The sequence below is a fragment of the Aquarana catesbeiana genome, linkage group LG02 (assembly GCF_042186555.1).
Source record: "Aquarana catesbeiana isolate 2022-GZ linkage group LG02, ASM4218655v1, whole genome shotgun sequence".
Classification (NCBI taxonomy): domain Eukaryota; kingdom Metazoa; phylum Chordata; class Amphibia; order Anura; family Ranidae; genus Aquarana; species Aquarana catesbeiana.
The window spans coordinates 788,553,614-788,697,792 of NC_133325.1; the positions used below are offsets into that span (position 1 = coordinate 788,553,614).

A 144,179-nucleotide genomic window follows, 5' to 3' on the forward strand; every position below is an offset into this window, starting at 1 on the left:
TAGTGACAGTGTCACTCGATCTCTGCTCCCTGTCATCGGAGCAGAGATCAGTGACGTCACACACACAGCCCAACCCCCCTACAGTTAGAAACACCTCCCTAGTACTGATTTAACCCCGCCCCGCCCCCTAGTGGTTAACCCCTTCTCTGCCAGTGTCATTTACACCGGAATCAATGCATTTTTATAGCACTGATTGCTGTATAAATGACAATGGTCCCAAAAATGTGTCAAAAATGTCCGATGTGTCCGCCATAATGTCGCAGTCACAAAAAAAATCGCTGATCACCGCCAAAACTAGTAAAAAAAAAAATTATTAATAAAAATGCCATAAAACTATCCCCTATTTTGTAAACGCTGTAACTTTTGCGCAAACCAATCAATAAACGCTTATTGCGATTTTTTTTAACCAAAAATATGTAGAAGAATACGTATCGGCCATAACTGAGGAAAAAAAATGTTTTTTTATATTTTTTGGGGGATATTTATTAAAGCAAAAAGTAAAAAATAATGCGTTTTTTTCAAAATTGTCGCTCTTATTTTGTTTATAGCGCAAAAAATAAAAATCGCAGAGGTGATCAAATACCACCAAAAGAAAGCTCTATTTGTGGGAAAAAAAGGACGTCAATTTTGTTTGAGAGCCACGTCGCACGACCACGCAATTGTCTGTTAAAGCGACGCAGTGCCGAATTGCAAAAAGTGCTCTGGTCAGGAAGGGGGTAAATTCTTCCGGGGCTGAAGCGGTTAAATAGATTAATCTCTTATCATTAATGAGACATATCAGAATCTGTTCATGGTACATGGTAAAACTAGACAGAGATGCGCTATAAGTGAATAGGTACACGTATTCTGAAGGGAGGTGAGACGAGGTCAGCTCTATATAAATATAGGAAAAATACCTTGTTTTGGCAAATGTGTGTTCATTATCAGATTATTTAGAACAAATTAAAGCGGAATTCCACACAAAAATGGAACTTCCGCTTTTCGGAACCCTCCCCCTCTCCGGTGTCACATTTGGCACCTTTCAGGGGGGAGGGGGGTGCAGATACCTGTCAAAGACAGGTATTTGCACCCACTTCCGGCATAGACTCCCATGGGAGTCTATGCCTCTTCCCGTCCTGACCGCGCTGTCTGCTGGGAACACACAGCTCCCAGCAGAGAGCGGGGACCACTAGGGACGCGCAGCGCGACTCGCGCATGCGCAGTAGGGAACCGGGAAGTGAAGCCACAACGCTTCACTTCCTGACTCCCTCACCTAGGATGGCGGCGGCAGCTGCCGAGAACCGAGCAGGTTCTCGGCGTCCCCTGCCGACATCGCTGGACCCCGGGACAGGTAAGTGGCCATGTATTAAAAGTCAGCAGCTGCAGTATTTGTAGCTGCTGGCTTTTAATATTTTTTTTTTTTGGCGGTGTGGGTGAACCCCCGCTTTAACAAGAGAACCTTAGCCCTGCACTGTATTGCCAAAGCTTTGTGGGCACCTGAACATCACACCAATGATTTTGTTGTACGTCTCATTCCAAAACCATGGACTCTATGGCCGACTTCTAACGAGTCCCCGAGAATCGCATCCTATGAGATATGGTGCGCACAGGATTTGGGTCAGATATGGGCTCTTGCTCGACACCCCATTCGGGTCAGAGAGGAGGAATATCTACTATATATGGGCTCTTGCTCGACACACCAACCAAACTATCCTACATGAAGGAGTGTAATGATCTGAGAAAGAGATGGAGTGCTGGTACAATTGCTAGTGGGTGGTCCTCTTTTAAAGGCATTCTTGATATCTAACTGATTAAAGCCAGCGTGAAGGTTCTAACCAGATGGTATTCTGCACAAACTCGTCACCACTCTGTTTTTGGGGATGTAACCTTCATGGTAATATGTACCATACATACAGTGGGGACGGAAAGTATTCAGACCCCTTTAAATTTTTCACTCTTTGTTATATTGCAGCCATTTGCTAAAATCATTTAAGTTCATTTTTTTCCTCATTAATGTACACACAGCACCCCATATTGACAGAAAAACACAGAATTGTTGACATTTTTGCGGATTTATTAAAAAAGAAAAACTAAAATATCACATGGTCCTAAGTATTCAGACCCTTTGCTGTGACACTCATATATTTAACTCAGGTGCTGTCCATTTCTTCTGATCATCCTTGAGATGGTTCTACACCTTCATTTGAGTCCAGCTGTGTTTGATTATACTGATTGGACTTGATTAGGAAAGCCCCACACCTGTCTATAAAGGACCTTACAGCTCACAGTGCATGTCAGAGCAAATGAGAATCATGAGGTCAAAAGAACTGCCTGAAGAGCTCAGAGAATTGTGGCAAGGCACAGATCTGACCAAGATTACAAAAACATTTCTGCTGCACTTGAGGTTCCTAACAGCACAGTGGCCTCCATAATCCTTAAATGGAAGACGTTTGGGACGACCAGAACCCTTCCTAGAGCTGGCCGTCCGGCCAAACTGAGCTATCTGAGGAGAAGAGCCTTGGTGAGAGAGGTAAAGAAGAACCCAAAGATCACTGTGACTGAGCTCCAGAGATGCAGTCGGGAGATGGGAGAAAGTCAACCATCACTGCAGCCCTCCACCAGTCGGGGCTTTATGGCAGAGTGGCCCAACGGAAGCCTCTCCTCAGTGCAAGACACATGAAAGCCCGCATGGAGTTTTTTTTTTTTTTTTTTTTTTTTTTAAGCAAACACCTGAAGGACTCCAAGATGGTGAGAAATAAGATTCTCTGGTCTGATGAGACCAATATAGAACTTTTTGGCCTCAATTCTAAGCGGTATGTGTGGAGAAAACCAGGCACTGCTCATCACCTGTCCAATACAGTCCCAACAGTGAAGCATGGTGGTGGCAGCATCATGCTGTGGGGGTGTTTTTCAGCTGCAGGGACAGGACGACTGGTTGCAATCAAGGGAAAGATGAATGCAGCCAAGTACAGGGATATCCTGGACAAAAACCTTCTCCAGAGTACTCAGGACCTCAGACTGGGCCGAAGGTTTACCTTCCAACAAGACTATGACCCTAAGCACACAGCTAAAATAATGAAGGAGTGGCTTCACAACAACTCTGTGACTGTTCTTGAATGGCCCAGCCAGAGCCCTGACTTAAACCCAATTGAGCATCTCTGGAGAGACCTAAAAATGGCCGTCCACCAACGTTTACCATCCAACCTGATAGAACTGGAGAGGATCTGCAAGAAGGAATGGCAGAGAATGCCCAAATCCAGGTGTGAAAAACTTGTTGCATCTTTCCCAAAAAGACTCATGACTGTATTAGATCAAAAGGGGCTTCTACTAAATACTGAGCAAAGGGTCTGAATACTTAGGACCATGTGATATTTCAGTTTTTCTTTTTTAATAAATCTGAAAAAATGTCAACAATTCTGTGTTTTTCTGTCAATATGGGGTGCTGTGTGTACATTAATGAGGAAAAAAATGAACTTAAATGATTTTAGCAAATGGCTGCAATATATGAGTGAAAAATGTAAGGGGGTCTGAATACTTTCCGTCCCCACTGTATATGGTGGGAATGCCCTAGAATGTAGGGTATTAAACTCCGTTGCATTGTGGGCTGCTCTATGGTTGTCCTCAAAAGGGCCGGTTGTATCTGTAAGACGTCAAGAGTTGCCCCCCCCCCCCCTCATTACCTTGCCCTGCTGCCTGGAAGAAGCTGGAGGCGGAGCTTGAAAGCGCAGGGTCTGGAGGACGACTGGAGTTAGCTGTCGGAGTCTGCTGAATGCGGAGACCACGTAACGTGGGTGCTGCAGCTCCACCTCTCTGTGGCTGCATTGAGAACTGCAGAATCTTGCGGAGTTCTGTCCTCTCTGTTGCCGACTGCAGCAAAGAGGACGACAGAACGTTTAGCATCTTAGCAGACTATAGCTAGATCATGGAAAAGATCTTCAGTTTCCGTGTCTCAGGCTAAGCAGAAAATTTCCTAGCTCGTGTAAATTTTGCCAGCATTCCGAATGATACTAATAAGATTTGAAAAGGGTTGGAGCCCATAGGCTCAATATATGCATATTGCTATATGATGCTGCTAGACAACACAACTGGATGTTTCTAAAGTCCACTGGGGATCTAATCACTGCTTTCTCTTGTTTCATTTCTTTTATTCGATTTTGCACTGTATAGTGATTGTGACACTGTATTTACCTGCAGAATACTGCATAGGAACCTTATTGCATTCTGTAGACTTGATGCTATGTTTGTATACGGTTTCTACCATGCTGATATCCATGCTCCAGCAGCTGATTCCTGCTTTATCCACATTTGCCTTGACTGTCGAAATTCTTCTATTTTGTATTAATAATAAAAAATATTGAACAAAAAAACAAGGAACTCTAATATGGAGTTGTCCCATTTTGAGGCTATACCAGCCCCCACGCCTCTGGGAAGAATTCCGACAAAATTTTTTAAGAAGTCTGTGGGAATTTGTTCCCAGTGTCAGGTCAGGTATGGCTTTAGGATGAAAAACCTTGGTTTGGTGTTCTAATTCATCCCAAATGTATTCAGTAGGGTTGAGGTCAGGTCTCAGTGCAGGCCAATTGAATTCTCAACTCCAGACTCACCAATGTCTTTATGGAACTGGCTTTGTATTCAGGGCCACAGTCATGCTGGAACAGAAAAGGGTCTTCACCAAACTGTTACCACAAGGTTGGGAGAGCATAATTGCCTAAAATGTCTTTTGTATGCTGTAGCATTAGCAGTTTTCACTGGAAAAACCCAAACTTAGTAATTTGGGGGGAGGGGGCACAGGCTATTTAGGAAGGTGATGGTCAGGAACCCACATACTTTTGGCCATATGGTGTAGGTGTGATGGTCAGATGTCCATCAACTTTTGGCCATAATGTGTGGGTGCGATTGTCAGATGTCCACCAACCTTTAGCCATGTGGTGTAGGTGCGACGGACAGATGTCCACCAACTTTTGTCCATATAGTGTAAATGTGATGATTAAATGTCCATCAACTTTTAGCCATATAGTGTATATGTGATGCTCAGATGTCCATCAACGTTTGGCCATATAGTGTAGATGTAATGATCAGATGTCCAACTTTTGGCCGTATAGTGTAGGTGTGATGGTCAAAATGTTCACCAACCTTTGGCCATAAAGTGTAGGTGCGATAGTCAGATGTCCACCAACTTTTACCCATATAGTGTAGGTGTGATGGTCAAAATGTTCACCGACCTTTGGCCATAAAGTGTAGGTGCGATAGTCAGATGTCCACCAACTTTTGGCCATATAGTGTAGATGTGATGATCAGATGTCCACAAACATTTGGCCATCTAGTGTAGGTGTGATAGTCCAGTGTTTACATACTTTTGGCTATGTAGTCTCATAAAAGTTTGAGAGCAAGACTGAAAACTGGCACACAATACAGTCTTTTAATAATAACCTATAAAGACACCAGGGGACATTAGGAATGACAAATATTACATTTAAATTTATATTTTATTTTCAAGAATTTTAACAACTTTACACAATTTTCAAGTCATAAAATCAGAGTTCTTTTCTTTTTTTTTTTTTAAATTTCTCCTTCCATAACCTTTACAGCTCAAAAGAAAAAAAAATATAAGAATGATACAGTGAAAAAAAGCTCAACACTTACAACAAAAAAACACCAAAACGAAGAGAAATGATCCAGAAGCTGCATCATCCGGCACCCCCCCGTAGGAGGCCCAGCAAACATTACAATAAATACAAGATTTTCTTTACACACCTGCATTGAGGATCAACGAGCCCCCAAGGGGATATATTATCTTTTTTGTTTTTGTTTTAGGGAACATGTCACTTTAGGATTGAGGATTCTACGACACAATAAACAATGACAAATGGATCCACACAGGGAAAATGGGTTTCTACAGTGAATTCGTAAGCATTTACTCAAATACAGTCAAGTAAAGGAGTTTAGATGGGATAGAGATCCTGAACAGAAGCTGGACTCGTTTATAGATATCATCAACCAAACAGAGAGAAGCTTTTGATTATCATGAAGGTAATTCAAAAAAAAATCTGATTGGTTGCTATTGGTTATAGCATATAACTTCCTGATATTATAAAAGTGTAGTATATATTAGTCAAAACAAAAATCCGCAGTAAACATATCGGATTATGTCTACTTGGTTAATTTTATTTTTAGTCACTTGCCTTGATTTTGGTATATGGAAAAATTAGGAGTGTCACACCAAAGGTTTCAGAGTCCAAGAGCATTTCTTTTATTACAGAAGGTTCACGAGGTTCACGAGGTAACAAGCCAATGAGTTTGAGCCTACAAACTCCAATACACTATTCCACACAGCACACGTTCCTGTAAAAGTGGCTGTATAAAAGTGGGTGCTGAAGCAACCAACGGCTGGAACCGTGAACAATCAGAGCAAGAGAGGCCACCAAGCACACCATGGGTCTCCAAAACTGGGTCCAATGCTTTATTCAGCGATCACATTCCTGATGAAGGGGTCCTGTACTTTGCTATAATGATGTGATTGGTGAATAAAGCTTTGCACCCAATTTTGGAGACCCATGGTGTGCTTGGTGACATCTCATGCTCTGAAGCTTCAAACTCACCCTACATCAGGAGTTCAAGTGCCGATATGAAAAAAGTGGTGGACTTGTACGGGTCAATGGAGGGTGAATCTACTTGGGGAACCCAACCAGCTGTTGACGGAGAGGAGACTGGAAAAAAAGAGATGACCCCATTAAACTAGCAATAGATAAATCGGTGGAGTTGGAATCCTCCCTGCTGGGATATTGTATTCTGGCAGTGGGACTCTCCGTTGTTAGAACAAACTGGTAAACAGCCGCAGCTGCTGATCAACAAAAATTTTCCAACATTCACGTTTAACAGAAGCCAATAGTTAATTTGACTTTTGTCAAGTGTTAATGGCCATAGATGGATCCAAAGTTGGCTGGTCCCTCCTGAACTGGCTGAATTTCAATCCATTTACGGACAACTTCACTCCGTCACTTTTTTGCATCAGCACTTGACTCTCTAATTAAAAGGGGGAAATATGAAGCCTCTGAAATGTGTCGGCTTGTTACCTTTGAACTCCTCAAACTTCTATATTGAAATGCTAAGACTCCCAAACCTTTGTTGTGGTACCTATACCATCCTGTATTTACCCAAGATGATTTTTTAGAACTCCTTTATTTCTCAATTGCACACAGAAAAATCAACACCCAAGAAGCACTTGAGGCCCTTTTTGTGTAGAGAGTAGTATGGATCCAGCACCTCCTACCTACACTTTTTGGTTGTCTGCTTTGTCTTGCACTGTCTACAGCAGGGATATGCAATTAGCAGACCAGCAGTTGTTGCAGAACTACAAAGTCCCATGAGGCATAGCAAGACTGACAGCCACAAGCATGACTCCCATAGGCAGAGGCATGATGGGACTTGTAGTTTTGCAACAGCTGGAGGTCCGCCAATTGCATATCCCTGGTCTACAGGATTACTGTGCACGGTGAAGAGCATACTAGGTGTAGACCAGAAGTGTCCCAAACATGCTCAGAAGTCTACATGTGGAAAGCATATACCTAGGCTATAGCAGGCCAAAATCTGCTTTGCTTTTTGATGTTTTCCCGAAAATCACAAAATGCGAACTCAGGTAAGCGACAATTTTTATGGCTTAATACCGGATTTTCTGTTCCACTTCTAGTTCTACGTATTAAAAAAAAAAACTCCTTTGGCCGTAGGAGATGCAACAAAAGACTGTCAGGCAAAGATTTAAAAGTAAAAATGCATCATCTTCCAGCGATTCCTTTTGGTAGATTTGTAGAATTATTATAGCATATGGCTTATGCTACAGGTTAAAATGATAGATTTGCTACTTGTGAAAGACGAAAAAGCATTAAACCTTGTGAAATATGAACTGATAAAAGGGCCAGAAGGTGAAAAATTGAATTTCCAAGGTTATGCTATAGCATCTTTTAGGGCTGGAAAGACCGGAAATGAAAGAGTCCTCCACTCTTATCTAAAACCAGGAGATACAACATAGTGTTAGCGAATACCTTCCTTGTCCAAAAAAAGAAAAAAACAAAAAGCCCCTTGATTGCCCTGTACCAGAACCCTTCCAGTTTGTGATGAAGATTCAATATACTCCAAGCAGGGTCTAAGCCAGAGATCTTCAAACTACGGCCCTCCAGCTGTTTGCGGAACTACATTTCCCATGAGGCTTTGTAAAACTCTGACATTCACAGACATGACTAGGCATTACTGAACAACTGGAGGGCCATAGCTTGGAGACCCCTGGCCTAAGCCGATGAACCCCTCCTTATTCATGATGAGTGCTTTTATTGGCCAGCTGTGCACTGCCATTAGAGAGGTGGGCAGGGCTTAGACTTTAGTTAAAGTGGTTGTAAACCTCAGACATGTAATATGAACAAAGCATATCCCTCTATAGTGTGTACTTGTCTCAATCCAGAGCACTAAGTGCCATTTCTGTCTGCTACTTCCTTCCTCTGCTATCAGCATGAGTCACTTCTGACACAAGAGGTGAAAAAAGGTGACAGAGGAGGGACCTCCAGCACCTGTGATTGACAGACTAAGCTCTGTTCCTGTGTGAAGGGCGTGTGAAGGGCGTGTGTCCCTTCCCTCCAATCAGTTTACAGAGCTCCGCAGAGTGTAATTTCAACTTTTTTCCCCATTGTTTTCTGGCAGCTCAGACAAGCTTTATAAAAATGGTGGATTTTGAACGGATGTAGAGAAAAGAAGACTGCAGATAAACAGGTACAACTTATGTAAGAGGATTTGTTTGATCTTACAACCACTCTGAGTCTCCAAACTAAAAGCAGATTCAAACTGGCACTTAGGAGGCCCTTGGTGGACATAGTGGAAGACACATGCACTTTAAAAAGCGCACTTTTCATTAAAGCCGCTGCCATCTAATGCAACTTCCCAAAGTGCAGCTGTAAAGCTGCATAAAAGATAATCAAAATACAGAAAGTGTATAGGAACCTACTGTAGACTATTTTGATGACAAATTGTCACCCTCAGGTTAGGTTTTCTCTGAGCTGAATGACCTTGGTTTCTCAAAACAAGAGGGCCAGAAGTGTGTGAACCCCCCCCCAACTATGGTAATAAACCATTAAACCATAATTACTATAGCATCAGAAGGGTCTTTCAAATGGGGACGGGGGGAGGGACATCCTCAAGAACAGGCTAAAATGTGCGGCAACTCGATGTCAGCACATAGCTCCGCCAGACACGTTTCGTCAAATATGCCGTCTGAAGCAGATAGTTTATTCATGAGGTTACCTGCACTTTGTCCTATTCTTTTTTTTTTTTCTGGGTTGTAGGCAGCATATACCTCCAAGGCCCACTGTAACCTTAGGGAATCTCTGCAGAAATCACATGGTGCACACATAGTAAAGAGTGGAAATACAATGGCTCAGATTACAGAGACGCACAATGAGGTAGACCAACTCAAACACCCAAGCTGTGGTGGTACTACCAAATCCCAGTATGTCCCGCCAGCCTCTGAGTGCTTGGACAGGTAGTTCTGCCATAGCTGGAAAGCAAAGTGTTGCCTGTACTCGCTGCGAAAAAGGGAAAAATAAAGGTGATAAATGCAAAATTAAACAAAGACGGGAAAAACAAAAGGTTTGGAATGTGAATATAAGGGGATCGCAGATGTAAATGTGTTCGTTACCAACAAAAGCCCTTCAAAATAGGTTAAGAACTGGCCTCTGGTCACCTAAAGGTTAGGAGATGAAAGAAGACCCAGCAAGACTACATTTGGTAAAACAGTTGTGGAAAAAAAATTGCTGATTTGGGGGTTCGGGAAGGACATCAGCACCTCTCTCCCACCTACACTCCATCCGCTATGAAGGTCAGACTTACATACATTCACCACACCGAGCAGATTACAGCTACACACAGGAGCCAAAACACTGGAATGGAAACTATCGTTGTATGAAGACTACACAACGTGGAAGAGATCGATGGAGCTCTGTAGTGCACAGACAAGAGCTCCGGTCTTGATGCGGTACGTGGAGGTCTGAGATGATGGGATGGTGGTCAGAAGTGGTGGCGGAGGTGATGGCTCCTAATCTTCCAGGCTGCGGAAGGCGTTCTGCATGTCTTCCAGTAACTGGGCGTATTCTCCCTTAATCTTGGCTTCTCCTTCTACCATTGGGTCCTGGATAAAAAAGAAAAAAAAAAGGGAAAAAACCTCAGGTAAGAAAGCAGCATCGGTTTAGATGGGCAAGGCAGTTCTGGACCTAAACCGGTTCCCACCCAGGCCATTTCTGTCATTTCTCTCCTACATGTAAAAATCTGTATTTTTTTTTACTAGAAAGTTACTTAGAACACCCAAACATTATATTTTTTTTTAACAGAGACCCTAGAGAATAAAATGGTGGGTGTTGCAATTTTTTTATGTTATACGGCATTTGCGCAGCAGTTTTTCAAACCCAATTTCTTTGGAAAAAATGCACTTTAATGAATTTTAATGCAAAAAAAAAAAAACACAACAATATACAACGGGTAAAAAAGTATTGAACACAGCACCGTTACATTTGTAAAGGTGACATGAAATTTTCACCACATCGGTAACAACCCATGCAATCCATACATACAAAGACACCAAAACAAATACGTTCAGAAATTAAGTGTATTCAAATGGAATGACACAGGGAAACAGTATTGAACACATGAAGAAAGGGAGGTGCAAAAAAGCATGGAAAGCCAAGACACTGGCTGAACGCTATCAGTAATTAGAAAGCAATCCTGCCCCTGGTCAGTGCAAATTAATATCAGCTGGTTCAGTCTCGACTGATGGCCTATACAAAAGTGTCCCATCACCAAAGTTTCACACAAGAAACATCATGATGGGTAAAAGCAAAGAGCTCCATAAAGACCTTCGCAACCTTATTGTTGCAAAGCATACTAATGGCATTGGGTACAGAAGGATTTCTACATTTCTGAATGTTCCAGTGAGAACGAACATAATTTCTACATAAAGCGGCCACGTCCAGATAGGTGGAAAGAATCAGAAGAGTTGTCCAAGAGCCAAGGACCACTTCTGGAGAACTTCAGAAAGACCTGGAATTAGCAGGTACAATTGTTTCAAAGAAAACTATAAGTAATGCCCTCACCCGCCATGGCCTGTATACACGCTCAACATGCAAGGCCCCATTGCTGAAGACAAAGCATGTTGAAGCTCGTTTAAAGCTTGCTTTACAACATTTAGACAAGCCTATGAATTACGGGAAGAATATAGTCTGGTCAGATGAGACCAAAATGGAACTCTTTGGATGCCGTAATACACACATTGTTTGGAGGTCACATGGCACATCACCCCAAAAACACTCCCCATACCAACAATGAGGTTTGGAGGTGGAAACATCATGGTGGGGGCGGGGCTGTTTTTCAGCCTATGGTACTGGAAAACTTCTTATTGAAGGAAGGATGAATGGAAAATTGTACCAAGACATTCTTGATATAAATCTGCCGCCATCTACCAGGATGATGAAGATGAAACGAGGGAGGACATTTCATAGACAATGATCCCAAACACACAAAGCCAAGGAAACTCTCAATTGGTTTCAAAGAAAGAAAATAAAGCTGATAGAATGGCCCAGCCAATAACCTGACTTGAATCCAATAGAAAATCTACGGAAAGAACTAAAGATCAGAGTTCATAGAAGAGGCCCACAGAACCTTCAAGATGTGAAGACTGTGTAGAAGAATGGGCCAAAATCTCACCTGAGCAACGCATGTGACTAGTTTCTCCATACAGGAGGCGTCTTGAAGCCGTCATTACCAACAAAGGATTTTGTACCAAGAATTAAATACATTTCAGTTAGGGGGTCCAATACTCTTTCCCTATGTCATTCCATTTTATTACACAGAACTTCATTACTGAACTTATTTTCGGTGTCTTTCTATGTATGGATTGTTGTTACCGACATTTGGTGAAAATTTCATGTCAATAGAACCTTTAGCAATATATTTACCTAGAAAAAATGGCGACGTGTTCAATACATATCTTACCTGCTGTATAACCCAATTTTTTGGTAAAATATAAAAGAGGATATTATTCTGAGTAAATAAATACACATCAGGCCTTAAAATTGCGCACACTCGTGGAATGGCGCCAAACTACAGTACCTAAAAATCTCCATAGGTGACGCTTTAAAATGTTTTACAGGTTACCTGTTTAGAGTTACAGAGGAGGTCTAGTGCTAGAATTGAAATGTAAAGATCCCTTGTGATAGAAATAAGGCATGGCGGGTCCTCTTTATGGTGACATCTGGGGTCTATAAGACCCCAAATCACTCCTCTAGTCTGGAAAGCATGAGATTTTAAAAAAATAAATAAATAAATTGATCTCTGCTTTCCAGGAAAAGACCCCAAAAACCTGGCAGTGTTTAAATCTGCCAGAGTCGGTGCCAGAGCTTCTGGCCTCCCCTGACCTGTTGGTTGGCTCGTGCTATAGTGAATGGCAGCACAGTCTTCTTTGTCCGTGCGCCCATGCACGAGCAGATCCGGAAGAAACTGCGCCATAACGGTACGTAATTCTGCCTGTACGAGCTTACCTGCCGCAATAAATGTACTCCGAGGGGGGTCGGCGTGCATTTAAAAGAGAAGTGTGGTATTCTCAATATGTAGATGTAAAACATCTGCAGATGTCTGCTGCCACCTCTACACCAAGAACTGAGTGATTAAAGACTGCTGATCGCTCAGTTTTTGGTCTTCAGTGGGCAGAGAGCCCCCCCGCTCTCTGCTCTGCCCCCCCTCCAGTGCACACTGGAGCGGGAGCAGCTGGCTCATGATCTCAGCAGCAGCCTGAGAGACTGAGGCAGCTGCCGGTCAGGCATTTGGGTGAATTCTGACATTATGGTCGGGATCCCCGAGAATCTGGATTGGCTATGTGATGAAAAAAAAAAAAAAAGCTTCTGTGTGCAGCTCCTCCCTCAGCCCCTCTAGTACTTACAGGCAGGTGTCGTGATTGGCGCTGTATCTACATGGGGGGGGGGGCGTTGTTTTTTATTTGTAATAAAGGAATAGTCAAAAACTGTTTTTATTTAATTTTTTTGGGGGGGGGGGGAGAATGAACAGGGGTACAATGACCCCCATACTCAATCACATGAGGGGGGGCGCAAGATCTGGGGGATTCTAGATTCCGCTAAGCACGCAGACCCCCACAACCACCGTCCAGGGTTGTGAGGAAGAGGCCCTTGACAAGGTGATTTGGGGTGGGGGGGCAGAACAAGGTACCCCTCCATGTTGAGAGTGTGTGGCCTGGTATGGTTAAGGAGGTGGGGGGCACTTGTCTGTCGTCCCCCCCACCTTCCTGGCCAGCGAGGCTCTATGCTTGGATAAGGGTCTAGTATGGATTTTGGGGGGGGACCCTACACCATTTTAAAAAAAATTTTGGTGTGGGGGGTTTCCCCTTTAAAACCCATATCAGCCCCAAAAGGGTGTGGTATGGATTGGGGAGGACCCCCACGCCATTTTTTTCAGGATTTTTTTAAATTTCCGGCAAGGTTTTTTTTTTTTACATTCAGCTGTCACCAGGGAACCCCGCTGACAGCTGATGAGTCATCCGTTGTTAAGGATGCGGGCGGCTTAACAACCAGCTAATTTTGAAGATGCTGGCTCCAAAAATTTACATCTAAAACAGCAGCTGAACCGCTGTTTAGGAAATTTGTGGTGAAAACGGAGGGAAAATTTGCACCGGATGTGTGAACCTAGCCTTGGAGAGGCCTGGACCCATCCCTACTCTATCCTAAACCAGAGCACGGTACTGACCTTGAATTTCATAGAGGAAAGTTTATAGAGGATCTCCCCCATGTTCTCCCTGATTATGGACCACGTGATCTTGTTGTCGCTCTGTGCGGTGGTCTCTACAGCACGGCGGGCCATATCATAGAATGCGATCATGTTGTACAGCATGCCCACTGTCTTGTAGAAAGGACAGAATCTGGAGAAGGAAAGAGATTAAAAAATAGTATTAAAGTTTAGTTCTTTTTCATGAGGAACATGTCGGTATAGACCTAAGTACCACAATACAAACTAGCATTTTTTCAGGTCGGTATAGGTAGCCTTTATAAATTTTCACAGTGAAATAAAATTCTACAATAAACATGCAGCACTAACTTTAAAAATCTCAAAAAAATCCAGCAGGAATGTTGGAAATTCCTCATAACACGCACAGCAGGAGTTGTAGCACAGGGGATGGTGGGAACTTCTGAATATGGGCACAGCAGGTGTTCATACCCGGGAACTCAGCACAGGGATGGTGGGAACCCCTCATAATGGGCACAGCAGGTGTTCAGACCCGGGAACTCAGCACAGGGATGGTGGGAACTTCTCATGATTACAGCAGGTGTACAGACCCAGGAACGCAGCACAGGGATGGTGGGAACTCCTCATAAAGGGCACAGCAGGAGTACAGACCCGGGAACTCAGCACAGGGATGGTGGGAACCCCTCATAATGGGCACAGCAGGTGTACAGACCTGGGAACTCAGCTCAGGGATGGTGGGAACCCCTCATAATGGGCACAGCAGGTGTACAGACCCGGGAACTCAGCACAGGGATGGCTGGAACCCCTCATAATGGGCACAGCAGAAGTGCAGATCCATCAACATGATGCAGGGATGGTGGGAGACAGTATAGAAAATGCAGCTACCAAGCAGTTTCATTGGGTGCAATGACCTTGCATTAAATTGGTGACAGCAGAACCCGAAAGTATTCGGTTTCCCAACATTGGGGTACACAACTAATTATCTGTGATGTAAAGCGAACAGGTTGTATGCAGCATCAATGCCACCGTGGCAGGGTATCAGGACAACGTCTGACCTGTCATATGGAGTGTATCCGTTCTGCTGCAGGAAATCGTCCTTAATCAGTTTGGCCACTTCCAGAGTGATTTTGTCCGTCTCTGCCAAGGAAGCCTGCAATTAAAATCAGGTAACATTAAAGTAGATGTAAAAGGCAGAAAATACTTTAAGGCAGCCCATACATTTATCTTTTTCTATTTTTTTTTTCTTCGGTTGTACAGGAGTCGGTCGTAGATCAATTTCTGTGCAACTAGGGTGCCCAGACTTGGTTCAAAATTTGGCTGGCCCTGCTGAACTGGCCGAATTTCGATCGGTCGCGTTTGCTGGTAAGCCAAGGGCAAATATTTCCCTATGGGGTGCCACTAGGAGCAGAAACCCAATAGCCATAAAAAAAAAAAAAAAAAAAAAAAATCACAAAGCAAAAAACTGTCATCTGGTAGCATAAATAGCAAGTACCTAAAGGCAATATCTTCAGAAGCCTCAAAGTCTCCCCCTCTATGCCAAAATGCCAGGCCATTCTGATGGGCAAAGTTCTGGGACTTACCAGTAGTGCCGATTCTTTCTTGCTCCATCCCGCCTTCTTTACATTCCTATTGGCTCATCGCTAATAACTAACTGACCAATAGGAATGGAGAAGAGGCAGAAAGGAACAGACAAGCTTCAAAACTACTACCAGGAAAAGATGGAGCCATGTGCAGGGACTCTTTAAGCCAGTGGTTGCCAACTTATGAGCTAAATGGGGCTTCAAATGTGGCACCTGGCATCACCAAATGGCCACACATAATGTTTAATATACAGTGGGTATAGAAAAAAAATCACCCCCCTTTAAAATAATAGGATTTTTTAAAACAGCTTACCTGTAAAATCCTTTTCTTTCGAAGGACATCACGGGACACAGAGCCACAGTAATTACTGATGGGTTATATAGGTATCACTGGTGATTGGACACTGGCACACCCTATCAGGAAGTTCAACCCCCTATATAATCCCTCCCCCTTGCAGGGATACCTCAGTTTTGTAGCCAAGCAATATAGTGTATTAGAAGAGGGGCGGGACCTCTGTGTCCCGTGATGTCCTTCGAAAGAAAAGGATTTTACAGGTAAGCTGTTTTAAAAAATCCTATTTTCTTTCTTGAACATCACGGGACACAGAGCCACAGTAATTACTGATGGGATGTCCCAGAGCAATGCTACCTGAGGGGGGGAACCACGACCAAGTAGGGTGCAATCAGACCTGAGGACCCTGTACCGCTGCCTGCAGCACACTACGCCCAAAGGCGATATCCTCATGCCTTCTCACATCCACCTGATAGAATCTGGTGAATGTATGGACTGAAGACCAGGTTGCGGCCTTGCAGATTTGAGCCATAGAGGCCCGGTGATGCACTGCCCAAGAAGCACCAATAGCCCTTGTGGAATGTGCCCTGATCTGAAACGGAGGAATCTTCTGTTTCAAACCGTAAGCTTGAATGATCAACTGTCGAATCCATTTAGAAATGGTAGCTTTTGACGCTGCCTGTCCTCTATTGGGACCCTCTGGCAGCACAAACAAAACATCCGTCTTGCGGATCCGAGTAGTTGCCTCTAGATAGGCCTTAACTGCTCTTACTACATCAACGAATGTAGAGATCTCTCTTCCGGAGAACAGGGATAGGAAAGAGCTGCTAATTCTGATACTCTTCTAGCAGAGGAGATGGCCACCAGAAAAATTAATTTCCTTGTCAACAAGACCAAAGGAATCTGACTTATTGGTTCAAAAGGCTGTTTCTGTAACACAGCCAGGACCAAATTCAAGTCCCAGGGGTTAAGGGGCGCTTTAACCGGAGGATTAAGACGCATCACCCCCTGCATAAAGTTTCAGACCAAAGAATGCGAAGCAAGTGGCCGCTGAAATAATACTGATAAAGCAGAAACCTGGCCCTTGATGGTACTCAAGGCCAGCTTCATCTCTAATCCCATCTGTAGAAAATCAAGGATTCTACCTATGACATATTTCCTGGGATGCCAACCTCTGGATTCACACCAGGTTATATAAGCCTTCCAGACTCTATGATAAATCATCCTGGAAGCTGGCTTCCTTGCATTAATCAAGGTAGATATGACAGGACCTGAGAGCCCACGACTCTTCAGAACGTGGGTCTCAATAGCCAAACCGTCAAATTTAGCGTTTGTAAGGCAGGATGGAACACTGGACCTTGAGATAACAGGTCTGGGCGTACCGGTAGGGTCCACGGGGAACCCACCATCATCCTTACTATTTCTGCATACCAAGTCCTTCTGGGCCAAGCGGGGGCCACCAGATGCCTGATCCTGCGAAGGAGTCGTGGTAGTAGCAGAATAGGCGGGAATGCGTAAATCAGTGAGAAACGATGCCACGGAATCACCAACGCATCCGTCCCGCATGCAAGAGGATCTTTTGTCCTTGCCACAAATCTGTCTATCTTTTTGTTGAATCGGGATGCAAAGAGATCTACATCTGGAACCCCCCATCTTTGGCATATGGCCCAAAAGACGTCGGGATGCAGAGACCATTCCCCTGGAAGTAACTGCTGGCGACAGATAGTCCGCCTGCCAATTCTCTATTCCCGGGATGAAAACTGCCGATATGCATGGCACATGCATCTCTGCCCAGACTAAGATCTGGTTCACCTCTTTTTGAGCAGCTCGGCTCCGGGTGCCTCCCTGATGATTGACATAAGCCACTGCTGTGGCATTGTCGGACTGGATCCTGACCGGGCAACCCTGTAGCCTGATAGTCCAGGCTTTTAGAGCTAGATGTATCGCCCGGATCTCCAGAATGTTGATGGGTAAGGTCCTCTCTGTCTTGGACCATACCCCTTGGACCGCAGCCTGTTCCAGAACTGCTCCCCAACCTGACAGACTGGCATCTGTTGTTACCACCGTCCAGGTAACCGGTAGAAAGGATTTCCCCTTCTGCAGGTTTTCGGGTATGAGCCACCAATTGAGGCTCTGACGCACCGCATGCGACAGGTGCATCGGAAAGTCTAATGCCTGAACCTTCTTGTTCCAGGTCGACAGAATACTGTGTTGCAGCATTCTTGAGTGAAACTGAGCATAGGGAACTGCTTTGAATGAATACACCATCTTCCCTAGTAGCCTCATACAAAGGCGGACTGAGGGACCCTTCTTGGTCCTTACTGTCAGAATCAGCTCTCTCAAAGCAGTGATCTTTGCCTGGGGTAGAAATATTTTCTCCTGGCTTGTATCTATAATCAGACCTAAATACTCCAGTCTTCTTACTGGTTTTAGGAAAGACTTTTCTAAGTTGAGGATCCAACCCAGGTGTTCTAGATACCTGACCATGGTCCTCAAGTTTCCATTCAAAGAGGCTACCGACCGGTCTATCAAGAGCAGGTCGTCTAGGTATGCTATGACAGCTATACCCTGAGCCCTTAATCTGGCCAGAGGAGGAGCCAAGATCTTTGTGAACACTCGAGGTGCAGTGGCTATCCTAAAAGGCAGAGCCACAAACTGGAAATGGCGCCCTCCTACCTCGAAGCGCAGAAACTTCTGATGAGCAGGAAAAATGGGCACATGCAGATATGCATCTCTGATGTCTATTGATGCCAGAAATTCTCCTCCCTGCAGGGTGGGAACTACTGTTCGAATTGATTCCATGCGGAAGGATTGAATCCTTAGGAATCGGTTCAGATCCCTTAAGTCCAAAATGGGCCTGACATCCCCATTTGGCTTTTGGACCGTAAAAAGGTTGGAATAGAAGCCCAATCCCTGGTCCTTTGCGGGAACTATCATAATGACCTCCTGCGACAAAAGTCGCTCTAACGCTAGAAGGAGCGACTGCTTCTTCTCTGGGTCTCTGGGAACATTTGATCTGAGGAACCGAGGAGAAGGGAATTCCTGAAACTCCAGCTTGTACCCTAAGGTTACCGTGGAGACTACCCATCTGTCCTGGAAGTCCTCGTGCCAGAGCTTTGAGAACTGTCGCAGTCTTCCCCCCACTCGAGTGAGCGGGGGCGCCCCCTCATGCAGAGGTCTTAGTGTTTTGCCTAGTAGGCTTCTTTCCCCAGGACTTCTTTTGTCCCTGGGGTTGACTCTTGTCTCTGGACCCCGATGGAGGCGGCCGTCGAGACTGCCTGGAGGCTGAAGCCCCCGGTGCTGGGGAAAGAGTCCGTTTAAAAGAGGGACGCTTACTCTTCTTCTTGACAGGTAAGAGAGTGCTTTTCCCACAAGAGATTCTCTTGATATAGTTATCCAAGTCCTCTCCAAACAACCTTGCACCACGAAATGGAAACCCAGCCAGTAGCTTTTTACATGGTGCTTCGGCTGACCAATTTTTCAACCATAGGATTCTACGTATATGCACCAACCCCAGTGAAAGACGGGAGGTTTGCACGATAGAATCTCTAATGGCGTCAACCACAAAGCATAAGGCCGCTGGAAGGTTAGCAAACCCCTGGGCCTGCTGTTCAGGTAATACTTTGATGACCTGCTTAACATGGTCTCTTAAGTATTGACAGACTCCAATCGCTGCTACTGCAGGTTGGGCCACTGATCCTGCTAAGGAGAAAACATCCTTTAATAGGGATTCTATCCTTTTATCTATAGGATCCCTGAGCATCTGAGCATTGTCTACAGGACAATTCAGGCTATTATTTACGGAGGAAATGGCGGCATCAATAGCCGGTATTCCCCACATTTTAATAAACTTTTCTTCCATCGGATAAAGTGTTGAAAAGTTTCTCGGCGGAAAAAAACGTTTGTCTGGGTGATCCCACTCAGAATAAATAAGCTTTTCAAGTAAAGTATGAACAGGAAAAGCATGTGCTGCTTGGAAAGGTTTCAGTGACCCCAAAGCAGAAGAGGATTCTTTAGCAGTTTCAGGTATGGGCAACTTAAATGTGGAGCGGACCAATCCAGTGAGGATCTGCACTAAGACTTTCTCCTCTTGGGAAGTCGCAGAGGGTCCCTCTCCACCTGAATCCTCCGAAGAGGAATCATCCATCCCATCCCGATCCTCTGAAAGGGATTCATCTCCTTTATCCCAGAGCTCCTCTGTCTGAGGGTCTTGGGGAACAGAGGAAAGCCTAGTGCGTTTTCTTCCACTGAGTGAAGACGTAATCACGGCCATTAATCTTTCCTCTAGACCATTAATGGTTGAGGAAAAAACCTCTTGTGTAATATATACAGGGGCTGAAGTGCCAGAAGCAGGTGTAGCCCCTGACCCCGATGGCTCTCCCTGGCTAGCCGTCCCTGGCCCATCTTTGGGGGGGAGGATGCTGCCGACAGGGGGCCCTCAGAACCTGAACGAGATCCCCTAGTGTCTCTGGTTCCTGGGGTGCTTGAACCTCTTCTACCCATAGTGCAAAGCAACAAGGTGTGAGGTATACAAATGAACACTGCCCGCTGAGCGATGTAGTCTGGCTAAAAGCCTTGCTACCCAATGCTCAGTCTGGTGTTACTTCAGTAAATGCTGCCTAGGAGAATGCTTGTGTCCCACCTTACATGCGACCGTCAGCTCTGTGTCTCTCAGAAGGCTGAGTGCACCTGTACAGAGTGCCTTTAATAGCCTGCAGCTGGCCTGAGTGGGAGTCTAAACACTCTGTGCTGACATCCCGCCCCCTCCTCTACCGCCCCCCCCCCCCTCGAGTTTTGAAAAAAACGAGCGCTTCCCGCACTGCCGACTCTCCTGTCATGCTTCTGGAGAAAAGGCTGGGGATGGGGGGGGGGGAGGAGGGAGACTGGTAACAAGATCTGCCTGAACGGCTATCTTCAGAGATGGTGGCCATTAGGCCGCAGAGCCCGGGTGGTATAACCACTTTCTAGACCCCTGTGGCCCCTCTCTAGCCTGGGGGGAACATTCAAACATGAGAAATCCCCCTTTCCACCTTACCTGCTTGCAGCCTGCTTTGAGATGCTGGGACATAATCAGCGATTACAACACCTGAGACAGACAGTCAGCATGTGTAGGTTTGTGCTCTTGGCAGCCCCCGGTGGTCACAATAGGCATAGCATGCATTTACCTTAAAGGAGAAAAGCCACTAGAACTCAAAAATTCTGTGGAATCTCCTCTTACCTTATCCAGCCGCAGGGTGCTGTTTACACAGACCCAATCTTCACCTCTCACGGTGGGCTCCGTTTGAAAAAACCGTCAGAGACTGGGGCCCCCATCAGTAGGGGGATCCAACAGTTCTGGGACCGTAAAGCACCTCGCCAGAAATTAGGAAGTTTAAAGCCATTTTCTGATCTGCGGGGTCCAGCTCTCTAAAAAGAGAAGCATTACGGGTAAAACCTCGTTTCTTCGGACACGAGGCCCGGGTACCATTCAATTCGGCCATGAAAAGACACTTTGAATGGATCCGGTTCGCCTGGCTTGCCCCAGTATAGGATCTTAGGATATTCCCTTTGGAGCTCAGCACAGGACATCTTTACACGTCCATCACCTAAGACACTGGCGTAAAAACTGAGGTATCCCTGCAAGGGGGAGGGATTATATAGGGGGTTGAACTTCCTGATAGGGTGTGCCAGTGTCCAATCACCAGTGATACCTATATAACCCATCAGTAATTACTGTGGCTCTGTGTCCCGTGATGTTCGAGAAAGAAAATTACATTTTGTTGCTTTGCAGCCTGAAATGAAGACAGAGTTTGTGTTTTATCCAGCTGCAACTTATAACACCCAAGTAAAAAACACCAACATGTCAGAACAAAATTCAGAAACAGAATCACTGAGTTGGAAAAAGGACCACCCTCCTCCTAAAAATGACTTGTAAACTCAATCAGGTGTAGCTAAATCACCTTCTCAATTGCACACAAATCCATTTCACTTTCAACTGTGATCAGCTGTGGTCATTTTGATTAGCTCAGCATGAAAAGAGCTTTCCCGGAGCACTTCAGTCCCTGGTCGTGCAACTGAAGCAAACACAACTATGGGTGGCAAGGCACGGTTACCAGGATCTCCGGGATAAAGTTGTGGACAGGCACAAGTCAGGAGATGGATACAAAAATATTTCAAAGGCTTTATTAATGTCTAGAGGCAAAGTGAAGTCTCTTATTAAGAAGTGGATCCCTGTAGATCAGGGCCTCCAGAAAGGTGTTCTGGTCAGGTGAGACTAAAATGTATTATTTTGCCTCAACACCAAATGATATGTCTGGCAGAAAGCCAATACAGCTCACCATCCAAATAACACCATTCCTACAGTAAAGCATGGAGGTGGCAATATCCTGTTATGGGGGTGTTTCTCTGCAGCAGGGACTGGAGCACTTGTCAGGATAGAAGGAAAACGTTTGTTCCCTGTTACTACGCAGTTTTTATATTTACTTGTGATCACTATTTTTTATTCATTTTATCCGCTGTTTGCAAAGAATCCTTTCTCTTTGGTGGTTTTCAATACACCTTACATAACTGATTCATGCACTATGTGGAGACTTTTTTCTTTCTCTACATTACACCCACACCTGGTGTGGTGAAAGTTGCATCCTCCAGCTGCTTGCTTGCTGTGAAGGTGAATCCATCCATCCGTTGAGGATCTAAGCACCATCTTCTTCCTACGGTTGCCCCAGAAGGGACCATTGGAATCTACTACCAGCGCCTCCCAGCAAGCACCCCTAGGATCGGTTGATCCACAAGCCTGAATGACACTCCACCGTATGGTGAGTGTGTCCATCTTTTCTGGTAAGCGTATTTACCCCTTCTACCTACGTGTGGATTCTGAGCGTATGAAGACCACTCATTTGATTTAAGAACATCATCCACATATGTTCCTCCTTTCTTTCACTAGAAGTATCACGTTGTTTATTCCGATGAACTTTTACCTCACTATGGACACTGCCTCCAGCATTTGGAGTCTGTTTTTTCACTTTATTTATTGTGGCTCTTAACTATTACCACGTGGAAACATTTGCTGTTATACACATTATATATGTACATGGGGTGTTAGTCCACCCCTCCGCTCTCATCACACTTAGCGCTGCATTCATTTATTATTTTTATTTTCATTGCACTGTTACTACACTGGTGATGCTGGCTGTTCCTGAGTATTTCCGAGGCTCTCCAGCGCAGATATCACTCCCCCCCCTATATAGTCAACTGTATATTATTAGTACAGTGAAACCTTGGTTAACGAGTAACGGTGATGAGCGTTTTGAAAGATGAGCAACTTTTTTTTTTTTTAATTCTGACTTGGATTACGGGTGTGCAGTACCGCATTTGGCCAGAGGTGCGGGGGCACCGGTGACCCTCGGAACGGTTCGGAGCTGTGTTTTGGTTGCCTTTCTCACTTTAGCCGAGCTGTTCCCGAGTATTTCCGAGGCTCTCTGGTGCACCCCCCCCCACCTCTGGCCACATGCGGTATTGCATGCAATAGAAGTCAATGCGGAACGAATTATCTTAGTTTCCATTGACTACTGTGTGTTATGCTCATAATCCAAGGTTCCACTGTATTAGGAAACAATGTTTAGATACAACGTTGGTACAACCACAATAATATTGCCAAGTGCCCCCAGAGAATGGCGGGACCTGGCTGGACAGCTGAGCCCAGGTGTTTTTTGTGGTCTTACCTTTCCTACCAGCTGCACAATCTCAGCCAGGTCCTCCTCTTCCTGCAGGATCTCTTTGGCTTTGGTTCTCAGAGGAACAAACTCGGGGAAGTGCTTGTCGTAGTATTCGTCCAGAGCCCTCGAGTACTTACTGTAGCTGATCAACCAGTTCACTGAGGGGAAGTGCTTCCTCTGGGCCAACTTCTTATCCAACCCCCAGAACACCTACCGACACAACAGAGGGAGATAAAGATCCATTAGTTCAAACACTCCAGACAGGCTGGCCTGTTCTTTCAACATTACATTAGCGTTCCTTGACATTCTCAGCCCACAGAACTCCTTACACTTACGCATTTCGCTCACAACTAAGCTTAACAGCTTGCCGACCGCCGCACACAGATGTAAGTCGGCAGAATGACACAGGCAGGCAAATGGGTGTACACAGGTACATCTCTTTAAATGTGCCCGCCGCACGCAGCGGGAGTGTGCCCGCGGGTCCTGGGAACTCAATGTTCTCCGAGCGGCCCGCAATTGCGGTGTGGAGGGGTAGAACAGGGAGATGCCTATGTAAACAAGGCATTTCCCTGTTCTGCCTTGTGTCATGACAGATATCTACTGCTCGCTGTCATCGGGTGCAGGGATCGCTGTCATGTCTAGGTAGCCCCTCCCCCCCACAGTAAGAGTCACTCCCTAGGATACACCTGATCGCCCCCCTTGAAGCTTCAGGCTTTAAGCTACAAAATGCTCAGGTGTGAATGGGGCCTTAGCCTGTATTCACACCTGACCGGTTTCAGCTCATAAAACGCTCTTATAATGCCCAGAAAAACGCCCAACAAGCAAAATCCCATTCATTTCAAATGGCACCTGTTCACATCGGAGCGTTTTGTTACCTGAAGCAAAATGCCTGGAAAAATGCCTTAAGCTCAAAAAAAAGAACATGAGCGTCTTTACAGGCGGTTTTCTGCTTTTTACATTGGTGACCTGCTTCAAAAAACGTGGCAAAAATCGCAGTAAAAACACGTGACTTTGAAACGCTCAGGTGTGAATGCAGCCTTAAGATTCTAGTAAACCGGAAGTAGCATCATAACGTTGCTTCCGGGTCACTGGATCCGAGGGAGTTACTACATTGGCCACCAATGTAATTAGAATTTACACTGACAACTAATGTAATACGAGCAAAAATGTTACCGGGTTGCAGGCATCACTCCCGGTGGTTTGGTGGCAAGTGGTTAATTTGAAAAAAGAAAAAACACGTGAAAACACAGATTTTATTACTCATTACCTGAACGATACCCAATGTTGCCGATGTGACGGGATCTGAGAAATCTCCACCAGGGGGCGACACACTGAAAGAAAGAGAGAGGAACTGATTGCATATCCCAAGATCAGATTACTGAAAATGGACACTTGGACTGTCACTAGAACACAGTTTCAACTAATACAACTGCTAAAAGGCATTTTTTTTTTGTAACCGAATGCTAAAATAGATGTATACGCTAAAGCTAACAACACACATTTAAATACAAAAACATTTTTTTTTAAAAAATCAAGATTCCCAAATCCATGCTACATGGTGTGGATGGAGGAATCTACCCCTTCCAGATGTTGTAGGCAGACAGCCAGAACCTGCCGAAATCTGAATGCCCAAATAGCAGCTGCATCTGATTGGTTGCACTGACTTTTTGGCTTACAATCTTCCACCGTGCTGACAGGAGGCCCACGACTGGCTGAAATTCGAATGATGTAGGACTAGCATAACTGAAATGACATTTGGGCCCCTTCCACACTGGGGGGTTTCTGTTCAAATCAGCAAGGGGGTCAACTCACTCCCCCCCGGAGAACAGGGAGGATGATAGGTCTGTGTCTGCTCAGCTCCTGCAGAGCGGACACGGACGGAGTCCCCTCTGTTCTATAGGCAGCTGGGCATAAAACAGGCGACTCAGCTGTCCGTTTACACACAACTAGCCTCCGCTCCGTCTAAGTGGAAGAGGATGGATCCCCTTTGTTTTTTAGTGGACCGGATCAGACCCAGGAGGTAGACACAAATTGACACAAGTCCCTTTCCACCCGCCTGTCCATAGGAATGCATGGGCCTTGCGATCAAGTCTGTCTGAAAAAAATAAAAATAAAAAATAAAAAAATAATAATGATAATAATAAAAAAAAAACCAAAAAACTTACAAGCAGACCTGATCGGATCTCCCATGTAAAAGGGGCTTTACTTTGTGTTGTGTATCATAAATATATCGTCTACTTTTTTTTTTTTTTCTAAAAACCATTTTTACATTTTCTTATTCTTTGTTGCAACTCAGTGCTGCTGATCTCCTGCAGTCACTTCCTGTCTACATGCACTCCAGCAAAGGCTTCCTAACCTGCAGTTACATGCAAGAGCATGTAACTAGTTGACAATTGGGAGAATGGGATGGAACTCTATCACCCTACAACAGGATGTGACTGAAAAAGGGCCTTTTTGGCAGGATCACCAGGGGATTATTGTAATAAAAGTGTCCAGGGAGGGGAAAAACAAAAAAAACATCCTGTGTGCATGAGGCCCGAGAGAACTACTGTTCCCTATGGGCCTTGATTACATTGCAGGTTTGATCCTAAGCTGTGCTGCCTGCGTCCATAGACAGACAGTGTAGCTGGGCCTTGATTACATTGCAGGCTTGATCCTAAGCTGTGCTGCCTGCGTCCATAGACATAGACAGCGTGGCTGGGCCTTGAATACATTGCATGCTTGATCCTAAGCTGCGCCGCCTGCGTCCATAGACATAGACAGCGTGGCTGGGCCTTGATTACATTGTGGGCTTCATCCCTACAACAGGATGTGACTGAAAAGGACCTTTTTTGGCAGGATCACTAGCGATTATTGTAATGAAAGTGTCCAGGGAGGAAAAAAAAAAAAATCTTGTGTGCATGAGGCCTGAGAGAACTACTGTTCCCTATGGGCCTTGATTACATTGCAAAATTGAGCGTAAGCTGCGCTGCCTGCGTCTATAGACATAGACAGTGTGGCTGAGGCATGATTACATTGCGGGCTTGATCCTAAGCTGCGCTGCCTGCGTCTATAGACAGCGTGGCTGGGCATGGACTACATTGCTGGCTTGAGCCCAAGCTGTGCTGCCTGCGTCCATAGACTGGGCCCCCGCCCCATGCTCTCTCCTCACAGGCTGTGATTGACAGCAGCAGAAGCCAATGGTTCAAGCTGAGAACTTTGGGACACCTTCTGAGGAGAAGGTGTCCCAAACAGAAATTCACATCTCTTGTAATTATTATATGTATCACTTGCAGAAAACATTGAGTGATGAATAAATATGTTAAATGTTTATTTGGAATGATCCTTCATGGCAGCTGTGCAGGATTGGAGCTTAGAAGCCTCCCATTTTGGTCAAGAGATGAGGTCTTTGGTACATTTGCTATGTCTAGGGATCTCTGGGTCCATCTCTCCGTGCTTACAAATCTCCACTTTTCCTTTTTAACTCTTCTCTTCTAAATACTCTTCCAAGACCTTTCTCCATGAGCAGAGGTTGCCGATTTCCATATAACTTCGAATGACTTGATGGGCTGCTGAGCTAAAAGTATATTTCTACCATTACCAACATATTGAGTCCGTTAGGGATGTAAAGCACAGTGGAGTCCCCTTATGCCGTGTACACACGACCAGACTTTCGACTGAATCCCGTCGGACTTTCGATGGACTTCAGTCAGACTTATCTACACACGATCCAACGGATTCGAAGGCGATGACGTACGACCGGACTAAAACAAGGAAGTTGATAGCCAGTAGCCAATAGCTGCCCTAGCGCCGGTTTTCGTCCGTCGGACTAGCATACAGACGAACGGATATTTTCAACCGGACTCGAGTCCGTCGGAAAGATTTGAAACATGTTTTAAATCTAAAATCTGACTGATTTTCGACAGAAAAAGTCAGCTGAAGGTCCGATGAAGCCCACACGCGGTCGGATTGCCCGACGGATTCGTTCGGGCGGACCAGTTCGGTCGAAAAGTCCGGTCGTGCGTACATGGCATTAGAATAGCTACAGTGCCTTGAAAAAGTATTCATACCCCTTGACGTTTTCTATATTTTGTCACCTTACAACCAAAAACATAAATGTATTTTATTGAGATTTTATGTGAGGCACATAATTGTGAAGTGGAAGGAAAATGATAAATGGTTTTCAACATTTTTTACAAATAAATATGTGAAAAGTGTGGGGGGGCATTTATATTCAGCCCCCTTTACTCTGATAACCCCTAACTAAAATCTAGTGGAACCAATTGCCTTCAGAAGCCACCTAATTAGAAAATAGAGTCCACCTGTGTGTAATTTAATCTCTGTATAAATAAAGCTGTTCTGTGAAGCCCTCAGAGGTTTGTTAGAGAACCTTAGTGAACAAACAGCATTATGAAGGCCAAGGAACACACCAGACAGGTCAGGGATAAAGTTGTGGAGAAGTTTAAAGCAGGGTTAGGTTATAAAAAAATCTCCCAAGCTTTGAACATCACACGGAGCTCTGTTCAATCCATCATCCAAAAATGGAAAGAGTATGGCACAACTGCAAACCTACCAAGACATGGTTGTCCACCTAAACTGACCGGCCGGGCAAAGAGAACATTCATCAGAGAAGAGCCAAGAGGCCCATGGTAACTCTGGAGGAGCTGCAGAGATCCACAGCTCAGGTGGGAGAATCTGTCCACAGGACAACTATTAGTCGTGCTCTCCACAAATCTGACCTTTATGGAAGAGTGGCAAGAAGAAAGACATTGGTGAAAGAAAGACATAAGAAGTCCAGGTTGCAGTTTGTGAGAAGCCATGTGGAGGACACAGCAAACATGTGGAAGAAGGTGCTCTGGTCAGATGAGAACAAAATTTAACTTTTTGTCCTAAAAGCAAAACGCTATGTGTGGCGGAAAACTAACACTGCACATCACCCTGAACACACCATCCCCACCGTGAAACATGGTGGTGGCAGCATCATGTGGTGGGGATGCTTTTCTTCAGCAGGGACAGGGAAGCTGGTCAGAGTTGATGGGAAGATGGATGGAGTCAAATACAGGGAAATCTTAGAAGAAAACCTGTTAGAGTCTGCAAAAGTCTTGAGACTGGGACGGAGGTTCACCTTCCAGCAGGACAACGACCCTAAACATACAGCCAGATCTACAATGGAACCAATCCAATTGAGAATCTGTGGCAAGACTTGAAAATTGCTGTTCACAGACGCTCTCCATCCAATCTGAGAGAGCTTGAGATATTTTGCCAAGAAGAATGGGCAAAAATGTCCCTCTCTAGATGTGCAAAGCTGGTAGAGACATCCCCAAAAAGACTTGCAGCTGTAATTGCAGAGAAAAGGCAGTTCTACAAAGTATTGACTCCGGGGGGCGCCATACAAATGTACCCCACACTTTTCACATATTTATTTGTAAAAAAAAAAAAATGGAAAACCATTTATCATTTTCCTTCCACTTCACAATTATGTACCACTTTGTGTTGGTCTATCGCATAAAATCCCAATAAAATACATTTACGTTTTTGGTTGTAACATGACAAAATGTGGAAAATGTCAAGGGGTATGAATACTTTTTCAAGGCACTGTATTACCTTCACGTTTACATCACAAATACCAAAAATAAGGGTTATATTCTTCATTTCTGTAAACTGTGTGGAGCCATGCAAATCATTCCTTTCCATCCCTTGGGCAAAGTGTACATCCAGAATTTTGGTTTATAATTTGGATACTGATGGAGTCTAATATAAAACAATTTATTACAAACTGCATACAGCTGTCTCAGGCCATGCACAGAAATCACGGCTCCTATGGAGCTGAGCTTGGAAGATATACCTTCTCATGGATATAAAGAAATTGCAATTAGATTTTTGTATCCTCGCAGTTGTAGAAACTCACAGCTGGATGCGGAATGAACGGAAAAGTCCCCTTAAACGTACTTAGAGTACACAATCGCCATTAAATGTGCAATACGATCATTTATAATGAAACCGGAGATTTCCTGTAACCTCTCCATCATTCTTGGCCAACGTTCTTCTGTCCCCGACCGTGTCCAACACATGGATAGAACGATCCCACAAGGTTAGTAGAGCAATCATTGTGTCTGTTTGGGGTGGGGTTCTGACACCTCCACTGCTAACTGCTAAAGCCCCCCCACTGCGGGCCCGCCAAAGTCTATCTTGGCAACAGGAGAGTCCGCTGGCAGAGCCTCAAATGCGTGACCTGGCACCTACTGCTACAATGACTACACAGCTGCTTTTACAGGGATGTTTAACCCTCGCTGTGCTTCTTGGAGGGATAGGATGGGGGGGATAGGATGGGGGGGAGGGATAGGATGGGGGGGTGATAGGATGGGGGGGGTGATAGGATGGGGGGGGTGATAGGATGGGGGGGGTGATAGGATGGGGGGGGTGATAGGATGGGGGGGGTGGGGGGGTGATGGGATGGGGGGGTGATGGGATGGGGGGGTGATAGGATGGGGGGGGTGATAGGATGGGGGGAGGGCTGGGCTTTCTAGCATGGTGTGGATAGAGCTACAAAATTTGTAAAATACACATGGGCCAAGATGACCCATATGAACTCTGTTTCCACGTTAATACACTGCATCCGGAAAGTATTTGCAGAGCTTCACTTTTTCCACATTTTGTTATGTTACAGCATTTTTCCAAATTGGATTAAATTCATTATTTTCTTCAAAACTCTACAAACAATACCCCATTATGACAATTGTACACAATACCCCATTATGACAATTGTACACAATACCCCATAATGACAATTGTACACAATACCCCATAATGACAATTGTACACAATACCCCATAATGACAATTGTACAAAAGCATCGCGGACTCCTCCCATGTAGGGAAGCATCGCGGACTCCTCCCATGTAGGGAAGCATCGCGGACTCCTCCCATGTAGGGAAGCATCGCGGACTCCTCCCATGTAGGGAAGCATCGCGGACTCCTCCCATGTAGGGAAGCATCGCGGACTCCTCCCATGTAGGGAAGCATCGCGGACTCCTCCCATGTAGGGAAGCATCGCGGACTCCTCCCATGTAGGGAAGCATCGCGGACTCCTCCCACGTAGGGAAGCATCGCGGACTCCTCCCACGTAGGGAAGCATCGCGGACTCCTCCCACGTAGGGAAGCATCGCGGACTCCTCCCACGTAGGGAAGCATCGCGGACTCCTCCCACGTAGGGAAGCATCACGGACTCCTCCCACGTAGGGAAGCATCACGGACTCCTCCCACGTAGGGAAGCATCACAGACTCCTCCCACGTAGGGAAGCATCACAGACTCCTCCCACGTAGGGAAGCATCACAGACTCCTCCCACGTAGGGAAGCATCACAGACTCCTCCCACGTAGGGAAGCATCACAGACTCCTCCCACGTAGGGAAGCATCACAGACTCCTCCCACGTAGGGAAGCATCACAGACTCCTCCCACGTAGGGAAGCATCACAGACTCCTCCCACGTAGGGAAGCATCACAGACTCCTCCCACGTAGGGAAGCATCACAGACTCCTCCCACGTAGGGAAGCATCACAGACTCCTCCCACGTAGGGAAGCATCACAGACTCCTCCCACGTAGGGAAGCATCACGGACTCCTCCCACGTAGGGAAGCATCACAGACTCCTCCCACGTAGGGAAGCATCACAGACTCCTCCCACGTAGGGAAGCATCGCGGACTCCTCCCACGTAGGGAAGCATCGCGGACTCCTCCCATGTAGGGAAGCATCGCGGACTCCTCCCATGTAGGGAAGCATCGCGGACTCCTCCCATGTAGGGAAGCATCGCGGACTCCTCCCACGTAGGGAAGCATCGCGGACTCCTCCCACGTAGGGAAGCATCGCGGACTCCTCCCACGTAGGGAAGCATCACGGACTCCTCCCACGTAGGGAAGCATCACGGACTCCTCCCACGTAGGGAAGCATCACAGACTCCTCCCACGTAGGGAAGCATCACAGACTCCTCCCACGTAGGGAAGCATCACAGACTCCTCCCACGTAGGGAAGCATCACAGACTCCTCCCACGTAGGGAAGCATCACAGACTCCTCCCACGTAGGGAAGCATCACAGACTCCTCCCACGTAGGGAAGCATCACAGACTCCTCCCACGTAGGGAAGCATCACAGACTCCTCCCACGTAGGGAAGCATCACAGACTCCTCCCACGTAGGGAAGCATCACAGACTCCTCCCACGTAGGGAAGCATCACAGACTCCTCCCACGTAGGGAAGCATCACAGACTCCTCCCACGTAGGGAAGCATCACAGACTCCTCCCACGTAGGGAAGCATCACAGACTCCTCCCACGTAGGGAAGCATCACAGACTCCTCCCACGTAGGGAAGCATCACAGACTCCTCCCACGTAGGGAAGCATCACAGACTCCTCCCACGTAGGGAAGCATCACAGACTCCTCCCACGTAGGGAAGCATCACAGACTCCTCCCACGTAGGGAAGCATCACAGACTCCTCCCACGTAGGGAAGCATCACAGACTCCTCCCACGTAGGGAAGCATCACAGACTCCTCCCACGTAGGGAAGCATCACAGACTCCTCCCACGTAGGGAAGCATCACAGACTCCTCCCACGTAGGGAAGCATCACAGACTCCTCCCACGTAGGGAAGCATCACAGACTCCTCCCACGTAGGGAAGCATCACAGACTCCTCCCACGTAGGGAAGCATCACAGACTCCTCCCACGTAGGGAAGCATCACAGACTCCTCCCACGTAGGGAAGCATCACAGACTCCTCCCACGTAGGGAAGCATCACAGACTCCTCCCACGTAGGGAAGCATCACAGACTCCTCCCACGTAGGGAAGCATCACAGACTCCTCCCACGTAGGGAAGCATCACAGACTCCTCCCACGTACGGAAGTATCACAGACTCCTCCCACGTACGGAAGTATCACAGACTCATCCCACGTACGGAAGTATCACAGACTCCTCCCACGTACTGAAGTATCACAGACTCCTCCCACGTACGGAAGTATCACAGACTCATCCCACGTACGGAAGTATCACAGACTCCTCCCACGTACTGAAGTATCACAGACTTCTCCCATGTACAGAAGTATCACAGCCTTTGTTATTTTGGTGAAGCCCCTTTTGGCACCAATTACAGCCTCAAGTCTTTAGCATGATGTTACAATCTTGGCACACCTATTTTTGGGCAGTTTCTCCCATTCTTCTCTGCAGGACCTCTCAAGCTCCATCAGGTTGGATGGGGACCGTTGGTGTACAGCCATTTTCAGATCTCTCCAGAGATGATGAATCGGGTTCAAGTCTGGGCCACTCAAGGACATTTAGAGTTGTCCCGTAGCCACTCCTTTGTTATCTTGGCTGTGTGCTTAGGGGTCTTTGTCCTGTTGGAAGATAAACCTTCGCCCCAGTTTGAAGTGCAGAGGAGAATGTTTTCTTCAAGGATGTCTCTGTACATTGCTGCATTCATCTTTCCCTCAGTCCTAACAAGTCTCCCAGTTCCTGCCGCTGAAAAACATCCCCACAGCATGCTGCTGCCACCACCATGCTTCACTGTAGGGATGGTATTGGCCAGGTGATGAGCGGTGCCTGGTTTCCTCCAAACATGACGCTTGCCATTTAGGCCAAAGAGTTCAATCTTTGTTTCATCAGACCAGAGAAGTTTTTTTCCAATGGTCTGAGAGTCCTTCTGGTGCCTTTTGGAAAACTCCAGGCAGGCTGTCATGTGCCTTTTACTGAGGAGTGGCTTCCTTCTGGCCACTCTACCATACAGGCTTGATTGGTGAAGTACTGCAGAGATGGTTGTTCTTCTGGAAGGTTCTCCTCTCTCCACAGAGAAACGCTGGAGCTCTGTCAGAGTGGCCATCAGGTTCTTGGTCACCTCCCTAAGTCCCTTCTCCCCCGCTCTAAGAAGAGTCCTGGTGGTTTCAAATTTCTTCCATTTATGAATGATGGAGGCCACTGTGCTATCGGAACCTTCAATACTGCAGAAATGTTGCTGTACAATTCCCCAGATCTGTGCCACCAATCCTGTCTTGGAGGTCTACAGACAACTCCTTGGACTTCATGGCTTGGTTTGTGCTCTGACATGCACCGTTAACTGTGGGACCTTATATAGACAGGTGTGTGCCCTTCCAAATCATGCCCAATAAACTGAATTTACCACAGGTGAAGGCCATTCAAGATGAAGAAACATCTCAAGGATGATCAGTGGAAGCAGGATTTACCTGAGCTCAATTTTGCGTGCCATGGCAAAGGCATGTACATGGGATTTTTTAAAATTATTTTTAACTAATTTACAAAGATTTTTAAACAAACTTTTTTCACGTTGTAATTATGGGGTATTGTTTGTAGAATTTTGAGGAAAATAATTAATTTAATCTATTTTGGAATAAGGCTGTAACATAAAATGTGGAAAAAGTGAAGCGCTGTGAATACTTTCCGGATGCACTGTAAGTATGCCTGTTGGACGCGATGTATAAACTCCATGTACCCCTAGATTCATACAGTATTCAGGGCTGTGTTCCAGCAGCAAGATGAGACCTTCCCATCCCACACGCGGGTTGATCGATGCTTAGCCATTTATAGGCAGCTTTGCATTCCCTGAATGAATACAAATCTTCCTCCGATTAGTTGAAGGAGAGATTGTGACGCCATCCGTCGTCTTCTCCGTCTCTGCAAATCAGAAGAAACTTTGTATTTAATTCAGAGAATACAAAGCTGCCTATGAATGGCTGAGCGCCCCTCAGCCCGACTCATTTTTGTTTCTGGGTGTGTGGTGGGAAAGTCTCGACTGTAGCAAATTGTTTGTTTTGGCCAGCTTGGCCCAAACTAACTAGTTAAAAAGGGACAGTAAACATGGAAATCAGCTTTAATCACTTGACCTCCAGAAAGGTTTTACCCTCTTCATGGGCAGGCTTTTTTTTGCTGTTCCGCACTGCGCTACTTTAACTGGCAATCACGCAGTCATGCAACACTGTACCCAAATTAAATTGTAATTGAAATCATTTTTTCCACACAAATAGAGCTTTCTTTCGGTGGTCTTTAACCACTTCCCGCCCGCCCTATAGCAGATTGACGTCCGGGAAGTGGTTCTGTCATCCTGACTGGACGTCATATGACGTCCAGCAGGATAACATGCCGCAGCGCGCCCCCGGGGGCGCGCATCGCGGCGATCGGTGGAGCGGTGTGTCAGTCTGACACACAGCTACACTGATCTTGGTAAAAAGCCTCCGGCGGAGGCTCTTTACCACGTGATCAGCCGTGTCCAAACACGGCTGATCACGCTGTCAATAGGAAGAGCCGTTGATCGGCTCTTCCTCACTCGCGTCTGACAGACGCAAGTAGAGGAGAGCCGATCGGCGGCTCTCCTGGCAGGGGGGGTCTGCGCTGATTGTTTATCAGCGCAGCCCCCCCCTCAGATCACCCCACTGGACTACCAGGGATGCCACTAGGACCACCAGGGAAGGGGCAACGTGGATGGCCAGGTATGTACCCCATGGCCATCCACATGTGCCCAATCTGTGCCAATCAGTGCCCACAAATGGGCACTGATTGGCACTATTATGTCAATGATCTGCCCAGCAATGCCCAGATCTGCCCAGCAATGCTTTATCAGTGCCACCTGTCATTGCCCTTCTGTGCCACCTGTCATTGCCCATCGGTGCCACCTATCAGTGCCCATCAGTGCCACCCATATATACCAATCAATGCCACCTACGAGTTCCCATCAGTGCTGCCTATGTGTGCCCATCGGTGCCACCTATGAGTGCCCATCAGTGCCGCATACCAGTGCCACCTATCAGTGCCCATCAGTGCCGCCTATCAGTGCCCATCATCAGTGCCCGTTAGTGCCACCTCATCAGTGCCACCTCATTGGTGCCACCTCATCAGTGCCCATCAGTGCCGCCGTATCAGTGCCCATTATTGAAGGAGAAAGCGTACTTATTTACAAAAAAATTTAACAGAAACAAAGAAAAACTTGGTTTTTTTCGAAATTTTCGGTCTTTTTTTATTTGTTGCGCAAAAAATAAAAACCGCAGAGGTGATCAAATACCACCAAAAGAAAGCTTTATTTGTGGGAACAAAATGATAAAAAATTTGTTTGGGTACAGTGTAGCATGATCGCGCAATTGTCATTCAAATTGCAACAGCGCTGAAAGGTGAAAACTGGGCTGGGCGGGAAGGTATCTAAGTGCCTGGTATTGAAGTGGTTAATTACTTTTTGCTAACTAAATAAGAAAAAAAACAAAAAAAAAACGAAAATTTAGAAAAGAAACCCCACATTTTTCTTTCTTTGTGTCATAACATTTTGAAAATAAATAATCTTTCTTCATCAATTTAAAGCATAATTTAAAACGTATTTTGTTACATTTCTTTGGTGAAAAGGACCCAAAATCAGTGTATATGTGTATATGTGTATATATGTATATATATATATATATATATATATATATATATATATATATATATATATATATATATATATATATATATATATATATACACACATATATATATATATACACACACACACACACACACACACACACACACACACACACACATACATATATACACACATATATACATATGTATATACAATCGATCAATCCTGATGTACTGACAGACATCCCATTTCTTGAAGCCCTAAAATGGCAGGAAAGTACAAATACCCCCAAATAACCCCTTTTTGGAAAGTAAGACAGCCTAAGGTCTTAATTTAGTAAGAGGCATGGCGAAGTTTGACGTTTTTGTAACATTTTTTTGAAAATTAAATAAAAACTTTTTTTTTTTTTTTTTTATTTAATTTTTCTTTTTTACACACTCTGTCACAAGTGCAGTACAGTGTCATCATAACTGGTGTGGTGGTGATCAGGGACACTTACTGGTTACAGTATGTAAAAAAAAAAAAAAAAAATGTAGTGACTTTTCTTCTCTGGGACATGGTTTTGGAAAAAACTATGGCAGGACAATATCCTGGTTCAGGTGAGAACCTGAAATGACTTTTAGCAAAAAGCCTGGACGAGGGCGTAACACCATTCTGTCCTCATGAGAAAATCAAATATGGCTCTTTACAAGAAAGAGCAGCTAATTCTGAAACCCTCCTTGCTGAGGATATAGCAACCAAAAATACCAAATTCCTTGTTAGAAGGACTAGGGGAATCTGTTGTGTTAGTTCAAATGGCTGTTTTTGTAACAGACAAAACTAAGTTTAAGTCCCAAGGGTTCAAGGGAGGTTTGACGGGTGGATTAAGCCGCGTTACCACTTGTATAAAGCCCGGACTAAAAAATGAGTAGCAAGTGGTCTTTGAAATAAGACCGATAAAGCTGAGACTTGGCCTTTATTAGTACTTAAGGCCAATTTCATTTCTACCCCTAATTGTAGAAAGGCAAGAATTCTGCCTACGATATATCTCCGAGGGTGCCAACCGTTGGATTCACACCAGGAAACGTAAGCCTTCCAGACTCTATAATATATAGTTCTGGAAGCTGGTTTCCTAGCATTAATCAGGGGAGAGATAACGGACCCGGAAAGCCCACGTTTCTTTAGAATGTGGGTTTCAATAGCCAAGCCGTTAAATTTAGAGACCGTAAGGAAGGATGGAATATCGGCCCCTGAGAGAGCAGATCTGACCATAGTGGGAGGGACCATGGGCCCTCCACTGTCATCTTAACGATTTCTGCGTACCATGACCTTCTGGGCCATGGTGGTGCTACCAGAATTGTCGGCTTTCTTTCCAGCTTGATCCTGCAAAGAAGTTGAGGCAGCAACTGAATAGGGGGGAATGCATAGATCAGAGAGAACTGATCCCACGAGGTCACTAACACATCCGTTCCGCATGTGAATGGATCCCTTGTTCTGACCACAAAGTTGACCAACTTCGTGTTGAACCTGGACGCTAGAAGATCCACGTACGGAGTCCCCCATCTTTGACAAACAGCTCGAAATACGTTGGGGTGAAGAGACCATTCCCCTGGGAATAACTGCTGGCGACTCAAGTAGTCCGCCTGCCAATTCTCTACTCCCGGAATGAAGATTGCAGAAAGGCATGGAACATTCCTTTCTGCCCAAGTTAGAATATGGTTCATCTCTCTCTGTGCTGAGAGACTTTTGGTGCCCCCCTTGGTGATTGATATAGGCCACAGCTGTGGCATTGTCGGATTGAATCCTGACAGGACAATCCCGTATCCTGAAAGTCTAGGCCTTTAGAGCCAGGCGTACTGCCCGAATCTCTAGGATATTGGTGGGCATGCTTCTTTCGGTTCTTGACCACTGGCCTTGGACAGTTTTCTTTTCTAGTACTGCTCCCCAACCTGAAAGGCTGGCATCCGTCGTTACCACTTTCCAGATGACTGGTCTGAAGGATTTTCGTTTTAGCAGATTCTGGGTTAATAACCACCAAGTGTAGCTTTGGGCCACTCTTGGGGACAGCCGCATTGGCAAGTCTAAAACTTGAATTGTTTTGTTCCAAGCAGACAGGATACTGTTTTGCAACAGTCTTGAATGGAACTGGGCATAGGGAACTGCTTCGAATGAAGCTATCATGGTTCCTAGTAACCTCATTCAGAGGCGAATGGAGGGATTGCCATTTGACCTGACCCTCCGCACCAGTTTTCCTGAGGCAAGAACACCCTTTCCTGGGCTGTATCTATGATCAGACCCAAGTAACCCAGCCTTCTTAACGGTATTAAGGAAGACTTCTCTAGGTTGAAAATCCAACCCAAACTTTTCAGATAGTTGGTTGTAGTGCGTACGCTTTGCTCCAGACGAGTCACTGATTGATCTATAAGTAATAGATCGTCTAGGTACGCTACGATTGTTGTGCCCTTAACCTGGCTAGAGGTGGGGCCAGCACCTTGGTGAACACCCGAGGTGCTGTGGCTAGCCCGAAGGGCAGGGCTACAAATTGAAAATGCTGCTGTTCTAACTCGAACCGCAGAAACTTTTGATGAGCAGGAAATATAGGGACATGCAGGTATGCATCCCTGATGTCGATTGATGCCAGAAGTTCTCTTCCTAGAAGAAAAGAAACTACCGACCTGATTGTCTCCATGTGAAAGGAGTGGATCTTCAGGAATTGATTTAGCTTTCTTAGATCTAGAATGGGTCTGACATGTCCACTTGGTTTTGGTACCATAAAAAGGTTTGAATAAAATCCCAGACCTTGCTCTTTTGTGGGTATCTGTATGATCACCCCTTGAGATATTAATCCATCTAGTGCCTGAAACAGACTGTTTTTCCTCTGGATCTTTGGGAATGCTTGACCTCAGGAAGCGGAAAGTCACGGAATTCCAGCTTGTACCCCAGCGTTACCATGGAAATGACCCATCTGTCCTGAATTTCCTTTTTCCAGACTTCTGAAAATTGCAGAAGTCTTCCCCCCACCTTGGTGAGGGGGGTTGCCTCTTTATGATGAGGCTTTAGGATTCTGTTTTGCAGATTTCCTACCCCAGGGCTTCTTTTGAGCCTGGGTCTGACCCTGAGTCTTTCCTCTAGAGTCTGACAGCGGAGGCCGTCGCCACTGCCTAGAGGCGGAAGCCCCTGGTGCAGGGGAAAGAGTCCGTTTAAATGCAGGGCGTTTATATTTTCTTTTGACTAGTAAAAAGGTACTTTTCCCAGCAGAAATTGTCTTGATATATTTATCCAAGTCTTCTCCAAATAGTTGCTCCCCATGAAAGGGGAACCCAGTTAGGAGGTTCTTACATGGTGTTTCAGCTGACCAATTTTTCAGCCACAGGATTCTGCACATATGTACAAGCATAAGCGTGAGGCGGGATGCCTGGTGAATAGTCTTTAATGGCATTTATGGCAAAAAATAATGCCTTAGGTAGTTCAGCCAAATTTTGAGCTTGTTGTGTAGGAAGCTCTCTAAGGGCCTGCTTGAATAGGTCCTTTAGGGATTGGCAGATGCCTATCGCGGCAACTGCAGGCTGGATGGCGGCACCTACTATGGTAAAAGCAGACTTTAGCAGGGATTCCAACTTCTTATCTGTTGGATCTTTAAGCATCTTTGCATTGTCCACAGGACAAGTTAAGTTATTATTCACATTGGAAATTGCAGCGTCAATTGCTGGTACTTTCCATTTTTTGGAGAATTTCTCCTCCAGAGGATAGAGAATTGAAAACCTCTTAGGAGGGAGAAAATGCTCATCCCATTCCAAAAAATAAGCTGTTCAAGTAATGCGTGCGCAGGAAACGCTTGCAAAGGATGGGAAGGTTTTAAGGAACCTAAGGAAGAGGCCACGTTTTCATGAGACTCTGTTAGAGGCAGCATGAAAGAGGAACGAACCATCTCTGTAAGAGTTCGTATCAGCAATTTTTCAGATTGAGACGCTGAAAAAGGTTCATCTACCGCTGTTTCCTCAATCATCGGTAAGCTCTTCTTGATTGATTGAGGGTAGAACCTCATCGTGGGGCCACGGTTCCCCTTGTAATGGAGGATGCGATTAAAGCCACTAGTCTTTCTTCCAGACCCTGGAGTGAGGAGGAAAGGGTTTCTTCAGTCACGTATGCAGGTGCTGAGATGCGAGAGGCAGCTGCACCAACAATTTGCCCTAATGGCTCACCCTGAGTTGCCATGATTGGTAATTCAGGCGAGGAAGACAGCGTGGAAATACAGCTTGCAATCCCAATGCCTGGGGGTGAAACCTTTACTCTTTTGGCTTTTGTGATGTCTTTTTTGGCAGGCATAGTCCTAAGTACAAAACCAGAGGCGCTATACACATTGCACTAAATCGCTGAAAATAGTCAATACTTTTAAAATTGCTATACAGTTCAGCTTAGTGCTGGAAAAGGGTGCCCTTCCTGAATCAGGAAATGCCAGTTTTGCAACCCATACGTATCCCACAGCTTGTGTGTCCCCGTGTGCAGGCAGCTTGTTTCCTCCTCATCAGCAGAGGAGAGACTGACACAGCTGTATTTATCTGCTATTAGCCTGCCGTTCGTCAGTGGACGTTTCACGGCATCTGCGTTAGGCCTCGCCCCCTCCCCAGACCCAACACAAGGGGGGGGGGGGGTAGGGGCGGCAGAGCCTCCTGCAGTGAGGCACAGACCTCTGTAAAAGATACAGCCACAGTAACACACTTTCAGCGGTATAATGGTGGGACCTTCCGTCTCCCCCACGGGGGGTGGGAATGTAAGGGGGGTACAGCGCTGCTGTCCCCCTAACCCTCTGGTCCCATCAGGGGAAGAAAAAAGACAGACATTTTTTGCAGCTTTTCCTACCGTGCAAAAATCTGCTTCCACACGCTGTGCAGCCAGGCACGGAACTGAGCAAACAGTGAGACAACAGAGTAAGGTATGTGCATAGACTCCATCTAGTGGAAATTAAGGCATGACAACATTTTTCCTTCAATGAAAGAAACGTAGAGATGTTTTTAATATCTACGTCTCTCTTTCCTTACCTTGTCCTCGCCACAAGATTTTGCTGATTTAACAGAAAATCCAGCTTTCGCCCATCACGGTGGGTTACGTTTTAACAAACCTTCAAGGACTGGATCCGTTAAAACAGGGTGCAATAGCCCCCCCACATCAGGAAGCTTGAGGTAATGTAACAAGACCTAAGCCCTGGGTTCCTGGGGTCCAGCCCTACTAAGTGAGGCATTACAGGCAAAACCTCATGCTTCAGATACGAGGTCCCAGGTATCATCCACTTTAGGCCTCAGTGGCACTTCTGGATTAATCTGGTTTCTTTTCATGGAGGAATTTAAATCCAGCATGGATCCCTCCTGGAGCTCCTCAGAGCACTTCTTCACTTGTGACCAACACCTTAGACACTGGCGAAAAAACTGATGTGCTCCTGGAAGGAGGAGGGGTTATATAGGGGAGTAAACTTCCTTAATTAGGGTTTACCAGTGTCAACACCTGACGGTAGGCTATAACCCATTAAGTAATTACTTAAGGCTCTGTGTCCCATGATGTACGTTAAAGAAATACAGATTTTTATTTGTAAACAAAAAGTGTTAGAATAGGCCTGGACCCTAAACCCCGGTTCACACAGGGGTGGCACGACTTGCAGGTCGCCTCACCGAGGCCTGCACACGACTGCCACGGCGACTTGCAAAACGACTTCTGTATAGAAGTCTATGCAAGTCGCCCCAAGTCGCCCCCAAAGTAGTACAGGAACCTTTTTCTAAGTCGGAGCGACTTGCGTCCCTCCTATTAGAACAGTTCCATTGTACAGAACGGGAGGCGACTTGTCAGGCAGCTAGGTCACCTGACAAGTCGCCCCTGTGTGAACCGGCACTAAGTTAATACAGTGAACAATGGAATGAGTGCATGTAGACAGAAAGTGTCTGAAAGAGGCCGGTGAAGACTGCCAGAGACTGCATACATAATACAGACATACTACAGAAGACTGTCAGAGACTACAGAAATATAATACAGTAGAAGGTCACAGAATGAAAACAAGCCACAGGGGTGGGTGGAGACCCGCTACTACTGGGGCACACATTACAGGAGACTGCTAGAGGACACTGCCATTATAAGCCCCTTTACATGTCAGTGCTCCACACTCCTGACTGCTGCAGACAGGAGGACATATGCAGGCACTATTCAGGTATTAGATGGAGTGGGAGATTTGCCCAGCCGCACTGTTAAGTGTGGATGGAGGACCTGTTTTTTTTGTTTTTTTTTTCAGCCCACAAACACTAAAGAAGGGCTTATCACACTGTGGGATCTTGAACACCTTTCCCCGTAATGAATAAACAATGGCAATGCTGTCATATACTCACGCTCCGACAATGCTGACACTGCCCTCCCTCTCTGGGTTCCCCAGACACTTCACCCGGCCGGCGCGCTCGTAGAAGGAGGCCAATCGGGCTCCCAAGTAAGCAGGATAACCACTGTCTGTGAATGGAGAACAGAACTGTTAACTGGTCAATGCACCTAAAGTAACAATAATGATGTACATAAGATTCCTTAAAGCAACCCCGTTATCAAATAAAAAAGATTTCAGGTAGAGGTCGACCTTGGGAAAGTCAGAGCATGTTGCTCACTGGAGAGTCACTATGTGATGGCAGCTTTATCAAGTAAGAATTATTGCTTTTTGGGAACTGGGAGCGGAGATGAGTTTCGTTATTAGAAAGGAATCTTGTGTAGTTTCCCGTCAGACAGGCCAAAATACATTTTTATGTTTTAGATTTCTTTACTGTTGGCAAGCTGCTTATGCTGTATCCGACATTGGACGCCCAAAAGAAAGCTGGTAGCTGCAAGTCTGAAATAGAAATTGCTATGTGGATTTGGAGGAAGCAAGGTTGCTGCCATTTTAAAATATTGTTTTTAAAAAAAGCATTGATATCGCTCTTTGCAGTGAGCCCCAAATCTGATTCTTAATCTAGAATTCCAGGACAACGCTAACTAAATCTTAAAGCTGAATTCAAGGATGTCAGCAACTTTGCAAAAAAGTGCCAGCACAATATGGAGTTAAGTCCACTTTAAGTGCATGTCACCACCGGAACTTAATTCTATTATTTATAAGTGACACTCCAGCTGTGTGAGGAGAGAAGCTCACACAGCTGCTATGCCTGCCCCTCTCCTCCACTGTCCATTCACAGAAGCCTTTGTATTTTGTGAATGAGCTCACATAATACAAAGGCTTCTGTGAATGGGCAAAAGGAGGGGGAGGAGCAAGACTTCCCCCTCTGGGACTTATTTCTATTACTTATATGCAGGGCTTTTTTCTCAAACAATAGGTGCTGGAACTCAACAACGACCCCCCAAAACCCCTCCACTCACACACACCCTCCAAATTACATCAAATAGTGGGTGTGGTCAGTCAAATTTTACGAACAGTAGGAGGGTCCTAAAGGGGCATTAAATACCAGGATTGCATTACAGAGTGCAGAGTTCAGGGGAGTTACAAACAGAGTGCAGAGCTGTCACTTGTAAACACAGAAACCGGACTTCTGTGTTTACAAGTGATTGTGCTAAGCAGCCCCCCCCAAGGGTCTAAGCCAGAGGTGGTGGAACTGAGTTCCGCCAAGTTCCCCCTGAAAAAAAAAAGCCCTGCTTATGTGACACTCGAGCTGTGAAAGGAGAGAAACGCAAACAGCTGCTATGCCCACCTCTCTCTTCTACTGCCCATTCACAGGAGCCTTTGTATTTTGTGAATGAGTCTACAAAAATAGGATTTTTTAAAACAGCTTACCTGTAAAATCCTTTTCTTTCGAAGGACATCACGGGACACAGAGCCACAGTAATTACTGATGGGTTATATAGGTATCACTGGTGATTGGACACTGGCACACCCTATCAGGAAGTTCAACCCCCTATATAATCCCTCCCCCTTGCAGGGATACCTCAGTTTTGTAGCCAAGCAATATAGTGTATTAGAAGAGGGGTGGGACCTCTGTGTCCCGTGATGTCCTTCGAAAGAAAAGGATTTTACAGGTAAGCTGTTTTAAAAAATCCTATTTTCTTTCTCGAACATCACGGGACACAGAGCCACAGTAATTACTGATGGGATGTCCCAGAGCAATGCTACCTGAGGGGGGGGAACCACGACCAAGTAGGGTGCAATCAGACCTGAGGACCCTGTACTGCTGCCTGCAGCACACTACGCCCAAAGGCGATATCCTCATGCCTTCTCACATCCACCTGATAGAATCTGGTGAATGTATGAACTGAAGACCAGGTTGCAGCCTTGCAGATTTGAGCCATAGAGGCCCGGTGATGCACTGCCCAAGAAGCACCAATAGCCCTTGTGGAATGTGCCCTGATCTGAAACGGAGGAATCTTCTGTTTCAAACCGTAAGCTTGAATGATCAACTGTCGAATCCATTTAGAAATGGTAGCTTTTGACGCTGCCTGTCCTCTATTGGGACCCTCTGGCAGCACAAACAAAACATCCGTCTTGCGGATCTGAGTAGTTGCCCCTAGATAGGCCTTAACTGCTCTTACTACATCCAACGAATGTAGAGATCTCTCTTCCGGAGAACAGGGATCTGGAAAAAAGGAAGGTAGAACAATGTCTTGGTTTAAATGAAAATCAGAAACCACCTTCGGTAAAAAACTAGGATGAGGGCGTAGTACCACTCTATCCTTGTGTATAATCAAATAAGGCTCCTTACAGGAAAGAGCTGCTAATTCTGATACTCTTCTAGCAGAAGAGATGGCCACCAGAAAAATTAATTTCCTTGTCAACAAGACCAAAGGAATCTGACTTATTGGTTCAAAAGGCTGTTTCTGTAACACAGCCAGGACCAAATTCAAGTCCCAGGGGTTTAGGGGCGCTTTAACCGGAGGATTAAGACGCATCACCCCCTGCATAAAGTTTCGGACCAAAGAATGCGAAGCAAGTGGCCGCTGAAATAATACTGATAAAGCAGAGACCTGGCCCTTGATGGTACTCAAGGCCAGCTTCATCTCTAATCCCATCTGTAGAAAATCAAGGATTCTACCTATGACATATTTCCTGGGATGCCAACCTCTGGATTCACACCAGGTTATATAAGCTTTCCAGACTCTATGATAAATCATCCTGGAAGCTGGCTTCCTTGCATTAATCAAGGTAGATATGACAGGACCTGAGAGCCCACGACTCTTCAGAACGTGGGTCTCAATAGCCAAACCGTCAAATTTATCGTTTGTAAGGCAGGATGGAACACTGGACCTTGAGATAACAGGTCTGGGCGTTCCGGTAGTGTCCACGGGGAACCTACCGTCATCCTTACTATTTCTGCATACCAAGTCCTTCTGGGCCAAGCGGGGGCCACCAGAAGTACCGACTTCCTTTCCTGCCTGATCCTGCGAAGGAGTCGTGGTAGTAGCAGAATAGGCGGGAATGCGTAAATCAGTGAGAACCGATGCCACGGAATCACCAACGCATCCGTCCCGCATGCAAGAGGATCTTTTGTCCTTGCCACAAATCTGTCTATCTTTTTGTTGAATCGGGATGCAAAGAGATCTACATCTGGAACCCCCCATCTTTGGCATATGGCCCAAAAGACGTCGGGATGCAGAGACCATTCCCCTGGAAGTAACTGCTGGCGACTTAGATAGTCCGCCTGCCAATTCTCTATTCCCGGGATGAAAACTGCCGATATGCATGGCACATGCATCTCTGCCCAGACTAAGATCTGGTTCACCTCTTTTTGAGCAGCTTCGGCTCCGGGTGCCTCCCTGATGATTGACATAAGCCACTGCTGTGGCATTGTCGGACTGGATCCTGACCGGACAACCCTGTAGCCTGATAGTCCAGGCTTTTAGAGCTAGATGTATCGCCCGGATCTCCAGAATGTTGATGGGTAAGGTCCTCTCTGTCTTGGACCATACTCCTTGGACCGCAGCCTGTTCCAGAACTGCTCCCCAACCTGACAGACTGGCATCTGTTGTTACCACCGTCCAGGTAACCGGTAGAAAGGATTTCCCCTTCTGCAGGTTTTCGGGTATGAGCCACCAATTGAGGCTCTGACGCACCGCATGCGACAGGTGCATCGGAAAGTCTAATGCCTGAACCTTCTTGTTCCAGGTCGACAGAATACTGTGTTGCAGCATTCTTGAGTGAAACTGAGCATAGGGAACTGCTTCGAATGAAGACACCATCTTCCCTAGTAGCCTCATACAAAGGCGGACTGAGGGACCCTTCTTGGTCCTTACTGTCAGAATCAGCTCTCTCAAAGCAGTGATCTTTGCCTGGGGTAGAAATATTTTCTCCTGGCTTGTATGTATAATCAGACCTAAATATTCCAGTCTTCTTACTGGTTTTAGGAAAGACTTTTCTAAGTTGAGGATCCAACCCAGGTGTTCTAGATACCTGACCGTGGTCCTCAAGTTTCCATTCAAAGAGGCTACCGACCGGTCTATCAAGAGCAGGTCGTCTAGGTATGCTATGACAGCTATACCCTGAGCCCTTAATCTGGCCAGAGGAGGAGCCAAGATCTTTGTGAACACTCGAGGTGCAGTGGCTATCCCAAAGGGCAGAGCCATAAACTGGAAATGGCGCCCTCCTACCTCGAAGCGCAGAAACTTCTGATGAGCAGGAAAAATGGGCACATGCAGATATGCATCTCTGATGTCTATTGATGCCAGAAATTCTCCTCCCTGCAGGGTGGGAACTACTGTTCGAATTGATTCCATGCGGAAGGATTGAATCCTTAGGAATCGGTTCAGATCCCTTAAGTCCAAAATGGGCCTGACATCCCCATTTGGCTTTTGGACCGTAAAAAGGTTGGAATAGAAGCCCAATCCCTGGTCCTTTGCGGGAACTATCATAATGACCTCCTGCGACAAAAGTCGCTCTAACGCTAGAAGGAGCGACTGCTTCTTCTCTGGGTCTCTGGGAACATTTGATCTGAGGAACCGAGGAGAAGGGAATTCCTGAAACTCCAGCTTGTACCCTAAGGTTACCGTGGAGACTACCCATCTGTCCTGGAAGTCCTCCTGCCAGAGCTCTGAGAATTGTCGCAGTCTTCCCCCCACTCGAGTGAGCGGGGGCGCCCCCTCATGCAGAGGTCTTAGTGTTTTGCCTAGTAGGCTTCTTTCCCCAGGACTTCTTTTGTCCCTGGGGTTGACTCTTGTCTCTGGACCCCGATGGAGGCGGCCGTCGAGACTGCCTGGAGGCTGAAGCCCCCGGCGCTGGGGAAAGAGTCCGTTTGAAAGAGGGACGCTTACTCTTCTTCTTGACAGGTAAGAGAGTGCTTTTCCCACAAGAGATTCTCTTGATATAGTTATCCAAGTCCTCTCCAAACAACCTTGCACCACGAAATGGAAACCCAGCCAGTAGCTTCTTACATGGTGCTTCGGCTGACCAATTTTTCAACCATAGGATTCTACGTATATGCACCAACCCCAGTGAAAGACGGGAGGTTTGCACGATAGAATCTCTAATGGCGTCAACCACAAAGCATAAGGCCGCTGGAAGGTTAGCAAACCCCTGGGCCTGCTGTTCAGGTAATACTTTGATGACCTGCTTAACATGGTCTCTTAAGTATTGACAGACTCCAATCGCTGCTACTGCAGGTTGGGCCACTGATCCTGCTAAGGAGAAAACATCCTTCAATAGGGATTCCATCCTTTTATCTACAGGATCCCTGAGCATCTGAGCATTGTCTACAGGACAAGTCAGGCTATTATTTATTGAGGAAATGGCGGCATCAATAGCCGGAATTCCCCACATTTTAATAAACTTTTCTTCCATCGGATAAAGTGTTGAAAACTTTCTCGGCGGAAAAAAACGTTTGTCTGGGTGATCCCACTCAGAATAAATAAGCTTTTCAAGTAAAGTATGAACAGGAAAAGCATGTGCTGCTTGGAAAGGTTTCAGTGACCCCAAAGCAGAAGAGGATTCTTTAGCAGTTTCAGGTATGGGCAACTTAAATGTGGAGCGGACCAATCCAGTGAGGATCTGCACTAAGACTTTCTCCTCTTGGGAAGTCGCAGAGGGTCCCTCTCCACCTGAATCCTCCGAAGAGGAATCATCCATCCCATCCCGATCCTCTGAAAGGGATTCATCTCCTTTATCCCAGAGCTCCTCTGTCTGAGGGTCTTGGGGAACAGAGGAAAGCCTAGTGCGTTTTCTTCCACTGAGTGAAGACGTAATCACGGCCATTAATCTTTCCTCTAGACCATTAATGGTTGAGGAAAAAACCTCTTGTGTAATATATACAGGGGCTGAAGTGCCAGAAGCAGGTGTAGCCCCTGACCCCGATGGCTCTCCCTGGCTAGCCGTCCCTGGCCCATCTTTAGGGGGGAAGGATGCTGCCGACAGGGGGCCCTCAGAACCTGAACGAGATCCCCTAGTGTCTCTGGTTCCTGGGGTGCTTGAACCTCTTCTACCCATAGTGCAAAGCAACAGGGTGTGAGGTATACAAATGAACACTGTCCGCTGAGCGATGTAGTCTGGCTAAAAGCCTTGCTACCCAATGCTCAGTCTGGTGTTACTTCAGTAAATGCTGCCTAGGAGAATGCCTGTGTCCCACCTTACATGCGACCGTCAGCTCTGTGTCTCTCAGAAGGCTGAGTGCACCTGTACAGAGTGCCTTTAATAGCCTGCAGCTGGCCTGAGTGGGAGTCTAAACACTCTGTGCTGACATCCCGCCCCCTCCTCTACCGCCCCCCCCCCTCGAGTTTTGAAAAAAACGAGCGCTTCCCGCACTGCCGACTCTCCTGTCATGCTCTGGAGAAAAGGCTGGGGATGGGGGGGGGGGGAAGGAGGGAGACTGGTAACAAGATTTGCCTGAACGGCTATCTTCAGAGATGGTGGCCATTAGGCCACAGAGCCCGGGTGGTATAACCACTTTCTAGACCCCTGTGGCCCCTCTCTAGCCTGGGGGGGAACATTCAAACATGAGAAATCCCCCCATCCACCTTACCTGCTTGCAGCCTGCTTGATACGCTGGGACATACACAGCGATTACAACACCTGAGACAGACATTCAGCATGTGTAGGTTTGTGCTCTTGGCAGCCCCCGGTGGTCACAATAGGCATAGCATGCATTTACCTTAAAGGAGAAAAGCCACTAGAACTCAAAAATTCTGTGGAATCTCCTCTTACCTTATCCAGCCGCAGGGTGCTGTTTACACAGACCCAATCTTCACCTCTCACGGTGGGCTCCGTTTGAAAAAAACGTCAGAGACTGGGGCCCCATCAGTAGGGGGATCCAACAGTTCTGGGACCGTAAAGCACCTCGCCAGAAATTAGGAAGTTTAAAGCCATTTTCTGATCTGCGGGGTCCAGCTCTCTAAAAAGAGAAGCATTACGGGTAAAACCTCGTTTCTTCGGACACGAGGCCCGGATACCATTCAATTCGGCCATGAAAAGACACTTTGAATGGATCCGGTTCGCCTGGCTTGCCCCAGTATAGGATCTTAGGATATTCCCTTTGGAGCTCAGCACAGGACATCTTTACACGTCCATCACCTAAGACACTGGCGTAAAAACTGAGGTATCCCTGCAAGGGGGAGGGATTATATAGGGGGTTGAACTTCCTGATAGGGTGTGCCAGTGTCCAATCACCAGTGATACCTATATAACCCATCAGTAATTACTGTGGCTCTGTGTCCCGTGATGTTCGAGAAAGAAATATAAAGGCTTCTGTGAATGGGCAAAAGGTGTGGAGAGCGAGCATAGCAGGTCCAGCAACTTTTCTTTTGAAGAAACTGAGAATACAGTGAGCAGGTCGGAGCTCCAGAAGTTATTTTCCTGGAGCACAATAAAACTGTCAGATGTGAATAATTGAGATAAGTCTACAAGGCGGCAGGTATGTTGCTAGACTTAACTCATGGTATGCCTGCAGTTTTTACAATGTAGCTGAATTCCGGTAATTTAGCTTTAAAAAAAATCCCTCCCCTTCCTAACACCGATACTTACTAACCTGTTTAAGAAAGACAGATATACTTACCAACTTTCATGCAACTTTGGTCTGATCACCTTATTTCCTTAGGAGAGTGAGCTGGATAACAGCTGGCAAATCCTGGAGTGGTGACATCACCCATAGGCTTCAACGGCCCATCCACTGTTGGCGGTCCCTCCCCTCCCCTCCCCCGCAGCCACTACTGGCTGAGAATGGGAGCCAATCATGTGACTGGACCAGAGCTGGATCACAATAGGTGAGAATATGCATCTTTATTACACGGGATAGTAAGCATAGGTGTTAGGAGGGAAGTATTTTTTACCACTGAAATACTGGGTACTTTAGCCCCCTTCCTGCCCAGGCCAATTTTTAGCTTTCAGCGCTGTCGCATTTTGAATGACAATTGCACAGTCATGCTACACTGTACCCATATGACATTTTTATCATTTTTTCACACAACTAGAGCTTTCTTTTTGTAGTATTTGATCACCACTGGGGTTTTTATTTTTTGCGCTACAAATAAAAAAAAAAAAAAAAAAAAGACTGAAAATTAAAAAAATACGTTTTTCTTTGTTTTTGTTACAAAATTTTGTAAATAAGTAAGTTTTCCCCTTCACCGATAGCAAAAAAGGGGAATTTCACCATGACAAGTGTGTTGTTGCCACATCCTACAAAGTCCCAACGAAGGGGGATTCTCTTTTTTTGCTCTCCTTCACTGATCAGCACTGATGAAGCAGTACTGATTGGCACTGATGATGAGGCACTTATATGCGGCACTGACATCCAGCACTGATGGGCACTCATAGGCGGCACTGATAGGCAGCACTGATCAGGCAGGCATCACTAATGGGCAATAACGGGCGTCCTCGATGGCCTCCAGTGGGCGTCCTCGATGGCCTCCAGTGGGCGTCCTCGATGGCCTCCAGTGGGCGTCCTCGATGGCCTCCAGTGGGCGTCCTCGATGGCCTCCAGTGGGCGTCCTCGATGGCCTCCAGTGGGCGTCCTCGATGGCCTCCAGTGGGCGTCCTCGATGGCCTCCAGTGGGCGTCCTCGATGGCCTCCAGTGGGCGTCCTCGATGGTCTCCAGTGGGAGTCCTCTATGGGTCTGCACTGATAATCAGTGCGCTGATCATCAACGCAAACCCCCCCCCCGTCAGGGGAGCAGCGGATCAGCTCTCATCTACTTGCGTCCGTATAGAGGAAAAGCCGATGAACGGCACTTCCTGGTTACCATGGGATGAGCTGTGATTGGACACAGCTAATCACATGGTAAAAGGGCCTATGTCAAAGGCCCTTTACCTAGATTGGAGACGAAGTGTTGCAGACTGACACACCATACCACCGATCGTTGTGTTGCGTGCCCCCGCTAGTGGCTTACCCTGCTGGATGTCACACGACGTCCAGTCAGGATAATACAACCACTTTCCAACCGTCATTTTGCTATATGGCAGGCGAGAAGTTGTAAAAATTAAATAAGGTTTTTCTAGAATTCTTTAAATCAGTCGTTAGGCTCCCGCCTCACACATCACTTGCCATAGCAGGTGTCAGAAGAACAATGTGCGGTACTTACCAGCAGGCATTTCAGCCAGACGTCCTGAGATTTCTCGAAGAGCCTCGGCCCATCGAGAGGTTGAGTCGGCCATCATACTGACGTGGTATCCCATGTCTCGGAAGTATTCGGACAGCGTGATTCCTGTACAGAAAAGAAATATAGAAGTCAAAGGTCCCAGAAAAGAGAGAGAGAGAGCTCTTGCCGAGGGCATAAGAACAGCAGAAGAAAAGCATCCAGCATTACCTGTATAGATAGAGGCCTCTCTGGCAGCCACAGGCATGTTGGAGGTGTTGGCTACCAGCGACGTTCTTTTCATGATGCTCTCCACCTTCCCGTCCACTTCCATCGTCAGCTGAAAAATAAATCCGGGATATGTTATTCGACGCGCACCTCTCACAAGAGATTCAGTTACAAGATTTAAAAAAACAAGAAATGTTAAGTTTCCTGTCTCCAGAAACCTCTGGCTTAAAACCGGGATTAATAAAAGTGCATTGGAGTCTGCCAAGAACGACAGCTGCTCTTTACTGCCGGCCTTAACGCCGACGTCCCGGGTGACGGGTCAAAATCAGGTCAAAAGGAGGTTAAACTGCAGACACTACAAGTGGCAGCATATCTTGGCACAGAAGTTGGGGGCCAATAGTTGTTCAATCCTTTGTTAGAGGGCAATTCATAAGAGAGGGGCGATCAGAGTTTTGTGCTGGAAGGCCATAAAACCTCGAAACGTAGATATTTTATCTTTTTTCTGTTATAAATTCTGCTGTAACATCCACACCATTAGGGGGCTCCACCTCCAGTGCTCATAGGTACAAGAGAGCACTGAGAACTGCTCTACAGTGATGTCCACAATGCATAATGAGGCCGCTCTGATTAACCACTTCAGCCCCAGAAGATTTTCCCTCCGTAATGACCAGACCATTTTTTGTGATTCGGCACTGCATCGCTTTAACTGACAATTGGGCGGTTGTGCGACCTTGTTCCCAAACAAAATTGACGTCCTTCTTTTCCCACAAATAGAGCTTTCTTTTGGTGGTATTTGATCACCTCTGCAGTTTTTATTTTTTTGCGCTATAAACAAAAAATAAGCAACTATAACATAACATATATATAAAAAAAAAAAAAAAAAATTATATATATATATATATATATATATATATATATATATATATATATATATATATATATATATATATATATATATATATATATTTTTTTTTTTTTTTTTACTTTTTGCTATAATAAATATCCTAAATTAAAAAAAAAAAAAAAATTCTTCATCAGTTTAGGCCAATATGTATTCTACATATTTTTGGTAAAAAAAAAACGCTATAAGCGTATATTGATTGGTTTGCGCAAAAGTTATAGCGTCTACAAAATAGGGAATAGATTTATGGCATTTTATACATTTTTTTTTTTAACTAGTAATGGCGGCGATCTGCGATTTTTAGCGGGACTTCGACATTGCGGCAGACAGATCGGACACTTTTTTGGGACCATTGACATTTAACCGCTTGCGGACCAGCCACCGCAGTTTTACTGCGGCAGGTTGGCTCCGCTGCGCAAAATCACGTTATTCTACATGATCTGGCAGAGCTTGCATAGCTTGTGCGCGCGCATGCCCGCCGCGAATTACGCAAGTCCGACCACGGGTACCGTGGACTCGATGTCCGTGGGGTTACCTGCGATCGTCTCACGGAGAGGAAGAACGGGAATATGCTAATGTAAACAAGCATTTCCCCATTCTGCCTAGTGACAGGACACTGATCTCTGCTCCCTGTAATCAGGAGAGGTGATCAGTGTCGTGTCACACACAGCACCCCCCCCCCCCCCCCACAGCTAGAATGACTCCCTAGGACAGACTTAACCCCTACAGCGCTACCTAGTGTTAACCCCTTCACTGCCAGTCACATTTACACAGTAATCAATGCATTTTTAATTGCACTGATTGCTGTAAAAATGTGAATGGTCCCAAAATAGCGCCAAAAGTGTCCGATATAATGTCGCAGTCACGATAAAAATCTCTGATTGCCGCCATTACTAGTAAAAAAAAAAAAAAAAAAATATTAATAAAAATGCCATAAAACTATCCCCTATTTTGTAGACATTATAACTTTTGCGCAAACCAATCAATAAACGCTTATTGCATTTTTACCAAAACAATGTAGAAGAATATGTATCGGCCTAAACTGAGGGGAAAAAAAAAAAAAAATCTTTTAAATATTTTTTGGGGATATTTATTATAGCAAAAAGTAAAAAATAATGCGTTTTTTTCAAAATTGACGCTTTTTTTTGGTTAGAGCACAAAAAATAAAAACCGCGGAGGTGATCAAATACCACCAAAAGAAAGCTCTATTTGTGGGGAAAAAAAGACATCAATTTAGTTTGGGAGCCACGTCGCACGACCGCGCAATTGTCAGTTAAAGCGGCACAGTGCCGAATCGCAAAAAGTGCTCTGGTCTTTGGACAGCCAAATGGTCCGGGGCTGAAGTGGTTAAACAGCGATCAGTGCTATAAAAATGCACTAATTACTGTGTAAATGTCACTGGCAGGGAAGGGGTTAACACTAGGGGGCGATCAAGGGGTTAAATGTATTCCCTCGTGTGCGTTTCTAACTGTGGGGGGGGGGACTGACTAGAGGAGGAGACAGATCGCTATTCCTAATTACAGTGGAACCTCGGATTACGAGAATAATCTGTTCCAGGAGAATGCTTGTAATCCAAAGCACTCGCATATCAAAGCGAGTTTCCCTATAGAAGTCAATGGAAACGAAGATAATTTGTTCCGCTCTGACTTCCATTACATGCAATACCGCATGTGGCCAGAGGTGGGGGGGTGCCGGAGAGCCTCGGAAATACTCGGGGATAGCTCGGCTGAGCTCTGAAAGCCTCAGGAACACTCGGGAATAGAGTATTTCCGAGTGATTCCAAGTATTTCCGAACGGCTCCGAACTGTTCCGAGTGTTCCCGGCGCCCCCCACACCTCTGGCCAAAATGCGGTACTACACACCCCATTAAGCTTGAATTCTGCTCATTTTGCGAGACAACGCTCGCAAACCAAGTCAGAATTTTTTAAAAAGTTGCTCGTCTTTCAAAGCGCTCGTTAACCGCATTACTCGTAAACCAAGGTTCCACCGTACTATGAACAGCAGGTCTGTTTCTCCTGTACTGTCAGAACGTGGATCTGTCTTTTTACATACACAAATCCCCGTTCTGGCTCTGGTGCCCACGATCGTGGGTGGCCGGCAAACATTTCAGCCGCCAGCCACGTGCATCGGGTCCCCCGCCGTTCAGCGGGAGCAGCAACTCAATGCATTTGGGCACCTAGACGTAGTAAAGATGACTTGTTGAAGTTCAAACTGAGCATCAGAATGGGGAAGGAAGGGGATTTTCATGAAATTTAAGCTGGGCACATTTCTGCTCTCTCTTCAAAGCACTGAGTCCCATAGCCGTCTCCTCCTGCTCTGTTCTTCTGTTATCAGCCTGATTACTTCTGACAAGTTCTGGACTCACAGGAGATAAAACCAGCCTGGATTGTGTGTCTGGAAGGTTGCTATAAATAGATTAGCAGAGAGCTAACTATTCACAGGAGAGCTCTGAAAGACTCTGCCTATGAGGAGAGGGGGGTGTGGTGCCTTTCCTCCAATCAGCTGTCTCGGCTGTGTGCCCAGACTTCACTGCAGTGCTAATCAGGAAGAGAAAATCTCCTAACAGATCTGAACATTCTAAACAATATATAAAGCTGAAGACAGCAGATATAGATGTAAAACCTATGTAGGGAGATTTGTTTCATCTCTGTGTATCATCTGAGGCTCTTCACTTCACTGGGAATATGTGAGGATTTACATCCACTTTAACCACTTCAATACCTCCCCCCCCCCTTCCTGCCCAGGACAATTTTCAGCCTTCAGCGCTGTCGCATTTTGAATGACAATTACGCGGTCTTGCTACACTGTACCCAAATGAAATTTTTATCATTTTCTTCCCACAAATAGAGCTTTCTTTTGGTGGTATTTGTTCACCTCTGCGGTTTTTATTTTTTGCTAAACTAAAAAAGACCGAAATTTTTGTAAAAAATACATTTTTCTTTGTTTCATTATAAAATTTGTTTTTCTCTTTCACTGACGGGCACTGATGAGGCGGCACTGATATGTAAATTGATGGGCACCTATAGGCGGCACTGACAGGCGGCATGGATAGGCGGAACTGATGGACACTGACAGGCAGCACTGATGGGCAGCACCGATGACGAGGTACTGACAGGTGTTACTGATATGCACTGTGATGAGCACTGATTGGCACTGTGGTGGGCACCGACAGTCGTTCCTGATGGGACACTGACTGGCAGCTGATGGGCACTGATTGGCATTGTTGGTGACACATCTGATGGGGCTGTGCTGATAATCAATGTGCTAGTTATCAGCACAGACCCCCCCCCCCCCCACTCTCTGACAGGGAGAGCGCCGATTGGCTCCCACTGTCAGCGCGAACCGAGGAAAGCCGTTTACCGGCACTTCCTGGTTCACGCTGTGATTGGTCACAGTTGATCATGTGGTAAGGAGGCTCCATCAGAGGCTTCTTACCACGATCGGAGATGCGGTGTGTCAGAGGGACACACAACACCACTGATCGCCACGTGCCGTCATGTTGTCCTGTTGGACGTCATATGACGCCCAGTCAGGATAACTGAACCACCGCCTGGCCGTCATTCTGCTATAGGCCGGGCGGGAAGTGGTTACGTGACTTTGATCGTGGCGTGGTTGTTGGTGCCAGACGGACTGGTCTGAGTATTTCAAAAACCGCTGATCTACTGGGATTTTTCCCCCCTCAACCATCTCTCGGGGTTTACAGAGAATAGTCAGAAAAAGAGAAAAAAATATCCAGTGAGCGGCAGTTGTGTGGAGGAAAATGCCTTGTTGATGTCAAAGGAGAATGGACAGACTGGTTCCAGATGAGAGAAAGGCAACAGTAACTCCAATAACCACTCGTTACACCCAAGGTAAGCAGAATACCATCTCTGAAAGCGCAATACGTCCAACCTTGAAGCAGATGGGCTACAGCAGCAGAAGTCCACGCCTGGTACCACTCCTGTCAGCTAGGAACAGGAAACTGAGGCTACAATTCGCACAGGACCAACATTAGGATTACAGAAGATGATCAAGGCAATCAATAACATAGAACTAAAATGTCCTGTAAGGGGGGTCCGGTGTGTACAGCATCCCTCACCTCGGGGAAATCTCTCAATACTTCAGACATCTCATTTCCTCTCTCTCCACACCCCACGTAGATGATGACATCACTGTTGGAGTACTTGGACAAGGACTGCGAGATCACAGTCTTACCGCAGCCGAAAGCCCCGGGAATGGCGGTGGTTCCACCTTGGACACATCTGAGGGGGGAAAAAAAATCAAACAAACAATCATATGTAGACAATAAAAAAAAAAAGGAATAAGTATTAATAGGAGGTGCTTGGGACATTGTCCTTTCATGTTTTGTACTTTATGCCTCTACCTTTTATATGTATATATCTCTGTAATGGCTTTAATTATAATACCCAAGGTCCAACACAGGAACTTGTATTGTTTTGCTGTTGTGCGAAATAAAAACTTTAAATGATTAAAAAAAATAAATATATAAAAAAAAAAAAAAAAAAAAAAAAGACATGGTGGCTTCTGTTTTTATTGATCTCATTAGTTTAGCTAAAGTGTTTTATGCAGGGCTGCAAACTGAACATGAAACGACGCTCTCCCCAGTTCTTGCCTAGGTGAGGATGAAGTATACAGCCCACTTGATACATCCCCCTTAAAGCGGAACTTCAGTCTTTTTTTCATCTTTCCATCTATTAAATCTTCTGCCCTTGTTGTTGTTTCAACTTTGGATAGTAAAACATTTTTTTTCTGCCAGTAAATCCCTTATACAGCCCACTTCCTGTTTCTTGTCTGGTCATTAGCCTAGGCTTATGACATCATGCACAGCTCTCTCTCTCAAAGGAAAGGGGGGGCAAGTCATAAGAGGGCCAATGAGAGCTGCAAGGCTGGAGGTGTGCCTCTGTGTGTGTGTGTCAGGGCTGGGCTCAACCCTTCCTTCTCTGAGCTGGCTTCTCAGCTGTTGGCTAATTGCCAGCTCCCATCTCTCTCCACAGTTACTTAGCTGTTGATGATCCTGCTCGTCAGTCCTGCCTACTTAAGCTGTCCAGCCCAGAGGAGCTCTGCCTTCGCCTTGGTCAACATCACAGAAACTAGGACATGACAGTTCCTCTTTACGGAGAGATGTGGGGTCTATAAGTCCCCACATCTCTCCTCTATGCTGGAAAGCCCGAAAAAAAAAAAGGCAGTGTTTACATCTGCCGGAGCCATAACGTCACTTCTGGCCTCCGAGGGTCATAGAAATGGCCGGAAACCATCTGATTCCAACACTATAGTAAACTGCCGTCACCAGGATTCATTCTCGGGATCGCTGATCGCACGGACGAGCCAGGAGAAGAACAGGAGGACATGTCCTGCCGCCTGTAATAGCAATCAAGTGGCTAAACAGCCGCTATGATAGCTTTTACCTTGCAGGGAATGGCTGGCTGTTTGTAGCTGCAGAGGGGAGGAGCCCAGAGCACTGGCAGGGGTTCCCAGAAGAGGAGAATCAGGGCTGCTCTGTGCAAAACTATTACACAGAGCAGGTAAGTATAACATGTATGTTATTTTAAAAAAATAGAATCACTTATTGGGTAAGGCTTTATTTGGGGAGGTGCAAGGTGCTCTTTAACCACTTCAGCCCTGGAAGATTTACCCCCTTAATGACTAGGCCATTTTTTTGTGATACAGCACTGCGTCGCTTTAACTGACAATCGTGCGACGCTGTATCCAAATAAAATTGACATCTTTTTTTTCTCCACAAATAGAGCTTTGGCGGTATTTGATCACCTTTTTTTTTGCACTATAAACAAAAAAAGAACGACAATTTTGAAAAAAAAAACAAAACATTTTTTTTTGCTTTTTGCTATGATAAATATCCCCCCCCCCCCCCCCAAAAAAAAAAAAAAAAAAAAAACAACAACAAAAATGTATCCAGTTTAGGCTAATATGTATTCTTCTACATATTTATGGTAAAAAAAAAAAAAAATCAATAAATAAATAAATCGCAATAAGCGTATACTGACTGGTTTGAACAAAAGTTATAGCGTCTACAAAATAGGGAATAGATTTATGGCATTTTTTTTAATAAATCTTTTTTTTTTTACTAGTAATGGCAGTGATCTGCGTTTTTTATCGGGACTGCGACATTGCTGCAGACAGATCGGACACTTGACACTTTTTTGGGACCATTGGCATTTATACAGCGATTGGTGCTATAAAAATAAGCTGATTACTGTAAAAGACCCCTTTCACACTGAGGCGTTTTTCAGGCGCTTTTGGGTTAAAAATAGGGCCTGAAAAAACGTCTCCCCTGCAATCTCAGTGTGAAAGCTGGCAGAACGCTAAACTCCTGCAAGCAGCATCTTATACACTGCTCCTACCCATTGAAATGAATGGGCAGTGCCGCCGAACCGCCGGCGCTTTGTGGGTGGTTTCAACCCTTTTTCGGCTGCTAGCGGGGGTAAAAGCCCCCCTGCTAGCGGCCGAAAACCACCGCAGAAACGCCACTAAAAATAGCGGCGCTTTACCACCGATGCCCCCAATGCCCCAGTGTGAAAGCAGCCTAAATGACACTGGCAGGGAAGGGGATAGTTTTATGGCATTTTTATTATTTAATTTTTTTTACTAGTAATGGCGGCAATCTGCAATTTTTATCGTGACTGCGACATTGCAGCGGACATATCGGACACTTTTGACATAATTTTGGGACCATTCACATTTATGCGATCAGTGCTATAAAAATGCACTGATTACTGTATAAATGTCACTGGCAGGGAAAGGGGTTAACCACTAGGTGGAGCGATCAAGGGGTTAAATGCGTTCCCCAAGGGAGGTGTTTCTAACTGGGGGGGGGGGGGGACTGACTGGAGGAGGAGAGGGATCGCTGTTCCTGATCACTAAGGAACAGACGATCGCTCAGTACTCCCCCTGACAGAACGGGGATCTGTTTGTTTACATTGACACATCCCCGTTCTGGCTCTCTGTGCAGCGATCGCGGCTGTGTCCCGCGGACGTCGCGGCTGTGTCCCGCGGACGTCGCGGCTGTGTCCCGCGGACGTCGCGGCTGTGTCCCGCGGACGTCGCGGCTGTGTCCCGCGGACGTCGCGGCTGTGTCCCGCGGACGTCGCGGCCACGCGCGTCAGCTACAGCGCACGCCTGCAATAGCTGTTAAAATGGACCGACGTACAGCTATGGCGATATGCGGGATCATGCCGACCTGCCGCAGTATAAATGGCGGTGGCTGTATAAATGGTCGGCAAGCCTTTAAAAAAAAAAAAAATATTTGTTTTTGGCATAGCTTTATGCACATCCCAATACCCTCTAGTGTGCTGATGGGTCACTTAGGTACCACATTATGTGATGCAAGAGGGGAGGGGGGGGGAATCTAAACTAATCTAAATCAATAAATCGATGTTGGGAGCACTCCAGGCAGTGCTGGCTGGATAGATAATAAAACAAAGTTTACGCTTTTAGCTAAAGCTGAGAGTTTGCTTTATTTTTGCTTTATTATTTACAGGTGTGCATTAAACAGCCAAAATCTTCTGAAAACCTATAAAACTGAGTGGACAATTGTACTTCAGCACCAGGTGACGGGCTCACAGCGCACACCCTCCCAGCCCCACGTCTGCTTTCCAGAGCATTAGGAGACTTTAATAAAAAAATAGATTTCAGGAAATTATATTGGCAGCATTTACATTTTTTTTTCTTCTGAAATGTATCTGGACCAATGTGTGCGTTTTTGCCTTAAAGTGGAACTAAACTCAATCAGCATGAACTATTTTAATCGTTATGCTGCTAGTATTACTGAATAGAAAGGAAGGTAAATTATATATTTGTTTAGCTTTTTTTTTTTTTTTTGTTTTTTGTTTGTTTAGTTTTTTACATTTTGTCAGTTGCTTCCTGGCCTAGGCCAAAATGATGTCATGCATCCCAGGAGTCTTCATCTTCATGGGAATTTTTTTTTTTTTCGTCTGAAGGGAGGAGGGGCTTTTTAACCATGTAAGGACCACCCACTGCATATATACTGTGGCACGGTGGCCCCCAGTACCCCCAACGGGTACGTTGTTTCGTGCACGAGTTACTGTGGGCGCGCGCACCCGTTGCACAGAGGCAAGATGTCCGGCGGCCGCGATGTCTGACGGCCACCCCTGACCGTTGCTCAGAGAGGCAGAATGGGGATCTGCCTATGTAAAACATACAGATCCCCGTTCTGTCAGGGCAGTACAGAGTGATCTGCTGTTCCTAGCGATTAAGAACAGCGATCTCTCTACTCCCAGTCAGTCGTCCGTCCGTCCCCTCCCCCCCCATGTTAGAAACACCTCCCTAGGACACATTTAATCCCTTGAGCGCCCCCTAGTGTTAACCCCTTCCCTGCCAGAGTCATTTGTGTCAATGAACGCAGCAGCAGGACTCCGGGGGGGGGGGGGGGTTGGGGGGGTTGGAGCGAGCCCACATAGGTGCCCCCAGGGAAAGCGGCCATAAAGAGGAGGGGCCTGGAGCGCCAGCGTGGCACCCCAGAAAAAAGAGCATCGGGGCTGCTCTGTGCAAAGCGATTGCACAGAGCAGGAAAGAATAGGCATGTTTGTTAATTTTATTTATTTATTTTAATGAGGGGTTACAACCGCTTAAAGCTGCATTCCGCAGAGCTCACTGAGAACTGATTGCTTCACACAGCACACAGGAACAGAGCTAGAGCTGTCAATCACAGGCTGTGTGCTGGAGCTCCCTTCCATTTCACCATTTTACCTCTGGTGTCAGGAAAATTTGTCAGAAGTGGGTCATACTAATAGAGTAATGAGGCAGTAGGCAGAAATGACATCTAGATGGATTAAAAAAATAGACAATATAGAGGAATATGTTTTGTTCATATTTCATGTCTAAGATTTACAACCACTTTCAGTTTTGGTGCTCAGATACAGTTTAGTTCAGCCTTAAGGGGAAATAATTTGGTCAATTTTTTTTCCCTTTATAAGTTTTATAAACTTCTGTTTTACACCTTTTACTAAATATCCATAAAAAAAAAAAACACAACACCACATGACAAAGGATTCCCAAGGCTTAGCTAACAGGAAATCATAACAAAGGAGAGGGTGCTTAGTATCTCCCTTTGATTATAACCTGGGACATCTGATAAGGGAGAAGTCACTGCTGACATTCTTTTAGCACAGCTGAAAGGTAAACTAGCCAAGTGTGTGAAAAAGAAGACTCTAGCGCCCTCTGCTGGCTGGATGAAAACACTGCATATCAGTATGCAATATTTCATATTCAGCTGGTGAAAAAAAAAAAAAAAAAAATTAAATTGAGTCCTGATCAAAATAAACAGAAATAAGTACATATCATTACACCTCCCCTCTTACAGAACACACACAGGGTAATATACAGTGTACTCACGGGAACAGAGCGTCCAACACTCTCTGGCCAGTCAGAAGCGGGTGATTGGCTGGCAGCTTCTCTGTCACTGGTCGAACTGTTCTCACCGGCCACACCTGGACCATCGTGAACTTCTCCTTCACTCCTTCAAACTCCAACTCCAGCACCACATCCTATAGAGGAGAACGGGGGGGGATGAGAATTAATGGATTGTGTAATTCCTATACATTATAAAGTTCCTTTGTGCCAGTGTCACCAGTGATGTGCTAGAATAGAAGGGGTCCGCATCTTCACTGGTCTCATGATTCGATTATAATTAACATGTCCACGGTTCGATTCCACAATGCATTGTGGCTGGGTGCTGGGATCAGAGGCGTGGCTGGGATCAGAGGCAGAGGCGTGGCTGGGATCAGAGGCAGAGGCGTGGCTGGGATCAGAGGCAGAGGCGTGGCTGGGATCAGAGGCAGAGGCGTGGCTGGGATCAGAGGCAGAGGCGTGGCTGGGATCAGAGGCAGAGGCGTGGCTGGGATCAGAGGCAGAGGCGTGGCTGGGATCAGAGGGATGGCTGGGATCAGAGGGATGGCTGGGATCAGAGGCAGAGGGATCGATGGGATTTATGCGATTGGAACAGTAAAGAGGTGCAATTCCTGTCTAAATCGCATGCAGTTTCCAGCACCGCTCCTGCGTGAACCCAGGCTTGTCATAGTGATTTCAGTCTGGGTTCACACAGGAGCGGAACAGAAAACCGCATGCGATTCGGACAGGAACTGCACAACATTCCTGTTCAAATCTCATGCGATTCTTTGCAGTAGGATTTGCGCTTATTAATTTTGTATGGATGCAAATTGCACCGCAAAGTATTGGTTTCGGGACCATTTTCATGAGTACTCGTGAAAATACTCGGTGTTGGCCCCTAGATTCTAACATAACTTTTTCTTCTCGTTATTAACATGCGCTTAAAGCTGAGCTCCACCCAAAAGGGGAAGCTCCACTTGACTGCCTTCCCCCCCCCTTCCGATGCCATATTTGGCACCTTTTGGGGGGGGGGGGGGCAGGTAACTGGTTTGGACCGCAGCAAGTTGAGCCAGAAGTTCGACCCCCCCCCCCCCCTCCCCCCGCAGTCTTCTGGGACACTTCACAGATCCCAGAAGACTGCAGCCCATTCACAAACCACTGCGTGCTTTACGCATGCGCACTAGGAAACTGGCTGTGAAGTCCTGAGGCTTCACTGCTGGCTTCCCTTAGTCAGGATGGCGGCGATTAAAGAATCGGCTCGGTTGAAGACACCGCTGGATCCTTGGACAGGTAAGTGTCCTAATAAAAAAGTCAGCAGCTACAGTATTTATAGCTGCTGACTTTTAATTTTGGGGGGGGGGGGGAGCCTGAAGCTCCCCTTTAAAGGGCCAGTTCACACCAGAATGAGGTGCGATAAACCTGCGTTCCATGTAGGTTTCCCGCGCCGCATTCAAAAACACACTGCACTTGCGATCCACAGTGGGTGTCGATGCAATGCCAACGACACCCCAAAATGCAGGTCGCAAACTTAGTTTATTAGCCTGCACGGTACAAAAGTACTATGCGATCCAGCTGCTCTGCGTTTTGTAGAGTAGTGCTACGGTCCGGCGCAATTTCAGCCAATTCAAATAAATAGCCTGAAATTGCACTGCATCCATTATCATTACATGCTTTATTTTAGACCTAGTGATGTCATCACCGGGTCTTTATGCAAAGCAGGCAGATCGTGGCTGGTGGGAGGGGCCAGACAGGGGGCTGTACATAGCTTCCTGAAAACATCACAGCATCTGATAAGGGAGTCACAGCTAAGATTCCCAGAGATTCTTTTAGCACAGCTGAAAGGTAAACTAGCTCAATGTGTAAAAAGGAGACTACAGCGCCATCTGCTGGCTGGATAGAAAACTGCATAATACTAATATTATAAGTAGCAGGCTCTTGGGAGGAGTTATGCAAATATCAAAATGCCTTGATGGGTGGGTGTCAGTCTGAAAGAGTAGACGTTTCTAGGAAGGCTGTATTCACATGCAGACCACCTTTAAGTAACCTTCATAACTGAAAGAAGTGAAATCCAATGAATAAAAGAGGTTAGCAAGGGACAGTCAGGCTAGAACAGGGGTAGGCAACCTTGGGCCCTCCAGCTGTTGCAGAACTACAAGTCCCATCATGCCTCTGGGAGTAATTGTAACTGCCAGCCTTGCAATGCCTCATGGGAAATGTAGTTCCAGAACAGCTGGAGGGCTACTGGTTGCCTAACCCTGGGCTAGATGATGCGGAACGTCTTTCAACCAGGAAATAAGGCGGGCTCTATTTGATTTGCGGAAACTTCTTGTGCACATTGTGAGAAACTTACAGTGTGCACTAAATTCAGAGTAAGCCATTTCAATCAGAGTAAGCCATTTCAATACTGGAGAGGAACCTGTGCAAGATGGAAGATAGGGCTGGAGGACCAGCTTTCAACCTAAACTGCCTCGGACCAAAAAAAAAAAAAAAAGATTAGCATGGCTCCGCCCACTATACTAAATTGAGGAAATAAGCCTCTTATTTTGGGATTTGTGATGGAAGCGAGACGTACAGATACCCTCTGTTCTAAGAAGACTATACTGAGCTCCACACTGGTTCGGTTGTTAGTTCTTTTTAGCTCACCTCACCAAAATCTGATGGTTTAGTACTAAAAAAAAAAAAAAAAAAAAAAAAAAAAAAAATGTTGTTTTCGGTATGTCTGCATCTATCATTTGGCATTTTTAGCACACAGTGAAGATTCAATACAAACTCAACACGTGGTTATAAAACTGTAACTAAGCGGGAAGGTGTAATAAACTCACAGAGGTGTCATAGTGCCCAGGAGGTGCTATGTAGGTGACCGTGCCCCGGTTGCGAGGAGGAAGCATGATCTTGTGTTTGATCAGGGAGTTCTCGAAAACGGACCCGTAGATGTCTCCTCCAGTAATATGACTGCCAATCTGCAAGACAAAAAAAATCAAAGAATCTTTGTATTAAAACCTGGGACTGATCATTAAACCCGCTTCCTGGCCCAGGCTGTCATGGACCCGCCTCCATCTAGAGGTGCGTCATCCCGGTGGCCTGGGCTCACGGTATCATTGCCACCCACATGTCGCCCCGTGCAGGAGTAAGGGGCACCCACCACTGACAAGAGGAAGAAGGACCCATGACTGTCAGAATACTCCTGGATTTAAAAGAGTAATTCCACATTATTTTTTTCTCAACAAAACACTCCCCCCTCTGGGTGATCCATGTACATTGCAAGGATTTTAACAAACTATGTTTATTGCATATTTCTACCTTTTGTTATTCTGAAGAAACAGCTGTTTGTCCATGCGCAAAATGAATCTGTATGCGATTTTATAATTATCAATCAGCTGCTGCACCTGCAGGGCTCTAATGAAGAAAGCTTGCATCCCTTAAGATGTGATTTTCCTTTGGGAGTATCTCATCATAAATAAAGTTTTTGGTCCTCCAAGGGCATAGAGATAAAATCGGTGGCCATCTTGCCTTATCTCTATGGGAAAACCCTGCCAACACTGGATGGTTCCAGGGCTCAGCGATAATGATACTGGGGTCCAGGTGACTAACTACTTCTAGCTACACTGGCCTTTCTCAATCTTTTTACATCACAGGAACCCTTAATATAACAGGAACCCTTAATATAACAGGAACCCTTAAAATATCATCACAGGAACCCTTAAAATACTTTTCAAGTCTCAGAGAACCCCTTGTTAAAATTAATTCATTGGAGGTCAGTGGGAAGAACGTCCCTAATACCATGGTGGTCATAAAGCCACCCTTGAACACAGCTAAAAAATATCATAGATGCCATGCTGCTGGCTCAGCCTAGTGGCATTGGCCCTGGAACTATGGAGGCCCCATCAAATGGGAGGTGAAAGTTGTGGAGAAGTTTAAAGCAGGGTTAGGTTATGAAAAAATATCCCTGTTCAAGCCATCATCCGAAAATGGAAAGAGTATGGCACAACTGCAAACCTACCAAGACATGGCCGTCTACCTAAACTGACAGACCAGGCAAGGAGAACATTCATCAGAGAAGCAGCCAAGAGGCCCATGGTAACTCTGGAGGAGCTGCAGAGATCCACAGCTCAGGTGGGAGAATCTGTCCACAGGACAACTATTAGTCGTGTTCTCCACAAATCTGGCCTTTATGGAAGAGTGACAAGAAGAAAGACATTGTTGAAAGAAAGCCATAAGAAGTCCTGTTTGCAGTTTGCGAGAAGCCATGTGGAGGACACAACAAACATGTGGAAGAAGGTGCTCTGGACCAAAATTTAACTTTTTGGCCTAAAAGCTGATACTGGGTTCCAGGTGACTAACTACTAATAGCTATACCGGCCTTTCTCAATCTTTTTTACATCACAGGAACCCCTTAAAATATTTTTCAAGTCTCAGAGAACCCCTTTTTTAAAATTAATTCATTGGAGGTCAGTGGGAAGAATGGCCCTAATACCATGGTGGTCAGAAAGCCACCCTTGAACACAGTTAAAAAATATCATAGGTGCCAAGCTGCTGGCTCAGCCTAGTGGCATTGGCCCTGGAACTATGGAGGCCCCATCAAATGGGAGGTGAAACAACCACAGCTCAAGGAACCTCTAGCAAACTCTGGAGAAACCGTAGGGTTTAACGAAACCCTGGCTGAGTACGCTATACCATGAGGTGAATATATGACAGCCTTCAAGCATCCTGTCTTTCATGACCATGAAGATACCATGGGTTCTTTACTTTGATAACGAAGAACATGCAGTATTAGTAGTAGATGCTTTCGCATTTCTAAGAATAAGTCGGCAACTGTAACCTCACCTTGAACTAGGCAACAATAAAAAAGTTCCCATACAAACAAAAAAAGATCTCATGGCGAGGAAAAGGTAAATAAAAAAATAAATAAATTAGGCCAGTGGGTAAGTCTTCCTTCCAGTAATTTATTCGACTCATTAACTGTTCATTTGCAGCATTCAAAACATCTAATCCTAATCTTAGGAACAGGTCTGCAAGACGCCCAGATGGCACCTACAGCCTACCCACCTTTAAGCTTTTGGAGGGGGTGAATTCCCACTTGATGTCCTTGCTAAGGGCTGAGACGTTGACACCTCGGGGGATGTAGATGCTCTGAGTGGCGTCACTGATGTCCTTCAGAGGTCTCTGGATACCATCAAAGATGGACCCCATGATGCCTGGACCGAGCTCTACAGAGAGGGGCTTCCCAGTCCGTAGTACAGGGTCTCCGACTGATACACCAGCTGCATGATGGGAGCTTAGGAAATCTCACGTTATATAAAACTCAGTGATGACAAAAATCACTTATTCAATAACAGGCATGGTACTTTTTGCTATTTAAAAATGGAAGAGAATTGCATTTGAAATACAGTGCCTTGAAAAAGTATTCACACCCTTTGAAATTTTCCACATTTTGTCATGTTACAAAGGAAAACGTAAATGTATTTTAATGGGATTTTATGTGATAGACCAACACATAGTGGCAAATAATTGTGAAGTGGAAGGAAAATGATAAATGGTTTTCAATTTTTTTTACAAATAAATATCTGAAAAGTGTGGAGTATTGTATTCAGCCCCCTTTACTCTGGTACTCCTAACTAAAAATCTAGTGATCCCAATTCCCTTATGAAGTCATCTAATTAGTAAATAGAGTCCACCTGTGTGTAATTTAATCTCAGTATAAGTACAGCTGTTCTGTGAAGCCTTCAGAGGTTTGTTAGAGAACCTTAGTGAACAAACAGCATCATGAAGGCCAAGGAACACACCAGACAGGTCAGGGATAAAGTTTTGGAGAAGTTTAAAGTAGGGTTAGGTTATAAAAAAAAAAATCCCAAGCTTTGAACATCTCAAGGAGCACATCTCATCCGAAAATGGAAAGAGTATGGCACAACTGACAGGCCGGGCATAGAGAGAGCATTCATCAGAGAAGCAGCCAAGAGGTCCATGGTAACTCTGGAGGAGCTGCAGAGATCCACAGCTCAGGTGGGAGAATCTGTCCACAGGACAACTATTAGTCGTGTTCTCCACAAATCTGCCCTTTATGGAAGAGTGACAAGAAGAAAGCCATAAGAAGTCCCGTTTGTATTTTGCGAGAAGCCATGTGGGGGACACAGCAAACATGTGGAAGAAGGTGCTCTGGTCAGATCAGACCAAAATTTAACTTTTTGGCCTTAAAGGAAAGCGCTATGTGTGGGGGAAAACTAACACTGCACATCACCCTGAACACACCATCCCCACTGTGAAACATGGTGGTGGCAGCATCATGTTGTGGGGATGCTTTTCTTCATCAGGGACAGGGAAGCTGGTCAGAGTTGATGGGAAGATGGATGGAGCCAAATACAGGGCAATCTTAGAAGAAAACCTGTTAGAGTCTGCAAAAGACTTGAGACTGGGGCGGAGGTTCACCTTCCAGCAGGACAACAACCCTAAACATACAACCAGAGCTACAATGGAATGGTTAAGATCAAAGCATATCCATGTGTTAGAATGGCCCAGTCAAAGTCCAGACCTAAATCCAATTGAGGATCTGTTGCAAGACTTGAAAATTGCTGTTCACAGACGCTCTCCATCCAATCTGACAGAGCTTGAGATATTTTGCAAAGAAGAATGGGCAAAAATGTCCTCATCCCCCTGGGGATGTCTCTACCAGCAAAGCTGGTAGAGACATCCCCAAAGACTTGCAGCTGTAATTGCAATGAAAGGCGGTTCTACAAAGTAATGACTCCGGGGGGCTGAATACAAATGTACCCCACACTTTTCATATATTTGTAAAAAAAAAAAAAAAGTTGAAAACCATTTATAATTTTCCTTCCACTTCACAATTATGTGCCACTTTGTGTTGGTCTATCACATAAAATACATTTACGTTTTTGATTGTAACATGACAAAATGTTGGAATTTTCAAGGGGTATGAATACTTTTTCAAGGCACTGTATAACTAGACAATCCTCTTCAGAAGTAACAGAACCTGATAAAAGGATACAGGTCTCCTCGTAGACTTGGATGGTGGCCATATCACCTTCCAGACGAATAATTTCCCCGACCAGCTCAGAGTGTCCCACACGCACCAGCTCGTACATGGCGGCTCCGGACATATTGGATGCTGTCACCACTATTCAAAAGAGACCACATGTCAGGGTGAGCAGAATATATCAACATTACATGGATATCCAGACCATACAGATAGAACGACACACCAAGGCTTCATTCATATAATCTAACAAGCCCAGATGAGGCGAGTACAGTAATACCTCGGATTGCGAGTAACGCGGTTAACGAGTTTTTCGCAATATGAGCCATTATTTTTTTTAAATCCTGACTCAGTTTGCGAGTGCTGTCTTGCAAAACGAGCAGGATTTAAGCCTCTGCGGTGCGCAGTACGGTGACACTCGGATGCACTCAGAAATACTTGGTTCCTGAGGGTTTCCGTGTGCATCCGAGCCGTCTCCGAGTATTTCCAAGTCTCTCCGGCGCCCCCCCCCCCCCACCTCTGGCTACATGCGGTATTGCATGCAATAGAGGTCAATGCGGAATGAATTAACTCGCTTTGATATGCGAGTGTTTTGGATTACATTCTCTTGGAACGGATTATGCTCTTAAACAAAGGTTTCACTGTACTGTATATCTGCGTCTGGGATCCCCAGTGTTCCAATCAGCAGCCACTGCTCAGCCCATACAACCGAATGACCAGTAGAAAAGAGCTATCCACATGTATCTTGCACATCCTGTGGTTAGGGACAGATTTCCACCCCTTGACATATTCTATCTGCACCCAGGGAGCAGACATCTGTCCCTAACCACAGGTAACTGCTCTATCTATCTATCTATCTATCTATCTATCTATCTATCTATCTATCTATCTACATATGTGGATACATGCTTTTCTGTCTCTGAGCAGCCACCGCTGATCAGAACTCCGAGATCCCAGCCTCAGGTATAATTGGCACACAGTGGCCATTTAGGATGTGTGAATGAGGCCCAACGCGTGTTTCGTCACAAACGGACGTCGCCTCGTCATCTTCCTTTTTGGATAAAGGCCCCGGCTGGGTATTTAGCCGCGGGGCTCCTAAAAGCTTGCCTTCTGGTAAGCACGCAATTCATGTGGTGGAGGTGCACTGTCGTCAAGGAGGTGTCATATCATAAGAACCCACTTCTATGTGTCATATATGGACTGTCCGTTTATCGCTTATGTCATTTATACACAACCATTGATTTGGACTAATTTAATATTTTTTTAATTCTCATGTTTTTAGTTATTTTTTTTAGCTCTGCTACCTTGTATTATTTATCTGGTTCTGTGTGTATCGCACGGTTTTAGCAGCTGCTTTTTTTGTATAATTTCTGTATTTATACATGTTCTTCAGCGCGGTATTTTTCACTTTTTTATCTTTATCCAAACTGCCTGCAAACAGCAGTTACCCAAACTCTTTAACATGCATGATAGAAGCTGGGAATGTAGTAGCGGTGCATTTACCAGGTCCAGAAACTCCATGGACGTAGCCAAACCTGCTCTCATGTTCTTCATCTCGGATCTTTGCCAGTTTGGAGAAATCCATCTTCAGTTCTTAAACTGCTGCAAGAAAAGACAATGTTTTTACTATAGGTCAGCATATAGTGGGTAATCCTACAATAAATCTATATTTTAGCCACACCAAACATCACATTTTACTTCGAATCGTCAGGATTATAAATCCACGTTAACAGTCTTACCAGAGACACATTCCGCTCACCGAATGGTTATTGTCTTTCGACATTTCCGAAGGAAAAAGTCCTGATGTCCCAAAGCCTCTTATATTTTAACATTTTGGGTGAAAAAAGTAGCTCTGGCTTAAATACTCCCGTATACTCCAGTGCGGTCCCACGAGTTACATCTTCTCCGTCACATATCGTAGACCCACACCAAAATGGGTGGGTTTATACGTTTTTAAGGTAGAAGAGATGTCACTGCTCCAAAGCTGTATAAAAATCCCTGACCAAAAAGGAGCCTAATAATGCTAGGAAGGTCCACACTAAATGATATCAGATAACATCCAACTTTAGTAAACCCAGATACAGCATGCTACAACCCTGCCTGGGACCGCCCCTCTCTCTAACGTTATCCCAAATATGGGCTAGATCACAGCGACTTTATTCGACATCATCAGCGTGCGACTTCCTATTTTCCCCTATCCATTTTGAATACACAATCCGTGTTCTACAAACATTTACCACACGACAAAGAATTCCCAGAGTACTGTAGGTTAGCTAAAAAACACACAACAGCAGTCGTCTATATTCGGGGGGTCCTGTTTTAATTAGGAAAAGCCCCGCTCCAAAATTCGTTAAGTTTCTGTATACATATCAGACTGAGTTATTACTTTTTTATGTTTTTTTACAGCATTTGTTATTTAAGACCGTAACAAATAAAGAAAATCTGAGCAAAAATCATCAAACATTCCCTTTCAAGCCGATTCCCAGGCTCTACTCTTTCCCTCCCCCATCCCCCCGGTCTATGAAGCAGCCCTAGATATGAATTTCCACTGTATCTGGGCTGAAAAATATGCAATTATGTCCTCAGGGATGTCACGCTTCTCATTCATAAGCTACTGATGTCTGTGGCCACTGGAAGGATCTGCAGGGCACCCTACATCTTATCCTTTTTTGATATAAGGCTCCCTGTACAACTACGTCTCTCCCTAGAGCAGTGATGGCGAACCTTGGCACCCCAGATGTTTTGGAACTACTTTTCCCATGATGCTCATGCACTCTGCAGTGTAGTTGAGCATCATGGGAAATGTAGTTCCAAAACATCTGGGGTGCCAAGGTTCTCCATCACTGCCCTAGAGCATGTGTCAAACACAAAGCCTATGGGCCAAATTCAGCTCACCAGGCCATTGCATATGGCCCTTGCACCTCTCCTGCAGCTTCCACCCCCACCTTGTCTTAGCACTCGGCAACAGAGAGGAGGAGAACTCCTCCACCAGATCCTGTGTTTCTTTCAGCAGCCGTAGCACCCCCTCATCTCAACCTAGTCCAAGGATTCAGCGGACTGCAGCAGTTGACTTCAGCCTTACTCTGGCCCTCCTCCAGACCTTGCACTTTCTGCTTCCCACCTCCTTCCTGGCAGCAGCACAAGGTAAGGGGGGGTGCGCTGTGATGTAGAGGACGGCTCTCGACTTTTGATGGTGGAGGGGCTCTTGACATCTAGTCTTACAGAATCAACCAGCCTTTTGATGACAACCATAATGCTGATGTGGCCCAAGATAAAATGGAGTTCGACACCCCTGCCTAGAGCCTTCAGCCTGTACATGCAAACAGTATATGAGAGGACACTTGGAAGTTCAGACAGAACAGTACAGTAGACTGTGTGTGGGTGGTGACAGAGGAGCCGAGAACTCCCTTGTCATTTCCACATTAATATTGTTTTCTCTATACACTAATAGCATGCATTGATCTATCAGAGTGTTCCTGCACTCAGTCATACCTATAGCTTTATCTGCTGTGTCCCTCCATCTTCTGTACGCAGCTCAGAGTCCCTTTAGGTCCTAGTTGCCAAGGAGCTGGAGGACACTGAGCTAAGGCAAGGGCATTGAATACAAGAGTTGCACTTGTAAAGGTGGAACCATAAGTATTATTATTATTATACAGGATTTATATGGCGCCAACAGTTTGCGCAGCGCTTAACATCATGAGGGCAGACAGTACACTTACAATACAAATCAATACAGGAGGGATCAGAGGGCCCTGCTCGTTAGAGCTTACAATCTAGAAGGGAGGGTCAAGTGGAAACAAAAAAGGTAATAACTGTGGGGGATGAGCTGATGGAAAAAATGAAAATACAGTTGTTAGGTGGGGGAGGCTTCTCTGAAGAGAAGAGTTTTCAGGGATCGTCTAAAAGCTAATAGAGTAGGAGATAAGCGGACAAATTGGGGTAGGGCATTCCATCGGATTGGAGAGGCTTTGGAAAAGTCCTGAAGGCCAGCGTGGGAAGAGGTGGCGAGGGAGCTAGAGAGTAGGAGGTCTTGAGAGGAACAAAGAGAACGAGTAGGTTGGTATTTAGAGACTAAGCTAGTGATGTAGCTGGGGGCGAAATTGTGGATTGCTTTGTACGTAGTTGTTAGAATTTTGAATTTCTTTGGCCGAGAGGAAGCCAGTGGAGGGATTGACAGAGAGGAGTGGCAGACACAGAGCGATTGGTAAGGTGGATGAGTCTGGCAGCGGCATTCATAATGGATTGAAGAGGTGATAGACTATGTAGAGGTAAGCCAATGAGAAGGGAGTTGCAGTAGTCGAGGCGAGAGATGACCAGCGAGTGAATTAAGAGCTTTGTTGTGTCATTGGTTAGAAAGGGGCGTATTTTGGAGATTTTGCGGAGGTTGAGGCGGCAAGATTTGGACAGTGATTGGATGTGTTGCTTGAAGGAGAGTTCAGAGTCTAGGACTACACCTAGAACCTTGGCATGCAGGGATGGGCTTATAGTTGTGCCATCGATTTTGACAGAGAGATCAGGGGAAGGGGCATATGGGGGAGGAAAAATTATAACTTCGGTTTTGGATAGATTGAGTTTGAGGAAGTGGTGTGACATCCAGACAGGGCAGCACTGAGTACAAAGACACAACAGGAGAAACATGGAAGGCCAGACAGAAACTGCTTGGAAATCCCCCAACCTCAGTATACTGGAAACAAAAATTAGGTTCACCCAGGCTATGATCCACGCTAAAGTTGACACAGTCCTCGTGGATATAGTCCAGAAATATGAGCACTTATTGAGGCCTTGGGTAGCCCACTACTTGCGCCTCCCCCACTTTGAGGACTCTCTACTGCCTCCATAAGCTCCCGTAACCTAATACAGCCACCTTCTGGCTTGATAGGACCAGACCACAGATAATCCCCAGGAAAAGCCTTACACGTCCCCCGTCCCCGTACCTCCTTTCCCACGCCTTCTTCCCTCTTCTTACACTTCTCAGCTATTTTTTGCTCTTGCACTTGGATGCAACTCCTCTCCAGGTCTTTAGGGTTACCCTGTAGCTCTACTTCCCCAGTACACACATACCAGGGTTCCCTGCTCACTGAAGCTTTTATGGAGATTCTAGGACCTGACATGATGTTATCTTCTCTTTTCCTATTTGTCTGATTGCTCCTATTTCCTTTGGGGCAAATGTTGTCTTCTATATGCCCTTGTTTTAAGTGTTTGTAGCCATATATTAATTACGCTTCCCTCTGAATTGGTTCTAGGTGTTTTAACTTTTGTTAAAACTAATTAAAAAATTTGAACAAGAAAAGGGCAGACAGAAAGTGGCATGGCAGAGTTGGTCCTGTGGGTATCTCGAAAAACGAGGAGGCCTCACAGTAACGGAGCGTGCACTGCTCTATACACTGCTCTATTACGGTGTTCCTGTGCTCAGTGCCAATATAAAAAGAAGGACATCGGTCGGCAAAGTCTTTTGGAGAAGTAGAGACATTGGCTGGGCTGAACATAGGAACGCTGTAATGGAGCAATGCAAGGCTAGGAAGAGAGGGGCAGGAACTGGAGGAGCAGAGAACAGCTGGTCTGGGAGAGCAATGGCATTCGGCATCCATGTCCAACATCAGCCAACACCGGTGTGATGTCAGCAAAGAAAAAAATACAAGGGGGCCTGGAGGAAAATGGTCACCCAGTTAGCAGAAACCAGACTGGAGGCACCGGCCACCTCAACATTAAGTGCAGTCATCAGGACACTAAAGCCTAGAACACGCGGGGCAAATTTTCGGCCAGTCCAACAGAAAACTGGCCAACATTCGGCCCGTGTGTTTGGAAGCTGGTCCAACAGAAGCCGGCTTCTGTCGAAGGCTCATGACCAAAAAAGGTCTGTCGACTTGCTCCCGATCAACGCTCTCAGCCAATGGCTAACCGGAGTGTTCTGGTGGGAGGGCCATCTACCTGTCAGAACACAATAATACAGAAGGAGAGATCGCTGTACTAACATCTGATTGTTAGTACAGCGGATCCGACTTGAGCGGTCAGTTTTTTTTTTTCCGTTCAATCCAGTAAAATAGTGAGTGTGTACGAGGCTTTAAACTGGCCATAGACGGATTGTTTTGATTTTTTTGACAGCTAACAGATTAACCATGGTTGACTCTATACCACTGCGGGTGAAAAAGTCATCCCATCACCAACAGCCTTAAGGCTAGTACACATACGCAGCCCGGGGAGGCAGTAAAAACAGACTGTTGTATTGCGATCATACCACCCTTCTTAACTTAAAGCAGTTGTGGGTGGGTTGTACACATGCCACAGCAAAAATTATACTGCATCAGGTCCAGTGGGCAGTATCACAGCCAAACACTACCCATGCAAATGCATGGGGCTGTGCCGTGACCGCCCAGCAACCATGTGCAATGCATGTGGTTTCGGTACCATGGTGAAGGCATTTTAATTGTTAACAAAGGTGGTGAGGAGGGGGCATATCGCCTCCCAACCTACCCAACACTGCAGACCAGGACCGCTGATAAGGCAGTACAAATGGTCCTGTTGTACTGGGCCTGGGCTCAATCATCTCAAGAGGGGGGCCCGGGCAGTTTTATAGTTAATTTCTCCCAAAAAAAATAAATAAATACGGCTTACTAAACCATTTCCTCCTTCCTACAGGGTGTACGGGGTGTAGGAAGGAGGAAGTGGTTTAGTAAGCAGTTTTTGTTTTTTTTGGGAGAAATTAAACTATAAAACTGCCCGGGCCCCCCTCTTCAAATGATTGAGCCCAGGCCCAGTACAACAGGACTAGTTGTACTGCGGGCTCCCAGCACAAAGACTGAGCTGCCGAAAAAAGCTCTTGTAACCAAGAAAAAAAGAAAATCGGTAGCCAGGAGGACCGGGACAGGGCTAGGGGGTCGAAGGGGGCCCTGTTAGGTAGGCTGTGATTTCTAAATGGGCAGGGGCTGTCGCCAGTGTCAATCAAAATAATGAATATTTTGTATTGCAGTGCAGGGGACACCGTCAGAAGGTAAAATTATTTTTTCAGGCTGAGTTTGAATATATCTTACAACCAAAAGATTGCAATCTGTGTGTGACTACAGAAAGCTATATAAAGCTCCCGGGGGGGGCGAGGGGTTAACACGCTCCCTCCCCCACTCCTCATAAAAAACAGAGCGCGCTCAATTCGTTTTCCCGTCCCGGGGAAATGTAAAGAGAATATTGCAGAATCGGCACATATCTGAAGACTGGCGGCTTTTCTAGAACTGCTGTGAAAAGATTCTAAAACGCTGATGAGAGATGCAGAGAATCCTGGCATGCGGCTGCAAAAAGGTCCAAGTTTTCAGGTTTCCTTTGGCCTGTGAACAAAAAAGAAATCTAACAGGTCCCTCTACCCTCCATATGGACAGAACGGATGGACGAATCTCCAGCTGCTGGATATTGTATTTCGATGGCGGCCGCCTGCAGCTGTCTGAACAGATATCACACATGTGTCAAACACAAAGCCCCAGGGCCGGATCCGGCCCTCCTGGCCATTTCATGTGGCCCTCACATCTTTCCTACACTTGTGGCAACCCCTTTTCGTCTCCACCCCTCCTTGTCTCAGCAGTCTGCAGCAGAGAAGGAGGACAGAACTCCCCCTACAGATCCGGCCCCTCTCTGTGCAGCCAGAGCACCGCCCCTAATCTCAGAATTCAGCAGACTCCAAAAGCTGACCTAGGACCTCCTCTGGGGTAAGGGAGTGTGGGGGCTCTTGACATGTGATGTAAGGGAGTGTGGGGGGCTCTTGACATGTGATGTAAGGGAGTGTGGGGGGCTCTTGACACGTGATGTAAGGGAGTGTGGGGGGCTCTTGACACGTGATGTAAGGGAGTGTGGGGGGCTCTTGACACGTGATGTAAGGGAGTGTGGGGGGCTCTTGACACGTGATGTAAGGGAGTGTGGGGGGCTCTTGACACGTGATGTAAGGGAGTGTGGGGGGCTCTTGACACGTGATGTAAGGGAGTGTGGGGGGCTCTTGACACGTGATGTAAGGGAGTGTGGGGGGCTCTTGACACGTGATGTAAGGGAGTGTGGGGGGCTCTTGACACGTGATGTAAGGGAGTGTGGGGGGCTCTTGACACGTGATGTAAGGGAGTGTGGGGGGCTCTTGACACGTGATGTAAGGGAGTGTGGGGGGCTCTTGACACGTGATGTAAGGGAGTGTGGGGGGCTCTTGACACGTGATGTAAGGGAGTGTGGGGGGCTCTTGACACGTGATGTAAGGGAGTGTGGGGGGCTCTTGACACGTGATGTAAGGGAGTGTGGGGGGCTCTTGACATGTGATGTAAGGGAGTGTGGGGGCTCTTGACATGTGATGTAAGGGAGTGTGGGGGGCTCTTGACATGTGATGTAAGGGAGTGTGGGGGGCTCTTGACATGTGATGTAAGGGAGTGTGGGGGCTCTTCACATGTGATGTAAGGGAGTGTGGGGGCTCTTGACATGTGATGTAAGGGAGTGTGGGGGCTCTTGACATGCGATGTAAGGGAGTGTGGGGGCTCCCCACACTCCCTTGAAATGAACTTAAATGATTTTAGCAAATGGCTGCAATATAACAAAAGAGTGAAAAATTTAAGGAGTCTGAATACTTTCCGTCCCCACTGTATATGGACATCAAGTCACATCAAAATCAGACCAAAGTTTTGCAGGGGCTACTTTGGAGTCGCACAGATATGAACAGTACTGGAAATCATCTGGTACGACTTATCATGCGACTTTGCAGTCCCAAGTCACACAAGTGTGAAAGGGGCCTTATTGAGATTTTTTTTTTTTTTTCAAAGACATGTAGCGGAATACATTTTGGCCTAAATTTATGAGTAAATTTGATTTTTTTTTTAATTACTGTATATGTTTTATAACAAAGTATAAAATATTAAATTTTTAATTTATTTCCAAAACATGGTCTTGTTTTTCCATTAATATCATAAAAAGTATAAAAAAAAACAAAACAAAAAAAAAAAACGCAGCGGTGATAAAATACCACCAAAAGAAAGCACTATTTGTATAAAAAAAATGATTTCAATTTCATGGGGGTACAGCATTAAAGTAGGGCAGTGCTGAATAGCGATAAATGGCCTGGTCATTAAGGGGATGAAACCTACCAAAGGTCAAGTGGTTAATATCACTTTAACCACTTCAGCCCCGGAAGCATTTACCCCCTTAATGACCAGGCCATTTTTTTGGTGGTATTTGATCACCTCTGCGGTTTTTATTTTTTGCGCTATGAACAAAAAAAAAAAAAAAAAGAGCGACAATTTTGAAAAAAATAAAAAAATTTTTTACTTTCTGCTAGAATACATAACCAAAAATATATTAAAAAAAAAAAAAACGTATTAAAATCAGTTTAGCCCAATATGTATTCTACTACATATTTTTGGTAAAAAAAAATAAAAATAAAAATAAAAAGTCTTAATAAGCATATATTGATTGGTTTGCGCAAAAGTTACAGCCTCTACAAAAAAAAGGGGAAAGATTTGGGGACTTTATTTTTTATATTGTTTTCACTAGTAATGGCAGCGATCTGCGATTTTTAGCGGAATAGCGGACAAATTTAACCCTAAGTGCCACTTTTTGGTGCTATAAAATGCACTGATTACTCTATATTACTTGTGGGGGGAGGGGGGGGGGATACCTGGTTTTGACTCCCACTTCCTGCCGAATTTGCCGCAATTTGTGCATGCGCAGTAGGAAACAGCTGTAGGGCTGCAACTAACGATTATTTTCATAATTGTTTAGTTGGCTGATTATTGTTTCGATTAATCTGATAAATCATAAAACAAAAACGTAATATGCAATTTTTTCATTTATTTAAAGTAATAACGAAAATTATGGGACACTATTCCTCCCAGGAACACCAATGATAGGGCACTATTCCCCTCCTCCCCCTCCCAGGAACACCAATGATGGGGCACTATTCCCCTCCTCCCCCTCCCAGGAACACCAATGATGGGGCACTATTCCCCTCCTCCCCCTCCCAGGAACACCAATGATGGGGCACTATTCCCCTCCTCCCCCTCCCAGGAACACCAATGATAGGGCACTATTCCCCTCCTCCCCCCTCCCAGGAACACCAATGATGGGGCACTATTCCCCTCCTCCCCCTCCCAGGAACACCAATGATGGGGCACTATTCCCCTCCTCCCCCTCCCAGGAACACTAATGATAGGGCACTATTCCCCTCCTCCCCCCTCCCAGGAACACCAATGATAGGGCACTATTCCCCTCCTCCCCCCTCCCAGGAACACCAATGATGGGGCACTATTCCCCTCCTCCCCCCTCCCAGGAACACCAATGATAGGGCACTATTCCCCTCCTCCCCCCTCCCAGGAACACCAATGATAGGGCACTATTCCCCTCCTCCCCCTCCCAGGAACACCAATGATGGGGCACTATTCCCCTCCTCCCCCTCCCAGGAACACCAATGATAGGACACTATTCCCTCCTCCCCCTCCCAGGAACACCAATGATGGGGCACTATTCCCCTCCTCCCCCTCCCAGGAACACCAATGATAGGGCACTATTCCCCTCCTCCCCCTCCCAGGAACACCAATGATGGGGCACTATTCCCTCCTCCCCCTCCCAGGAACACCAATGATAGGGCACTATTCCTCTCCTCCCCCTCCCAGGAACACCAATGATGGGGCACTATTCCCCTCCTCCCCCTCCCAGGAACACCAATGATGGGGCACTATTCCCCTCCTCCCCCTCCCAGGAACACCAATGATGGGGCACTATTCCCCTCCTCCCCCTCCCAGGAACACCAATGGGGCACTATCCCCCCCCCTCCCCCTCCCAGGAACACCAATGGGGCACTATTCCCTCCCCTCCCCCTCCCAGGAACACCAATTGGGCACCATGAGAATACGGTGGCCCGCCGCCTTGCACACAGGATTCTGGCAGGGAGGAAGGTGCGGACCAACTAAAAGATAATGAAAATCGTTCACAACGATTTTCATTATTGATTATTATCGATAATATGGGTTAATCGTTTCAACCCTAAATAGCTGTGAAGCCTGCAAGGCTGCACTGCCGGATTCCCTCACCCAAGATGGTGGTGCCAGCACCCGAGAGCCGATTTAAGAATCCGCTTGGGTGAGGACACCCCCGGCTCCCTGGAGAGGTAAGTGCCCTAATAGTATTTGTCGCTCCTGATTTTTTATTTTTTGGTGGGTGGGGAGCCTGGAGCTTCGCTTTAGAAATCCAATAAAAACACGGAAACAGAAGCAATGAAAGCATTGGAGAAGGTTCTCCCAGCAACGTGTCCTGTAGGTGTTCCGTAAGTAAAAAATAAAACAGCTGATGAATTATTTACACGGCCTCCAGCTGTGTGAATACGAAGATGGGTGACAACTAGGGCTGGGGAAAAAAATCGATTTAAATCTTGAATCGAGTTCAGAGGTCAAATCGATTCAAAATTTAAGCAAATCGATTTTTTTAGATTTTTTTTTTTTTTTTCAACCGCGCCGGTCCTGAGGAGCTGCGGGCAGGAATTTTTAGGCGAGGCCGCGGCTTTGGCCTAGTCCGCCAGGCTGGACGCCGCGGACTAGGCCGAAGCCGCAGCCTCGCCTAAAATTTCCTGCCCGCAGCTCCTCAGGACCGGCGCGGTGTCCAAAAAAAAAAAAAAAAAAAAAACTCGATTCGAATCGTGAATCAAGGTTTTTTTTTTTTTTTTTTTTTTTTAGAAACTCGCCCAGCACTAGTGACAACATGCGTGTTTGATCCCAAAATAATCCGCTGACCTCACCTGAACCAGAAACCGAGGAATAGTGCCGCGTCAGACGGGCGATTCTGCCAAAAACTCCGATCTCTCACCTGGAAGACAGAAAAACGCGGTGAGCAGCTGGAATCAGAGCGCCAGTCATTGATCATATCCACAGATTATCAATACTGATCAGGTTCAATAGGAAGGAGAGAGACAACACTCTACTTCCAACCTTCCACAAAAAAAAAAAAAAAAAAAAAAACACTACACTCCAGATCCGTTCAGGAGGTGTTTCTGCATGCGCGTTCTTCACATGTTTTTGTTGTGTTATCAGATGCATTCCAGATGCTTTTTTTCTGTATGTTTTTTTTCAGGGTGGATTTAATTTAAATCACTAGTAATAGTAAAAAGACTTGATTTAAATCATAATTTGTCATCTTTGTCCCGCAGCCGCTCCCCCTCTGACCCGCTGTCGGATCCCCCTCTGAGATATATTAATTATATATATATATATATATATATAAAAATATATAATATATATATAAAAATATATAATATAATATATATATATAAAAGTATATAATAGTATTATATATATATATATATATATATATATATATATATATATATATATATATATATACACACACACACACACACACACACACACACACACATACACACACCGTGCCCATCACCCACCGTACTCATCTCCTTCCATACCCACCACTGAGAGAGATCGGTCACTTCCTGTTCTAGTGAGTAACCCATTATGGGGGCCACATTAAATTGCATTTAACTACTAAACTTAGTGGCGCTTTTTTCTCTTTTCTTCTTGTCTGTTCCTGGAACTTGGGTATTGGGGTACACCACCCCGAGGAGAGTACATATGACATGCCGATTCATTTTTGTATATTTTTTGTCTTGTTTCTTTATGTAACTTAGTTTTGTATTGTGTAGACGCTTTTACGTCTTTTTATTGTATATCATTAAAATACATTATTTTTTACTAAATAGAGTTGGTGGTCTGTCAAAGTCCCATTGAGGGGGGACACTTTTCCTTGCTCCTGGAACTCAGCTCATGCTGGAAGTAAGAATCAGGAAGATCAGGAAGGTCAGGCTCAGCCGACACGCACCCTGCAGACCGTCACCCATAACTTCTCACAGTAGAACTCTAATTAAATGACAAGTAAGTGAAGGCGATGTCACCTCCGTGTGACAGACGTGTGTTCTGCACAAAAGCAGAAATAAACCCAAAAGCAAACATTATATTGCAGCTTACCATTTTATACAGTGCCTTGTATTCACACCCCTTGAAATTTTCCACATTTTGTCATGTTACAACCAAAAACGTAAAAGTATTTTATTGGGATTTTATGTGATCGACCAACACAAAGTGGCACATGAGGCTTCTTGAGTCTTTTCCTTTTCAAAAGAACAAGCTCTCTTGCATGTAGCAGTTGGGACAAACTATTTACCGTCGACAGGGGTGCTAAAAACGATCAGCTTTTATTTATTTGTTTATATAAAACCCAAATCCCAAAAAGGAAAAAAAAAAAAAAAAAAAACTGCTGTAACTACTTATAAAGTATTAGCTAGAGTTGAATTTTAATTCATAAGACCCCTTTCACACTGGGACGGGCGTTGACGGTAAAACACAGCTAGTTTTAACGGCGCTTTACCGTTATTTTATCGGCGCTATTCGGCCGCTAACGAGGCACATTTAATGCCAGCTAGCGGCTGAATAAAAGGGTTACATGCGCCTGTGTGGCGCCGCTGCCGAAGAGCTTTGCAGGCGCTTCAGCAGTGGTGCCCATTCATTTCAAGGGCAGGGTCACTTTAGGAGAGGAGTATACACCGCTCCTTCACCGCTCCAAAGATGCAGCTTGCAGGACTTTTTTTTTTTTTTTTAACATTCTGCCAGCGCAGCGCCCCAGTGTGAAAGCACTCAGGCTTTCACACTGGGACTGCAGGGGAGGCTTTTTTCAGGCGCTTTACAGGCGCTTTTTTTAGCCCATCCCTTGTATCAAGTCCCCAGTCTCTGACCATCTCTCGTATCAAGTCCCCAGTCTCTGACCATCTCTCGTATCAAGTCCCCAGTCTCTGACCATCTCTCGTATCAAGTCCCCAGTCTCTGACCATCTCTCGTATCAAGTCCCCAGTCTCTGACCATCTCTCGTATCAAGTCCCCAGTCTCTGACCATCTCTCGTATCAAGTCCCCAGTCTCTGACCATCTCTCGTATCAAGTCCCCAGTCTCTGACCATCTCTCGTATCAAGTCCCCAGTCTCTGACCATCTCTCGTATCAAGTCCCCAGTCTCTGACCATCTCTCGTATCAAGTCCCCAGTCTCTGACCATCTCTCGTATCAATTCCCCAGTCTCTGACCATCTCTTGTATCATGTCTGCAGTCTCTGACCATCTCTTGTATCATGTCCCCAGTCTCTGACCATCTCGTGTCATGTCCCCAGTCTTTGACCATCTCATGTGTCATGTCCGCAGTCTCTGACCATCTCTTGTATCATGTCTGCAATCTCTTAAACACAGTGTTAATAGTATTAGCAAAATTTCCATTCAGTGCACCTCCAGCAGACATGATACAGGAGATCGATGCAGCCTCACCAGTGCCCATCGGATGCTGCCTACCCGTGCCTGGATCACAAAGAGCGGCGATCTCCCGCTGTGTCTCGTAGCTGGGATTTGAATTGCCCGGGCTCCCATGATTCACATCACACTGATTAAATTTCCAGGCATTGGATCAGTGTGCTGTCTATCACAGGAGCCGGTCAAGGAGGCGGGACATTGTTACAGGGGCTGCCAAACATTTCAGCTCTGTATTTTTTTCAAATACTTTAGTCATTAGCTGCAACCTCCGATCGAGCAGCTTTTATCTGACAGGGTGGCTGGACAGAAGTCGATCTATAGATATGGGTGGCACAGTGGTTAGCACAGTGGGCGGCACAGTGGTGTAGTGGGTAGCACTCTCGCCTAGCAGTAAAAAGGGTCACTGGTTTGAATCCCGACCACGACACTACCTGCCTGGAGTTTGTATGTTCTCCCTGTGCCTGCGTGGGTTTCCTCCGGTTTCCTCCCACACTCCAAAGACATGCTGGTAGGTTAATTGGCTTCTGTCCAAAACTGGCCCTAGTATATGAATGTGAGTTTGGGGACCTTGGATTGTGGGCTCCTTGAGGGTAGGGACTGATGTGAGTGTGCGATGTATGTGTGGAGTGATGCGTAAATCCCAATAAAATACATTTACCTTTTTTTGGTTGTAACGTGACAAATGTGGAAAACGTCAAGGGGTATGAATACTTTTTCAAGGTACTGTAGGTAGGTATTATAGGTGTATATCACACTTCAGCTTTAAAAAAAAAAAAATAATAAAAAAATAAAATAAAAAAGGTATACTCTGTATTGCTTTACATCACTGAAACTCAATATTTCTTCTATAGTACATATACACATCATCATGATGAAAGACAAAAAGTGCTTTTTGTGTGATTATGTAAAAAGCGGACAGCGATTTCAGAAAGCAGATAAATCTGGGGGGGGGGGGGGGAGATTGGTGGGGGGGTTACAACATTTATTCTGAGGATCCTTCACCAGAAGGAGAAGTTCCCGTTTCACACTTGGAATACGATTCGTCACTCTCTTTGTGCAACAAGTCACTCTTCTCAGAACTCCAACACAGCCGAGTATTTATAAAAATCTCCCTTTTCAGGGCTTATTGCTTTCAATCACGCAAGGAACAGCGACGGCGTTTTCTGATGACTTTTAGCCAACCAGTTTTTCCTGCTAAAATCAGATCAATGAGAGAAGGATGCCGATTGGTTGGTGCAGGCTGCGCGAGGAACATACTGTAGTAGCCTGTATAACCGGCTACACACCATCTGCATACAAACAAAACCAACCAAACTTAATTTAAAAAAAAAAAAAAAAAAAAGGATGATAAAGTGCTAAAAATAGTATACTCTTATTTATTTATTTATTTTAGTTTGGGTGGTTTTGTTTATACAGATGGTGTGTAGCGGGTTATCAGGGTTAATTCTTTGAAATATACATACAGAATAAAATTTGTAAATCTTTATTGTTACATAAAGTAGAACAACAGGTCCTTCTTTTCTACTTTTTGGAACAATAAAGATTTACAAAATTTTATTCTATATGTATATTTCTTTATTCAAGCGCCGCTATAATCTCATCCTCTTATTTCTATTTCATTTCTATTACCAGGGACGAGGTGCGGGATACTTTAAGAGTCACTCAAACTATCTCCCCAACTATTAATTCTTTCTATACAGATCATGCTTTGAGTATAGAGTAAAATAAAAAAAAAAAAGAAGCACGTGCACAAAAAAAAAGAGAAGTGGCAGAACGTGTGCGCCGCCAGACACTTTAGCCGAGTTCGTGTCATGTGACCTCTACCAGCTAGGAGTGAGCAAGCATTTAGATTTTTTTCAACACTACTTCTAAATAGAGTGGAATCGAGTCGTCCCTTAAAGGGGAACCCCCCCCCGCTTTGATTCTATATTACTAGCTAGTGCTTATCCTTTACACTGGCGTAATGCTCAAAAAAAAATACTCTCACACGCCTAACAAATCTAGATTTAACCACTTGCCGGCAGGTCGGCTCATTTCCGAAAATCGCCGAAGACGTACGTTGGTCCCTTTAACAGCTATAGCAGGCGCGCCCACTGCACGGCAGGAAGGGACGGGGGGGGCTGGGTATACCCCGCTCCTCCACCGCCCCAAAGATGCAGCTTGCAGGACTTTTTTTTTTTTTTTAACGTCCTGCCAGCGCAGCGCCCCAGTGTGAAAGCACTCGGGCTTTCACATTGGGGTGGCAGGGGAGGCGTTTTTCAGGCGCTATTTCTAGAGCTAAAATGCCTGAAAAATGCCTCCATTGTGAAAGGGGGTCGAAGAACGACCTCCCAGGGAACACATTTAACCCCTTGATCCCCCCCTAGTGTTAACCCCTTCCCTGCCAGTGACATTTATACGCTAATCAGTGGCTATTTTTTAGCTCTGATTGCTGTATAAATGTCAGTGGTCCCAAAAAAAGTGTCAAAATTGTCCGATCTGTCCGCAGCAATGTCGCAGTTCTGCTAACAATTGCTGATCGCCGCCATTACTAGTAAAAGAAAAATAATACATTTATAAAAATGCCATAAATCTATCCCCTATTTTGTAGATCTATCCCCTATTTTGTAGATGCTGTAGATGTGCAAACCAATCAATATACAATTATCGCAATTTTTTTTTTTACCAAAAATATGTAGAAGAATAAATATTGGCCTAAACTGAGGAAATTTTTTTTATTTTTTGGGGGGAATATTTATTATAGAAAAAAATAATTGTTTTTTTTTTTTTTTTACAAAATTTACATTCTTTTGTTGTTCATAGCGCGAAAAATAAAAACCGCAGAGGTGATCAAATACCACCAAAAAGAAAGTTCTACTTGTGGGAAAAAAAAGGACGTCAATTTTGTTTGGGTACAGCTTCGCACGACCGCGCAATTGTCAGTTAAAGCGACGCAGTGCCATATCGCAAAAAGGGCTCTGGTCGTTAAGGGGGTAAATCCTTCTGGGGCTGAAGTGGTTAATCGGTAGGTGGTTTATCATTGGTGGCTGACAGCCATCGCTCTCTGCTTACTAAAGACTGAGAACTCTTTGATTGTTCGGTTCTTGGTCTTCGAAGCTTTGAGGGACAGTTGTAGTATTGGACCAATTCTGCATCCACCTTAGGCGAGTATGAATGCTTTTTTTTTTAAAAAAAATTTCCAAAGTCCACACTTCCCTTTAATTCTGCATTCACACCTGAGCATTGTTTTTAGGAGGAAAGTCGTGCGTTTTTAACATGTTTTTTTGTACAGGTCAAAAAGGTCACAAATGTAAAAAAAGCAAAATAACGCCTGTAATCCGCCTAAAAAAAAAAAAAAAAAATAAACTCTTTTTTTGAGCTTCAGGCGACAGAACGCTTCTGTTGTTTTCCCCGCATCTATTACCTTTTGTACCCCCCCCCCTACCTTTAGAATGTAAGCTCCACGAGCCGGGCCCCTCCTGTCCCTTCTGTATTGAACTGTAGTTGTGTTGTCCCCCCTCTACATTGTAAAGCACTGCGTAAACTGTTGGCGCTATATAAATCTTGATACTAATAATAATAATAATAATAATAATAATAATAATAATAATAATAATAATATGAACAGGGGCCATTTAAATGAATTGGATTTTGCTTGTCGGGTGTTTTGGAACTTTTGAGATAAGTGTTTTACGAGCTGAAAAAACACTGAGGTGTGAATGGAGCCTTAAAGGATCGCTATCGTGCAACAAATAAGTGGGCGGCTTTTGTAGATTCCCCTCCTTAGAGGTCATTAGCCCGGTGGCATTGATCCACTTCTACATTGTCATTCAAATGCATTGGAAGAAAAACCAGTTCTGATGCAAGCAAGTGATCCTGAACACAGGCCCTGGGGGGGCTCCTTGGGGTCAGGGACAGATGTGAATGGCTCTATCTTCCCTCTATAGTCCCTGTAATAAGATGATTAAGTAGAACATATATGTAATAAGATGATTAAATAGGAGCATATTACAGCATAGAGCGATCCCTGACCAGACCCAGTGTACTCACCCTCCCAAGAAATTCATCAGTTACTATCTATACACTGAGCCTTATCAATCACCATATCACACACACACACATACAGGAGCGCAGTACACACACACACACACACATACAGGAGCGCAGTACACACACACACACACATACAGGAGCGCAGTACACACACACAGGAGCGCAGTACACACACACAGGAGCGCAGTACACACACACAGGAGCGCAGTACACACACACACACACACAGGAACGCAGTACACACACACACACACACACACACACAGGAGCGCAGTACACACACACACACACACACACACACGAGCGCAGTACACACACACACACACATACAGGAGCGCAGTACACATACAGGAGCGCAGTACACACACACAGGAGCGCAGTACACACACACAGGAGCGCAGTACACACACAGGAGCGCAGTACACACACACACACACAGGAACGCAGTACACACACACACACACACGAACGCAGTACACACACACACACACACACACACACACACACACACAGGAGCGCAGTACACACACACACACACACACACACACACACACACACACGAGCGCAGTACACACACACACACACAGGAGCGCAGTACACACACACACACACATACAGGAGCGCAGTACACACACACACACACATACAGGAGCGCAGTACACACACACACAGGAGCGCAGTACACACACACAGGAGCGCAGTACACACACAGGAGCGCAGTACACACACACACACACACAGGAACGCAGTACACACACACACACACACACACACACACAGGAGCGCAGTACACACACACACACACACACACACGAGCGCAGTACACACACACACACACAGGAGCGCAGTACACACACACACACACACACACACACATATATACAGGAGCACAGTACACACACACACACACACACACACACACACACACACAGGAGCGCAGTACACACACACACACATATATATACAGGAGCGCAGTACACACACACACACATATACAGGAGCGCAGTACACACACACACACACACACACACACACACACACATATACAGGAGCACAGTACACACACACATATACAGGAGCACAGTACACACACACACACACACACACACACACATATACAGGAGCGCAGTACACACACGCACAGGAGTGCAGTACACACACACACACACATAAGCGCAGTACACACACACACATACAGGAGCGCAGTACACACACACGCGCAGTACACACACGCACACACACACACATATACAGGAGCACAGTACACACACACACACACACACACACACACACGAGCGCAGTACACACACACACACATATACAGGAGCACAGTACACACACATTTACAGGAGCACAGTACACACACACACACACACACACACACACACACATATACAGGAGCGCAGTACACACACGCACACACATATACAGGAGCGCAGTACACACACACGCACACACACACACACACACACACACACACACACATTTACAGGAGCACAGTACACACACACACACACACATATATACAGGAGCGCAGTACACACACGCACACACATATACAGGAGCGCAGTACACACACGCACACACACAGGAGTGCAGTACACACACACACGCACACACACACACATACATATACAGGAGCGCAGTACACACACACACACACACACACACACACATACAGGAGCGCAGTACACACACGCACAGGAGCGCAGTACACACACGCACGCACGCACACACACAGGAGCGCAGTACACACACACACACACACAGGAGCGCAGTACACACACACACACACATATACAGGAGCGCAGTACACACACGCACACACACAGGAGCGCAGTACACACACACGCACACACACACATTTACAGGAGCACAGTACACACACACGCACACACACATATATACAGGAGCGCAGTACGCACACACATATACAGGAGCGCAGTACACACACATATACAGGAGCGCAGTACACACACGCACACACACAGGAGCGCAGTACACACACGCACACACACAGGAGCGCAGTACACACACACACGCACACACACACACATACATATACAGGAGCGCAGTACACACACACACACACACACACACACACACACACACACACACACACACAGGAGCGCAGTACACACACACACACACACACAGGAGCGCAGTACACACACACACACAGGAGCGCAGTACACACACAGGAGCGCAGTACACACACACACACACACACACACACAGGAGCGCAGTACACACACGCACATACAGGAGCGCAGTACACACACAGACACACACATATACAGGAGCGCAGTACACACACACACATATATACAGGAGCGCAGTACACACACACAGACACACATATACAGGAGCGCAGTACACACACAGACACACACATATACAGGAGCGCAGTACACACACAGACACACACATATACAGGAGCGCAGTACACACACAGACACACACATATACAGGAGCGCAGTACACACACAGACACACACATATACAGGAGCGCAGTACACACACACACATATATATACAGGAGCGCAGTACACACACACACATATATACAGGAGCGCAGTACACACACACACATATATACAGGAGCGCAGTACACACACACACATATATATACAGGAGCGCAGTACACACACACACACACACACGAGCGCAGTACACACACACACACACACATACAGGAGCGCAGTACACACACATATACAGGAGCGCAGTACACACACACACATATATATACAGGAGCGCAGTACACACACATCAATACACAGAGAGAAGCACTCACGGATCTCCCAGGCGGTGTCGGCTCGGTGTGCACAATGTCAGAGAGAACTCGGCTCCTCGGATGTGGTGAGTCACCCAATTTCCAGGATGAATCTCAGAAAAGAGGAAGATTCTGCAGTATTTCCATCCTCTGCACCATCACCCTCCGCAGAGAGGAACCCAGCAATGCCACAACACTGCTATCCTGACATACCCGGCCCTGCCCAGTCACTGCCTGCCAGCTGGAAAAAGAAGAGGACTGTTCCATGAACCACCTCCCCCCCCCCCGATATTTATCATCATGGTAGATGAGACGCCAATGGCAATCTGCTGTGATAGGAATGAGATAAAGAATAACTAAAAGGTTCCGTTTTTTTTTTTTTTTTTAAACCAAACATGTCATACTGACCTCCGCTGTGCATAAAATGCATTGAGGTGGAAAAAAAAATGCGGGTTTACAACCCCTTTAAAGTGATACTAAACACACACACTGTTTAACCCACTTGCCTAACGGGCACTTTCACCCCCTTCCTGCCCAGGACATTTTTCAGCTTTCAGCGCTGTCGCACTTTGAATGACAATTGCGCGGTCATGCTACACTGTACCCAAACACATTTTTTATTATTTTCTTCACACAAATAGAGCTTTCTTTTGGTGGTTTTTAATCACTGCTGGGGTTTTTTTTGTGAAAAAGAAAAAAAACAAAGACCAAAAATTTTGAAAAAAATCTTTTTTTTTTTTTTTTACTTAGTTTATGTCAGTAAATTTTGCAACTAAGTAATTTTTCTCCTTCACTGATGTGCGCTGATGAGGCGGCACTGATAGGCTGATCTGGTGGGCATTGATGAGGTGGTACTTATGGGCACTGATTAGGTGGCACTGATGAGGAGGCACTAATAGGTGGCCCTGATGTGTGGCACTGGTGGGCACCAATAGGCATTGATGGGTGGCACTGATGGGCATTGATCGACAGTAGTGATGGGCATTGATGAGCAGCTATGATAGCCGGCACTGACTGGCATCGCTAATGGGCACTGATTGATGGCACTTGTGGGCAGTGGTGAGCACTGATTGATGGCACTGGTGGGCACTTAATTGTAATCAGTGCCCTGATTACATACCTAGCTGTCCCGTGAGGAGATGCCGCAGTTCGGCTCTCCTCTCCTCACTCTGTCAGTGTGAAGTGAGGAGCGCCGATTACCGTCATCTCCGTGTTTACATGTGACCGGCTGCGATTGGACACAGCCGATCACATGGTTAAAGAGCCGCGGACGCTAGGACACAGCGCGGCTGCAATCGCAGCGCTGCGGGCGTGCGAGAGCGGCAGTTCTGGGACGCCGTCATTTGACGGTGGGCGGGCAGCAACTAGTTAAATTACATTGTCCCTTCTATTTCTGTATACAGATGATAGCAGTGCAATTATTTTAAAGCGGAATTCCACTGATATAAAAGTCAGCAGCTACAAAAAGTGTAGTTGCTGACTTTTATTAATCGGACACTCACCTGTCCCGCGGTCCAGCGATACGGGTGAACGAACGAAGCCCCGCTCCTCTCCCCCTCCTCTCTGCAGCGCCGGCACTGTCACTGTGGATGCCCGGCTGTGGCTTCACAGCCGGGCACACACTGCGCATGCGCGAGCCGCGCTGTGACTGGCCGGGCAATCATCTGGGACCTGTGACGTGTCTCAGAAGATTGCCGAGAGGGAGGGGGGAGAGGTGAACTTGCTTCCGGCGCACTTTTTGTAGCTGCTGACTTTTATATGGGTGGAACTCCACTTTAATAGGTATGAAGGGGGAGGAGGGAGGGAGTGGGCTGTCATGTGAACACTGTGTATACACCCCACATGTGTGACTTTATAGTCACATGAGCTGCTCAGATGTGATAGGGAGGAAATGCTCAGCATAGAAACTCTCTGAAAACTGAGCATGTGCAGAGCTGCCAACACTGCTCTGCAAAATCCACAACTGCAGTGGGGACATGGACAGAAGGGGGAGATAGAGAGCAGCAAGATCAAGCAGGATTTTTGTAGAATACAGAAAACAGATTTCATAGTGACTGAGCGAGTATGAACAGCATGTAATACACCATTTATTCATCCATTTTTAATAAAGGTGGGCTAAGGCTGCATTCACACCTGAGCGTTTTCACCTTGTAAAATGCCCAACAAGCCTCATCCCATTCATTTCAATGGCACCTGTTCACATCTGAGCGTTATGACGCCTGAAGGTCAAAAAAAAGTACATGAGCTTCTTTTTGGGCAGATTACAGGCGTTTTTTCTGCTTTTTACATTGGTGACCTTTTGACCTGTGCAAAATCGTAGCAAAAAAAAACGCTGTAAAAAAATCGAGCGGCTTTCTGCCTGAAAACGAAACGCTCGGGTGTGAATACAGCCTTAGTGACACTTTAATGCTGAACCCCCGTCAGTTAAATGAACAGATGACACCCATTACACCGATCAGACATAACATTATGACCACTGACAGGTAAAGTGAATGACCTTGGATTATCTCATTACAATGACATCTGAAAGTCAGTGGGACATATTAGGCAGCAAGAGAACATGATGGCCCTGAAGTTAAAGGCAGAAAAAAAAAAAATGGGCAAGTGTGAGGATTTGACAGACTTTAACAAGGTCCAGATTGTAATGTCTAGACCAGGGGTCTCCAAACCCCGGCCCGCGGGCGTGTTTTGTCCGGCCCTCAGCTTGCCCAGACTCTGCCAACACAGCACTGATGATCTGCTGGCTTTTAAAAGCAGCTGCTGTTATCGGCAGTATATGTCAGGCAGGTCCAGGACAAAAAGCAGCTCCCCGCACACCCTCCCATGCTGCCAGAGGATTGGCTACTGTGCTGAGCTGAGGATTGGCTGCTAGGTGGTGACGTCATCAGCGCAGCACCCCCCCCGACTTCCCGCCCGTTGTTTGCATTAGGACTCCTTCTACCTTACAGCCTGTGTGTGTAGCAGTGGGTGGGAGTCGGCAGGTGCAGGAGAGCTGAAGTCGGCTCCTACAGTGAAGAAGTCGGCTTGTACAGGCAAGCGTCAAATAAATCTGCACACATACATCTGTCTGCTGGGGACACTGATAATGGGGACATCTATGCTGGGGGCACCGATAATGGGGACATCTATGCTGGGGGCACCGATAATGGGGACATCCATGCTGGGGGCACCGATAATGGGGACATCCATGCTGGGGGCACCGATAATGGGGACATCCATGCTGGGGGCACCGATAATGGGGACATATATGCTGGGGACACACCGATAATGGGGACATATATGCTGGGGACACACCGATAATGGGGACATCTATGCTGGGGGCACCGATAATGGGGACATCTATGCTGGGGGCACCGATAATGGGGATACTGATGAGGAAATCTATGCTGGGGAGACTGATAATGGGGAGACCGATAATGGGGAAATCTATGCTGGGGACATCTATGCTGGGGACACTGATAATGGGGACATCTATGCTGGGGACACTGATAATGGGGAAAACTATGCTGGGGACACTGATAATGGGGGATACTGATAATGGGGAAAACTATGCTGGGGACATTGATAATGAGGACATCTATGCTGGGGACACTGATAATGGGGACATCTATGCTAGGGACACTGATAATGGGGATACTGATAATGGGGACATCTATGCTGGGGACACTGATAATGGGGAAAACAATGTTGGGGATAATGATAATGGGCACATCTATGCTGGGACACTGATAATGGGGAAAACTATGCTGGGGACAATGATAATGGGGAAAACTATGCTGGGGACAATGATAATGGGGAAAACTATGCTGGGGACAATGATAATGGGGAAAACTATGCTGGGGACAATGATAATGGGGAAAACTTTGTTGGGGACACTGATAATGGGGATACTGATAATGGGGACATCTATGCTGGGGACACTGATAATGGGGACATCTATGCTGGGGCCACTGATAATGGGGAAAACTCTGCTGGGGAGATTGATAATGGGGAAAACTATGCTGGGGACACTGATAATGGGAGACTCTGATGGGGATACAGGTATGGGGGACATTGATATTGGGAAGAGTCTGATCTGGCCCTTGTGTTAAGAAGTTTGGAGACCCCGGGTTTAGACTACTGGGTTAGAGCAACTGCAAAACTGCAAATCTTGTGGGATGTTCCCGGCCTGCAGAGGTCAGGACCGACCAAGAGCGGACCAAGGAAGGAGAACTGGCCAACCAGTGACAGGGTCATGGGCGGCCAAGGCTCATCGATGGAGGCGGGGAGAGGAAAGGCTCATCGATGGAGGCGGGGAGAGGAAAGGCTCATCGATGGAGGCGGGGAGAGGAAAGGCTCATCGATGGAGGCGGGGAGAGGAAAGGCTCATCGATGGAGGCGGGGAGAGGAAAGGCTCATCGATGGAGGCGGGGAGAGGAAAGGCTCATCGATGGAGGCGGGGAGAGGAAAGGCTCATCGATGGAGGCGGGGAGAGGAAAGGCTCATCGATGGAGGCGGGGAGAGGAAAGGCTCATCGATGGAGGCAGGGAGAGGAAAGGCTCACCGATGGAGGCGGGGAGAGGAAAGGCTCATCGATGGAGGCGGGGAGAGAAGGCTCATCGATGGAGGTGGGGAGAGAAGGCTCATTGATGGGAGGTGGAGGGGAAGGGTCATTGATGGAGGTGGGGAGGGAAGATTGACACTTGTACTCCAATCCAATAGAACTACTGGAGCTCAAATTGCTGAAAAAGTGAATGCTGGTTCTGATAGAAAAGTGTCAGAACACAGAGCATGGCAGTTTGTGGTGTATGGGGCTGTGTAGCTGCAGACCAGTCAGGGTGCCCATGCTGACCCGTGTCCACAGCCAAAAGTGCCTACAAAGGGCAGGTGAGCATCAGAACTGGACCATGGAGCAATGGAAGAAGGTGGCTTGATCTGATCAACTCACGAATGGTTTGAAGAACGCAACAATGAGTTTGAGGTATTGACTTAGCCTTCAAATTCTTCAGATCTCAATCCACCAAGCATTTGTGTGATGTGCTGGTAAAACAAGTCCGGTCCATGGAGGCCCCACCTTGCAACTTATATGATGTAAAGTATCTGCTACTGATGGCTTGGTGCCAGATACCACAGCATACCTTCAGAGGTCTAGTTGAGTGCATGCCGCAATGAGTCAGGGATGTGACCTACTAAATATTAGGTGAGTGCACATGTTATGGTGGGTGGTCATAATGTTATAGCTGATCGGTGTCCAAGGAAGCCATTTTGCCTGCCAAAAGATTTATTGCTCTGTCCATCCAGACCTGAGGTTAAACCAGCTTTACCACAAAGCACAGCCCTGTCTGGCAGGGAAGAATCCTGTTTTTTTTCTCTGCCGAAGATCAGGAATATTTACAAGTCTTGTCCCCCAGCCTGTGATTGGACAGTGAAAGGAGAAAACACAAGGCTGATTAGCTCATCTCTGTCACTCTGCTCTCTCCTCCTATCAGCATGCACCTTGTTTGCTGAAGAACAAAGGATTGGTGAGAGATGAGGTCAGTGTTTTTTTTTTTTGTTTTTTTTTAAAGCGTAAATAAAATTAAAAAAAAAATGTTAGCAGACAGGCTGTTTATCACATTAGAGGCAAGCAATGTCTCCTTTGCAATAACATAAACCTACCTGCCGACTGGCAGTCTTCCTTGGAACATACACGGAGCTGCATGTGTGCTGCTCAGTATACTGTAAATTCCAGCACTGGCCAATCAAGACAGCCGAAGACTGACGCCTCGAAGAAGCCGGTGAGAAGACGTCGACACCAAGGGACCTTGAGGGTGTTGGACCATTGGGGCTAAGGTGAGTATTTCGGAGTTCAGTTCTGCTTAAATATCTGGTGTAAATTACAAATGTTACCTCTGCTGAGGTGTAAACACCATGTATAGTATAAAGTAAATGTCTCTGTAAACATACGAATATGTCCCAGTGGTGACCGGTTGTCAAATAGAAGTGATAGTCCACGACAAATTGGTGCAATCAGTGTGGAGGTTCCTTCAGCTTCCCAAATATCTGCTTAGATGTCATCAAAGTGATAAGTGGATAAGGTACACTTACCGGAACTGTTGGACTCTACTGCTATTAGCATAGAGTCAATCGAGCTGTGTGCCACCAAGGGCAGATGTATGGAGTAACCAAGGACGGATGGAGCGTCTGCAAGCCAAGATATCGCCTCTGGATCCACAGGAAGAGAGCCAGGACTGGTTCCAAGGTTCAAACTGTTTCTCAGATCCCCGAGGTATATGGAAAAAAAAAAGGGGCCATCGATGAGCCTTTCCTCTCCCCGCCTCCATCGATGAGCCTTTCCTCTCCCCGCCTCCATCGATGAGCCTTTCCTCTCCCCGCCTCCATCGATGAGCCTTTCCTCTCCCCGCTTCCATCGATGAGCCTTTCCTCTCCCCGCCTCCATCGATGAGCCTTTGCTCTCCCCGCCTCCATCGATGAGCCTTTCCTACGCGTTTCGATCAATAGACCTTCAACAGTAGACCCCTGTTACCTTGTACACTGCCTATTTGTTTTACCTTGTACACTGCCTATTTGTTTTACTTGTGATCACTTTTATGCATTACGTTTTTTTAGTAATAAATAACCCTGATTTACACTATGTGGAGGCATCCCCCTTTTTTCCATATACCTCGGGGATCTGAGAAACAGTTTGAACCTTGGAACCAGTCCTGGCTCTCTTCCTGTGGATCCAGAGGCGATATCTTGGCTTGCAGACGCTCCATCCGTCCTTGATTACTCCATACATCTGCCCTTGGTGGCACACAGCTCGATTGACTCTATGCTAATGGCAGTAGAGTCCAACAGTTCCGGTAAGCGTACCTTATCCACTTATCACTTTGATGACATCTAAGCAGATATTTGGGAAGCTGAAGGAACTTCCACACGGATTGCACCAATTTGTCGTGGACTATCACTTCTATTTGACAACAGGTCACCACTGGGACATATTCTTATGTTTACAGAGACATTTACTTTATACTATACATGGTGTTTTTTCTTCCTTTTAGCGCTACAATTTATTTATTTATTATATTGTTTCACATTTTTTGTCACATGTTTTGTAGCAGCTTTGTTTTCTCCACCTTTTGGGTAGCGCATTAATCATCCCCTTTTTTCACTGAGGTGTAAACCCGGCAGAAATCGCTGGTCTGTCCTTTGACATCTTTACTGTTTTCTACAATAGGACAGAGTGTGAAACATATTTATTTATAAAAAATGTTAAAAACCATTCATCATTTTTCCTTCCACTTCACAATTATGTGCCACTTTGTGTTGGTCTATCACATACAATACATTTACGTTTTTTGTTATAACCTGACAAAGTAAATTTCAAGGTGTATGAATACTTTTTCAAGGCACTGTAGGCAATACAAGAGACTGGCACATTACACAGCATGGAAGTTACAAGAGCCTAAGCTAATGGTGTTCAACTTTCTTGATATGGGAGGCCTCAAGTGCACCCCCGACATCACCAAAGGGCCACACATAAAATCCAGTGAATATTCATTGTCAGTGAGACTGCGGATATGATACAAGAGCTGGTCAGAGACTGCAGACATGATACAAGAGCTGGCTAGAGACTGCGGAAATGATACAAGAAATGGTCAGAGACTGCAGACATGATACAGGAGATGGTCAGAGACTGCAGACATGATACAGGAGATGGTCAGAGACTGCAGACATGATACAGGAGATGGTCAGAGACTGCAGACATGATACAGGAGATGGTCAGAGACTGCAGACATGATACAGGAGATGGTCAGAGGCTGCAGACATGATACAGGAGATGGTCAGAGACTGCAGACATGATACAGGAAATGGTCAGAGACTGCAGACACGATACAAGAGCTGGCCAGAGACTGCAGACATGATACAGGAGATGGTCAGAGACTGCAGACATGATACAGGAGATGGTCAGAGACTGCGGACACGATACAAGAGATGGTCAGAGACTGCAGACATGATACAGGAGATGGTCAGAGACTGCGGACATGATACAAGAGCTGGCCAGAGACTGCAGACATAGTACAAGAGATCAATACCAACATAAAAGCAGAGCACACCAGCAGTTGGAAACATAGGGCGCTCTGGCACTGTGAGCAGCCTGTATGCACACTGTCAGTGGGATTTAGACCTCCAGGAAGCTCACCACCCCTACATCCCAGTACACATCGTGTGATACCAGCCCAGGGGACCCTGAGGCACTGCATGTACTATGCAAACCTCATCTGCATTTGAAGGATCATATCAACACCATCAATTGGTGTGCTGTGATAAGTAAGGACTATTGCAACAGCGAAGGAGGACCATTCCCTCAAGGCTATACCATCCATCCAGTCCACTACTTATTAAGAAACTTACAGACCAGACTCGGTTCCATAAGGCTCTGAGGAAGAGGAAAAATCCTCGAAACGCATTAGTCAATCACTCCATCTCACCATCCCATGAGACATGGGTTTTGTCTTATGACCTCTTAGAAGAATTATGTGATGTTATTCAAGTTACTAAATGTGACTACTCCACCTACTTCTGTTTTTTTAATACAACTTTTTACCAAGGATAATGCACCAGGCCACGCACCTTTTTTCTTTCATTCCTTGCTCACGATACAAGAGATGGTCACAGACTGCAGACATGATACAAGAGATGGTCAGAGACTGCGGACATGATACAAGAGATGGTCAGAGACTGCGGACATGATACAAGAGATGGTCAGAGACTGCGGACATGATACAAGAGATGGTCAGAGACTGCGGACATGATACAAGAGATGGTCAGAGACTGCAGACATGGTACAGGAGATGGTCACAGACTGGAGACATACTACAGGAGATGGTCACAGACTGCAGACATGATACAAGAGATGGTCACAGACTGCAGACATGGTACAGGAGATGGTCACAGACTGCAGACATGGTACAGGAGATGGTCACAGACTGCAGACATACTACAGGAGATGGTCACAGACTGCAGACATACTACAGGAGATGGTCAGAGACTGCAGACATGATACAAGAGATGGTCAGAGACTGCAGACATACTACAGGAGATGGTCACAGACTGCAGACATACTACAGGAGATGGTCACAGACTGCAGACATGATACAAGAGATGGTCAGAGACTGCAGACATGGTACAGGAGATGGTCACAGACTGGAGACATACTACAGGAGATGGTCAGAGACTGCAGACATGTTATAGGAGTTGTTGGATATTAGGAACACACTTCAGGAGACACATTACATAGTTAGGTTGAAAAAGACACAAGTCCATCTAGTTAACAAAAAATAAAATAATGTATGTCCTATGCAGCCCATCCTTCACCCACAGTTGATCCAGAGGAAGGCTAAAAACCAGAGCAAAGAATGATCCAATTTGCTACAGCAAGGGAAAAAATTCCTTCCTGATCCCCCAAGGGGCAATTGGATTTTCCCTGGATCAACTTTACCTATACATGTGAGTACCCAGTTATATTATGTACATTTAGGAAAGTATCCAGGCCTTTCTTAAAGCAATCTACTGATCTGGCCAGAACCACCTCTGGAGGGAGTCTATTCCACATTTTCACAGCTCTTACTGTGAAGAAACCTTTCTGTATTTGGAGATAAAATCTCTTTTCCTCTAGATGTAAAGAGAGCCCCCTTGTCCTCTGTGATGACCTTCAAGTGAAGAACTCAAACACCAAGTTCACTATATAGACCCCTTATATATTTATACATGGTGATCATATCCCCCCCTTAATCTCCTCTTCTCAAGAGAGAATAAATTCAGTTCCTCTAATCTTTCCTCCTAGCTGATCTCCTCCATGCCTCTTATCAGTTTGGTTGCCCTTCTCTGCACTCTCTCTAGTTCACAGATATCCTTTTTTGAGAACCGGAGCCCATGGGGTCCAAACCATTGGAGAGAGACCCGAAGAGTCTGGCTGATCAGAGAGAGATGCACAATACAAAGAGTCCGATGATCGCCGTTACAAGAAAGAGGAAAATCACAGAGTGATGTACGTTACAAAACCTGTCACCCCATCCGTCTCATCCACCCCAGTCCAATCAGCGACAACCTACTTGGTGGGAAGACCCTTTAAATCTACTGTAGAGCAAGTTCTGGCGATTCCCTCCCCATACACACACACACACACACACACACACAGTGATTGTCCTGATTCACATCACATTCACCCGGCAAAGTCATTCCAAGCTGCTGAATGTGGAATGAAAGAGGATGATGTGAGGAGATCGCAGTGATCCAGGACAGAACAGATACAAAATCATCATCATTCCCAGAGCACTAATAATACATTGTATCTTTTTCTGTATTAGCTCTGCAATCATTTGTATCTTATTTTCCTATTCCTCATGCTGTGACAGATTGCTCCCCCCCAGCACTGCCAATCCACATTCATGTCCTCACTTTGTAACCCCGATCTGTAGAGATACTTACAGGGAGCAGAGGAGATCCGTATGAATGGAGGGGATGATGATGATGGTGTAATCCTGTCCTCCTCCTCCTCCTCTGACAGTCACACTTCCCTGTCTGCACTCTGCTCAGCTGACTGGTCACCTGACTGCACACAGCCGGGGATGCTGGGAATTCACATGGTAATAGTAGATCGGTGGGGGGGGTGGAGGGGGGTTTTGCACAGGTCAGGTGACTTCCTCCTCCCAGGAATGGCAGAGCTACAATAGAGATCGCACAATGATCACTGGATACAATGTATCCTCCTGACCTGTCATTTCCTAAATTACAGCTCCGTGTGCATGAATGTGCCCTTTGTGTGCCACAGGTCTGATCGCCAAACAACGGGCACCAAAACCTCAACTTTAACCCTTTCACTGCCACAGTTTTTTTTACATCGTCTTTTTTTTTGTACACGTTTAACCACTCTATCCCCAGGCCTTTTTCTGACACACTTGTATACAGTAAATGGTCGTTTCAATTTGTTTTATGTTACATGATAAGTAGCGTAAAGGTCCAGCAAATGCAAAATTTCAAAGTAGATTTTAGGGCAATCAAAAACGTAATAAAATTACTCATTTTTTTTTTGGTAAAATATAAAAAAACAAAAAAACGACAAGGAGTAAATAGATAGCCAACACGTCAAACCTTAACCACTTCAATACTGGGCATGTTCACCCCCCTTCCTGCTCAGGCCAATTTTCAGCGCTGTCGCGTTTTTAATGACAATTGCACGGTCACGCTACACTGTACCCAGATGACATTTATATCATTTTTTTCCCCCCCACAAATAGAGCTTTCTTTTGGTGGTATTTGATCACCTCTGCGGTTTTTATTTTTTGCGCTAAAAACAAAAGAGTGACAAGTTTGAAAAAAAAAAAAAAAAAAAAAAAAAACACAATATTTTTTACTTTTTGCTATAATAAATATCCCAATTAAAAAAAAATTAAAAAATAAAAATTTCCCTCAGTTTATGTCAATATGTATTCTTCTACATTTTTTTTAACCAAAAAAAAAAAAAAAATCGCAATAAGCAGATATTGATTGGTTTGCGCAAAAGTTATCGCGTCTACAAAATAGGGGATAGATTTATAGCATTTTTATTATTTTTTTTTACTACCAATGACGGTGATCTGCGATTTTTTATCATGACTATGACATTATGGCGGACACATCGGACACTTTTGACACTATTTTGGGACCATTGTCATTTATACAGCAATCAGAGCTATAAAAAAATACACTGATTATTGTATAAATGTCACTGGCAGGGTAGGGGTTAACACAGGGGGGGGGGGGGCGATCAAGGGGTTACCCAGGGAGTGATTCTAACTGTAGGGGGAGGGGACTCACAAGGGGAGGAGACCGATCGGTGTTCCTCTGTACTGGGATCACATGATCAGTCTCCTCTCCCCTGACAAGACGTGGATCTGTGCATTTACACACACAGATCCACGGTCCTGCTCTGCTATCGGGCAATTGCGGGTGCCTGGCGGACATCGCAGCCACGCGCACCGACTCCTGAGTGACGTGGCGGGTGCGCGCCCCCTAGACGGCCGGGAAGCCCAGGACGTCATATGACACCCGCCCAGGATAGGAGATCCCTCCTGCGGACGTCATATTACTATGGGCGGGTAGGGAAGTGGTTAAATTTGCGTGCGCCCGTGAAATGGCGACAAGCTTCAGTACCCTGTATTTTCCATAGGCGACGCTTTAAAAGCCCCCTTACTAGATATCAGTTTAGTGTTACGGTGGAGGTGCTAGAAATACAGTAGAACTTTGGATTGCGAGTAAAATTCATTCCAGAAACATACTTGTAATCCAAAGCACTTGTATATCAAAGCAAATTTCCCCATAAGAAATAATGAACACTCAAATGATTCGTTCTGCAACCATGTATTCATAAATCCTTCAGTTTATAGTCCATATAAAAAGATTATAGCAATGTCACCATAAAATGTCCATCCACAAATGGAAGCCTCCACAAGGGGATTAGAAACAAAATCCATCAGGAGCTCCAGAGTATAAAAAGAGAAGAGAGGCGCCTCTAAGTGTAGCAATATGGTTACATTTAATGGAGGCCAACATTTAGCAACTCACATGGTTGATGATTAAAACAGACACATCGAAGTTTGCAGGCATCCGGGGTAAAACTGTCCACATAGACCATCCCCCGCACCGCCAGCTCTCACCGCTGTCAGTCTGCAATCGTGACCGGGAAGACTACCCTGCAGTAGAGCGATCTGAAAGCGAGGCTTGAACCCCTGTCGGAGCGGAGCGTGGAAGAGATGACGTTGATGGCGGTGCGGGGGATGGTCTATGTGGACAGCTTTACCCCGGATGCTGCATACTTAGATGTGCCTGCTTTTAAATCACCAACCATGTGAGTTGCTAAATGTTGGCCTCCATTAAATGTAACCACATTGCTACACTTAGAGGCGCCTCTCTTCTCTTTTATACTCTGTTGTGACATGACGCTACTTGTATATCAAGACATTACTTGTATATCAAGTCAAAGTTAAAAATTTTTGCTTGTCTTGCAAAATTCTCTCAAACCAAGTTACTCTTAATCCAAGGTTTTACTGTATTGCTCTCAGTTGGGCGCGAGCAGCAATATGTAACATGTATGGCCATCAACATCTTCATGTGTAGGCTCCCTTGACACACACATTTACATTCATATATGTGGGGGTGGCCTCATTTTTTAGGGGGGGTGAGAGGGGATTTTATGTGCAACTTTAATTTTTACTATTAAATTTACACAGTGTACCCCAATTATTTCCTGCCTCCTCCTATCACTCAATGACTTTGAAGTTTGTAAAATAACTTTGTGATGAATCCCCCCCCCCACTCTGAATTCTGTGACACGTAGTCACTATAGCGCCCCTCCGAAACTACAGGAGGTGGAGTCAGGAAAAAAGGAATCACTGCAGGCAGGCATAAGGTACCATGGGATATGTAGTCCTTATAAAAAAGGAGATTTTTTTTATGTAAGTTTATATTATCAGATGTAAATTGTGTTTGTATTGTTATTACAGTGCTGATATTCTGAAAATGTATGCTGTGACCAGAGATTTATCATATCATAAAAAATCAAATAAAAAAAATAGTAAATGAAATAGATAAATTAAAAAAATAATCTCTATCTAATGGAAGATGTTTGATCTGTATGTTAGTAGGATACAGCTTCCTGTAACCATCTGCTCTGATGGAGTTACAAAAATAAGCAAAAATTAAAAAAAAAAAAAAAAAAAAAAAAATGTATAATGTATATATAAAAAAAATTAAAAAAAAAATGAATCATAAAGATATCATAACACACAACGGAAACAATGTAGCAATGTTCAGTGTACACATAACAGAAAGAACCTCGCAAATTAAAACGAAAATCTATTGTGACAACAAAACTAAAGTTTACCGTACGAGAACAATCGTTTTGCCAGTTTGCTGAATTGTGATCGGCACTTCAGATGTAATCTGTGTTTATAATCACAGCACAGTGTAGTCAGTGGCTGTGTACAGTTCACACACACACACAGGAGGCCTCGGGGGACACAATTCCAGCTCCACCAACACACACAAATCCTGCTGTGTAATCATCACCACCTGTACACTCATCATTGTATGCGGCCGCAGTGTGTGCGTTCAGATCTGCGCACTGCTCCCGCCTGCGTGTCAAATTTTGATCTACCCCGCTCAGCACTGGGGGGGTTCGACCGATTATCGGGGCCGATATTCACAATTTTCAAATAACCGGTATTGGCCAGAAACTTTACCAAATTTGGTCAGACCTCCTCCCCCTGTCATGTCGTCATCTCTCACTGCCCGCCTCGCATCACCACTGTCCTTCCCCTACAGCAGGGCCGCGAAGGATGCTCTTGACAGAGCTGCAGTCACGGGCGAGCAGAGAGATGTTACGTTATCTCTCACCGCTTGCATGCCGCTGGGGAGAGGCTGCCAGAAGTAGTGTAAGCAGGAGACAGTGGCAGGAGAAAGGCTGCGCCTGGTGGCAGGAGACAGTGGCAAGCTGCGCCTGGCGGCAGGAGGCACACTGCGCCTGGCGGCAGGAGACACACTGCGCCTGGCGGCAGGAGACACACTGCGCCTGGCGGCAGGAGACAGTGGCAAGCTGCGCCTGGCGGCAGGAGACAGTGGCAAGCTGCGCCTGGCGGCAGGAGACAGTGGCAAGCCGCGCCTGGCGGCAGGAGACAGTGGCAAGCCGCGCCTGGCGGCAGGAGACAGTGGCAAGCCGCGCCTGGCGGCAGGAGACAGTGGCAAGCCGCGCCTGGCGGCAGGAGACAGTGGCAAGCCGCGCCTGGCGGCAGGAGACAGTGGCAAGCCGCGCCTGGCGGCAGGAGACAGTGGCAAGCCGCGCCTGGCGGCAGGAGACAGTGGCAAGCCGCGCCTGGCGGCAGGAGACAGTGGCAAGCCGCGCCTGGCGGCAGGAGACAGTGGCAAGCCGCGCCTGGCGGCAGGAGACCGTGGCAAGCCGCGCCTGGCGGCAGGAGACCGTGGCAAGCCGCGCCTGGCGGCAGGAGACCGTGGCAAGCCGCGCCTGGCGGCAGGAGACCGTGGCAAGCCGCGCCTGGCGGCAGGAGACCGTGGCAAGCCGCGCCTGGCGGCAGGAGACACACTGTGCCTGGCGGCAGGAGACAGTGGCAAGCTGCGCCTGGCGGCAGGAGACAGTGGCAAGCCGCGCCTGGCGGCAGGAGACAGTGGCAAGCCGCGCCTGGCGGCAGGAGACAGTGGCAAGCCGCGCCTGGCGGCAGGAGACAGTGGCAAGCCGCGCCTGGCGGCAGGAGACAGTGGCAAGCCGCGCCTGGCGGCAGGAGACAGTGGCAAGCCGCGCCTGGCGGCAGGAGACCGTGGCAAGCCGCGCCTGGCGGCAGGAGACCGTGGCAAGCCGCGCCTGGCGGCAGGAGACCGTGGCAAGCTGCGCCTGGCGGCAGGAGACAGTGGCAAGCTGCGCTTGGCGGCAGGAGACAGTGGCAAGCTGCGCCTGGCGGCAGGAGACAGTGGCAAGCTGCGCCTGGCGGCAGGAGACAGTGGCAAGCTGCGCCTGGCGGCAGGAGACAGTGGCAAGCTGCGCCTGGCGGCAGGAGACAGTGGCAAGCTGCGCCTGGCGGCAGGAGACAGTGGCAAGCTGCGCCTGGCGGCAGGAGACAGTGGCAAGCTGCGCCTGGCGGCAGGAGACAGTGGCAAGCTGCGCCTGGCGGCAGGAGACAGTGGCAAGCTGCGCCTGGCGGCAGGAGACAGTGGCAAGCTGCGCCTGGCGGCAGGAGACAGTGGCAAGCTGCGCCTGGCGGCAGGAGACAGTGGCAAGCTGCGCCTGGCGGCAGGAGACAGTGGCAAGCTGCACCTGGCGGCAGGAGACAGTGGCAAGTGACACAGTGCATCTGGGTGGCAGGTGACGGTGATGTACAGAATATCGGCACCTGTTATCGGCTATCAGCCTGAAAGGCGGTCGAAAATTGGTATTGGTATCGGCCCTGAAAAAACCATAATCGGTGGACCCCTACTCAGCACACAGTTCAGTCCCTACACAGCTGAGTACATGAGGACCTATACTACACATAATAAGCATGGCTGGGCACATCCTCCTCTATGTAGATAAATTACTGCATAACAGACGCCAATGGCAGCATTCCTGAACCGGCATATCCAATTGTAAACACTACAGACATTATTCCAATGAGGGGCTGGAAATGATCCAGAACTGGATGTGGATACTACGGCCTTTCACTGTCCATGGAGGACCCGGGAAATGAAGGCCGGTGATACAGAAAAATGAAAATCAACGTTCACTTTTGACCAGAGTGGCAAGAAAATTCAAAAAAGTAGGCTGAAATTTTTTTCTCAAACAAATGTTTTTTTTTTTTTTTTCTAACAGCGTTTGTGGTTTTCATTTAGGAAAGTCCATTCATCCCAAAATCAAAATGCCCAAAGCAAGATTTGAAAAAAAATTGAATGACATTCATCAAGCCATGTACAGTACTTAGAATTCTTTATTCAAAAAGTCTACTACAAACGTATGCCCAACTTTAGAGTGACAACTCTGCACCCCCTGGTCCCCAAAACCTCTCCTGCATTGTCACACGTGCTTCCAAACCAGACCGATTCCTGATACACACAATCAGCTTATCGGACAAAACGATCGTGGGGTTTTTTTTTGGGTTTTTTTTTGCATGCTAGTTTTCAAATCAAAATGAAGGTTACTTAAAAGAGGAACTGCAGTCTGCTGACATAATTTGTAATAAAAACATCTTTGCCATTTAGAAGCTTCCCTCCAACCGCTTTGCATATTATTTTATATATACTGTGATTCTGTACTTGCCAAATATGCTGCAGAAATCTCCCTCCACTGAGTCTGGCTGCAGCCATTTTAACTGTGGGCAGCTGAAGCTGCTGCCTGTTCACTTCCTGGATTTACACAGAGGCACAACCCTAGCTCTCATTGGCCCTCTTATGACTCATCCCCCCTCCCTTCCTGGCAAACTCTCACAAGAGAGAGAGCTGTGCTCATGATGTCATAAGCCTAGGCCAATGACCAGACAAGAAACAGGAAGTGGGCTGTATAAGGGATTTACTGGCAGAAAAAAAATGTTTTACTATCCAAAGTTCAAACAACAACAACAACAAGGGCAGAAGATTTAATAGATGAAAAAAAAAAATGACAGAAGGTCCGCTTTAAGTGATGAAAATTCTCGTACGGCAGAATAAAAATATGTGTTGTACTGTAGTGTATTTTCTGACTAATATTGTACTGATTAAATGAAAATCGTTCCATCTGGTATCACACGAGAAAACTTTTCATGTTTTGGTCCATCGGATAGTTTCGCACGACCTGTCCTATTCGGCTGTCGAAAGCTGTGTACCAACGATCAGAATACCGTACGATCGATATTTTTCATACAATTTTCTGATCGTGTGTACGGGCCTTTAACCCCTTAACGCCAGCACCTCCCGGCTCTTTAGGAGGTTTATGAAGCCGGGCATGGCTTAAGATCACGTGACCACCATGATTGGCTGTCGCGTGGTCCAAAAACTCCCAAACGCAACGAGCGATCAGGAGCTTCCGTTTAGGAGACGGCAACTGTGTGTCAGGAACCATGATTTAGACTGAGACAGAAGTGCAGTAAAAAATTAAAAAAAAAAAATCACACTGTTTAATAAAATGGTATAAACAGAGCAAACGTAGTCAAAACATAGCCAGAGTTCGGTAACCAGGACGGGTAGTCAAAAAAAGCCAGAATAACAGGAGTCCAGAGATCAGCGAAGTCGGGTGCAGCAAACAGGATCAGGAATCAGAAGGGAAGCCAGCCAAGCAAAAAAGTCTGTCACAGAAAAAAAACACAGCAGAGAGAGTCTGGATATGTTGGCCAAGGCGAAGGCACAGAAGATCTGATCCATGCAGTTTAAATAGCTAGCAGAGCTAGCTGACGAGCAGGAAATGAAGACCAGGTGAGTCACTGTGGAATGAAGGGTCAATTAACCAACAGCTGAGCACAGAGCTCCGAGAAGGAAGGAAGAGCCGAGCGCAGAGCTCCGAGAAGGAAGGAAGGAAGGAAGAGCCGAGCGCAGAGCTCCGAGAAGGAAGGAAGGAAGGAAGGAAGAGCCGAGCGCAGAGCTCCGAGAAGGAAGGAAGGAAGGAAGAGCCGAGCGCAGAGCTCCGAGAAGGAAGGAAGGAACGAAGAGCCGAGCGCAGAGCTCCGAGAAGGAAGGAAGGAAGGAAGGAAGGAAGGAAGGAAGGAAGGAAGGAAGGGCCGAGCGCAGAGCTCCGAGAAGGAAGGAAGAGCCGAGCGCAGAGCTCCGAGAAGGAAGGAAGGAAGGAAGAGCCGAGCGCAGAGCTCCGAGAAGGAAGGAAGGAAGGAAGGAAGAGCCGAGCGCAGAGCTCCGAGAAGGAAGGAAGGAAGGAAGAGCCGAGCGCAGAGCTCCGAGAAGGAAGGAAGGAAGGAAGGAAGAGCCGAGCGCAGAGCTCCGAGAAGGAAGGAAGGAAGGAAGGAAGAGCCGAGCGCAGAGCTCCGAGAAGGAAGGAAGAGCCGAGCGCAGAGCTCCGAGAAGGAAGGAAGGAAGGAAGGAAGGAAGGAAGAGCCGAGCGCAGAGCTCCGAGAAGGAAGGAAGGAAGAGCCGAGCGCAGAGCTCCGAGAAGGAAGGAAGGAAGGAAGGAAGGAAGGAAGGAAGAGCCGAGCGCAGAGCTCCGAGACGGAAGGAAGGAAGAGCCGAGCGCAGAGCTCCGAGAAGGAAGGAAGGAAGAGCCGAGCGCAGAGCTCCGAGAAGGAAGGAAGAGCCGAGCGCAGAGCTCCGAGAAGGAAGGAAGGAAGGAAGGAAGAGCCGAGCGCAGAGCTCCGAGAAGGAAGGAAGAGCCGAGCGCAGAGCTCCAAGAAGGAAGAAAGGAAGGAAGAGCCGAGCGCAGAGCTCCGAGAAGGAAGGAAGGAAGGAAGAGCCTAGCGCAGAGCTCCGAGAAGGAAGGAAGGAAGGAAGGAAGAGCCGAGCGCAGAGCTCCGAGAAGGAAGGAAGGAAGGAAGAGCCAAGCGCAGAGCTCCGAGAAGGAAGGAAGGAAGAGCCGAGCGCCGAGATCCGAGAAGGAAGGAAGGAAGGAAGAGCCGAGCGCAGAGCTCCGAGAAGGAAGGAAGGAAGGAAGGAAGAGCCGAGCGCAGAGCTCCGAGAAGGAAGGAAGGAAGAGCCGAGCGCAGAGCTCCGAGAAGGAAGGAAGGAAGGAAGGAAGGAAGGAAGGAAGGAAGAGCCGTGCGCAGAGCTCCGAGAAGGAAGGAAGGAAGGAAGAGCCGAGCGCAGAGCTCCGAGAAGGAAGGAAGGAAGGAAGAGCCGAGCGCAGAGCTCCGAGAAGGAAGGAAGGAAGGAAGAGCCGAGCGCAGAGCTCCGAGAAGGAAGGAAGGAAGGAAGGAAGAGCCGAGCGCAGAGCTCCGAGAAGGAAGGAAAGAAGGAAGGAAGAGCCGAGCGCAGAGCTCCGAGAAGGAAGGAAAGAAGGAAGGAAGAGCCGAGCGCAGAGCTCCGAGAAGGAAGGAAAGAAGGAAGGAAGAGCCGAGCGCAGAGCTCCGAGAAGGAAGGAAAGAAGGAAGGAAGAGCCGAGCGCAGAGCTCCGAGAAGGAAGGAAAGAAGGAAGGAAGAGCCGAGCGCAGAGCTCCGAGAAGGAAGGAAAGAAGGAAGGAAGAGCCGAGCGCAGAGCTCCGAGAAGGAAGGAAGGAAGGAAAGAAGGAAGGAAGAGCCGAGCGCAGAGCTCCGAGAAGGAAGGAAGGAAGGAAGGAAGAGCCGAGCGCAGAGCTCCGAGAAGGAAGGAAGGAAGGAAGAGCCGAGCGCAGAGCTCCGAGAAGGAAAGGGAGGAAGGAAGGAAGAGCCGAGCGCAGAGCTCCGAGAAGGAAGGAAGGAAGGAAGGAAGAGCCGAGCGCAGAGCTCCGAGAAGGAAGGAAGGAAGGAAGGAAGGAAGGAAGGAAGGAAGGAAGGAAGAGCCGAGCGCAGAGCTCCGAGAAGGAAGGGCCGAGCGCAGAGCTCCAAGAAGGAAGGGCCGAGCGCAGAGCTCCGAGAAGGAAGGGCCGAGCGCAGAGCTCCGAGAAGGAAGGGCCGAGTGCAGAGCTCCGAGAAGGAAGGGCCGAGCGCAGAGCTCCGAGAAGAAAGGGCCGAGCGCAGAGCTCCGAGAAGAAAGGGCCGAGCGCAGAGCTCCGAGAAGAAAGGGCCGAGCGCAGAGCTCCGAGAAGGAAGGAAGGAAGGAAGGAAGGAAGGAAGGAAGGAAGGAAGAGCCAAGCGCAGAGCTCCGAGAAGGAAGGAAGGAAGGAAGAGCCGAGCGCAGAGCTCCGAGAAGGAAGGAAGAGCCGAGCGCAGAGCTCCAAGAAGGAAGAAAGGAAGGAAGAGCCGAGTGCAGAGCTCCGAGAAGGAAGGAAGGAAGGAAGGAAGGAAGAGCCTAGCGCAGAGCTCCGAGAAGGAAGGAAGGAAGGAAGAGCCGAGCGCAGAGCTCCGAGAAGGAAGGAAGGAAGGAAGAGCCAAGCGCAGAGCTCCGAGAAGGAAGGAAGGAAGGAAGGAAGGAAGGAAGGAAGGAAGGAAGGAAGGAAGAGCCGAGCGCAGAGCTCCGAGAAGGAAGGAAAGAAGGAAGGAAGAGCCGAGCGCAGAGCTCCGAGAAGGAAGGAAAGAAGGAAGGAAGAGCCGAGCGCAGAGCTCCGAGAAGGAAGGAAAGAAGGAAGGAAGAGCCGAGCGCAGAGCTCCGAGAAGGAAGGAAAGAAGGAAGGAAGAGCCGAGCGCAGAGCTCCGAGAAGGAAGGAAGGAAAGAAGGAAGGAAGAGCCGAGCGCAGAGCTCCGAGAAGGAAGGAAGGAAGGAAGGAAGGAAGAGCCGAGCGCAGAGCTCCGAGAAGGAAGGAAGGGCCGAGCGCAGAGCTCCGAGAAGGAAGGGAGGAAGGAAGGAAGAGCCGAGCGCAGAGCTCCGAGAAGGAAGGAAGAGCCGAGCGCAGAGCTCCGAGAAGGAAGGAAGGAAGGAAGGAAGGAAGGAAGGAAGGAAGGAAGGAAGGAAGGAAGGAAGGAAGAGCCGAGCGCAGAGCTCCGAGAAGGAAGGGCCGAGCGCAGAGCTCCAAGAAGGAAGGGCCGAGCGCAGAGCTCCGAGAAGGAAGGGCCGAGCGCAGAGCTCCGAGAAGGAAGGGCCGAGCGCAGAGCTCCGAGAAGGAAGGGCCGAGCGCAGAGCTCCGAGAAGGAAGGGCCGAGCGCAGAGCTCCGAGAAGGAAGGGCCGAGTGCAGAGCTCCGAGAAGAAAGGGCCGAGTGCAGAGCTCCGAGAAGGAAGGGCCGAGCGCAGAGCTCCGAGAAGAAAGGGCCGAGCGCAGAGCTCCGAGAAGGAAGGAAGGAAGGAAGGAAGGAAGGAAGGAAGGAAGGAAGGAAGAGCCAAGCGCAGAGCTCCGAGAAGGAAGGAAGGAAGGAAGAGCCGAGCGCAGAGCTCCGAGAAGGAAGGAAGAGCCGAGCGCAGAGCTCCAAGAAGGAAGAAAGGAAGGAAGAGCCGAGTGCAGAGCTCCGAGAAGGAAGGAAGGAAGGAAGGAAGGAAGGAAGAGCCTAGCGCAGAGCTCCGAGAAGGAAGGAAGGAAGGAAGAGCCGAGCGCAGAGCTCCGAGAAGGAAGGAAGGAAGGAAGGAAGAGCCAAGCGCAGAGCTCCGAGAAGGAAGGAAGGAAGAGCCGAGCGCAGAGATCCGAGAAGGAAGGAAGGAAGGAAGAGCCGAGCGCAGAGCTCCGAGAAGGAAGGAAGGAAGGAAGGAAGAGCCGAGCGCAGAGCTCCGAGAAGGAAGGAAGAGCCGAGCGCAGAGCTCCGAGAAGGAAGGAAGAGCCGAGCGCAGAGCTCCGAGAAGGAAGGAAGGAAGGAAGGAAGGAAGAGCCGAGCGCAGAGCTCCGAGAAGGAAGGAAGGAAGGAAGGAAGGAAGGAAGGAAGGAAGAGCCGAGCGCAGAGCTCCGAGAAGGAAGGAAGGAAGGAAGAGCCGAGCGCAGAGCTCCGAGAAGGAAGGAAGGAAGGAAGGAAGGAAGGAAGAGCCGAGCGCAGAGCTCCGAGAAGGAAGGAAAGAAGGAAGGAAGAGCCGAGCGCAGAGCTCCGAGAAGGAAGGAAAGAAGGAAGGAAGAGCCGAGCGCAGAGCTCCGAGAAGGAAGGAAGGAAGGAAGGAAGAGCCGAGCGCAGAGCTCCGGGAAGGAAGGAAGGAAGGAAGGAAGGAAGGAAGGAAGGAAGAGCCGAGCGCAGAGCTCCGAGAAGGAAGGGCCGAGCGCAGAGCTCCGAGAAGGAAGGGCCGAGCGCAGAGCTCCGAGAAGGAAGGGCCGAGCGCAGAGCTCCGAGAAGGAAGGGCCGAGCGCAGAGCTCCGAGAAGGAAGGGCCGAGTGCAGAGCTCCGAGAAGGAAGGGCCGAGCGCAGAGCTCCGAGAAGGAAGGAAGGAAGGAAGGAAGGAAGGAAGAGCCGAGCGCAGAGCTCCGGGAAGGAAGGAAGGAAGGAAGGAAGGAAGGAAGGAAGGAAGGAAGGAAGAGCCGAGCGCAGAGCTCCGAGAAGGAAGGGCCGAGCGCAGAGCTCCGAGAAGGAAGGGCCGAGCGCAGAGCTCCGAGAAGGAAGGGCCGAGCGCAGAGCTCCGAGAAGGAAGGGCCGAGCGCAGAGCTCCGAGAAGGAAGGGCCGAGTGCAGAGCTCCGAGAAGGAAGGGCCGAGCACAGAGCTCTGAGAAGGAAAAGCTGAGCCCAGCCCTAACACTTTGCCGGGAGCGTGCACGCTCTCGGCACAGGTGTATAGGCAGCAATTCATGTAAATCGTCAGACGTCCAGCCAATTAGATGCAGCTGCTGATCAGGGAGTTCTGAGAGCTATGGGTTCCGTTGTTAGAATACTACATCCTGGGGGGGGGGGGCGGATTCCTTTATCCACCTCATTCGTTTTTTTTGTTTTTTTCCTCCATCCATCCACACAAACAGTATATATCCAGGACACTTTGCACAGGCACAATCCATGAGAATCAGCACCAAGATGCAAAAACAGTGAGAGAAAAAAAATAAAGTATTCTAGTATATAATAAATAACTTACAGCTAACTTTTCCCTGTGACCAGCATTCAGATTCATTGCGAATCCCCGGAGGTGTGATGTCCAGCCATGCGCAACGCCGGAGACCGTGTCCGAGACCCAACACACTGCACAATCAATAACACGTCATCTGCCCTCTATTCACCCTTAAAGCCGGATCCCGGCCTCCCTTCTTCATTACCGGCAGAGCTACCAGTCCTGAGACCGCGTCCTCATACCATGGGAATTAATCGCACGGCGTTCTCTCCAAATACATCAAACCTGGGAATCGCGGAACGAGGTTCAGCACTTTCCAGCTTTGTATATTAACAATATCTATATAATTAATGGTAAACGGATATAGAGATAGATAGATAGATAGATAGATAGATAGATAGATAGATAGATAGATAGATAACTGGGAGCACAAATACGGTATACACCGACACCTACAAGGAGTATACAGCGTCACCCAGCACAGCAGCACTGATGGAAATCTGATGCGGTGAATGGCGTCCTGCGGGTAGTATTATGATTAGAAGACAATTCATCATCTAATATGTCATGGAGCCGACATACAAAGGGCAGCGCGAGTCGAATGTAATAGAATTACTGCACTGATAGGAGGGGATTTTAAAGGCTCATTTTGTTTATTAACCACTTAAGGACCGGAAGGATTTACCCCCTTAATGACCAGGCCATTTTTTTTTTGCGATACGGCACTGCGTCGCTTTAAATGACGCGGTCGTACAACGCTGTACCCAAATAAAATCAACGCCCCCCCCTCCACACACACACACAAATAGAGCTTTCTTTTGGTGGCATTTGATCACCTCTGCAGTTTTTATTTTTTGTGCTATAAACAAAACAAGCGTGACAATTTTGAAAAAAGAAAAATAACTGTTTTTTACTTTTTGCTATAATATCCCAAAAAATTTTTTTTTTAAAAACTAAAAATTTCTTTATCAGTTTAGGCCAATATGTATTATTCTAGATATTTTTAGTAAAACAAAAAAATAAAAAAACAAAAATCGCAATCGCGTACATTGGTTTGTGCAAAATTTATAGTGTCTACAAAATAGGGGATAGATTTATGGCACTTTTATTATTCATTTATTTTTAACTAGTAAAGGCGGCAATCTGCGATTTTTATCGAGACTGCGGCGGACAGATCTGACACTTTTTTGGGGCCAGTGACATTTATACAGCGATCAGAGCTAAAAATAGCCACTGATTACTGTATAAATGTCACTGGCAGGGAAGGGGTTAACACTAGGGGGTAATCAAGAGGTTAAATGTGTTCCCTAGGATGATGTTTCTAACTTTAGGGTGATGGGACTGACTGGGGGAGGAGAGAGATCGCTGTTCCTGATCACTAGGAACAGCAGATCTCTCTCTACTCCTGTCAGAATGGGGATCTGTTTGTTTACATTGACAGATCCCCGTTCTGGCTCTCTGAGGAGTGATTACGGGTGAGCGGTGGACATCGCGCACCCCCCCCCCCCCAATAGCTTCTTAAAAGCAGCCGACATAAAATGATGGCCATTCAGGCAGCCATGCCAACTTGCTGCAGTACAACTACTGGTCGGCAAGTAGTACCCAGGTTTATACTTGCCTGCTCTAATGGTATTGGCCCTGAACCTCCACTTCTGGGGTCCCCCGGCGGCGCTCTTGACGCCTCCTCTTCTCCACGTGCCACCACAGAAAGCAACTTCCTATGGGGGTAGATATGGGACTCGCTCAGGAGCCAGGCTGTGTGCATTCATAGACACGCACAGCGCAGCTCGGCCTGCCCCTACTCACAGGAATTGACTAACGGCAACAGGACCCAATGTCTCCCGCTGCTGCCTCTGTGTCCTGTGTGAGAAGAGAGAGCTGCTGCAATACAAATACGGGAAAATTTTTTACCTTAAAAAAGGCAAAGTTCACCTTTTGTAACAAAAAAATAAAAAAATAAAATGGGGAAGAACCGCAGAACGATTCAACACAACAGCGTTCAGAGATGCAGGTGGCAGGAGAGGTAAGTGTTAACTATCTTGTTTTGCAGGAGGATTTTGGCCAATTATTGAAAGAGGCTCGCTCTGAAGTGATGCCATCACACACCCCCCCCTCCCCCGCCTCTTAAAAAGGACCCATCCACGGGAGCCAGTTCTGCCACTGACAATTCTGGGAGTGTCCCTGTCCCGCCGACAACTAAGACAGCATGCAGGGGTCATTGGGAGGAACCGCAGAACTCAACACATCGGCGTTCAGTGACGCAATTTTAAAGCGTGACATGTTAGGTATCTATTTACTCGGCGTAACATCATCTGTCACATTATACAAAAAAATTTGGCTAACTTTACTGTTTTGTTTTTTTATTCAGGAAAGCGTTTTTTTGGGGGTTTTTTTCAGTGACACAGGGGAGGGAAGTGTTTACAATCTTGTTTTGCAGGAACATTTTTGCCAATCTAATTATTGCAAGAGACTCGCTTTGAAGTGAAGCCATCGCACCCCCCCCCTCTTTAAAAGGGCCCGTCCACGAAAGGCCGTTCTGCTACCAACAATTCTGGGAGTGTCGCTCTCCCACAGACAACTATAATAGCATGCAGGGGGTCATTGGTAGGAAGTGCAGAACGCTTCAACACAGCGGCGCTCAGTGACGTAGGCAGCAGGAGAGGTAAGTGTTTGCCCAAAATGTTCCTGCAAAAGCAGATGGTAAACACTTATCTCTCCTGCCACCTACGTCACTGAACACCAATGTGTTGAAGCGTTCTGCAGTTCCTACCAATGACTCCCTGCATGCTCCGACAGTTGTCTATGGGGGAGCGACACTCCCAGAATTGTTGATAGCAGAACAGCCTTTCGTGGACGGGCCCTTTTAAAAAGAGGGGGGGTGGGCTTGATGGTGTCACTTCAGAGCGAGCCTCTTGCAATAATTTAGATTGGCCAAAATGTTACTGCAAAACAAGATTGTAAACACTTACCTCCCATGCCACCTGCGTCACTGAGCGCCGTTGTGTTGAAGAGTTCTGCAGTTCCTACCAATGACCCCCTGCATGCTATGATAGTTATCTGTGGGGGAGCGACACTCCCAGAATTGTTGGTAGCAGAACGGCCTTTCATGGACGGGCCCTTTTAAAGAGTAGGGGTAAGATGGCGTCACTTCAGAGTGAGTCTCTTGCAATAATTAGATTGCATTCTGTGATAGTGATCCACGGGACACTCCCAGAATTGTCATGGGCAGAACTGGCTTCCGTAGATGACTCCTCTTTAAGCGAGGTGCGCGATGGCGTCACTTCAGAACGAGGCTCCTGTAATAATTAGATTGGCCATAATGTTCCTGCAAAAGCAGATTGTATACACTTACCTCCCCTGTCACCTGCGTCACTGAGCGCCGTTGTGTTCTGCGGTTCCTCCTAATGACCCCAGCAACCTGTCATAGTGGTCAGTGGGAGAGCAACACTCCCAGAATTGTCAGTGGCAGAACTGGCTCCCGTGGACGGGTCCTTTTTAAGAGGGGGGGTGTGATGGAGTCACTTCAGAGCGAGTCTCTTGCAATAATTAGATTGGCCAAAATCTTCCTGCAAAACAAGATTGTAATCTAATTATTGCAAAAACCTCGCTCTGAAGTGACGCCATCCCCCCCCCCCCTCTTAAAAAGGGCCCGTCCACGAAAGTCCGTTCTGCTACCAACAATTCTGGTTGTGTCGCTTTCCCACTGACCACCATCAGAGCATGCAGGGGGTCATTGGTAGGAACCACAGAACGTTTCAACACAGCGGCGTTCGGTGGCGTAGGCGGCAGGAGAGGTTAAGTGTTTACCATCTGCTTTTGCAGGAACATTTCGGGCAATCTAATTTTGCAACAGATTCAGTGACGCCATAACGCCCCTCTCTCTTGAAGAGGAGCTGTCCACGAAAAAAAAAAAAAAAAAAAAAAAAAGGTCGTTCTGCGACCGACACTTCCGAAAGTGTCGCTCTATCCCGCCAACCGCAACTACAGGATGCAGGGGGCCATTGGGAGCAAACACTGAACGCTTCAACACAGCAGCATTCAGCGACGCAGTTGGCAGGAGAGATAAAGTACCACCTTATTTTGCGGGAACGTTTTTTTTGGACAACTTAAAAATACTGCAGCAGGCTTTAAGAAGTGACGCCATCACGACTACGATAAGGAAAGCAGCCAGGTGCGTTCCCAACGGAAGTCATGTATATCCTTACCAAGTCACTGACCCGGAACGAAGCATGCAGCCAGTGAAGCCTGCTGGATGGGTTCTCCTGAATTCTGTATTGAAATAAAAACATTTTCATTGCACCCGAAGATAGCAAGCGGGCTGAAAAAAAAAACGCTGCAGCCTGCAATTCCGCCATATTTCTATACGTGGTATATCATTATACCTGGACACCTTATTATTATTATACCTATGGCAGGGCTGGGACACTGCTGGTACTGTTTATTTTCAATGTACAGTGTGTATATTTTAATTTTTGTTAATTTTTTTACTATATATAAATATGCATACAGTATATGTGCATATATATATTTTATACATAGCATAACAATTAACTGAGAATATATATATATATATATATATATATATATATATATATATATATATATACTGTATGCATATTTGCATATTTATAGATAGCAAAAGAATTAACAAAAAAATTAAAATATACACACTGTACTCATTGAAAATAAATGTTCCCAGTGTCCCAGCATTGCCATAGGTATATATGAAATGACAGTGTGTGACAAGGATCAGGACTGACACTCCATCATGGAGATATGTGCTTGTGTGTGTGTATATATATATATATATATATATATATATATATATATATATATATATATATATATATATACACACACACAAGCACATATCTCCATGATGGAGTGTCAGTCCTGATCCTTGTCACACACTGTCATTTCATTCATTGTCCTGTACACCGTCCCTGCGGCCTGCTCCCCCGGCCTCAGCCTGCCTAGTAGTAAGTAGTAGGCCTTTAGGCCGCAAACCTCCACCTACCTGCCGTAAGAGGGGATCCACGGAGCTCCGTGTCACAGGCCCGGCCGGGATATTCGCTTCTTCGTCCCACTGCAGCAGATCACCGACCGTCACCGATCAGCTGACAGCAATCTCCCCCGCCCACCGCCTCTACCAGAGAGATGACTGGAGGCCGCGGCCGCCATCTTGGATGAGGGCAAAGTGCCAGTCCTTCCTTGTACCCACATGTAGTATTACATTACATTGTGTATGAGGGTGTTGTTATAGTGGGTGTGCAGCGGCTGAACATTCATCGATTCCAATTCCAACCCCATTAAATAAAAACAACAAAGAAAAAAAAAAACACAAGTGGAGTCATTGCTTGTAGCAACTGACTAGAAGTCATGTATTTTTTAATGACAGAAACCTGACTGGTTGCTATGGGAAACACAATCACTTTTATGCTTATTTTCATTGTTTTCAGTTTTGGTGAACTGGACCGGATCATGGCCTTGTTTTCCAGCAGCAGTTAGGTCTCTTTTAGACGGTCGGTCGGGGACAGCCAAGCCATCGGTTTTACTGCCCCCCACCCTTGGCTGCCACAGGCTCGAATTGTAAAATAACCACTCACCGGTAAGAACGGTAAGCCTGAGAAACACTGGCGAGTGGCAGAGGGTGGGATCCAGTGGCTAATCAGCCGCTTGGATCGCTTTATGAGAAACAGAATCGCCGTGTGAAAAAAAAAATACTGAGGTTATGGTTGCTAGTTTCAGCCATAACCCCGGTAAACCTCTTGAAAGCCGCAATGTATATACAGTGCCTTGAAAAAAGTATTCATACCCCTTGAAATTTTCCACATTTATGTTACAACTAGAAACGTAAATGTATTTTTTTGGAATTTTATGTGATAGACCAACACAAAGTGACACATAATTGTGAATTGGAGGGAAATGTTTCATGGTGGGGATGGTGTGTTATTTTCCCCCACACATAGCTTTTTCCTTTTAGGCCAAAAAGTTCAATTTTGGTCTCATCTGACCAGATCACCTTCTTCCACATGTTTGCTGTGTCCCCCACATGGCTTCTCACAAACTGCAAACAGGACTTATGGCTTTCTTTCAACACTGACTCTTTTCTTGCCACTCTTCCATAAAGGCCAGATTTGTGGAGTGCACGACGCTTGGCCCTTTCACACGGACGGGCTCTGCTTTGCTCAGCGGGGGATTGCTCCGTCAATCCCCGCTGAGCAGGCAGATGACAGATCGGTCTCTGCACACTGTGCAGGGACGGACCTGTCAGAGCGCCGCTCTCCTTTATGGGGGATCGGATGAAGACGGACCGTAGAGTCCGTTTCCATCCGATCCGCAGACGGATGGAAAAGCAGGGTTCTCCTCCGTCACAGTTTAGCGGGTCGAATGTCAGCGGACATGTCACCGCTGACATCCGTCGCTCCATAGACCTGTATGGAGCATCCGTTCAAGTCCGCCTAAAAAAATGACAAGCGGACCTCAATGGTCCGCCCGTGTAAAAGGGGCCTTATAGTTGTCCTGTGGACAGATTCTCCCACCTGAGCTGTGGATCTCTGCAGATCCTCCAGAGTTACCATGGACCTCTTGGCTGCTTCTCTGATGAATGCTCTCCTTGCCCGGCCGGTCAGTTTAGGTGGATGGCCATGTCTTGGTAGGTTTGCAGTTGTGCCATACTCTTTCCATTTTCGGATGATGGATTGAACAGAGCTCTGTGAGATGTTCAAAGCTTGGGATATTTTTTTATAACCTAACCCTGCTTTATACTTCTCCACAACTTTATCCCTGACCTGTCTGGTGTGTTCCTTGGTCTTCATGATTCTGTTTGCTCACTAAGGTTCTCTAACAAACCTCTGAGGGCTTCACAGAACAGCTGTATTTATACTGAGATTAAATTACACACAGGTGGACTCTATTTACTAATTAGGTGACTTCTGAAGGCAATTGGTTCCACTAGATTTTAGTTAGGAGTATCAGAGTAAAGGGGGCTGAATACAAATGCCCCCCACACTTTTCACATATTTACATTCTTCCACTTAACAATTATGTGCCACTGTGCGTTGGTCTGTCACATAAAACCCCAAATAAAATACATTTACGTTTTTGGTTGTAACATGACAAAATGTGGAAAATGTCAAGGGGTATGAATACTTTTTCAAGGCACTGTATACGTATTGCGGTCGGCAAGTGGATAACAACAAGATGGAGCTGTCTAAATGCCGCGGCATTTTTTAACTCAGGGTGCAGAGTTGGACAAGGGGCACTGCTGGGTTCAATGGGGTGGCACCGCAACTGCATGTAATGCACGGGATGGTGGCGCGTAGTGCAGCATTACAGTCACAGGGGATGCGCTTGGAGATCCGTGCAGTTGACCAGCTGTCATTGATTTGAACACCCGTGCATCCCACGTGGGTGAAGATGCCCCTTCAAATGGGTGGAAAAGAATGCTCCCAGGACGTTGCTAAGGCTGCTTTCACACTGGGGTGGTGGGGGCGTTGGCGTTAAAACAGCGCTATTTTTAGCGCTGCTTTACCGTCGTTATTGCAGCGGTATTCGGCTGCTAGCGGTGCAGTTTTAACCCCCGCTGGCGGCCGAAAAAGGATTAAAACCGTATAGCGCGGCTATAGCCGCGGTATTGCCGCGGTATAGCCGCGCTGTCCCATTGATTTCAATGGGCAGGAGCGGTGAAGGAGCGATGAATACACCGCTCCTTCACTGCTCCAAAGATGCGGCTTGCAGGAGTTTTTTTCTTCTCCTGCCAGCGCACCGCTTCAGTGTGAAAGCCCGAGGGCTTTCACACTGAACAAACAGCAGCGGCTGTTTTGGGTCGGTTTTCAGGCGGTATTTTTAGCGCAATAACGCCTGCAAACCGCCCAAGTGTGAAAGGGCTCTAGGAGAGGCCTAGTCAATACTGCTCACCCTCACCATCACAGGACTGAGCTATCAAACCTTGCATCAGAGGAGAGAAGGTGCATGTGAGGGGGTTTGAACCCGTGAAAGCGCTCGCTCCCATGATGGTGGAGGTGAGCAGTAAGAGCTGGGCCTCACTTAGCAACGTCCTAGCAACATCCTGTGAATATCAGTCAGAATTACTTCTTAACCCCTTCATGCCACGCCTCCCGGCTCTTCAAGAGGTTTAAGATGCCAGGAGGCCGGGCATGGCTTAAGATCACGTGACCGCCAGTTGGCTGTCACGGCAGTCATGTGATCCAAAAAAAAAACTCCTGATCACATGCAGCGATTGGGAGCTTTCGGTTGGACGCCGTTCACTGTGCCGGGAAAGCGCAAGGTGCTCGCTCTCGGCACAGAGCTATTGAAAGCAATTCACGCAAATATGTGGTCTGTCGGCACCAAGGCCCTGGTGTCCGGGAGGCCGTATATTTGCATGCGCCCAGCGCCAAGGGGATAATGAGGTAAGTTAATGGCTTGCGCCTATAGCATTGCCAAAGCCATTCTGGTCAAAGGCTCACAGTTTGTTCTTATATACAGACACCCCTTACCTGCATAGGCAGCTTTTGTGGTAAAAGTGAACTAACCCTTTAACCACTTCACCTGCGGAAGATTTACCCCCTTCACGACCAGGCCATTGCTTGCGATATTGCACTGCGTTTTTTTAACTGACAATTACACTGGGGTGCGACGCTGTACCCAAATAAAATTGATGTCCTTTTTTTCTCACAAATAGAGCTTTCTTTTGGTGGTATTTGATCACCTCTGCGTTTTTTTTGTTTTTTTTTCACTATAAACAAAAAAAGAGCGACAATTAAAAAAACAACAAAAAAACAACAAAAAAAAAAAACAATATTTTTTACTTTCTGCTATAAAACATATGCAATAAAAAAAATTAAAAAAAAAAAAAATTCTTCAGAAATTTAGGCCAATATGTATTCTGCTACATATTTTTGGTAAAACAAAAAAACCCTAATAAGTGTATATTGATTGGTCTGAGCAAAAGTTATAGCATCTACGATCTATGGGATATACAGTATACTGGAATTTATATTTTTTTATACTAGTAATGGCGATGATCAGTGACTTATAGCGCGGCTGCGATATTGCGGCGGACAATCTGACACTTTTGACACTAATACAGCGATCAGTGATAAAAAAATATTGCACTGTCACTGTACTAATGGCACTGGCTGGGAAGGAGTTAAACATCAAGGGCGATCAAAGGGTGTATTGTGTGCATAACTGGTGTGTGACGGGAGGCACTTTGGCGGGGGGCCCGTGGAACCCAGAATCCCTTGGGGAAGTCGGTAAACCTTTGTTTCAGCTCCCCATGCACCTCCTATGTCTAAGTCACCCTGTGTCTCTAATAGGAGCACAGGGTGGCCCGCCGATAACCCCAGTCTCATAATATATATATATATATATTGTATATTGTCTCATACTATAATGTGCTCTTTGTTGGGTCGTTTGAGGTGTGGCTGTATTCCATTGTTCTATTGTTTGTGTCTGCCTTGGAAGAAACCTATTATGGGATGTATATGTCTCTGTGGATTAGCTGTGAGAGGGGAGGGGGTGGGGGATTTCTCCAGCAGCCCCTTCCAAAGACAGTCTACTGATGAGAAGTTTGAACCCACCTGTGTCAGAACGCTTCCCCGAGGGGGTTACCTTGCATGCGCACTCCCGAGTCCAGCATTTGCGTCCACAGACACGAATGCTGGACTCGGCCCGGCCCCCCCTCAGCGCCCGCGTCATTGGATTTGATTGACAGCAGCGGGAGCCAATGGCTGCGCTGCTATCAATCTAGCCAATCAGGACACGAGACACCCTGGCTAGAGCTGGTGTGCTTGTCCCCGGCGTGAGAAAAAGAGGGTTCAGGTAAGTAAAACGGGGGCACTGGGGGGGGGGGGGCTGCTGCACTGCAAGAGGTTTTTCACCTCAAGGCATAGAATGTATTGAGGTGAAAAACCAGGAAGGTTTACAACCGCTTTAAAGGCGCACGGGCGCTGCCCCCTCTATCCACGCCATCCCCTATATGTATGATAGATAGATACATGCATAGCATGAATCTATCCCTGACCGCCGCGGCCACCCCCCATTCATGCATCCGGCCCCTTTCAGGATGCCGGGCGAATGAATTAGAGTGGCAGGGGTGTTTTTTTTTTAAGCACCTGATTAGACCCATAGGCTTTAATAGGCTTCAAAATAGGGTGGACTCAGAGCTCAGAGCATTGCGCTCGGAGCCCACCCAGGTGTGTTAGAAAAGCAAATGAATATTCGCTTTTCTAACACTAAATCGCTTCTCCGCCAATCAGGAAGCATGGGTCTGATACCCGTTTCCCGATTGGCTGAAAGGTCAGGCGATCCTATTGGACGACTAGGAGGAGGGGAGGAGACGCGTGGCGGAAGCCGCCGTGATCTCAGAAGAGAAGAGGACATAGGAGACGCTGCCAGATGCCAGCCACAGTCTGATCCCCTACCCGATGTGCCCGCCAATCCCCCCCGCTGTGTGCCCGCGGATTCCCGCTGCTGTGTGCCTGCCAATCCCCGATGCTGTGTGCCCGCCGATCCCCAACCGGCAGACAGCGGGGGGCGGTTAGAGGTGCCGCGGGGGGGATAGTTGTTTGCCGCCCCCCCCAAACAAAAAGAAACACTAGCCGCCACTGCATCACATCCCAAAATAGGTTGCTAGCAGACAGAAACAGTAGGTGAGTTAAAGCGTTTGTTAACCCAAAAAAAAGAAAAAAATGGATCCTGCTCCTTTAAAGCATGTTATATGACACGGTGCTTGTCCTGTGTCATTTGGCCCCCTGTAACACCTAAAAAAACCTGGCTGATCCTGCCAGTTTCTCCCCACCCCTCTGTAAACTGACCACGGTGTATCATGGCTGCTGAGACCAGACACCGTGGTCGGTTTTCGTGCCTCAGTCAGCCGCAACCTGCTATCTGCTCTCCTCTCTTCTCCTGTGTCCTCCTCCCCCCTCCCCTCTCTGTGTGTGAGCCGCCCCTCCCCCCCTCCTGCTGCTCTCATAACACTAACCTGCAGTGTCCCCCTACCAGGAACCCTGAATCAGACCGAGACAGAAGTAAAGTTAAATCATGCTTGTTTAATAATAATAATAATAATAAGGTAAACAGAGTAAGCATAGTCAAAACAAGCCAGAGTTCAGTAACCGGATTGGGTAGTCAGCCAAGCAAATGTCAGAGAGCCAGACATAAACGTAGTAGTACAGCAAGCAGGATCAGGAGCCAGATAGGGACGTCAGCTGAGCAAGTCTTCAACAGGAACGCAGGAGAAAGTCTCTGTGATGTTGACAAAGGTGGAGATCAAGTGAGCTGGACGGCTTTTAGTAGGCAGGACTGACGAGCAGAATCAACAACAGCTGGGTAACTGTGGAGAGAGATGGGAGCTGGCAATTAGCTGACAGCTGAGCAGCCAGCTCAGAGAAGGAAGGGCTGAGCCCGGCCCTGACACTTCCTCTGTGAATGATTTATAAATATAAATGCTGTAAATACCTCATTTAAGAGCGGAGATTGCGATCACATGACCAGCCAGCTGTCTCCTCCTCCCCTCCTGACTGACATCAGCAGGGGAATCTCAGCCCCGCCCACTGCATCTCTCAGAGGAGGAAAGGAGAAAGCTGGACGGTCATGTGATCGCAATCTCGGCAGCAAAATGAGGTATTTGCAGCATTTATTTTTATAAATCGCACACAGGGGGGGATACTACAATAGGAGGCAGTCCTGTATACGGTATACGGTGTATACAGGTTACAGCGGCTTAACAACCACTTTAATTAGCACAATAAACACATAACAATGGGTGAAAGACTAATGTGGCAGCAGAGTGGGGGGGCAGACAAGCGGAGTTTCCCCTTTTGGATGGAGCTCCGCTTTAAAGCAGTGCAGTGCTGAACAGCAAAGAATACCCTGGTAAGGAAGATTGTAAAACCTTCCAGAGGTCAAATGGTTAAATACATATCAAAGCCGGGATGGTTTCTACCTGCTCGTTATGATGCACCCAAAACACACATTTGTTGGGGTCGGCTTTGAAGGTGCGTTGGGGTGCCAAACATTACCGCAACACGCAGATTTCAGGTCGGACTAAAATGTGTAACTAATAGCTTGTTTAGTGATACATTTCCGTTTTGCCGTGTAGAAAAGCGGCTTTGTCTTTGCCTTTCACTTCTTTACATCCTCCAAATGCAGAATTTTGGCATCAGGTCAGCCAGTTTGATATTACGCCGAGAGTGCCAAAGCTCAGCTAAAAATAGCCCAGATCAACGTACGTTCCATATTGTACAGCATATGTACCCTTCTATACCATTGTCAGCGTTTTCTCCAACCCCGTCACTACCAGACCAAAACCCAAAGGCATACAAAAGAAGAACTGAAGCCAATAAAAGGAGGATAAAGAGAACCTGTCATTGAATAATTCAAATACCTATTTAATGCAAAATACCAGGCTACAAGCAGGCATTCCAAAGCATCCGTATATATATATATATATATATATATATATATATATATATATATATATATATATATATATATATATATATATATATATATATAGACAGTATCTCACAAAAGTGAGTACACCCCTCACATTTTTGTAAATATTTCATTCTATCTTTTCATGTGACAACACTGAAGAAATGACACTTTGCTACAATGTGAAGTAGTGAGTGTACAGCTTGTATAACAGTGTAAATTGTCTGTCCCCTCAAAATAACTCAACACACAGCCATTAATGTCTAAACTGCTGGCAACAAAAGTGAGTACACCCCTAAGTGAAAATCTCCAAATTGGGCCCAATTAGCCATTTTCCCTCCCCGATGTCATGTGTCTCGTTAGTGTTACAAGGTCTCAGGTGTGAATGGGGAGCAGGTGTGTTAAATTTGGTGTTATCGCTCTCACTCTCTCATACTGGTCACTGGAAGTTCAACATGGCACCTCATGGCAAAGAACTCTCTGAGGATCTGAAAAAAAGAATTGTTGCTCTACATAAAGATGGCCTAGGCTATGAGAAGATTGCCAAGACTTATTTGGTTCAGATGGTGACAAGCGTGTGTGGGGGCAACCAGGTGAGGAGTACAAAGACAAGTGTGTCTTGTCTACAGTCAAGCATGGTGGTGGGAGTGTCATGGTCTGGGGCTACATGAGTGCTGCTGGAACTGGGGAGCTACAGATCATTGAGGGAACCATGAATGCCAACATGTACTGTGACATACTGAAGCAGAGCATGATCCCCTCCGTTCAGAGACTGGTCCGCAGGACAGTAGTCCAATATGATAACGACCCCAAACACACCTCCAAGATGACCACTGCCTTGCTAAAGAAGCTGAGGGTAAAGGTGATGGACTGGCCAAGCATGTCTCCAGACCTAAATCCTATTGATCATCTGTGGGGCATCCTCAAACGGAAGGTGGAGGAGTGCAAGGTCTCTAACATCCACCAGCTCTGTGATGTCATCATGGAGGAGGGGAAGAGGACTCCAGTGGCAACCTGAGAAGCTCTGGTGACCTCCATGCCCAAGAGGGTTAAGGCAGTGCTGGAAAATAATGGAGGTCACACAAAATATTGACACTTTGGGCCCAATTTGGACATTTTCACTTAGGGGTGTACTCACTTTTGTTGCCAGCGGTTTAGACATTATTGGCTGTGTGTTGAGTTATTTTGAAGGGACTGCAAATTTACACTGTTATACAAGCTGTACACTCACTACTTTACATTGTAGCAAAGTGTCATTTCTTCAGTGTTGTCACATGAAAAAATAGAATAAAATATTTACAAAAATGTGAGGGGTGTACTTACTTTTGTGACATACTGTATATATATACACTATATTGCGAAAAGTATTGGGACGCCTGCCTTTTCACACACATGAACTTTAATGGCATCCCAGTCTTAATCCATAGGGTTCAATATTGAGTTGGCTCCGCCCTTTGCAGCTATAACAGCTTCAACTCTTCTGGGAAGGCCGTCCACAAGGTTTAGGAGAGTGTCTGACCACTCTTCTAGAAGAGCATTTGTGAGGTCAAGCATTGATGTTGGACGAGAAGGCCTGGCTCGCAATCTCCTCTGTAATTCATCCCAAAGGTGTTCTATCGGGTTGAGGTCAGGACTCTGTGCAGGTCAGTCAAGTTCCTCCACCCCAAACTCGCTCATCCATGTCTTTATGGATCTTGCTTTGTGGACTGGTCCATATCATTTGGTGGAGGGGGGATTATGGTGTGGGGTTGTTTTTCAGGGGTTGGGCTTGGCCCCTTAGTTCCAGTGAAGGGAACTCTTAAGGCGTCCGCATACCAAGACATTTTGGACAATTTCATGCCCCCAACTTTGTGGGAACAGTTTGGGGACGGCCCCTTCCTGTTCCAACATGACTGCGCAGCAGTGCACAAAGCAAGGTCCATAAAGACATGGATGAGTGAGTTTGGGGTGGAGGAACTTGACTGGCCTGCACAGGGCCCTGACCTCAACCTGATAGAACACCTTTGGGATGAACATCAGTGCCTGACCTCACAAATGCACATCTGGAAGAATGGTCAAACATTCCCATAGACACACTCCTAAACCTTGTGGACAGCCTTCCCAGAAGAGTTGAAGCTGTTATAGCTGCAAAGGGTGGGCCAACTCAATATTGAACCCTACGGACTAAGACTGGGATGACTTGAAGATCATGTGTGTGTAAAGGCAGGCGTCCCAATACTTTTGGTAATATAATATAATATAATATAATATATATATATATATATATATATATATATATATATATATATATATATAACCCCTTCCCGTCGAGCGTACGGAGATATGCGGCCTCGGCTTTAGGGGGTTATACCGGGATGATCCCCGCACTGCCTTTTAGAGCGGGCGATCGGCTATCCAGGGATAACAACCGATGAGGCTAAAAGCAGCTCCGTTGTTATCCCAGAGGAGCGGAAGGGGACATCCCCACCTCCTGCCGCCTTCCACCGCTCTTACCGGGCCTCCCGTCCCACCGGGAGACCCAATCCTCGATCCGCCACTTCTGGCGGCTAGAGACAGTCTTCTCTCTGTAAACACGGAAGTGACGTCATGACGTCACTTCCTGTTTACTCGGCTGCTAATGGCGCCAGTTTTTAAAAAAATATACAGTATTCAGAATCACCGTTTTCGGCAATCTGAATACTTTGAAGTGCAAAGGAGGGATGGGAGGTCTTTTAGACCCCCCATCCCTCCATAAAGAGTACCTGTCACCACCTATTACTGTCACAAGGGATGTTTATATTCCTTGTGACAGCAATAAAAGTGATCAGAATTAAAAAAAAAACAAAAAAAAACACAATGTAAAAAAAAATAAATAAATAAATAAATAAAAAATTTTTTTTAAAAGTGCCCCCGTCCCCGCAAGCTCGCGCAGCAAAGAAAACGCATACAGAAGTCGCGCCCACATATGTAAACGGTGTTCAAATCACACATGTGAGGTATCGCCGCAATCGTCAGAGCGAGAGCAATAATTCTAGCACTAGACCTCCTCTGTAACTCTAACCTGGTAACCATTATTTTTTTTTTAAATGTCGCAATTCCATTGCACAGAGCAGGTAAGTATAGACATGTTTGTTATTTAAAAAAAAAAAAAAAATACCTTTACAATCACTTGAAATAAAAGTTTTATTAAGGTTTTTTTTAACTATTTTTTAACAAAGTTGGATTAAGGTGTTCTATTAATGTTTTATAACTATTAATATTTTTTTTTAATTATTATTATTGTTACTATTATTATTAATAATTAAGGTTTATTAAAGTTTTATTTTTTTTATTACTAGTAATATTATTGTTGTTGTGATTATTAATAAGATTTTATTAAGATGTTTTATTAATGATTTCTTCTTCTTCTTATTATTATTATTAGTAATAATAATAAAAAAGTTATATTAAGTTTTGTTAACATTATTATTATTAATAATAAAGTTTTATTAAGGTGTATAATTATTATTATTATTATTATTATTATTATTATTATTATTAATAATAATAATAATAATAATAATACTAATAATAATAATAATTAATAATACCATTTTTATTTTGGTGTTTCATTAATTATTTATTATTATTATTATTATTATTAATAACAATTTATTAGGATGTTTTTTTAAAGGTTTTATTACTATTATTTATTTATTTTTTTAACAATGTTTTATTAAGGTGTTTTATTAATGCTTTCTTCTTTTTCTTCTCCTTATTTTTATTATCAAAATATATTTTTTTTTTTTACAAACGTATTATTATTATCATGTTTTATTATATTATTATTATCATATATGTATTACTACTACTACTCATTATTTTGTTTTTTATTATTATTATCAATAATAATATCATTTAATTAAGGTGTTTTATTAAGGCTTTATTGCTATAATTTATTTATTTTTTTAATAATGTTTTATTAAGCTGTTTTATTAATGCTGTCTTCTTTTTCTTCTTCTCCTTATTTTTATTATCAATAAAAAAATATTTTTTTACGAACCTATTATTATTATTATCATATTGTATTATATTATTATTATCATATATGTATTACTAATAAAAATAATAACAATAATAAAGTTTTATTAGGGTGTTTCATTGTTTTGTTTTTATTATTATTATCAATAATAATACCATTTAATTAAGGTGTTTTATTAAGGCTCTATTTCTATAATTTATTTATTTTTAAATAATGTTTTATTAAGCTGTTTTATTATCGCTTTCTTCTTTTTCTTCTCCTTATTTTTATTATCAATATATATATATTTTTTTTACAAATGTATTATTGTTATCATATTTTATTATATTATTATTATCATATATGTATTACTAATAAAAATAATAATAAAGTTTTTTTAGGGTGTTTCATTTTTTTGTTTTTTATTATTATTATTAATAATAATAATAATAATAATAATAATAATAATAATAATAATAATAATAACATTTAAGGTGTTTTATTAAGGCTTTATTGCTATAATGTATTTATTTTTGTAATAATGTTTTATTAAGCTGTTTTATTAATGCTTTCTTCTTTTTCTTCTTCTTATTTTTATTATTAATAAAAAAAAAATTACAAACGTATTATTATCAATAATAATAATAAAGTTTTATTAAGATATTTTATTATGGGTTTTATTATTATTTCTTTTAATATAAATAACGTTTTTAAAGGTTATGTTACTATCATTATTACTATTTGTAAAGTTCTATGAAGGTGTTTTATTATTATTTTTTACTTTTAATAAAGTTTCATTGAGGTGATTTATTAACGCTTTATTATTCTTGAGGTTGGTATGAATAGCGACTCTCAGCACATCTCCTGAGGTAATGACGTCTTACGCATGCGCCGCGGCCGCGAGCACGCAGCTACGCCCGCTCGCATTCTCCACCCAGCGTGACGTCCCGCCAGCAACGCGCCTGCGCCGCTTTCGGCTCCTCCTCCCCTCTACCCAGCAAGCCCTCCGATAGGCCCGCCGCAGAGCGCAGGCGCGACAAGCCCTCGCCGGGCCGCTTTCCAGCGCTGCCGTGACTGGAGGGTGCGCTCTGCGCATGCGTGCAGCCATCTCCCGGCATCGGGGTGCCCTTCGCGCCATTCGGAGCAGTCGGCCGGGTCACGTGTGGCGGGTCCGGAGGTGGAGGAGGAGGGGGCACCGGCCGGCTGAGATACCTCAGAGAGGAAGAGCGAGAGAAGGAGGGGGGTGGGGTGCACCGGGACTGAGACTCCGCCCCACACCGCCCGGGACACCGAGGGGGAGCCGCTGTCACCATGAAGGGGTGAGAGAACCCGGGACACCGGAGGAGGGGGGGGGGGGGAGGGGAGCACTGAGAGGAGGTGGGGCACCGACACCAATGTGTGTGTGTGTGTGTGTGTGTGTGTGTGTGTGTGTGTGTGTGTGTGTGTGTGAGAGAGAGAGAGAGAGAGAGAGAGAGAGAGAGAGAGAGAGAGAGAGAGAGAGAGAGAGGTGTTCTCTGTACTGGGGGGGAGACGTGTGTGTCTGTATGTGTATATATATATATATATATACATACATACATACACACACACCAAGGTGTGTGTTATAAATGTATATATATATACATAATCAAAAACCAGAAGGATATATTATTTTATCCTGAGATTTTATGCATCTATTTATTATGATTATTATTATTATATGGCTCTATAAAAGATAATAAAAACAAGGGGAACAAAATATCTTCATAAAGCCATATAATAGGGGACATTTTTATTTTATATATATATATATTCTTTTTTTTTTTCTATTATATAGACTTTTGAAGATATTTGTTCCTCTTGTGAGATAGATAGAGATATAGATATATAGATATATATATATATATATATATATATATATATATATATATACACACTCTATCACATATATTATTATTTTTTTTTTTTTTTTTTATACACTGGAGCCCTTAAATCATTGCACCCATGATCAGCAGATGAAGGGTACAATTGTTTTATATATATATATTTTTTTTTTATTTATTTTTTAATACATCCAAATATAAATGTATACAATCTAAAGAGAAAAAAAATAAAAACTGTGTGTGTATGTATATATATATATATATATATATATATATATATATATATATATATATATTCCCCTTCTGCTTCTGTTTTTATCTTTCTTCAAATAATATTCCAAAAAAATATCTATTTTAATATATATAGAAAGAGAGAATAAAATGATATATATCCATCTTTTTTTTTTTTTTTTTTTTTTTTTTTTTTTTTATTGTATAAAATATATGGATTTGTAAAGAAAAAACAAAACAGGGATATATATTTATTGTTATATGGATGTATACAGTTATCTAAAAAAAAAAATTTTTTTTTAAATTTTATATATATATATATATATATATATATATATATATATATATATATATATTTATTCATATTCTCGACGTATACTTTTCTATGGAATAAGGGAGGAGGAAAAAAGTGTTTTATATGTCTATTATTCTCTATATACATATATATATATATATATATATATATAGAGAGAGATATATATATATATATATATATATATATATATATATATATATATATATATATATATACACACACACTTGTATGAATAAAGCAGGTAATCTGACATTCACCATACGTTCTCTGTGGGTGAATCTCCCTGCCCCATGTGTGTCACATGTCTGTGATGGAACAATCACAGCTTTATATATGACCTTTTAGTGACGATTAGTTTTCTAGGAGGAGTCGTGTATTGTGAGAGCGGAGTATAGAAATCATACATTTTATAATGTGAAGTCCGGACTGTACAGTCTCTGGATCCACAGCATGGAGTACTCTACAATGACTACTATTAGATACAATGTATGTACAATGTTATTGTCTATACACACACACACACACTGGTAATGACTCTTTGACAGATTTATGAAGCAGATAATCTGACATCGGCCAAACGTCCTGTGCCTCGTGTGAGCCACATGTCAGTGAGGGGATTCCCCAACAGAGAATGTTCAGTGACAAGTCACATTCACAGCTTTATAAATGAGAACTTTTTAGTAATAACATGATTTAGTTATAGAAGGAGGTGTGTAATGAGAGAGAATATATATGTGTGTGTGTTTTTATTTATCTCTCTCATTCATATAGATCGAACTATATATATATATATATAGAGAGAGAGAGAGATACAGTATATTTATATCTCTATATCTCTCTACACACAGTGAAGCTGGCCCTACACCAGTAGAATTGTTTGTGTGTGTTTTTTTTTTTTTTTTCTTTTTAAGAACATTCATTACATTTTCCAATTGTTAGTGGGGGTTTATTGTTCCTTTTTTTTATTTTTTTTTATTTTTTTTTATTTATTTTTTTTTTGATCACCGTGACAAGAAAATTTGAACTGGCAGAATGGAAATTTTTGTTTTCTCAAATGAATGAATTTCTACCAATCAGTGTGGCTCTTTCATTCAGGAAAGTCCATTCATTCTAAAATTGAATGTTAAAAGCACACAGAGATTTGAAGTACTTGCGAACGACATCTGTCAAGTCATTATTATTATTATTTATTATTATTATACAGGATTTATATTGCTCCAGCAGTTTGGGCAGAGCTTTACAACATGAGTGCAGACAGTACAGTTACAATACAGTTTAATACAGGAGGAATCGGAGGGCCCTGATCTTTAGAGCTGACAATCTAAAAGTCATAGAATTTACTGATAATTTTCATATGATTGTTTAGAAATCAACTAGGGCCCGTGTTACTGGGTTTATAGAGCATGAGCTACATTATAATATATGTGTGTATATATAAAATATTTTCAATTACTTGATTTTCTTATAGTTTTTAATGCTTAAATGGAGTTCCACCCAAAAGTGCCTGTCCCCACTTCCGAGACATGTTGCTGCGGTGAAATGTCTCGGTCTTCTCTCTCCCCCCAGCCAGTTGGACAGAGCCGCGCATGCGCAGTAGGGAACTGGCCGTGAAGCCGAAAGGCGACGCTGCCGGTTTCCCTTACCACGAAAGGCGGCAGCTGCAGCCGAGAGCTGATGGGAAACATTGGCTGCAGTGCCGACATCGCTGGATTCCAGGACAGGTACGTGTTCATTTATCGTGTACCTACTGACTTTTTTTTGGGGGGGGGGCGGGGTGCCAAACTCCACTTTAGCTTTTGGATAGAGTGGAGAGGGGCTAGAACCCCTGTCAGGTTTTTCTTGCTGTCTCTACCCTCCCTATTTGACCTGTTAAACGTTATCCGAGAAGGTAAAAGAAAATCCCAAACATTTTAAATCGTCACCAGAAAAGTAATAGAGGGAAAATCTTCCACTACTCTCGGCGGTGACCTGGGGGAGGGGGAGGGGGTGCGCACACAAAGGATTCTCTTAATATGCAGGGATTTCCTCACTTCCTGTTTTGGCTATAAGGCAGGAAGTGAAAGGAAATCTCCCCAATGGGACCCAGGTGAATGAAGAAAACCTAATGGGGTTTATAACCCTCCCTCAGGCTATTCAAAATGCGGGAGGGGGGGGGGGGGGTGTAAGTTTTTTTTGCCTTTTTTAGTTGTTGACGGTTTTTCCCCTATATCTGTTAACAGGTGACTTCTGATGTCTATTTATTATAAGTCGACGGTGCATCCTCGTAGTGTGTGTATGTGGGGGGGGGGAGGGGAGGGTTGTGCCCTTCTGACAGGGTCACAGGAGGATCTGATGGGTGTGATGGCACCTGGCTCAGGACATGGTTTAGGAAGGGAGGGTTATGAAGCTCCCAGTCTTGCGACACTTAAGCTTTTGAGATGGAGGACCTGGCATTTGACGTGTGTGTGTGTGTGTGTGTATGTGTATATATATATATATATATATACACACACACGTCAAATGCCAGGTCCTCCATCTCAAAAGCTTAAGTGTCGCAAGACTGGGAGTTTCATAACCCTTCATATATATATATATATATATATATATATATATATATATATATATATATATATATATATATATATATATATATATATATATATATATATATATATATATATTTTCTGAGAAGCACCCGATGTATGTCATGCCATTTGGGAGGTCCCAGAGTAGTAGTGTATGTGTTGGATATGCCCAGTATTTTGGTGGGTTTTAATAGAGACGCATGAACTTGTGTGTCCCTTTTTTTTTTTTTTGCACTTTTAAAGGTTCACCTTTGGAACATGTTACATGTTTTAGCTCCTGCCCCCCCCCCCCCCCCATCTTCTCTCCTTGTGACAGCGGGTGTGGAATATTCTCCCTGCACCCACTATCACAATTTAAAAACCAAGTGACCGTGCGGGGATCCCCCCACAAGGCTGCATCGTTCATTCAGAGTTCTGTGAATGTACTACTAGTACCTTCGGCACTTGTGGCCGACAGCTTGTAGTTCTCAATGAGCAGTGAAGGGCGCTGGTGAGCAATCTCGTAGTGTTTTTTTTTTTTTTTTTTTTTAAATGATATTCCTTCTGCAATTCAGTAACTGTCCGCCCATATGAGGTACGGGCAGACGGTGTATTGAGGGTGTGCAGGAGCCTGGCATTGCACCCTTCATCTGCTGATCATGGGTGCAATGATTTACAGCAGGGGTCTTCAAACTACGGCCCTCCAGTTGTTCGGGAACTACAATTCCCATCATGCCTAGTCATGTCTGTGAATGTCAGAGTTTTACAACGCCGCATGGGACTTGTAGTTCCGCAACAGCTGGAGGGCCATAGTTTGAGGATCCCTGATTTACCGACTCCAGTGTAATAAAAAAAAAAAAAAAATATATATATATATATATATATATATATATATATATATTTATATATATATATATATATATATATATATATATATTTATATATATATATATATTTCTAATGACCGCAGCGAAACCTCACGTGTGGTTTGAACGCGGTTTACATTGGCGTGCATGACTTACGTATGCGTTCTACAAATATTTATACATATTCATAGAACGCATACTTAACTGGTTCAATACCGGGCATTTTCACCCCCTTCCTTCCCAGACCAATTTTTAGTTTTCAGCGCTGTCGCACTTTAAACGACAATTGCGCGGTCGTGCGACGCTGTACCCAAACAAAATTAATGTCCTTTTTTCCCACAAATAGAGCTTTCTTTTGGTGGTATTTGATCACCTCTGCGTCTTTTTTTTTATTTTTTGCGCTATAAACAAAAGAAGAGCGACAATTTTGAAGAAAAAAAAAAAACACGATATTCTTTACTTGTTGCTATAATAAATATCCCAATTTAAAAAAAACAAAAACAAATTTTTTCCTCAGTTTCGGCCGATACATATTCTTCTACATATTTTTGGTAAAAAAAAATCGCAATAAGCGTATATTGATTGGTTTGCGCAAAAGTTATAGCGTCTACAAAATACGGGATAGATTTATGGCATTTTTTTAAAAAAAATTTATTTTTTTTTTACTAGTAATAGCGGCGATCGCAATTTTTTTTCGTGACTGCAACATTATGGTGGACACATCGGACACTTTTGACACAGTTTTTGGGACCATTGACATTTATACAGCGATCAATGCTATAAAATTGCATTGATTACTGTATAAATGTGACAGGCAGGGAAGGGGTTAACCACTAGGGAACGGGGAGGGGTTAAATGTGTTTCCTAGGGGAGTGATTCTAACTGTAGGGGGAGGGGACATACAAGGGGAGGAGACCGATCAGTGTTCCTCTGTACTGGGAACACAGATCACTCTCCTCAAAACTGATCTGATCTGTTTACACACACAGTCCGGCCCGGTTAACGGGCAATCGCGGGTGCCCGGCGGACATCGCAGCCGCTGGGCACACGCACCGGGTCCCGAGCAACGCGGCGTGCGCCCCCTAGACGGCCGGGAAGCCCAGTCCGTCATATGACGTCCACCCAGGATGGGAGATCCCATCTGTGGACGTCATATTACTATGGCCGGGTAGGGAAGTGGTTAAACCGCGTTCTAAACCACACGTGAGGTTTCGCTGCGGTCATTATGATAATCCTTCCGTGGTTAAAGTGTTCCGCCCAGCACTGAGATAAATGATGGGTCTCTGACACTTTAACACTGGTGAAACCCATCAGAAAGTAACGCTTGGTGACCCCGAATGCCAATTAATCATAGGTGGCAGCTGGAAGAAGGCCTTGTGGGTGACCCTAATTACTGCTCACTTGGAATGGCTATGGAATGTTCATGAAGGGTTTTTGGTTTGGCCTATACAACCTTCTACACACTCCCAACTACACCAGGCTAAGGACAGAAGCCATGTCTGTACTTAGAGGAGCTACAGGGGTTGATTTACTAAAACTGGAGGGGGCAAAATCTGGTGCAGCTCCGCATATAAACCAATCCGCTTCCACGTTTTATTGTCAAAGATTCATTGAGTAAGCTGCAGTTAGAATCTGATTGGCTACCGTGCACAAGTGCACCAAATTTTTCAGTTGGCTTCTAACGTAAGCTTGCTCAATGAAACTTTGACAATAAAACCTGGAAGCGGATTGGTTTATATGCAGAGCTGCACCAGATTTTGCACTCTCCAGTAAATCAACCCCACAGTCTCCTCAAAAATACAATAAAAACATCCCCGTGATCCTTATAAAAAGTTTTTGCTATGGGTATAGTCAATAAAGCGGCTATTGTCCTTACTGTAAATGTCTGGGTTACTGTGCCCTGATGACGTTCTGGCGGCAGCCATCTTCAGTGTTGGCAACTGAAGCCAACACCAGCGTGCTCCAGGATTTAGAGCAGCTGGTTTACCTAGCATGCACCTCCCCCCTTCCGATCTTGCGCATGCTCTGCCAAATCACAACGTACCCCCCACAAAGCACCAACACCACCAGCATGCAGTGGTTTTTGACCCTTTCTCGGCCGCTAGCAGGGGTAAAACCGCCCCCGCTAGTGGCCGAATACCGACGGTAAAGCGCCGCTAACAATAGCGACGCTTTAGCGCCGCCCCGGCCCCAGTGTGAAAGGGCCCTTTGGCTTTGCAGCACCTGTCACCATTAGGGATGAGCTTTGAGTTCAAGTCGAACCCATGTTCGACTCGAACATCGCGTGTTCGTCAAATTGCAAATGTTATGGGCCGTCCGCGCCAAATTGGAGTGGTGCGTCACGACCCATAATTCACTGCGGCATCGCAGTGCATTGCTGGCTGATTGGCCAAGCATGCACTATGACCCGCATGCTTGGCCAATCAGGGCGCCGTCTGTACAGAGCGCCGTAATTGGCCAAAGCCAGGGAGGCCTTGGCCAATTATGGCTCATGGGGGTTTAGTACACGCCCCACACTATATAAGGCCGCCTGCACGGTGGCCTTGTGTAGTGTGTTGCGGCGGCAGAGAGGGAGAGAGACTGTCATTTGACTTAAGAGATAGATAGATAGATATATACACACACACACACACACACTGTATTCAGTTTAGCTAGATCCGTTCCTGTTATTCTCTTCCTAATATACTGACAGGCAAACAGGTGTATTTACAGTTAGTGTACTGTGTACTCTGCACAGTGTGCACCTAAAGCTACCTGAAGACAATTGCTGTTGTTCTGCTCCTATTAATACCACAGGCAGGCAGCTACAGTATTTACAGTTAGTGTACTGTGTGCTCTGCACAGTGTGGGATTTTATGCTATGTGGAGCCTCCTTTTTATTATCTTTGGGTGGTATTGTCGGAACAACGCAGAGAAGAGATTTGCCTGCAGGTCCATCGAATACCATTCAAAGCCCTGGCGGGGTAATCAGCCACACGTGCTTCTGGCCCCTTGAAAGGCCCTAGTACTGCTGGTAAGCAGGCATTTTTATCTTTGGTGGTCTTTGTGGTGTCTTGTCACTAAGAACAAGAGATCAATCTTGATCTTTCGATCTTGATCAATCGCTCTCTCGAGGTCTCTCTCGATCGAGATCTCTCTTCTGACTGTCTTTGCTAATGAGGAGGGGAGTCCCGGGGCAGCTGAGACTCTCCTGCAACATGGCTGGATAAAGATGGGGCTCAGGTAAGTATTTGGGGGGATGCTGCACACAGAAGGCTTTTTATCTTAACTTTCTCTTGACAGCTCTATAGCTGAATGACGGCTACAGCGCCGGCCTTAATTGCCGTGATGCCGTCATATGACAGCTGATCACGAGATGTAAACAGAAGATCGGTAATCATTATTTTTTTTTTTTTGTGACAGCGTGAGGGGAAAAAAATAAAAGCCGATCACCGGCTTCTGTCAGAGGGACATCAGTTCCTCATGCAGAGAGCTGTGGCTGCCTCATCTGTGCCCACCAGCGCCACCTATCAATGCCATCAGTGCCTCCTCATTACTGCCTCCCGGGGGAGCGGGGCAAGTCGGGATGACGTCACCCGGTAATCAATTTTTACGGTTGCATTCATCGATTCCTCATCGGATATGCCCTAATCGCAATGAAGCGATTAATTTCAGCACCCTATCGCAGTCACGATAAAAATCACAGATCGCCGCCATTACTAGTAAAAAAAAAAAATAATAAAAATGCCATAAATCTATCCCCGATTTTTGTAGACGCTATAACTTTTGCGCAAACCAATCAATATACCTATTTTTTTTATTTTTTTTTAAGCAAATTTTTTTTTTAGTTTAGGTCGATAAGTATTCTTTTACATATTTTTTTGGTAAAAAAATATAAAAAAATGTAAAAGAATACTTATAGACCTAAACTGAGAAGAAAGCTCTATTTGTAGGGAAAAAAGGACGTCAATTTTGTTTGGGTGCAACGTCGCACGACCACGCAATTGTCAGTAAGGCCCCTTTCACACTGGGGCGGTAGGGGGCGTCGGCGGTAAAACAGGGCTATTTTTAGCGCTGTTTTACCACGGTATTCGGCCGCTAGCGGTGCGGTTTTAACCCCCCGCTGGCGGCCGAAAAAGGGTTAAAACCCCTCGTATAGCGCGGTATTACCGCGGTATAGCCGTGCGCTGTCCCATTGATTTCAATGGGAAGGAGCGGTTTAGGAGCGGTGAATTCACCGCTCCTTCACCGCTCCAAAGAAGCGGCTGACAGGAGATTTTTTCTTCTCCTGCCAGCGCACTGCTTCAGTGTGAAAGCCCTCGGCGGAGGCTGTTTAGGGGCGGTTTGCAGGCGCTATTTTTAGCGCAATAACGCCTGCAAACCGCCCCAGAGTGAAAGGGGCCTTAAAGCGACGCAGTACCGTATCGCAAGAAAATGCTCTGATAATTGAGCCGCCAAATCTTCCCGGCGCTGAAGTGGTTTTAAATACCACCAAAAAAAGAAAGCTATATTTGTGTGAAAAAAAAAAAATGATACAAATTTCATTTGGATACATAAAGGAGTTTATCCAAATGAAATTTGTATCATTTTATCATTGTAGCTTCAAAAAAAAAAAAAAAGAATATGATTACAATTGGCAAAAATGTTGAATTTACAGAACTTGTAACCCCCTGAGCTTCTTTAAAATACACAAATCTGGATGATGTCACCCTAATAGAGTTGCATGTAGCGGTGGGATGGGGTCGTCCGATAAGGGGCCGTGTGGTTTCTGAAGGCTGCAGTGTGACCACATTATGGGTTTTATAGAATGATGAACCTCCCAGATAAGTTCTTACTGACACCATTGATCTTTTATCACCATTGATCTTTAGCTATCTAATTCTTCCCACTGACCATCCCACTAATGTATCATGAGGTGTAGATATAGTCATTATTAGCAGAGGGTTCCCTGAGATCGGGAAATCATTTCAAGGGTTGACGAGGTTGAGAGCGGCTGTGCTGTAGAGTAATAGTAAATTGCAGGCATGCGTTCACAGCGGTTTGTTGTAGAAAGTCCTTATTCATGCTGTGTGAGTCAGATAAAGTGGGAGTGGCTTTATTTCGCACACATTGCACAAGAACCGAACGTTTTTTATGAGTCATTTGTGACATGCTGCAACAGCAACCATAACCTTTGCGAACCGTTCATAGGAATTATTCAGGGGCTGTGTGTTTATTTTGGTGTGTTCTGTTTTTTTATTTTTTTTTTTTATTTTTTTTTTAAATGTGCGAGAATATCAATTAAGTGAAAATTTGGTATCCTGGAGCCGTGTCCTCTCCACGGTTTATATTACACTTTTTAGATGCAGCCCACATAACCACTAAACCTCCTCCTCCATGAGGTTGGGTTCACACTATTGCGATGCCAGATATCGCATGTGATTCGCACCGCATTGCTGTGTACATCGCATGCAATGGCTGTGTGATGCAAATTCAGCCGCCGTACAGTTTGTATGGCTAAATTTGCATCACATTCAGGACCAAAATGGTTGCAGGATCTTTTTTTTTTTTTTCTTTTTTTGGCCCGCACTGAAAAATCGGTTCGCATGGGTGTCCACACACCGATTTGGGGGTGTCTCACTGGGGCGCTTTTCAGGCGTTCTAGCGCTAAAAATAGCGCCTGAAAAGCGCCTCTCATGCCTCCCCAGCGTGAAAGCTCGAGTGCTTTCACACCAGGGCGGTGCGCTTGCAGGACAGGAATAAAAAAAAAAAAGTCCTGCAAGCAGCATCTTTGGGATGCTGCGGGAGCGGTGTATACACTGCTCCTAAAGCGCCCCTGCCATTGAAATCAATGGGCAGCGCTGCCTAAGTGCCTGCAAAGCGCTTCGGCAGCGGCGCTTTTAACTAGGGCTGGGGAAAAAAATCGATTTGAATCGAGTTGAGAGGTCAAATCGATTTCAAAGTTTAAGCAAATCTATTTTTTTTTTTTTTTTTTTCCCTCACCAGGACCGGCGCTGACACCTGCAGCTCCCTAGGACCGGTGCGGTGTCAAAAAAAAAAAAAAAAAAAAAATTTGGAATGGTGAACCGAGTTTTTCACAAAAAAAAAAAAAAAAAAAAAAAAAAAAAAAAAATCGCCTAGCTCTACTTTTTAACGCTTTCCTCAGCCGATAGCTGGGGTCTAAAAGCGCCCAGCTAGCGGCTGAAAAGCGCCCCTATAACAGCGGTTAAGTGCTGCTAAAACTAGGGGCGCTTTACTGTTAACGCCACCCGCCCCAGTGTGAAAGTAGCTGTACATTGACACCCGCAGCGGTTCGCAGGGAGCAGTATGAACTGCCTGCTGGTGACATAAGATGCGGAAACCCGCACTGGAATTGCGCGGGTTCCCGCATCGCAGAAGTGTGAACCCAGACCTCAAACAGCGGACATTCACAGGTCCTTTAGTCAGCAGTGTAAAGTGAAAAAAAAAAAACGACCAATTTAGAAGGAAAAACAAAATATTTGTTGGGGTGCTAACAATTGTAGAAAGATCAACTTTGTATAAAACGAATTTAAGTTTATTCGCATTGGTTAAAAAAAGACAAATTTTATTCAATAAAATACATGGAAAGCGTAATACATATCACGCTACGGGTAGTGAGTGTCCATAACAGCGATGGTCGGAGCAAGTTGTTTTAATCCCGACATGTTTCGCCAAACCTGGCTTCTTCAGGGGATATCACAGACCATTTGTCACAAAACTCTAATGAAGACAAAATTTTCACAAAAATATTTAGGAAAATGCAGCATCTATATTCATTAATTGCTCACTCCAAAAGCTTACCCACAGGATCACCAGAGAACTCCCGAGTGAGTCCACACTAGTCTCTTTATATGAAGTTGATCTCTCTGATTGTTGGCACCCAAAAAATCCCATTTAAGGTCCTTGGTTGTTCTATGGTAAATTCATTGGGATGAGGCGCGGCATGTTAGATTGTCACCCTAATGCCATATCAGTCTAAAAATATTTTTTACTTTTCTGCTATAAAGCAAATCCTACAAAAAAAAATTAAAGTGAGTGTAAGGCTTCTTTTTTTTTTTTTTTTAAATAAATACCTGCACTGTGCAGTTTGTTTTGCACAGAGTGGCCCCGATCCTCGACTTCTGGGGTCCCCCGGCGGTGCTGGTAGCTCCTCCCCCGTATCAAATAACCCCCTAGGAGAAGCGCTCACCCGGGTGGGGTTGTGGGGGGGGGTTACCTTGCGAACGTGCTCCCAAGTCCAGCATACGCCGTCCATGGACGCCGTACATGACTCGGCCCCGCGTCATTGGATTTGATTGACAGCAGCGGGAGCCAATGGCTGCGCTATCATCAATCTATCCAATCAAGAGCCGGGAACCCCCGGGCAAAGGGGGAGAGCTCGTCCCTGGCGGGGGGAATACAGGACTCAGGTGAGTAAAACAGGGGGGGGGGGGCTGGGGGGCCGGTCAGTGACAGAAGTTTTTTTCACCTTAATGCATAGGATGCATTAAGGTGAAAAAACATGAGGGTTTACAACCCATTTAAAAAAAATAAAATCGAATTTCTTCATCAATTTAGCCCTATATGTATTCTGCTACATATTTTTGGTTAAAATAAATCCCAATAAGCGTATATTGATTGGTTTGCGCAAAAATTATAATAGCATTTACAAACTATAGGATATTTTATTTTTTATTTTTTTTTTTTCATTTTTTTTTTTTTTTTTTATACTAGTGATGGCGGCGACCTTATAGCAGGATTGCAAACTGCAGCTTGAAAAAGCTCAGTACTTATTATTTATTATTATTATTATTATTATTATTATTATTATTATTAAAATATATATATATATATATATATATATATATATATATATATATATATATATATATATATATATATATAAATAAATTTTTTTTTTTTTTTTTTTTTTTTTTAACTGAGCAAAAATACAGCCCAGTAATTGTAATGTGCCAATGCACACAGGCGCATAAACAAGAGCCGTGCATTCTTCAGTAAAAAAAAAAAAAAAGCTAGCCGCACACCAGTAGACCCTTTCCGACTCTTTTCTGGTCTTAAAGGGGGGACAGCGTGTGCTATATGAACCAGAGTGCCAGCGCAATCATCGGACTTTTATGTCAGATTATCAGCTATGGCGGATCTGTACAGCATTGCTAACTTGTCTCGGGGGAACTTTCAACCCACTCTGGTCACGTGATCCCCCTGTGTCATCCAGCGGCAACTGCAGGGGAGAGGAGAGAGCGCTCCAACAACGGCTAGCAAAGCCTGCAGCAGTGACATCGCCCCCAAGGCTTCAGTGGCCCATCCGTTGTTGGCGCGCCCTCTTCTACCCTGCGGCCGTGCTGGGTGACACAGGAGCCGGATCACGTGACCGGAGCAGATATATACATCTTTCATACACCGGTTAGGTTGGCATAGGTTTTTGGAAAGGGGAGGGGGAGGGGTTAAGGCTCGTTGGGTGGAAGCTGAAATATGGACAGTGGTTTGTTTATAATTTGCATAAAAAAAAAAGATAAGTCAGTAATTTACTCCTCATGCGCGCAAATGTCCATTAACATATTGTGAACGCGAGAATACGTTTGCACGCAATTGCGCCAAAATGCATACAAAAAAGAAAAACGGCTGGAAAAAAAAATAGATACTCAAACAGGAGTATCGTGTGCAAGAGGACTAACTGACACTTTTGTCACTTTGCGGACCAGTGCCACCAATACACAGTGATCTGTGCTAAAAAAAATATGCACTGTCACTGTACTAATGACACTGGCTGGGATGGGGGTTAACATCAGGGGTGATCAAAGAGTTAATTGTGTTCCTAGCCTGTCCTTGTGCACTGTGGGGGAGGTGCTTTTACTAAGGCAAGGCAAAGATCCATGTCCCTACTTTACAGGAATACAGATATTTAATCTTCAGGCCTAAAATTATTATTTTTATTTTTCCCAACGTAAAACTGCGCTGGCAGCAAATGGGTTACACCTCAGTTTTTAGAACGTTCCTTGTGAATTGTTTAGACCTTTACTTTATTAGATTAAAAATAACTAATGTTTGGTCTCCTATCCAAGGCATGGTATTCCTTAGGTCAGTGGTCTCCAAACTGCGGCCGGGGGCCAGATGTGGCCCTTTTCTTCCTTTTTATTTGGCCCTTGGGGCACTTTTCCTGCCACTGATGCAATACAGTATTCCTCCCAGTGACATCAACAAAGGGGCATATTTCCTGTTACTAACATCAATCATCA

At 45.7% G+C, this 144,179-nt stretch overlaps 2 protein-coding genes across 10 annotated transcripts in view; one reads left to right on the plus strand and one right to left on the minus strand.

Annotated features, from left to right (window-relative positions):
* Window positions 1-5,446: 5,446 nt before the first annotated feature.
* ATP6V1A (ATPase H+ transporting V1 subunit A) lies at window positions 5,447-117,877 on the minus strand. Of its 9 annotated transcripts, none has more exons than XM_073617444.1 (16): window positions 117,741-117,877; window positions 80,385-80,452; window positions 70,148-70,243; window positions 68,657-68,785; window positions 66,703-66,917; window positions 64,479-64,616; window positions 61,663-61,814; window positions 56,372-56,534; window positions 51,396-51,504; window positions 51,171-51,293; window positions 42,041-42,155; window positions 24,595-24,658; window positions 23,334-23,537; window positions 14,817-14,911; window positions 13,765-13,936; window positions 5,447-10,147 (listed from the first exon to the last, which is right to left on the minus strand). In XM_073617444.1, exons 3-16 carry the CDS (start codon window positions 70,227-70,229, stop codon window positions 10,055-10,057), a joined length of 1,854 nt encoding a protein of 617 aa, XP_073473545.1. In that variant the 5' UTR covers window positions 70,230-70,243; window positions 80,385-80,452; window positions 117,741-117,877; the 3' UTR covers window positions 5,447-10,054. The 9 variants fall into 9 exon arrangements, with proteins under 9 accessions (XP_073473545.1, XP_073473544.1, XP_073473548.1 ...); XM_073617443.1 differs by having other exon boundaries at window positions 70,148-70,246; XM_073617447.1 differs by lacking the exon at window positions 117,741-117,877 and adding an exon at window positions 100,206-100,337.
* Window positions 117,878-130,119: 12,242 nt separating this feature from the next.
* Window positions 130,120-144,179, plus strand: part of LOC141129423 (N-alpha-acetyltransferase 50) — a gene marked incomplete in the record, with an annotated part of 34,541 nt that continues 20,481 nt past the window's right edge. Inside the window, 1 exon segment of the mRNA XM_073617452.1 lies at window positions 130,120-130,465. Coding sequence (XP_073473553.1) covers window positions 130,458-130,465 — 8 coding nt within the window.

Bases quoted from the DNA above. Each gene is read 5' to 3' on its own strand.
- ATP6V1A (XM_073617444.1), bottom strand. From the start codon at position 70,229: ATGGATTTCTCCAAACTGGCAAAGATCCGAGATGAAGAACATGAGAGC. The intron at 66,918-68,656 runs GTATCCTTTTAT...CCCATCATGCAG, and splicing joins CCAAGTCTACGAGGAGACCT to CTGGTGTATCAGTCGGAGAC. The intron at 10,148-13,764 runs GTCAGTACCGTG...TTTTTTATCCAG, and splicing joins TTTCCTCTATGAAATTCAAG to GACCCAATGGTAGAAGGAGA.